General features: G+C 43.1%; 1 protein-coding gene and 1 non-coding gene across 17 annotated transcripts; one reads left to right on the top strand and one right to left on the bottom strand.

The window, feature by feature from the left end:
- Nucleotides 1–2,569: 2,569 nt before the first annotated feature.
- Nucleotides 2,570–114,748, top strand: TMEM241 (transmembrane protein 241). 16 transcript variants are annotated; one of them, XR_012032417.1, is made up of 16 exons: nucleotides 2,570–2,728; nucleotides 7,382–7,428; nucleotides 12,886–12,963; nucleotides 26,628–26,709; nucleotides 41,077–41,154; nucleotides 49,453–49,478; nucleotides 51,362–51,413; nucleotides 53,800–53,909; nucleotides 55,039–55,074; nucleotides 59,003–59,037; nucleotides 67,837–67,906; nucleotides 72,145–72,238; nucleotides 92,124–92,223; nucleotides 103,269–103,333; nucleotides 106,310–106,358; nucleotides 110,323–114,343. XR_012032417.1 is itself a non-coding variant. In XM_072829041.1 (15 exons), coding segments are annotated over exons 1-14 (846 nt in total). In that variant the 5' UTR covers nucleotides 2,570–2,656; the 3' UTR covers nucleotides 106,311–106,358; nucleotides 110,323–114,343. The 16 variants fall into 16 exon arrangements, 9 of the variants coding, with proteins under 9 accessions (XP_072685142.1, XP_072685137.1, XP_072685136.1 ...); XR_012032415.1 differs by lacking the exons at nucleotides 92,124–92,223; nucleotides 106,310–106,358 and having other exon boundaries at nucleotides 110,323–110,627; nucleotides 111,445–114,748; XR_012032413.1 differs by lacking the exons at nucleotides 92,124–92,223; nucleotides 106,310–106,358 and having other exon boundaries at nucleotides 110,323–110,745; nucleotides 111,445–114,748.
- Nucleotides 87,253–87,360, bottom strand: LOC140636097 (U6 spliceosomal RNA). Its single transcript, XR_012033422.1, has one exon. It is a non-coding gene; the product is annotated as a U6 spliceosomal RNA (small nuclear RNA).
- Nucleotides 114,749–116,923: the final 2,175 nt, after the last annotated feature.

Here is a 116,923-nt window from a genome sequence, read left to right as displayed (position 1 = left end):
GCCATCAGAAAAGATGAATACCCACCATTTGCTTCGACGTGAATGGACCTGGAGGGTATTATGCTGAATGAAATAAGTCAATAGGAGAAGGACAATCATCATATGGTTTCACTCATACGTGGAATATAAGAAATAGTGAAAGGGATTATAAGGGAAAGGAGGGGAACTGAGTGGGAAAAATTAGAGAGGGAGACAAACCGTGAGAGAATCCTAATTCTGGGAAACAAAAGGTTGCATAAGGGGAGGTCGGTGGTATAGGGTAACTGGGTAATGGGCACTAAGGAGGACACTTGATGAGATGAGCACTGGGTGTTATACTATGTGTTGGCACATTGAATTTAAAAATAAATAAATAAATAAATAAATAAATAAATAAATAAATATTAATGACTATGACCCTTCGCTCTCAAAGATCTCAATTAACAATACTAGTAGTTAAATCTTTTCATGTATTTAGGTCTACCTTAATCTCATATACAGCATATTGTTGTTTGACAGCATAAGACCTGGTGATTTTATTTTCATTCAGTCTTAGTTTAGTATGTTTTGCGAAACAGAATAATACAGCTTTGGAAAAATCAATGGCTCTCGCATGATCTATCAGCACTTTTCCTACATATGTCAGCTTCTGTTTACATGGTTCTTTACTGTTCTGGTTGTTTCTGCTTGCTAAGCAAATTCTGTCAATAAATAAATAAATAAGTAGTAACTAGGAAATAATAGGGCCCAAACCGAACTTGTTCATTTACTAAAAGTGCTCAGAGATTGTCAAGTACAGCTATTTATTTCAAAGAAATTCTGTTGGGGGAAGATTTTCTTTATAAGGACTATTTAGCTCTGAGATAGGTTCCCTAGAATAATGTCAAGGGAAAATTACTTTTTAGTTTACTTATCTTTTACGTAGAGTGAATACATCTAGTGTTTGCTTGGATAATGTAGTTTGATAAACAATTTTGCACAGGAAACACAAACTTTAAAAAGTGAAGTTTTCCTGGTGTGTGGGGTATTTCCAAAATCTGTGTTTCTGCATGTGAGGAACACTTGTACCTTTAGCTCCTGACAAAGTCCATCAACATGTTTTGTGCATATTTACTACTTGCCAGAAGCCTAACTAGGTAAAATTCCTATATACTAGAAATAGGGGCAGTGCTTGAAACTACTTTTGGGAGAATTTCTTATTTTATGTAAATTTCAACATCCCAGTGATGAAGTTTTGGAATATAGGTGAGGTCTGGAGCCGACGACCAAGAAAGAATTCTTGAGGTGTCTTTGGTGCAAAATGATGGTTTTATTAAAGCCCGGGGAAAGGACCCGTGGGCAGGAAGAGCTGCTGCCCTGGGCCTGGGAGGGGTGGCTGATTATATACCTGGGAGTTGGGGACAGGGGTGGGTGTTTGAGGATAGCATACTCTCTAAAGAATTTTGGAAACAAGGTTTCCAGGACCTTAGGGGGCTAGCTGTTGTTGGGAAAAGGTCACTTATTACCCTCTAATAAAACCTGAGGGTCGTGAGACCCTTCAGATGTGTTTATCAGTGGGCCATGTGGTTGAAGGATGATTGCCAATGTATCTTGGGGGTTTAGAGATAAAGGAAAATTCTAAAGGAATTTTTATATGTTAAAGTAGACTTACAGGCTCCTGGGGGTTGCAGTAAGATTGCCTTTTGCCCTTAGCAAAGTATTAACGTGGAGGCTAGAGGAATGTTCCTTTGCCTGTTTTAAGGACTCTGCCTGTGTCTCTCATGAATAAATAAAATCTCAAAAAAAAAAAAAAAAAAAGAACTTGTCAATTGTCAATGTGCTGCCTGCCCGAGGCTCGTACCTTATCCTCAGCTACCCCTGTTCCTCATCAATAGAATGACTTCTCTTAAAAAAGAAAAAACAAAACTATACTCATTCTAGCTCCTGTCTTCCTTCTTTTAAAACAGCACTTTTTTTTAAAGATTTTATTTATTTATTTATTTATTTATTTATTTATTTATTTATTTATTTATTTATGAGACACAGAGAGAGAGAGAGAGGGGCAGAGACACAGGCAGAGGGAGAAGCAAGCTCCATGCGGGGAGCCCGATGCGGGACTCGATCCCGGGACCCCAAGATCATGCCCTGGGCCGAAGGCAGGTGCTGAACCGCTGAGCCACCCAAGGATCCCTGCACTTATTAACTTTATGTCATTTGCAAAACTAATACAGACTCAACGTGGAATAGGGGGAAGATTCAGTAAAGTATAAACATTTTGCTTCCACCATCTAGAGGCCGCGATGAACATTTTTCTTTAAACGGTAGTGGAGTGTCGTGAACTGTTTCGTAAACTGTTTTTTTTTCCCCTGGTTTACCATTTTCGACTATTTTTACCACGACTGCTGTCCTTGTCCACAGTCGGTCGCAGGCCCCGCGGGGGGGTGGGGAGGGCGCTTATCTCTCCCCGGATCTCCTTCCGCAGCAGGAGGCTGCCTCGCTCACTCTGCAGCTGCGCGGCCGGCGGGGGCGCGGTCCCTTTAAGGGGCGGGCACAGGGCGGGGGGGGGCGGGGCGGTCCCGGCGCCGATTGGCCGAGCTCGGAGCCACGTGGCCGTCCTGGCTGCGCAGGCGGCGGCCCGGCTCCGGACGCAGTGTGGGTGCTCCCCGCGGGGTCCCCGGGAAGGGGCGCGGGTTGACCCATGTGCGTGAGGAGGTGCCTGGTGGGCCTCACCTTTTGTACCTGCTACCTGGCTTCTTACCTCACGAACAAGGTGAGGGGGCGGGCGTGGGGTGGCGATGGCTGCACGCGGGAGAGCTGAGTCCGCACACCGACGGGGAGCTGATGCAGCCTCCCGCATCCTGGTGGCGGTGGAGAGGAAGCCTACTCTGTGGCATCCGCAGGTGGAAATAGGATGTGTTGAACCGTGCCGGCCCTGCCTGCTTCCCGTCCTGTAAAGCATCCCTTGCATCTGCAACACCGAAGTTTTTGATTGGCGAATTTCCAGGAAATTAATTTGGGGTTGTGCATACTACTTTTTTTTTTTTTTTTTAAGATTTTATTTATTCGAAATTGAGAGAGAGAGAGAGGCAGGCAGAGGGAGGAGCAGCAGGCTCCATGCAGGGAGCCTGATGCGGGATTCGATCCTGGGACTCCAGGATCACCTGGGCCGAAGGCAGGTACCCAGCCGCTGAGCCACCCGGGGATCCCCTGCATACTACTTTAAAGGGAAATAAAGCAGTTGGTTCTTGTCCTCTCGGGGAAGGCGGAGTAGAAGAAATCTGACAAATCTGTCTTCTTTTTCTACAACATACCCCTGCTCCTAGAAACCCACAGAGTTCAGGAAGCTTTTAAAAAGAAGAGATCAATCAATCCATTTCCATCTCCATCTTTCCCTCACACCACAGACTCCCAGACTTTTTCTTTTTTTCTATGTCTCCATCCCAGACACTTCCAGTATATTCAAGAGGTTTTCGTGAAAATATTTTGGAAAATAAAATGTGAAATTAATTTTATTTAAAGTAATGTCACGTAATTCATCTTAATGAAAAGGCAGGTAAGCAGTGGTACCATGTTTTTATTTTGTTAGGAGGGGGAAGCTGGCCTTGGATTTAGTACCATGCAGGGAAATGTTGGACCCCTGTGGGGTAGAGTGGGGCAGCTCCTCCTGTCAGGGACATTGGGCTGGACACCAAGGTAAAGTGGTGATACCAGGCCCAGGATCACCTCCCACCATAAGGTCTCCACGCCCCCACCCCCACCCCCAACCTCAAACCCCTCATGCTTTCTGGAAATAAACTATTAACAAATAACATTTCCTTATACCTGTTCTCTTAATGTGAGTAGCTATCTTCAGGGCACTCAGAGGATGCTCCAGAACCCTCTTTCCCCATGTCCAGTTGATTTTTAGTTCTAATGATGAAGATCCATAAATAGTACCTTCCTGGGAGGCAGTGATGGGTTTACATCCTGGCTCCACTCAACTTGATCTTTGGGACTTTAATTTCTCTAAACCTAAGTTTTTAAACTTTAAGGTAGGATTAGCAAGTCCTCTTCAAAGAGTCGTTCATTAATGGAAATTACGTTAGTGAGGTGGCTGGACAAGTGCCCAACATCATAGTAAATTAGGTAAGTGGTAAATACTCTAGAAGAAACGGAAGAAAGGAAAGACAGTCTTTTGCTTATGGTATGATGCAGTAATTATTAGCTTTTAACAGATTTGTTTCTTCCTCATTGAATAGATAGCTAAAGTAAAAGGTTTATTTTAGCACCTTTTCTGGAAGATGTGAATTTGTGAAATCCTGGCCTTTTCACTTTCATATTCTAATTTGTCTAGTTAACCTGATGAATATATTGGTAACATTTCACTTAAAAACAGAATGACCTTCCTTTTATTTTCATATAATCATCAGAAGGGAAGAGTGAGAAGTCTTCATGAAAACCCACAAGCAGCATTATTGGTTAACAAAGGAAGTACCCAAGTAAAACAGTCCTGCAGGCAGATAGCATTTAGTTCATAGCAATTTATACCCTCTCTGGATGCACATTGCATCTATGGAATTATTTTCTATTTACTGGGGCCTCTCACCATTTTGCAATCAATGTAATAAAGACGGTAGTACATTCCATGTGCATCATGCCTCAAGGTGCTAGATAAAAAAACAAAAAACAAAAACAAAAAATTGTCATGTGTTTAGGAGAATCTGATTTGAGTAATAGAAATCGTAGATTCCCAAGGACCCTCAGAATTTCAATAATAAATCCTTTTCCATTTTCCACAAAGGTTTGGAGTGCTTTGGTTCAGGGCTCTGGGGAATGTCAGAGTAGATGGAAAGCAGAAGAACAGTAAAAGGCAGAGAGAAAGGGAGGTGAGATTATATAAAGGAGAAAGAGGAACTGGAGGCAAGAGTAGCAGAAAGCAGGTGTGAGGCCTGGGTAAGGTTGGGAGAGGTAGTCCTTCATAATGGGACTCTGGTAGGGACTTTGTAACTCTTAGATTATGCCATTGTTTCACCCCAGGACAGTCATGCTTCTTTCTGGCCTCCATGGTAGTTTGGCTTGGACCCAGTAGGGGCCAAATGAGAAGGAGCTATGCCCTGGGCTCCCCAGCACATAGTGACTGCCAAATGAATTTTCTCTTGAATCAATGAAGATTATTTTATGTTTATAGGACAGGAAACTCTCTTCCAGTTTTTAGTAGACTCTGTGCTGGTTTTTTTTTTTTTTTAATTCTCTATTTCTCAGTATAGTTTCATCTGCAAACTATCTCCCTGTGTTTGTAAAAAGAAAATTGATTAAAAACAAACAAAAAACCTTGTCTATTTTAGGCTTATTGCTTCTAGTGTTAAAAGAATGGTTGATTTTGGTTTCAACAGCAGGTGTTGTGGCTCTCTGGACCTAGTCTGAGTGACACGTTGCTCCAGCCTGTGGAGATTCTGGTGGTAACCAGCCCTGTGGGGCCCAAGCAGCTACTGGTCTTTTTTCCTCTTACAGCTGTTAAGCTTTCAGCCTGGAGTCAAAGTCCACATCTGTTCTCCTTTCAAAGGCTCCCAAATTGCTCCTTCTTTTTCCTACGAAGTGCTCACGGCTGTTCCATTAAATAGCATTTTGCCCTGAGCAACACTTTTCAGTGACATGAAGAATTGCCGAAAGAATAAATATTAGGACTTAATTTCATTTTTCAGAGATTTCTTTTTTCACTCTTGTTTAACAAGGTAAGGTAAGAACTTCAGCATTTTCTATCTTCACCCTCAGTATCTATGACAAAGTTCAGCACACAGTAAACTAAATAAATATTCATTATCTTCATGAAGGTTTTTTTTCTTAAAGATTTTATTTATTTATTCATGAGAGACAGAGAGAGAGAGAGGGGTGGAGAAGCAGGCTCCATGCAGGGAGCCCGACATGGGACTCCATCCTGGGACGCCAGGATCACGCCCTGGGCCGAAGGCAGGCGCCAAACCGCTGAGCCACCCAGGGATCCCCTTCATGAAGGTTGTTAAGGGTGATGTAATGCATGGCCCAGATGCTCACTTTATCCTTTCTCTGTCTCTGTTTTTTTTTTTTTTTTTTTTTTTTAAGATTTATTTATTCACGAGAGAAAGAGAGAGGCAGAAACACAGGCAGAGGGAGAAGCAGGCTCCATGCCAGGAGCCCAACGTAGGACTCGATCCCAGGACCCCAGGATCACGCCCTGGGCCAAAGGCAGGTGCTAAACCGCTGAGCCACCCAGGGATCCCCTGTCTCTGTTTTTTTTTTTTTTTTAAGATTTTATTTATTCATGAGAGACACACAGAGAGAGGCAGCAGGCACCCTGTGGGGAGCCTGATGCAGGACTTGATCCTGGGATCCCAGGATCATGCCCAGAGCTGAAGGCAGATGTTCAACCACTGAACCACCCAGGCATCCCTCTGTCTCTGTTTTAGAATGAAAATATCAAGGAAGAGTGGGGAGGAGCATACTGAATTATGTGAATAAGTAGATTTCGGAGAAGAAGAAGGTCCATCTCTAGTGAATATTGATCAGAGCACAGCAGTTAGCCGTAATTGTGACATTTAGGAGCTCATACTAGAAGGCATTGGTGTAGTTTAAAAACAAGTATGTAAATTTGCCCAACCCCAGTCCATTCTGTTTTTTAGATCATGTGAAGAATCAGTAGAGTCCTTGCCTAAAGCCTTTAATGGTTTTTAAACTTTCCAAAAATTCTTAGTGTTCAATAGTAGGAAAAGATACCCAGGAAGACAAAACATAGTCCCCTCATTCATGAAGTGTTGTAAAAGACAGACTAGAAATACAAGTTGACCTTGGTCAGGTTGGTTTGAAAAAATCCTTAAAATGCTAAAGCACAGAAAAAATTAATGATACCTACGCAGAATTAGCTAAAAAGAAAAAAAAAAAAAAAGGATCTTTAGAATGCAAAAACCAAATTCTCCCAAATGGAAGAAACATGAAGGAAACAGAGTATGATGCAGTTCTTCCTTGAAGAGAAACAAAGGAGTAGTTTGGATTTTTAGGTAAATTGGGCAGTAGATAACGTGAATACTTTGAGAAAAGAGACTGTGTCCATTTTTCTTGAGTTTCTGCAGCTCCACCATGGCACTTCTGGGGTCTGGAAAGAGGCTGAATGGTTGGGCATCCACAGCATCAGACCCAGCTGCTGGGCATCCCAATTTGCTAATGATTCCAGTTCCATACCCCAACTGAGAGGTGGTCAGGCTTCTGATGAGCCTGCAGAAAAACAGACCCACTCTTTCTCATATGACTTGGAAGGTCATTTTTTAATTTTTGCCCAGTATGTGATTTTGAGGGGAGAAGGATAAAAGTCTTTTTGAAATTCGAGTGTACTTAGGTTTCTTCAATAAGAATTTCTTTCATTATATGATCAGTTCTCTATAATTTGTTCATTACTCTGGTATTTGTTTTTCAGTATGTCCTGTCTGTCTTGAAATTTACCTACCCTACATTGTTCCAAGGGTGAGTATCTTTTATGCTTTTTGTACACATTTGTGGGACATGTCCAACCAGCATCATTAGCTGTACTTTGTACTATTTTTAGGGGTGCCTGAGTGGCTCAGTAAGTTTAGTGTCTGACTCTTGATTTCTGCTCGGGTTCTGATCTCAGAGTCTTGAAATGGAGCCCTGCTTTGGGCTGCGGGCTCAGCAGGGAGTCTGCTTGAGATTTTCTTTCTCTGCCTCTCTCGGCTCCTCCTTCTGCTCACGTGCTATCTCTCTCCAATAAATAAATCTTTAAAAAAATGTTTTTAATGACTATATAGATTTTCTTTCTTTTTTTAAAATCAAATAGACATACTGTAATTTATTTAACCATCTTATTAATGGGCATTTAAATTGTGTCCCATTTTGAAGGATAAAAACAATAATATTATCAGACATTTTTTTGCATTCAAATCTATCAAATTTCTAGCTATTTCTTTGGGATAGATTCCAATATTAGAAATTTGGGTTAAAGCATATGAACTTCTTTAGTATTCCTCTTGGATATTAAGTTCTTTTCCAGAAATGTGTTACCAATTTACATTGTCACCCAGCCTCTATATGAAAGCTTCTGTAATATTGTACTCAAACCATGACTGTTTTTTTTCTCTCTGATGATTTCATGAGTCCCAAATGGTATAACACTTTTTGTCTTATCATTTCATACATTATTAATGAAGTTGGACAGTTTTCTTATGTGTGTTACCTACTTGTATCGATATTATCAGTGAATTGTCTATTTGTGCCTTTTCTCCTTTTATTTTTACTGGGGTGTTAGTATTTTTTCTTATTAATTTAATGACTTCCTCATATTTTAAGATGCCAACCACTTGTCCATCACGTTTATTAGAAATTTCTCTTTTTTTTTGCAGTTTGCCCTTTGCCTTTCATTTTGTTCATAATTATTTTGATTTTTCAAATATATTTTTAAGTAATATCATAGAGAATTTATTGCTAAAACATAAGAAGGAAGTAACAGAGAAAACTACAGATAAATCTAGCATGTGGTCTTATTTTTTTTTTAAGATTTTATTTATTTATTCATGAGAATATGCACAGAGAGAGAGAGAGAGAGAGGCAGAGACACAGGCAGAGGGAGAAGCAGGCTCCATGCAGGGAGCCCGATGTGGGACTCGATCCCCAGTCTCCAGGATCATGCCCCAGTCAGAAGGCAGGGGCCCAACCGCTGAGCCACCCAGGCATCCCCCTAAATTGTTTTAATTATTATAACATTTAAATATGTCATACAGCATGACATCCTTCATTCTTTTTTTAAAAAAATATTAGACAATTGCAAACAAAAAAGCAGGGTAATGATCTTTGCTAGATGAGGTTCAGGACAAAAAGCACTAAACACATGAAGAAAGATGTGTTATGATGCTAAAGCATGCAGTTAAAAATGAAAAGACATGTTATGGGGCACCACGGTGGCTCAGCAGCTGAGCATCTGCCTTGGCTCAGGACGTGATGCCAGATCTCGGTTCTGGCTGTACATGGATCTGCAGTGGCAAATTGGTACAGTATCTGTGAGTGACACTTTGGCAATATGGGACACTATTTCAACAGTCTGAATCCTTCAATTGCACGATTCCACTTCGAGGAATTTATTTGAGAGATTTACTTGCACTCACATAAATGAAATACGTATGAAGATGTACATGTGAAATGTTGCAGCTCTTTGACAGCAGGCATTTTTAAACAACCTCATTTTCATCTCTACAGACCCCATTAAATAAATTATATTATGTCCTTAATGGCAAATGTCAAAAAATAATGACACTCAGGTGCTGAAATAAAAAGATTTTCAAGGGCAGCCCCAGTGGGTGGCATAGTGGTTTAGCGCCGCCTGCAGCCTGGGCTATGATCCTGGAGACCTGGGATCGAGTCCCACATCAGGCTCCCTGCATGGAGCCTGCTTCTCCTTCTGCCTGTGTCTCTGCCTCTCTCTCTTTCTCTCTCTCTCTCTCTCTCTGTGTCTCTATAAATAAATAAATAAATAAATAAATTAATTAATTAATTAATTAATTTTCAAGATACATTTAATGGGGGACAAAAGCAAATCTGTTACAGGGTAGTACAGTACTATCATGTAGAATAGTGTGTGTATGTTTTCCTTATTTAAAAAATAAAGGTGGGATCCCTGGGTGGCACAGCGGTTTAGTGCCTGCCTTTGGCCCAGGGCACGATCCTGGAGACCCGGGATCGAATCCCATGTCGGGCTCCCGGTGCATGGAGCCTGCTTCTCCCTCTGCCTATGTCTCTGCCTCTCTCTCTCTCTCTCTCTCTGTGTGTGACTATTGTAAATAAATAAAAATTTAAAAAATAATAATAATGGTGAAGAAATTACCAAGAGTGGTTACCCATAGGAAAAGGTGGAAGCTGTGCAGAGAGGGGACAGGCAAGGGAAGAAGACTTGCACACTTCTGTTTTTACACTTATGGATTTTTGTTTTTTTATCATATCACCAGTACATTATTTCAGGTGAACTTCAGAATTACTTTGTCAGGTTTCCCCCTACTATTTCATAGCAAAACTTTAAAAATATTGTTTATGATCATGTATACAGTAGTCCCTCCACATCCGCGGTTTCTCTTTCTGCGGTTCTGATCACCTGTGGTCACTGTGGTCTGGAAGTAGATGATTCTCCCCTGACTTATTATCAGGGGTGAATGGTAGCCTAAGGCTCTATCACAATGCCTACATCATTCACCTTACTTCACCTCACCATCTAGGCATTTATCATGTCACAGAATCGCAAGAAGAAGGGGGAGTACAGATATTTTAAGAGAGAGACCACATTCACATTACTTTTATTACAGTATATTGTTACAACTGTTAAATTTTATTATTGGCTATTGTTTTTTTTTTTTTTAAAGATTTTATTTATTCATGATAGTCACAGAGAGAGAGAGAGAGAGAGGCAGAGACACAGGCAGAGACACAGGCAGAGGGAGAAGCAGGCTCCATGCACCGGGAGCCCGACGTGGGATTCGATCCCGGGTCTCCAGGATCGCACCCTGGGCCAAAGGCAGGCGCCAAACCGCTGTGCCACCCAGGGATCCCCTATTATTGGCTATTGTTAATCTACTGTGCCTAGTTTATAAGTTAAACTTTATCATAGGTATGTGTGTGTAGGAAAAAACATATTTGGTTTGGCACTATCTCCAGTTTCAGGCATCTGCTGGGGGGTCTTAGAATGCATCCCCCCACAAGTAAGGAGGGGCCCACTGTATTTCAGTTAGTAAAGCTGGGATATTGTTTTCTCTGTTAATGAATAGGAATCATTTCTTGGTCCTAACTGTCTTGTAGTCCTTCCAGGTTGAGACTTAGGGAACTTAGGTGGGAAAGAAGGGTCTCTAGATCTGGATTGCTTTTTCCCCTGTGTATCAGTGGATATGACATGCTGACTTTTGTTCCTCCAACGGACTGTAAGGTCTACAAATGGAAGACTTTTAAAAAAATTGGTCTTGCCACTGGAGTGTGACACCCCAGTGCTTAGAACAATGCCTGGCACATAGGAGTTACACAGTAGGGCAGCGTAATTCATTCTATAAATCCTTATTGGGTGCATACTATGTGGCACTGTTTTAGACATGTGGGGTACATCAGAGGAGAAAGCAAAGATCTCTGCTGTTGTGTAACTTTCTTTTCTCTCCTGCCTGCCCCTTAAATTTACTTGCTGTGAATGGTACCTTCTATCTAGTTGCCCAACTGAGAAACTCCCAGAAACCTGGGAGTTGATTCCTTTGTCTTCTTCATCCTTAACATCTAGTTAACCACCAGGACACCCTGAACATCTTCAGAATCTGTCCTCCTTCTTCATCCAAATAATCCCTTCCTGGGCCACTGTCATCTCTCAAATTACTATTGACATTTTGGGCTGGGTAATCCTTTGTTATGAGGCTGTCCTGCACATTGTAGGATGTTTGGCAGCATCCCTGGCTACACTCACCAGATGCCAGTAGCACCCTCCCTTCTCCCACCGCAGTTGTGACAACTAAAAATGTCTCTAAATACTGCCACATTTTCCCAGGGGGAATATCCATATGGTTGAGTGCCACTGCTCTAGATCATACTGTTGGAGGGCATGACCCATATCTGTCTGCTCTGCTTGGCTGGGTCTGTGAAGGTTTCACAAAGAGGCATAAAAACTGGGTCTTACAGGATGAGCAAATGTTCACCAAGACACAAGGAAATGGGAGAATATTATGGGTCAAGAGGACAGCACATGGAAACTCTTAGAAGTATGAAATGACCTGGCACATCCAAGGCTGTGGGTTGTTTAGTATGGCTGGAATGTCACTGCCCATGGCAGATGGACAGGAGCTGATCCTGGAAGGGGGAGAGTGCAAGTCTTGGAAGGCTTGTGTGTCACACACCAGTGACTATCCTGTAGGCCAGCCAGTTCTCAACTGTCATGTCACAACACTTGGGTGTGTTGTAATCGCTTCTGAGGTGAGGTGTCTCAAGTCATAACTCAAAACAAGGTTTTAAAATCAATAAAGCAATAGAGTGAACCAAGGTGAAGTTATGCCTGTAATACCATCTCACTCATTTTGAATTTTGCTGTACTTTGTGCGATGGCAGGGGCAGGGGTGCTTAATTTACAACCTGTGCTCCCCCTCTACTCTGCATGCTGAGGAAGTGTGTCTCACATGAATTACATGACCCCGAGTGCGTCGTGGCAGAAAAGAGGTTGAGAACTGCTACTATCCACCCAGGAAGAATCAACCATTTTTAAAACGAATGAGTGAACAAAATTAAGTTAGCATTCTGGAACAAGCCCTTTGGCTGAAAGGTAGAGAATGGATGTTGCAGGACCATCCTGGGGATAGGGACACCAGTTAGGGCACTGATGCTGGGTTCAGGTATGTCACAGTGGGAGTCTGTTTGAGGCAGAGGCAGAAGAAATGAAAGTACTTGAGAACTGTTAAGGGTTTATGCTTAATAGGATTTCATGAGCAGATGAGGGAGCTGAGTGAGGAGGAAGAGCTAGGATGACATCTAGGCTCTAGTTTGGCTGATTAGGGATGCAGGAGCCGATCAGGATGGGGAAGGGAAGTTCAAGATAATGTTATAGGCAAGTTATTATTGGGAGCTTGTGGAGTATCAGGGTGGCGGTGTCCAGGTAAGCACAGTTATTATTGGGAGCAATGGGAGAAGTGGAGACAGTTGTTGAGATTGGTCAGGAAAAGTCTAGATAGAATAAGAAGACTATCAGTGTCAACCCTGGATGGTACAGCTGGACTCAAGGATAGTACAGGTTGAGAAGGACGGAACTGGGAACTGGGATGCCAGCTAGGAGAGAATGGGAAAAGAGAGTTGGGGGAAGGCTTGGATGTGTATATTTGTGTCAGCCAATAGGTCTGCAGGGGCTGGATGGTGTTTGAGCCCATGGCATTCTCTCAAATTCACAATGGCCCTTATCCTTTCTAGGTGGCAGACACTAATTGGTGGACTTCTGCTTCACGTGTCATGGAAGCTGGGCTGGGCCGAGATCAACAGCACTTCAAGGTAGAACTACCTCTTCTTGCTTGATTCATGATTCATACCCTGCATTCTTTTCACATTATTTGATTTCTTCTGGTGTTACGTTGGGAAACACGGATGTATATTTGAGTTGCTTGATCTCTTAGTTCCTTTCTGAGATTTTAATGCTTTTATAACCGTATAGAACTCAAGGAGTATTGTCCTGGTTAGTGATGTTACTAATATAATATTAGAATTAATTGAGATACATAATTTATAACACTGTATTAAGTGAGCTTTGTGTTAGGTCATAGGAGCACAGTATATGGGTTTCTAAATCAATTTAAAATTTTTTTGTAAATTTTTAATTTTGAAATTATTTACTACTTTACAGAACAGTTAGAAATAGTGCAAAGAACCTCTGTACCTTTTACTCATATTCCTCAATTATTATTTTACCTTGCTTCTCCCATCGTTTTCTCTTGAGATAAATATATATAAAATATATATATATATATACATTTTTTCCTGAACTGTATAAGTTACAGATTTGAGAATAAAATGCCTGTTTTCTTTATTTCTAAATTCTTTAGTGTGATTTTTCTTTTTTTTCTTTAAGAATTTATTTAAGGGAGAGAGAGAGAGAGCGTGCACAAATGAGAGGGGCAGAGGGAGAGGGAGAGAGAGAATCCCTAGTGGACTTGGTGCTAAGTGCAGAGTTAGATGCAGCGCTTGATCCCATAGCCCTGAGATCACAACTTGAGCCAAAACCAAGAGTCGGTTGCCCAACCAACTGCGCCACCCAGGCACCCCTTTAGTGTGTATTTTCTAAGAGCAAGGACATTTTCTTACATGGCTGCAGCTCAGTAATCAAAATCAGGAAATTAATATTGATGCAATACTATTATCTACAGACCAAATTCATAGTGGAAGAAGAGATTGGTCAACAATGCATTAGAATTTTTAAAAATATTTTATTTATTTATTCATGAGACACACACAGAGAGAGGCAGAAACACAGGCAGAGGGAAAAGCAGGCTCCCTGTTGGGAACCTGATGCAGGACTCCATCCCAGGGCCCCAGGATCACAACCTGAGCCAAAGGCAGACGTTCAACCACTGAGCCACCCAGGCATCTCAAAATTTACCATTTAAAACAATTTGTAAGTGTACAGTTCATTAGCATTAAGTGCATTCACAGTGTTGTGCAACCGTTACCACCATCCATCTGCGGAAATTTCCCATCATTCCAAACAGAAATTCCATAACAAACAATAACTCCCCACCTTGCCTTCCCTCCCACCAGCTCCCAGTAACCACCTTTCCATTTTCCATCTCTATGACTTTGCCTACTATAGGTACCTCATTTAAGTGGAAGCATACAGTAGTTGTCCTTTTGTCAGTCATTATTTCACTTACTGTCTTCAGAATTATCACAAGTAAAAAAAAAAAAAAAGAATTATCACAAGTATCAGGATCTCCTTCCTCTTTGAGACTGAATAATATTCTGTTGCATGTATACACTGCAATTTGTTTACCCATTCATCTGTTGGTGGAATTCTTCTTCTGCCTTTTTTTTTTTTTAAAGATTTTATTTATTTGTGAGAGAGGCAGAAACACAGGCAGAGGGAGAAGCAGGCTCCCTACTGGGAGCCCAATGAGGGACTCCATCCCAGGATCGCGGGATCACGCCCTGAGCTGAAGGCAGATTTCAACCACTGAGCCACCCAAGCATCCCCTTCTGCTTTTTGAGGGAGGGGAAGGAGGAATGACTTTAAACTGGATAAACTCAAAGATTCTTAGGTTCTTTGCCCTGGAAGAAGTGATCTTTCAATGTTAAAAATTTGAGACCCAGTAGACACTGTTGTCCCTTGAACTTACGTGATGCTGGGCTCTACCCATTGCAGATCTGTGGTCATACCCTCTTTCAGTCCCCCCTGCTAAATTCTCAGTGACCATCTCACTTCTGTCTCCTGGACTTTGTTAGGTGGCTTCACAGCCTTACACATGGTGTCGGCTCAGTTAAGCTCCTGTCAAAGATCTTAGCATCTTAGTTTGTAGTGGATCTCGTGATTAATGACCGCTGGCACAGCTCAGGATTTCTAGTTGCCATGGACCCTTGGTAGAAGGGAGTGACCAGGTGGCTAGCAGCAAGGACCTGGCCCCAATGTTCCTTCGTGTGTTGCCAGGATAGGTTTGTGTTTGCCACGGTTGCGTTTCCTACTGGGCTTGGCTTTCTGATTGTATCAGTAGAGAACTGAAGCCCAGCTTTGCTGTGTGATTGTGCACTTAGGTAGAGATAGCAGAGGTTGGACCCTACTAAAAATAAAAACAGCAGCAGGCAGACAGCTTGGAGTCCCTGAGGTCATTGCGGAATGGGGATTGTACCAGTGGGTGGTCCTCAAATCAATATTTAATAACATATGCCACGAGAGCTCATTTAGACTCCTTATAGCCTGGAGTATAGGAGAATCCCAGATTCCTTCTTAAAACAAGTCACAGAACCTGGCATCACATTTCCTACTTTGCAGAGAGGCCATATCTGCTGTGTTGGTCAATCTCTGGCCATGTCCTGTATTGACTCCATTGAGTGACCTGATGGAATCAATCTTCTCTAGGATTTTTACTTGGCAACCGTGATCACCAAGTGTTGGATGACACCCTGAGGCCTTCTGTCTTTAAAGAGATAGCACTGGTTTTTAGGCACAAGTTTGTCTTTATATGGCAGCTACTGCCACTGCCAGACAATCAGACAGTTGCAGAACAGCAAAGTGATTTTTCTAGCAGATGTTGAAATCCTGTGCTGTAGACTCTGTGTTTCCAAAACATGATCCAGAAAACTGACCAGACATCTGGCAGTGAGACCACGGCATTGGTTACTAGAGTCTGGAACCATTGCTTATAGAATCAGGTGTGATTTCATTGGAGACTTTTCATACCATCCTTTGGCTCCTTTATTACCAGAATACATTTTTAAATAAAGATATTTTGAAAGTAATGTGTACATACTACTTTTTTCACTATATCTAAAACAGCAATTTTTAAAAAAGATTTTATTTATTTATTCATGAGACACACACACACAGAGAGAGAGAGAGAGAGAGAGAGAGAGAGAGAGGCAGAGACACAGGCAGAGGGTGAAGCAGGCTCCATGCAAGGAGCCTGATGTGGGACTTGATCCCGGGTCCCCAGGATCACACCCTGGGCTGCAGGTGGCGTTAAACCACTGCGCCACGGGGGCTGCCCTAAAACAGCAAATTTTTAACTCCCAAGTTTTCAAGTATGAGAAGCTCTAAGTGAATAATTCTATGCCACAATTCTTTTGTGACCAGAGGTTTCTAACAGATGAAGAAGAAAGCCCCACTCCTTAATTTTCCACTGAGAATCTTTGCTGGAGAACCATAAAAAATTTCTTTGGTAAAACCTCCAAATTAACTCAGTCCTGTCCCTAAAGAAATGAACAGTGAACAAATCAATTAGGATAGTTCTTTTTATGATTGATTTTTTGTTTTTAAGTGAAATAGCTCATCTTCATCAAAGTTACCAGTGGTTGGAGTTTCTCAAATATGTTTTAATGTGTTGGCATTTCATTTTGAGTGATTCTTAACAGTTTTATGAACAGTTACCTTTGCTCAGAGAGGAAAATTAACACTCAAATTCTTATGTTTTGGATATTTTTTCGTTGTTTTTTTTCCCAAGGAATTCTTTATGTGTATATGTAGGAATTACTTTTTGGGAATGATAAAACCAGCTTCCAAAGCGTTTTCAGGAAAGATACAGAAAGCCACTGAAGAGACATACTATTGAATAAAATCTGATTGGTGTTTGTGTGGTGATTATGGTAGTTCTCAGGTGAAAAGCCCATGAGACCAGGAATGGCAGAAGGACAAGATTTTTTTTCAGCTTTATTGAAGTATAATTGCCAAACAAAATTGTAAGATTTGTTTTTTAATTGTAAGATGTTTAAAGCGTACATTATGGTAACACAGTATACGTATACATTGTGAAAAATTCCTTCCATCTAGTTAATGAGCATATCCATCACATCACATATTTATTTGTTTGTTTTGGTGATAACATTTAAGTTCTACTCTTTTAGGAAACTTCAATAATATGACATAGTGTCATCAACTATAATCACCATTTTATGTATTAGATTCTGAGACTTTATCTTATAGCTGAAAGTTTGCACCCCTTTATCCACTTCCTCTATTGACCCAACCTCAGCAACCACCTTTCTTTTCTTTGTTTCTGTGAATTTGAGTTTTTGTCTTTGTTGTTTTTTAGTTTTTCCTTTTTTAAAGACTCCATGTATAATTCTTAATACCATACGGTATTTTTCTTTCTTGGGATAGGAGTTTTGGACCTTCAAATTTTATAATGGCTGCAGGTCATGCCCATACCACCCAATGCGAAGGAATCTACTGAACTCACACTTTAGTGTCGACCACACTTCATATTGCTGCTGAATCCTGTCCATAGAGTGTTTTGCAACAACTTAACTCTACCTTTGTAGCAGGAAAGCCACCACAGACCGCATAAACAGATGGGTGTGACTGTGTGCCAATAAAATGGTATTTTCAGCAACAGGCAACAGGTGGGATTTGGCCTATGGGCCATAGTTTGCTGACTCTTATTCCAAGTTATGCACTGTGAAAAATTGTATCATCACAGGGTTCTTGAGTTCAGGTAACATTAAGGCTGAACTTTGTCAAGGGACTTGACCCGCTATGAGTCAGAGGAAGAATAAAGAATTAAGGAGGAAATGTCTAAGAATAGTAGGAAATAGAACATTGAGTAAAATTCTTGGAGAATCATATTCACCCGTAATGGACGCCCCCGCCCCAAAATGAAATTTAGGCATCTGCTTTAAGTAGGGAGTTAATATGTGTAGAAGTCAAAAGAAAATGAAGAAGAATGTATGCAGAAGTCCTTGTACACTGTAAAGCAAATATTGACTTTACAGTTGTGAAGTATTACTGTTATAGGTAATGCCAATAGTCTACTTGAACCCATCTTGTGGCTTGGTATTTTTGTGTTTGGAATCTGTTTTTAGCTCCACTAGGTGTCAGCATAACGCAGAGAATTTTTCAGAACTCAGCTCAAGGAGCCATTTAGGCACCCATGAACAGATAAACTTCTGAGTGTTTTGAGGGAGCAGATGTTCCTTCCATAATGCATGCTCTATTTGAAAAACAAGTGATTTAATTTAATTAGCCTTCATCTCAATAACAACAGTTTTTTAATTCATGGCAACAGACTATTGTTAGCTTCTTGTGAAATGCTTTATTCATCAGGGCTCACAGGGACAGAAGAGTGTGCACAAAAAGAAAAACAAACAAGCCCAAGACTCAAACAAGATGCCATACTTGTGCTTGTAAATCATGTAAGAAAACCTATGTATCTCCACAACTTTCAAAGCAGATCCCATGACAAATAGTCCTTTCCCCCAGGAGTTGCTGTGAGATGCCTCCCTGCGCACACAGATACACACACTCCCTGGCTCAGCAGCTCCCCAGAGGTCCTCATGCTGCAGAGACCCAAGATTCTTCCAGGGCATCTCAGGATATAATTCCGTCTTGCCCCCTTTGTTGGCACATAGACAGTGAAAGAATAAACCAGCATGGGAGGCCCAGGTGGTGCCACCTTATAAATTACAGATGCAGAAAAGATGCATTCAGTGGTATGTGCCTGGTTTGTTCCCAATATGCAGGTATTTGGCTATTGTAGAATCTTAGAGTTGCAGTGGTTGACTTTATATATATTATATAATATAGGACTATATATACAGATAGTCTTAGCTCAGGCTGCTATAACAAAAATATCAGAGATTGGATGGCTTAAACAGCAAACATTGATTTCTCACAGTTCTGGAGGCTGGAGGTCCAACATCAGGGTGCCAGCATGGTTAGGTTCTGGTGAGGACCTTTTCTTGTCTATTTTGTTGTATCCTTCCCTGGTGGAGGGGGAGGGGAGGGAGGGAGGAAGAGAGAGATTGGGGGCGGGGAGAAAGCATGGTCTTATCTCTTATAAGGGCACTAATCCCATCATGAAGGTTCCAACCTCATGACCTAATTACCTCCCAAAGGCCCCACCTCCAAATTCATCATGCTGGGGTTAGGAAGTCAACATACGAATTTCGAGGGAACACAAGCATGTAGCCCATAGCAGAGAGTGCAGTCAGGGTAACTTCTTTGGAAGGCAGTTTTGTAACCCATTCTGCACTTTGAGTCATGTATCTTTGAACAGCAATTCCACTTCAGGGAATTTGTCCTGATAGTGCAAAAAATGAATATGAAAAGGGAGTATATTCAAGGATAACGGTCATTGCATTAAAATAATGAAAAGAGGATTAACTTCAGTGTGCAGCAATAGCCTATTAGGCAATTATTGATAATTCAGTGATGATTTTTTGACACAGAAAGATGTTAAGCAGATTATGGAACCCAGTGTACAGCAGGATCCCATTTTTGTGGCAGTGTTCATGTATGTGCATCTGGGCACTGTTTGGAGGGAGACCTAACAAGGTATTAACAGTGGTTATTTTTGGGTAGTGGGGCTGTACTTGTAATGTTTTTCTTGATTATCTGTATTTTGAAAATTTTCTAGCATGGATAAGTATGACTTTTTAAATAAGAAAATGAGACAAATTATTATAGAAAACAAAATGACTGCCTCCATACAAGTTTCTGAGTTCATGTCTATTGAAAAAAACATGTTTGTTTCTCAATTCAGTTAGTTTCCCGTTGTCACAGTTATAGGTTACAACATGATTATTAGAAACGTTTACTGCAGGGCGCCTGGGTGGCTCAGTCATTAAGCATCTGCCTTCAGCTCAGGTCATGATCCCAGGGTTCGGGGATAGAGCTTTAAAAAAAAATCCAATAAGCCAGATAACATTAACAATTGAACTTTACAAAGAAAAACTGTCAGAAAGTAAAAGGAGGAGATGAGGCACCTGGATGGCTCAGTCAGTTAAGCATCTGCCTTCGGCTCAGGTCATGATCTTGGGGTCCTGGGATTAAGCCCCACGTTGGGCTCCCTGCTCAGTGGGGAACTTGCTTCTCCCTCTCCTCCCTAACTTGAGCTCTCTCTTACTCTAGTGCTATCTCTGTCTCTTTCTCTTAATAAATGGATAAAATCTTAAAAAAAAAAGATTATTGCTTATTGTTAGAATTCCCATTAGGGCCAATTCAAAGAGGCAAATGGTAGGATGTACGTACTTTTTGCTTTCATCCCTGCCCTTAAAAACCCAGTAGCTATAAACACTGGCAATTCTGTTCAGAGCAAAGTCTCTGAAGGGCTTAAGAAAAGCATAGAAAGAAATGTGAATTAGGGTCATGCCTGGAGTATTCTGGTATATTTTGTTACTGTTGTTTTCCCTTCTATCAATCTAAAGAAGGAAGGGAAAATCTCTTTTTAAATTACAAAGTAATACGTGATGATTCCTTCAGCATATATTTGAGTGTCTAGCATATATAGCAGACATTATTCTTGGTGTGTAGGGGGGTGTGTACAGTGAACAAAACAGTCAAAAACCCTTGCCCTCATAGAGCTTACCTTCTGGTTGACAAGAAACAAAGGAAAATGGAAGTACATGATATGTCAGATGGCAGTAAGTTTAGAGAAAAATGACGCCGGATAGGGGAATAGGCATGTGTGTGGGGGTGTGTGTGTGTCTGAGTGTGTTCTAGTGGATGGGAATGGGAGTGGTTACTTGACTCACAAGATAAGATAGATAAGATAAGATAAGATAAGATAAGATAAGATAAGATAAGATAAGATAAGATGACTTTTGAGCAGAGGTCTGGTGATGTGAGAGAGTGGGCCATGCAGGTGTCTGGAGGGAGAGGGTTCCGGGTGGAGAAGCAATAGCAAGCCCCAGGGTGCTTGGCACACTTGATAACCAACCATAAGGCCAGAATGCAGTTTTATTTTCCTTATAAATGCAAACATCATTGTGGATAACTTTAACTGCCTTTAAATACTGTATAGAGTATGCATATTTTTAAAGCTTTTGGTAAGAGTAACAAAGTAGTATGTATGTGTGTGTGTATATATATATGTATATATATATATATATTTGTAACTTTTTTTTTTTGGCTATTTGTCTTATGTGTGTGTGAGAGAAATACACACACACACACACATTCACATACACATAAATACCTGGTTTTTGCCCACTATTTTTCTTTTATGGAGTTGATTTTTTTTCTTATTGAGTTGTAAATACTCATTACACATTAAGAATATGAAATTCCAGCCTGTTTTCTATGTTGCCAATAGTTGTTCCTAGCTTGTTAATCACCAGTTGATTTTTTTAAAAGACTTTTACTTATTTGACAGAGAAAGAGTGAGAGAGCACAGGCAGGAGGAGCAGCAGCAGGCAGAGGGAGAGGGAGAAGCAGGCTCTCCACTGAGCAGGGAGCCCAACATGGGATTCAGTTTCAGGACCCTGGGATCATGACCTGAGCCAAAGGCAGACACTTAACTGACTGAGCCACCCAGGCATCTCATCTCTTGATTTTCCGTATGGTATTTTTTGGCCAGTGCATTTTGTGTAGGTGGATTTATCAATCTTCCCTAATGGCTTCTGTCTTTGGAGTTATGTGTAGAAAAACCAGAACATTTATTGAGTATTGTGCCATGCACAGCTCTATTCTTGTGTGTCCTTCCTCTGCCCTCACGCATAGTGACCTAAGTGACCCTTAGGGGTCACCTACATACCTCCAGCCCTAGATGACCTGACCTAGAAGAACGGGCACAGCCCAGGAAAATGTGTGAAATTTGTCCATCCCTTAGAGCTCTTGACTAAAGTTTTTCAGCTGACTGATGGAACATTCCTTGGCAGCAAAGAGAGCTCTTTATAATTCCCAAGGATCTGGATAACCATGTGCATGTTATAAGGTTATGCTCTTCAGTGCCCAGAACCAGGTATAATTTCCATCACTTAATCTCCCTGGAAAATAATCGTCCATTTTAGCAGAGTTAACTAGGATTTTAAAATCACAATTTCATTCTGTCCTGAAGAAATATTTTTTGTCTTTTAAAAAAGATTTTATTTGAGAGAGAGACAGAGCATGAGCATGGGGGAGGAGGCAGAGAGAGAGAAAGAAACAGACTCCCTGCTGAGTAGGGAGCCCAATGCGGGGCTCAATCCCAGAACCCTGAGATCATGACCTGAGCTGAAGTCAGCTGCCCAGGCTGAGCCCTCACAGGCCCAATATTTTTCTAAAACTATTTCAAGGGGGTGCTTGGGTGGCTCAATCAGTTGAGTGACTGACTCTGCTTTAGCTCACATCATGATATCAGGGTCCTGGAATCAAGTCCCACATTGGGCTCCACTGCGAGTCTGCTTGGGATTCTCTTTCTCCCTCTCCCTCTCCCCCTCCCCCCATTTGTGTGCTCTATCTCTCTCACTCTCAAATAAATAAATCTTTTATTAATTTTTTTATTAAAGATTTTATTGGGGCAGCCCGGTGGCTCAGCGGTTTAGCGCCTGCCTTCGGCCCAGGGCATGATCCTGGGGACCCCGGATCAAGTCCCATGTCCGGCTCACTGCATGGAGCCTGCTTCTCCCTCTGCCTGTGTCTCTGCCTCTCTCTGTTTCTCATGAGTAAATAAATAAAATCTTTAAAAAAAATAAAAATAAAGATTTTATTTATTTATTCATGAGAGACACAGAAAGAGGCAGAGACACAGGCAGAGGAAGAAGCAGGCTAGGCAGGGAGCCCGATGCGGGACTCAATTCTGGGACTCCAGGATCATGCCCCAGGCCGAAGGCAGGCACTAAACCGCTGAGCCACCCAGGGATCCCCCAAATAAATCTTTTAAAAACAAAATATTTGGGATCCCTGGGTGGCTCAGCGGTTTGGTGCCTGCCTTTAGCCCAGGGCATGATCTTGGATCTCGGGATCGAGTCCCACATCAGGCTCCCTGCATGGAGCCTGCTTCTCCCTCTGCCTGTGTCTCTGCCTCTCTCACCCTGTGTCTCTCATGAATAAATAAATAAAATCTTTAAAAAAAATAAAAATAAAAAAATAAATAAAAACAAAATATTTCATGAGATGACAAAAGGACAAGAAAGCACTGCCTTGTAGTTCTGTCCTCACCTTGTCTCCACACAGCCTGGAAAAGTATGGGAAACTCAGTTGTCATGCATTTTATTTACCCCAGGTAACTGTTGCTAGGCCTGACCTGTCCATGTTACCATAGCATATTAACTGATAGTCGTGGAAACCTTGTGGGCCAGAGATCCCATTTCTGAATCCTGAAGCAGCAAGTATAAACTATTCTTCAAATTATGTTCACCTGCCCGTGGACTATACTCTCTGCAGCAGGTCCTCTCTGGGAGGGAGACAGCATGCACACCTGTGACTGCGAGTCTGTTTCCTATTTCTCCTTCTGGTGTGTAAATTAAACAAGATTGATGTTGCAAAGAATTTAGGAATGAATAGCTAGTGAAGAACAGACTTGTGACAAAGTCTTACTGAACCTCAAGAGACTTTTACTGCTGTGAGTAATGGACCAAGGTGGGAATGTTGTATCTCTTCTACTTCCCCACCCCAACCCTTTACCCACTTCAACTTTGAGGTTGTTTTTTTTTTTTTGTATAGATAGATACATAGATAGACAGACAGACAGATTGATTGATTTGAGCAAGAAAGAGCACAAAGAAGGAGAGGGAGAAGCTAAGCAGGGAGTCTGTTGTGGGGCTCAATCCCAGGACCCTGAGATCATGACCTGAGCTGAAGGCAGACGCTTAATCAAATGAGCCACCCAGGCACCCCTAACTGGGTTTTATCTCAAATATCACTTATTAGAGGAAGGTTTCCCTATCCTCACTTACTAGATCAGATACCCTTATGGTACAGCCTAGTCCTTTACTTTCCTTAAAACATTCATCCGTGTAACATTTGACTTTTATTTATATGAGCAAAACACACAGGACTCCCACCTTTGTGAAACTTACGGCTGACTTGAGACACATTAATAATATGTCTATTATATAGTATCTGGCTTTGATAATTAATGGGTTAATTGAAAGATAAATCAAGAAATCATTTTTGGATGAAAACACTCTATTTTGATTTAAGATGTATAAATGTGCACTAGTTTGCTAATCTCATGGAAGAGCTTTTTCATGGTGTATGGGTTGTCTACTGGGTTCCCTCGAGTGTTTTCTTGCATAAACTACACTTAACATGTACCCTGTGATTTTCAGTGGAAAGAGAACTTTGATACTTTGGAGCAATGTGAATGCACAGTTCTCAATTTTTAATTATTTTTCGGCCCCCGCCCCATCCTTTCACATTGGTTTTGCCCATATGTTTTGGCAGCACTGCCCCCAGTGATTCATATTTATTCCTCTCAATAGCAGCTATACTTTTTTGTTGGTGTGTGGAGGAGGGAGGCAGCTGTCTCTGATAAGAGCTCATGAGGGGCAAGACAGGGTCAGGCAACCAACTGCTTCTGCAGGCGTTGAAATTTCCCCATTAGTGCACGTTGCTTTGGTTCTGCCCACCTAGGTGAGTGCTGAATGAGGTGATTGTGGACAACATATGCATCAGTGCCCCTGCTCCTGGTCATAGTGCCATGGTTGAATCCAAATGCTCACACAGCTGCTCTGTAACATATCCCAGAAGTCTCTTTGGTTCTAGTAGATCTGTGTTTGTTTTTTATAGTTAAAATCATTTCTTTGTATTTAGGGTAGAGGGTTAAAATACAATGTGTTTCCTTAGCCATGTTTTCTCTTTCACATCCATGGTCACTCAAATGCCCTGATGTCTCTTGGAGCATATGGTTGGGCAGGTGTTTTCTTTGTTTAAGAAGGAGCAGAGCACAGATGCCTGGAGCCTTACTGAGCTCACATCCCAGAGTACTGTGCCTGCAGCAGCTAGGCACACTATGTCACAAGTGCCCGACTTCCCTCCTTACCTGTGCTCCTCGTGGCAAGTGCTCTGGGCTGCCTTCTGGTGCTCAGCGGACCAGGGGCCTGGATCCAGTCTCCCTTGACCCTTGTGAGCTTTTCCTTCTAGGAAAGCCATTTCCTAGAAGAAGAGCAATTGGTTCAATGTTCTCCTTGACCCATTAGGAAAGAGAATGGCATCTTCCTTTTTCTGTTCGCCTTTTGGGTGCAAGTACAGACATGTCTTATTGCAGTGGCACTAGTAAGAACAGAGAATATTCCTTGGGTAATTAGCTGTTTGGTCTGCTACCAGAGCAAAATCATGCTGTGTTTTTAGCTTATTTTATATAGGTCAGTGTCTCCCATTAGATTATGAGGTCTTTGGGGGCAAAGTATGAAAGGGTGGCTTAAAGCTAGGGCTTTAGAGTCAGATGACCTGAAATCAAATTCTGGTTTTGCCATTACCAGCTTTTTTGACCACAGGCACATTATTTAAACTCTTTAGGCCTCAGTTTTCTGATTTGCACAATGGAAATAATGATAATATTTTCTTCATAAGGTTGTTGTGCTGTGTTTTAAACAAGCTCCATACCCAGTGTGGAGCCCAACGTGGGGCTTGGAATCATGACCCTGAGATCAAGACCTGAACTGAGATCAAGAGTTGGACACTTTACCAACTGAGCCATCCAGGCATCCCACACTGTGCAAATTTTTTAAAGACACAGCATAGAAAACATTTAGCATAGTGCCTTGTTTGTGGCAAGTGCTCAGTAAATGTTAACTGTGATGCTGCTGTTAATAATAATTCTGGTGCTGTCAGCACCTTGCAAATTGCTATAAATATTTGCTGAATGAATATATTCAGGAAGTAGGGTTTGGAGGCCTCAGTAGAGACTAGAGACATTTTAACACCAGGTTTGCTGGGAAGCGTACAAAAGCAGGTCTGATCACAGATGGAGTGCCTGCCCATGCTAATAAAGTTAATAAAGAACATTTCTTGAACAGGCACCATCCCAGGAGAGTGGTTCATTGAGTTAGCTGGGATTATTATGTTAAATTCTGCTGGAATGGTCTCATTTATTTCTATCTATTATTAGAATAACTCTAGGGACCAAATGCGTCGGTGACGGATGGGAGTGGCAAGTTGCAACCTCCGTGATCAGGGCTCTATGTAAAAACTGGAATTTTGCTTTTCTTCAAGAGAGCAAGAATCTAAACTGTTTTGAGAAAAGCAGTTTTGGGGCCACAGCGGAATCAAAGAAATGCACCCTTTTGAAGTCCTTAGAGATTTCAGGTTAGCGGTGGAAAACGTCAGCACATGGCCACCCAGTTCGAGTTCTAGCATTCTTTTAAAAATTCTGTCCTTTGACATTTGCTTCCTTTTGTTGTAGTTCCATGGAGCTGTTTGATATATTGCCTAGGTAAATAGTCTTTTTAAATTTTTAATAATTGGGCGTGAGTTCAAAGCCCTCTGGCTACTTAAAATCCAAAGAATAATGTTCACTGCCCCTTAAAAAAAAAATCAGATTTGTTCTCTCTCCTGAACTGCAGGAAGCCCTCTTCCATCTCCAGCTTGTCTGTGCCCTGTCGTGGGACAGGGAACAGACAGGCTGTAGCTGGATAGCTTTGTCAGCCTTCCTCACTGTCAGTGGGCACAGACCATGTCACACTCCACGGGTCACTCAGAGATTTTAAGACAAGCACCATTGTCATATTTGGTGCATCCAAAGGGTCATGCCTTCCAACTAGGCCATTCGGACAGAAGATGACAGAAACATTATGGCCTCTTTCCCTCTTCCCAGATCTGATGTTTCAACGTGGCTTCCTGCTTCGGTGCTGTTTGTGGGTATAATCTATGCTGGTTCCAGAGCATTATCCAAACTGGTAAGTGTTAGAGACTTTTTAGAGAGACAGTTTCTCTTTCCTCTTCCCCTCTGCTTTTTAACTAACTGCACTTTGGATCAACAGGGGACAGAATCAACTTTCATAATGATACAGCCGGATTGGAGAGCAACATGGGGCCTTATGCGCTTCTCCCTGGATTGAGGATAACCAGATTACTGGGTTGGGCCAACTTGTTTTACAAGATGAAGAGGCATAAATGGAGGTGCAGGGAAAGAAAGAAGGGATACTTATGGAGCCTGACACAGACAGGGTTAGCCCACTCTGCCTGAATGCAGGCTGTCCTCGGGAGCAGGGTGAGTAGGCTCAGCCTTCTCCGTGCTTCTGAGGAACTGTAATGTAACCCTGCCATTGCTGACATGGACTGGGGGTGCTGGACTCAGCACATACCCTGCAAAGCATGGGTACCCAGTACATGGCGACACTAGTAAAACAAGTGTCCCCCTGTTCTCCCACCGCAGCCACCCAGGTTTGAGCTCCTCGAAGGAAGGAACTGTAAAGGATAACTTATTCCAGTTACATTATATGAAAATATGAAAATTTAGTTATTTTCCCATCAAAAGAAAATCCATTGATACTACCGTTGACCAGAGACTCAGAACGAGGTTTAAAAATCAGTTATGCCTCTTCCTGTCTTGTACCCCGACTGCTCATACTGTTTTTATTTCTGAGAAAATGATTGTATTCTGACTTTTGGAGAAATGTGAAATTTGTGAAGCAATTTAGACTTTTTATGCAAAGTTTGTTGTTATGTTGGTCCCTTAGGTCTCGGATACAAAAACACTAAAACAAACACAAAATCTGCCTACCTGCACAGCATTATTATTGTTAGGACAACCCTGAAGTTGCAAAATAGCAGTTGAGAGTTACAGGGGTAATTTCTAAATTAAATCATCATTTTTCTTTCATGATTCATACACTTGAGTCATTGGGATGATGTGTTCAATGGGAGAGAAACGTCCTGGGTGGGCCCAGCAAATGACCCACAGCACATATTGGTGCTCAGCCCAGAACCTGAGACTTGCCCCAGCTTCCAGCTGTCCCTTCTGGATTCTGTTGGCTTCTGGGTCTGCTGCCTCGCTTTATGCCCTCTGGCCCGTAGAGGGCGCTCCCCCTCGTGTAGCAGAATACACAGGTGTTCATAAAAACAATGCATTTTTAAAGTGGTTTTTTATTTATTTTTTTAGGATAGACATAGAGAGAGAGAGAGAGAGAGAGAGGCACAGGCAGAGGGATAAGCAGGCTCCATGCAGGGAGCCTGATGCGGAACTCGATCCCAGGTCTCCAGGATCAGGCCCTGGGCTGAAGATGGCACTAAACCGCTGAGCCACCCAGGCTGCCCCTTTTTTTAAGTTTTAATTTAAATTCCAGTTAGTTAACATACAGTGTAATGTCAGTTTCAGGTGTAGAATTTAGTGAGTAAACACTTGATAAAACACCCGGTACTTCTCACAAGTGCACAACTTAATCCCCATCACCTATAAAATCTACCTTCCCCACCTTCCTCCCCTCCGGTAACCAGCCATATGTTTCTTGGTTTGCCTCTCTTTTTGTTACCCCCCTATGTTCATTTGAAAAACAATGTATTTTTGTTCAAAGGCTTTTAAAATTTCTTATAGGAACTGGATAATTAAGATGCCAGAATTGTAAAGTTTGAATAACTATTGTGCTAATAATAACAATATTTTTTGTTTGTACGGTGCTTTTTTGAATGTTTCCATAGTGATTTCCTCTGTATCTTTTTATGTGATTCTCAGTCACCTGACAGGCAACGGATGAGGCAAATGTTAATCACCTGACAGAGGAAGGGACTCAGGTGTGGAAAGTCTTGGTAACCTGCCTCTGGTGCCAGCTGGTGGCAGCTCCTCTGACTCCAGACCTTTTGTCTTTTCAGATTTGGCTCTTGGGCCAATGCATATGGATTTTAGAAGAGTCCAGGGTAATCAGACATAACTTTAGACTCTTTTAGTGACAAGTTATAGAAAGCTCATAAACTGTTCTAAGCAAAAGGGAAACTAACTGGTTCATGTAATTGAAAAGTTGTAGATCAGGCAAGGCTTGATCCAAAGATTCCAATGACATGCTTAAGAAGCCAGTTTCTGTCTCTCTGTCTTTTAGTTCTGCTCTGTCTTTGCTCCATTTCATGGCCAGGCTCTCATGGGTGTTGTTGATTCTGGGCTCACATACTTATAACATGAAGTCTAATGGAAAGAGACCTTTCCTTGTAGCGCCTGCAGGAGTCCCAGGATTCACCCTAAATATACATCAGCTGGACATCTGCCCTTCCTAGGTTGGAAAGCTAACCAGGAAGATGGAATTATGCTGACTGGTTGGCCCTGGATTACGATCTTCCAGAACCATTCACTGTGGCTGCAGAGATTCAGAGCACTGTTTGGCCAGCCCTGGTCATACAGGATCCCTGCCCAGATCCTGTAGACTGAGAGAGGGAACAGCAGATCCTTGATATTGGGATGCCTTACCAAAAGAAGGGATAAGGATGATAGGTAGCCTCTGAAGTCCATTGTAAGGGTCGGCACAGTACATTATCAGGCAGATGAGGAGTTCTGTAACCAAGAACAATGTTTCTCGAAGTGTGATCCACATGTGGTGGCAGTCTGTGAGCTTTTTGTTACCTGTCCATAAGAAGATTGTGCCAGAATGTACATCAACTTTGGCACTAAACACACTGTTTAGTTGAGCTTTTTTTTTTTTATAGCAAGACTTTTTTTTTCTTTAAAGATTTTATTTATTTATTCCTGAGAGACACAGCGAGAGGCAGAGACACAGGCAGAGGGAGAAGTAGGCTCCATGCAGGGAGCCCAATGCATGACTCTATCCCAGGACCCTGGGATCACGCCCTGGGCCAAAGGCAGACGCTCAACCACTGAGCCACCCAGGTGTCCCCATAGCAAGACTTTTTGAAGAAGGATGAGTGCACTGATGTACCTTTTGGTTCAAGCTCCTTATTTTGACTGGTACTGTCATTGAGTGGCACTGGCCTAGAGCACAGCCTTCTTCAAAGGGTAAAAAGAAGCTGCTGCAATTCAGTCTTTGAGCAAAGGGAAACAACCAAAACCCAAATATACCCAATTAGGGTGGGAGGAGCAAAGGAAAGAGACACTCATTGTTTTTTAGTGAAATAATAACCCAGCATCTCTCCTTTGTTTTCTGATTTTTTTTTTGTTTTTTGTTTTTTTTTTACATAGTTGCTTACAAATTCATAGAGTGGGTTAAACACGAGGCACTCATACAGCTTGTGTTAGATAGAAAACAGGCATCAATATGCTGGTGCCAAGCTGTCAGTTTAATGAGTCCACAAGGAATTGGGGGAAGGTGCTCAGTTAAAAGCCGTGGGTGTATTGTTATGCAGAACACTTTCGAGGTAGTTCTGCTCCATAAAGCCCTCCTTTATCTGACAAGATTTTGAAGCTCTGTTCTTCTGATGTGCAACTCCTAAGAGGAAGCAGATTTAATTCTGTAAAGGCACAGCAGAGAGAATTCTTTACTGATTTTTTTACCTCACAACCGAATGATATAAAGAGTTAAGGGAAGGGGTTATTCTCGTGGCTATCCATTCAGCAAATATTTGTCAAGGATCTACTTTGTACAAGGTGCTTAAAGACAAATAAGGTATGGGTCCTGAACCTGAGGTGTTAGTATGCGTTGGGCACTTTCCATTGTCCCTCTTCATGACATATGAAGCCAGACTTAATTACTCCCACTTACAGATGAGGAAACTGAGATCCAAATTATTTGGCCAAGGTCAACAACTCATAAATGTTAAAGTGGAGGTGCAAACCCAAGCCTGTCCAAACACAACAGTTCATCTTGAAAAGTTACCCTCTTTACCCCATAAATCACATCAGCCAGGGGAGATCAGCCCATGAGGACTGAGTTGAGGGGAGTGGAGAGGAAGTGTGTATTTGCTGTCCCTTCTACTTGGGCTAATTTGGGTCAGTTTCTCCAGCTATCCTATGCTGAATAAGGTCACAGTGATGATGGTTCTGATGGCGTGAGTGTTGGTCTTTGGAGGGTCAGTATGACCTTGACCGGTCATTAATACTCTTGTTGTAATTTTCCAACCAAAGCCTGGCCATCTAGACACGATTGCCTCAAATCCTGTGGTGGTGAGTGTTTAGAACACATGTGCAAAGTCAGACGTTATGAGCTTGCCAGTAAGAGGCCATCCTGGTGTTGGTGATCTGGCTGTGCAAACCATGTCGTTTTCTTGCTCAGGGCAAGCCAAGGTCAGTAGTTGCAGGACTTTGTAAACTTAAGTTAGGGCATCTTGACAGGACTGCTCCTGGTTTCTCACCCATCTCTTTGATCTTGGTCCTTTCCTAACTGCTTGTCAGGGTTTGTCTTCCCTGGGCACAACATTCACTCCACACGTTGTGATGGAGATTGGATGGGGTGTTGGTGAGGAAATACACATGGATAATTAGACCCAGATGGAGCAAATTAGTTAAGCAAACTGGAGCCCATGAGTCCCCTCCCCATTTGTTTGGCTCTAAAATTACAGAAAGGAACTTGGATCTGCAAAGGAAAAGAATGTCATTGTTGATGTAAAATGCAGACTCTTCCTCTAATGTTCCATGTTACTGACCATTTGAGGCAGCTCTCCTCTTTCACGTTGTTTTCTTACCAGAGCTCATTTGCAAGGGCCAGAGTCTGTTTGCAAGGATAACTTTTTAATGTGTAGGCTCAGTGGCAAAATAGTAAACCCTTACTCTGGATTTTAGTTATCTTCTTGCTCCATCTAAAGATGATGTTCTCTGGATGCCTGGGTAGCTCTGTGGTTGAGTGTCTGCCTTCTGCTCAGGTGGTGATCCCAGGAGGGAGCCTGCTTCTCCCTCTGCCTATGTCTCTGCCTCTCTCTCTGCCTCTCTTTCTGTGTCTCTCCTGAATAAATAAATAATAAAAAAATAAAGATGATGTTCTTGGGGTTGCCGGGGTGACTCAGTCAAATATCTGACTCGATTTCGGCTCAGGTCATGATCTCAGGGTTGTATGATTGAGCCCTGCAGCAGGCTCTGCACTTAGTAGGGAGTCTGCTTGGGATTCTCTCCCTCAGCCCTTTTCCACTGCTCTGTCTCTCTAAAATAATAAATAAATAAATCTCTAAAGATGATGTTCTCCATAACCCTTATAAAATGACTTATTAAAACAGGGCTCTGAGGGGGAAAACTTTATGACATTAGATTTGGCAATAATTCCTTGGATACGGCACCAAAGACACAGGCAACAAAAGAAAAAATAGATTGTTGGACTTCATCAAAGTGAAAAACTTTGGTGCATCAAAGGCCACTATCAACAGAGTAAAAAGGCAACCCACTGAGTGGGAGATAGTATTTGCAAATTACTTATCTAATAAGGGATATTGAAATATATTTTTAGGCTCAAGATGGAGCTCCTCCTTTCTGGAGTGCTACATCAGCAAGCCAAACTTTAGTATTCCTGTAAATGCTCCACTTGACCAGAAACAGTACATCTAGACCTCTAATCCCCAAATACCAATGCAACTCTGGGTTCTGTACTTACTTCCTTGTTCCTTGATCTTCCTAAATAAAACCAGATATGCAATCCCAGCCAATCATACCATTTCCCCATTGCCACTTCTAATGCTTCATAAAACTCATTCTTGCCCAGCACTCCTTGGGAAGAGTGCTCCACTGCTTCTGAGGCACCATACTCTCCTAATCTAAGGATTGTTTTCCCTTGATTAAATGACATCTAACTTGTTACTAAATTGTTTTAGTTCTATCATTCTATAGGGATTAATATCCAGAATCTAGAGATAGGCCCTCAACTCATCAACGAAAACCAACGCAATTCAAAAATGGCCAAATGACTTGAAAAGACATTTCTCCAAAGAAGATGCACAGATGGCTAATAAGCCCATGAAAAGATGGGCTTTTTGAGCTCAGTGTTATTAATCATTAGGGATATGCAAATCAAAACTACAATGAGATACCACTTCACACCCCTTAGGATGGCTGTCATCAAAAAACCGGAAAATAACAAGTGTTAGTAAGGAAGTATAGAAATTGGAACTCTTGTGGACTGTTTTTGGGAATATAAATTGGTACAGCTGCTATGGAAAACACTATGATGGTTCCTCAAAAAATTAAAAATAGACTTACTGTATGATCTAGCAATTTCACTTTTGGGTTTGAAAGCAGGAGTTGAACAGATATTTACACATCCCTATACATAGCAGCGTTATTTACAAGAGCCGAAAGTTGGAAGCAACCCAAGTATCCATTGATGGGGAAATGGATAAACAAAATGTGGCATATGCATGCAATGGAATATTATTTGACCTTAAGAAGGAAGGAAATTCTGACATATGTAACACTGTGGATGAACTTTAAGGAGATTATGTTAAGTGAAATAAGGCAGTCACAAAAGGACAAATACTGTATGATTCTACTTCTACTTCTATGAGGTGCTTAGAATGATCAAAATCAGAGACAGAAAGTAGAATGGTGCTTGCCAGGGAAGACGGAGGAGAGAATGAGGAGTTAGTATTTAATGGGTACAGAGTTTGAATTTTGCAAGATGAGAAAGTTCTAGAGATAGAGATTGGTGATGGTTGCATAACAATGTGAATGTACTTAATGCCACTGAACTGTACACTTAAAAATGGTTAAAATGGTAAATTTTACCTCAATTAAAAAAAATGTATTTATTTTAAAAACCCTGGACTCGGACTCTGATAGAGGTTTTCTTGAGGATTTATGAAGAGGAGGGGATAATAGGTTCTCACTTGCTTCACTCAGAATTTCTTTGTGTGTTGTAGGTATGCACATTTGGTTTAACTCATTCATTTCAATGCACTTGGGTAAAAAAGTGTGAGAAAAATAACAATTCACTGAGAGCAGGCCAGCCTGCTCTCTGTTCTGGCCTGTACATTCATGCCCCCAAGGGAATGAGCTGGAGCAAGCTGCTGTCCCTTGGGCCTTCTCTTATTCCCAGGCATCTCACCAAGATGAGGAATCCCTGGTACTTTAAAATGTCCATTTCTTATACAACAAGGCCCCTAGGACCAAGGCCAGCTACTTTATGTGATGAACAAATGAAGGACAGAGATGGCCTCCAGAACCCTACTGGAGATACACTGGCAAGAGGGGAGTCTGGTCCTCTGCATTCGGGGACTTTGCCGAATAATGACAGAATAGTAAAATTAATGTAAATAGGAGCACCTATTTACAGTGGTTGAACATCTGCCTTCCTCTCAGGTCACGATCCCGAGTTCTTGGGATCGAGTCCCGCATCAGGCTCTCCACAGGGACCCTGCTTCTCCCTCTGCCTATGTCTCTGCCTCTCTCTCTGTGCCTCTAATGAATAAATAAAGAAAATCTTAAAAAAAAATTAATGTAAATAAACACTTAAATTTAACTCATGCAAGTCAACTTGTGAATGTATTCATGTATATGTACATATACTTATTCAAGTACCTCACCATCTTCCAGAAAGGATCAATGGTGGCTTAAAAGAATAATTAAAATAAGAAAGATATATATATATATATATTTTTTTAAGTATGCTCCACACCCAGCATGGAGCCCAACCTAGGGCCTGAACCTACCACCCTGAGATCAGAGTCAGAGCTTAACTGAATGAGCCACTCCCCCAAAATAGATATTTTTTTTATAAACAATTTTTTCTTAAGATTTTGTTTATTCATGAGAGACATAGAGAGAGAGGCAGAGACATAGGCAGTGGGAGAAGCAGCCTCCCCATGGGGAGCCGGATGCAGGACTCAATCCCAGGACCCCAGGATCACGCCCTGAGCCTAAGGCAGATGCTCAACCACTGAGCCACCCAGGCATCCCTATAAACAGAATTAAAGAACTAGATGAGGCCAGAGAAAGACTTAGCATATAGAAACCTATGCTGTGGTAGCCTACAAAATAAATACAGTTGGGCCCTGAATTCAGTTTTCAGCATTCTGTAGCCAAATAAAAAGGTTATAAGACTTGTAAGAGGGATCCCTGGGTGGCGCAGTGGTTTGGCCCCTGCCTTTGGCCCAGGGCGCGATCCTGGAGACCCGGGATCGAATCCCATGTCGGGCTCCCGGTGCATGGAGCCTGCTTCTCCCTCTGCCTGTGTCTCTGCCTCTCTCTCTCTCTGTGACTATCATAAATAAATAAAAATTAAAAAAAAAAAAAAAAAGACTTGTAAGAGTCCCTGCTACACCTGTCATGAGCATAGCATAACATAGAGCAATGTTGACTCACCCAAAACTAATGTAACATGGTGTGTCAGTATCTTCTGATTGAAAAAGTCAAAAGAAAAACAAGAGTGAAGTCATTGCTGGAGAACAGCAAAGTTTCCCTCAGGTTCTGAGTCCTCAATAAAAGGTAGACTAGGCCATTTAGTGAGGCAGGCTCTTCAACAACACCCTTATAACAAACACAGCGACAACCTAGTTTCTAGGATTCTTACAACATTTTGGATGCATGATGAAATAGATCGGTTCAGTAGGAGCTGTTGTCTGAGGCTAAAACTGCTACCCTGCTTATCTGACTCCCTTTGCTCACTGCCCTGAGGCAGCCCTCCAGGAGCATTGTTTCCAGCCTGCAGGATTTTGATAAAAATTGGGTAGCCAGCAGGTCAGGCCTGGAGTGCAGTTATCCTGTCTTGTAGATTAAGCCCACACCTACATATTTAAAAATCGCCCCCCCAAAAAAAAAATCGCCCAAAGGGAAGATGGGATTGACATTCTTTCACAAACATTCAGAAGCTGACCCAGGATTCCTGCTTGAAAAAGGGAGGCATCTGTGTCTGCAGAGTGACCCAAGGCCGTGCCAGTGCGCAGGGCCAGGATTTTCTATAGGAAACTGTTCTCACTCAGGCCCAGCACCTGAGCAAATAATAATCAAGGCCTCAAAATTCCATTCTGGAAAGCATGGGAATAATGAAAGACTTTAGGTAATAGATACCAGTTTCTCTTCACAACCAGAGAAAAATTTCCAGTAGTACACATGGAAAAGATGTTGAATTTTAAGCTAATGGAGTCTAAGGATAAATTAGTTGCAAACTGTGCCCCTAAGTAACTAAATGAATTGGCCTGCAGTGTACTTGAATTTGATTAATTACATTTTATGTAATCTTGGCCATTTTTCCTGATGAAGGATGGTAGGACCTTTTGTTGTTGAGAGCATTCCTAGAGTCCTGACAATGTGGAAAAACGCTTATTTTTCTGTTCTATTTAGCAGCAAACAAATACATAGATTTTCATAGATTCTCATAGATTTTCGTAGATTCATAGATTTTCATAGATTTTTCTGGTTTTCAGATTATTAAGAGGTGGGTTAAAAAAGAGAACCAAAATATATTCATCCATTTTCTTGTCTGCGTAATGGGGATGTTAATAGTATCTACCTCATAGAGTTATTATGACAATTAAATATGCAAAAGCAGTTAGAACAGCAGCTAGCACATAATAAGCATTCGGTATATCTTAGCTATTATTGCTATTATAATTTCTCAGAACTTTTGTCTGATTGAACAAAATTAAGTCCTGCTGAACCTCACTCCATAAGATAATAAACGGCAGGTTTTCTTTTCTTTTTTTTTTTTTTTTTTAAAGGACAGGTTTTCTAAAAGAATCAGTCACTCGTGGGTCTCCTGAACTGATAGCATAGATCACAGACTGGGACTTATACAGAGTTAGAGGCTGAGGAAAATCAGTAATCAAAGTTTGTGAATTGCATTAATTGTTTTTTATATACCTCTATGGAGGCTGAGATGGTCAATTATAGAATTACTGTTTCTAAAGCCTGCTAGCTTCTCAGTAGAAAAATGGCTTGAGAAATCCAGATTTTTTAAGGTAGAAACGGAAGCTATCTTTTAAAACATGTCACAGAGTTTACTCAGAGTTCATGCATTTTATTTTATTTATCTATTTATTTATTCATGAGAGACACACAGAGGCAGAGACATAGGCAGAAGGAGAAGCAGGCTTCCTGCAGGAGCCTGATGTGGGACTCCATCTCAGGATCACGATCTGAGCCTAACGCAGATGCTCAATCACTGAGTCACCCAGGTGCCTCAGAGTTTATGTATTTTAGATCATACCAGTTTTCTTACTGGAGGACGCAGACTGGCAGGATTTGGAACACACTAGTCCTATTGGACTTTGGATAGTTGTAGGGCCAGGAAGATTACCCTTGGGGCTTACTGTAATTGAGGTATCATAGCATTGAGGTTAGGGGCATGGGCTCTGCAGTTAGAGAAGCCTGGATGGGAGCCAGGGTCTGGCCCTGAACTAGCCATGAGCACTCAGCAAATTGCCTCATCTTTTAAGCATCAGGTTACTTGTCTATAAATCAAGGTAATAGCACCCACTAAATGAGTTGTTGGAAGGAGATTTAAATAAGAGAATGTAATTAAAATAATTAGTACTGTGTCCAACACATTGTTGGTAGTTATCTTTAGTGTACTTGAAAATCAATTTGGTGTGTATTGATAGATCCTTTTCCAGAATGTGATCAGAGCAGGGCCTAGGAAGATTGAAAAACCTAGTCATGGTTTATAAAATTGAGAAAATTAGCCTCCTTGAGGAAGGCTAAATCTGGTCTCCTTGCTGGTTTTATAGTCAAGGAGACAAAAGCATTTTTTAAAAGGTCTTAATTTTAAGCAAATAGCATCCGGGTTACCCTTTCATATTCATTTTCATGTACACATAATTAACTTGTCCCAGATTTTCTTTGCTATCTCCTTAAGCCAAGAACTGGAAGGCCAGGCCCTAAGTTTGCCAAACATAGGCCTAATGAATATAGCCAGTTAAAAAAAGATCTCTTTAACAATCTTAAAACACATAAGAATTCAAAATATAAAAATTTGGGACGCTTGGGTTGCTCAGCGGTTGAGCGACTGCCTTTGGCTCAGGGTATGATCCTGGGGTCCTGGGATCAAGTCCCACATCGGGCTCCCTGCATGAAACTTGCTTTTCCCTCTGCCTGTGTCTCTGCCCCTCTATATATCTCTCATGAATAAATAAATAAATCTTTAAAAAAAACCCAAAATATAAAAATTTAAGAGGAATAAAAAGCACAAAAAATAAATGAAAAATTAGGAAACAATAAAAATAACGTATGATTTTTTTTTAACTTCACTTCTTTTTTTTTTTATTTTAATTCCAGTGTGGTTAACATACCATGTTGTATTAGTTTCAGGTGGACAGTAGAGTGAACAGTTCTTTACATCACCCAGTGCTCACCCTAAGTTCACTCCTTAATCCCCATCACCTGTTTCCCTCGTCCCCCTATCTCCCCCCTCCTCTGGTAACCATCAGTTTGTTCTCTGTAGTTAAGAGTGTTTCAGGATGCCTGGGTGCCTCGGTGGTTGAGCGTCTGCCTTCAGCTCAGGGCGTGATCCCCAGTCTTGGAATCCAGTCCCACATCAGGGTCCCTGCAGGCAGCTTGCTTCTCCCTCTGTCTATGTCTCTGCCCCTCTGTGTGTGTCTCTCATGAATAAATAAATAAAATCTTTAAAAAAAAAAAGTCTGTTTCTAGGTTTTTGTCTCTTTCTCTTTTTCCCTTTATTTTGTTTCTTAAATTCCACATGGGAGCAAAATCATATGGTATTTGTCTCTCTGACTTATTTTGCTTAGCACTATACTCTCTAGCTCCATCCATGTTGTTGCAAATGGCAAGATTTCATTCGTTGGTATGGCTGAATAATATTCCATTTGTGTGTGTGTGTTTGTGTGTGTGTATCATCTCTTCTTTATCTATCCATCAATGGGCATTTGGCTGCTTCCATAATTTGACTATTGTAAATAATATTGCCACAGACATCAGGGTACATGTCCCCCTTTGAATTAGGGTCTTTGTGTTCTTTGGGTAAATACCCAAGAGTGTGATTGCTGGATCATAGAATAATTCTATTTTTAACTTTTTGAGGAACTTCTGTGCTGTTTTCCACAGTGGCTGTGGGAAACCAACAGTGCGTGGGGGTTCCTTTTTCTCCACATCCTTGCCAACACCTGTTGTTTCTTATCTTCTTGAGTTTAGCCATTCTGACAGGTGCAGGATGATATCTCATCTTGGTTTTTGTTTGTTTTGTTTTGTTTTGTTTTCATCTTGGTTTTGATTTGCATTTCCCTGACGATGAGTGATGTCGAGTGTCTTTTCATGTGTCTGTTGGCTGTCTGCAGGTCTTTGAAGAAATGTCTGTTCATGTCTTCGGCCCATTTTTTAATTGGATTATTTGTTAAAGTATGATTTTGTTATTATTTATTTATTTATTTTTATGAAGTATCATTTTAAAAGGAAAAAAACAGTTTGAGTTGCACTCTTAAGGAAAGATAAATTAAGACTAGAAAACCTTACAAAGGCAGGAAAATGGAAGGCAAGAACTCCAAAAGAAATAAAACAGTGCAAGTTAGAACAAAATACTAAAATAGGGCAGAGCTACAAAGTTATAAGTTTTAAAAACAAGGTAAAAATATACCCTCCAAAAAGATAAAGAATAGATCCATCTGGAAGTAGGCGAGCGGCATGATCTTAAGTGGATCCTCCAAGCTGGAACAATTTCTCTGCCAGGGTCCTATGTCGAGGCTGCTGAGGGTGCGCTTCCCGTCAACTGATCACCTTTCATGCAGTGCTCCCGAACCACTCACATAGGTCCTTTACCTATATGTCTATCATTCCTTCTGGGTACTCTGGGTCGTAGGTATTGTTCTCCCCATACTGAGGAGCAAACTAAGGTTTGCATAAGTGCCCTGCTTCACTGGCCCCTTCTGATGCTAAAACCCATGCTTATTCTTGGTCTTTTTCTGCTTTTCAGGAAACATTATCAACCATCATCAACAGCAGAGACAATAACAAAATCCTGTGCCCTTTAATCCTTCCTGCTCACTGGGTCAAGATTAGCCATCAAATTAGGAGAGAAAGCCATTCTTCGCAAACAGCCCAGTGATAGTAAATGTGTAGTGGGTGCTCTTATGCCTTAATAACCCTCTGGAGTGTTATTTTTTTAATGTCTTTTCCCCTCCCTCCTTTTTTCTTGGTGCAAAGTTGATCCTGGTTATTCAAATATTTACCCCAGTTCAGTTTCCTAAATATTTCCTTAATGTGGATGCTCTCCATTTTCAGTGCCACTTCCAAGTTCTGGCCGCCATCTTGGCATTCCTTGGGTTAGTTTCCCATGACCTCTGTAACAAATTACCACATATCAAGAGGCTTAAAACAGTGGAAACTTACTCTCTCCAGTTGTGGAGGCCAGAAGTCTGAAATCAGTGTTACTGTGCTCAATCAAGGTGTGTCAGCAGGGCCACACTGCATTCCAGAGGCTCCGAGGACCCCCTCCTTGGCTCCTGTAGCTTCTGATGCTGCTGGCATTTCTTGGCTTGTGGCCACAGCACTCCAGTCTCTCTGGCTTTGTGATCACGTCCGTCACCTGTCGCCTCCTCCTCTGTGTGTGTCAGATTCTGTCTTTCTCTTAAAAATACATGTGTTTGCTTTAAGGACCTACCCAGATAACCTGGGGCAAACTCCTCATCCCAGGGTTCTTAACTTAATTACAATTGCAAAGATCCGTTTTTGCTCTGTAAGGTGACATTCACCGGTCCCAGGGATTAGTGTGTGACTGTCATTTGGGGGTGAGGCATCTTTCAGTCTGCTACTCTGCTAAACTTTCGTACCATCTCTGCCTTCTGCCCTCTACTACCAAGTTCCTTTCAACATGCAGATCAAATCACGTCACTGCCTTACAACTCTTCAGGGGCTTCTTGGCTCTTGGTGCTGTCTTGACTCTGTGATGTGTCTTGATGACCTCTCCACCTTCCTCTCTCTGGCTTCTCTCTTTACAGTCCACCGCTCAGCCGCACCCCCACCCCTATTCACTCTCACCCCTGCTCTTGTGTGTTCCTCTGCCTGCAGTACCCTCTGCCTCCTTGTGTTGTTTGGCTCACTCCAGTTTGTCATTCCGTCCTCATGTAGCCTATGGACTTCATTTCCTTCCTGAAGGCTTGCTCTCCCTGGGCTAGGGTAGGTGTGCCCCTTGGTGTATCTCATGAGAGCTCTTACCTGATAGGGACAGTCTCCCTATCATAGATCCACCTTTTGCACAAGCTGTGTTTCCTGCACCTGGCTCGGTGCCTGACACACAGTAGGTGCTTAATAAATATGTGTTGGGCCTCTACATCCGCCACACCAAGAATAATATTACAACAGAGAGCGCTCATCCACGCAGAAGAGTTTTTGCTGGAGAGGATTGTATATGTGAATGCCAAAAGTTCCCACGGATCTTTATTTTTAAGCAGAAATCAAGTATTATGTAATTACGGGATCAAAGAAAACATTTTCATGCTTATTACATTCTGTTTTCTTTCAGGCCATTCCTGTGTTTCTCACTTTGCATAATGTAGCTGAAGTTATCATCTGTGGGCACCAGAAGTGTTTTCGGAAAGAGGTAAATGATAATGCAAAATGCTAGTTTCGCTTCCCTTGCTTTAAATTTCAAAGGTGCACCTTGTTTTATGGCCCAAATTAGTGTCTACCTTTTCCTGCCATCTGTTTCCTGACAGTGGTCAAGACTGCCTGGCAGTCATCACTAATTTCAAGGATCGTGTTTTCGACATCCTTTCGCATCACCAAACATATGTGGGAATGCTTGTTGATCTGAACGGCCCTCGGCCGCAGGTCAGGGCACAGCAATCACTTTGGGATACAAGGAGGAATTTACCTCAGGCTGAGGTGTGGGGCCTGGGAGGCAGCGTTCCCACCCGCAGCTAATCCCAGGGCCACCAGGGAATATATGGCAGAGCTTCACATAGGGTGCTGAGAAGAGCAGTAGCCTGCCCTGGGGAAACTGCCTTCTCTTCCCAAGCCTAGCTCTGGGTCACATCAGTTGGAGCAAGTGTCTTCACCTCCTTCTGGGAAAAACGGGTAGTAATGACACCCAGCTCATACAGTTGTTGGGAGGACACAGTGACACGTGTTAAGTGCTTCCAGCAGTTTCTGGTGCACGGTAGGTTCTCTGTATGTGTTTGCTATGTTTATTAACCTTATTAGTGGTGGTTTTAATTTGGTTCCTCTTTTGAGATTTCTTTCTTTCTAACACCTGCCCATTTGAAATGGTTTCATATAAAAAATTGGGAACTCTTCAACTAGAGAGGCTAGGTGGCCATTCAGACAGCTCACTTACAAGTGTGCAGGGGAGAGAGGTGTCCTTCCCATGGCTGGGACCACTCCGTACACGCGGGCACCCTGTCATCCCCACTTGCTGCTCGCAGGCAGCTGCATGGACTACCTCTTCTGTCCTGCAGAGTTAACCTCTCTCCCTCTCTGCAGCCTTTCTTTCCTCAGCCTGTAGACACTCTCAGTGCTCCCAGTCCACTGAGGAGAGAGCAGACCCTGGGGGACCCACTCACACTAACCTGGCTCTGAAGGCTGCGTGTCCCAAACCAACACTGGCCAGGCACGCCAGCCGACTCCCTTGCCTGAGCACACCCGCACCTCCGCCCCGCCACGTCCTTGCCCTGGCCCAGCACCATGCCTGAGGGAGGGCTGGGTTCGGAGCTGCCCATGGCCTTGTGTCCCTCTCACCTCCAAGCTGCTCCTGCTTCTGCCCCCACCGTCACCCCGAAGCTGCTCTGCCTGAGGTCACTTATAAGTGCATTTCCACCACTGTTGGCCTTTTACACCGTTCATCGCCAGGTTCATTGCTGCCTTTCCTGGAGTCTCTTGGCCCCCTCGACCTGCTGGTTCTCTTCCCCAGTGTCTGGCTCCTCCTCCTCTTTCATTCGTCTACCCCGCAGGGTCTCCGGGGGCTCTGTGTCAGGAGCCCTTTGCTCCCAAGCACACACTCTCTGGACAGCCTCCTCCACCATCCGCCTTCAGTTCACTGGTGACTCCTGTGTCCCATCTCCAGCCCAGGCCTCTCTCTTGAACTCACATCCCCATTGCATGCTGCTGCCTCTGGCTCTCCACATACCTGCTCCCCGGGGACATGAAATGCAAAGGGACCAAACGAACTGCTCTGTTTTTGCAACCTGCTTGTTGCTTGGTGATCCTCATCCTGGTCATTACCACCCATGGCAGAAACATTGGGATCCCCTTAGAGCCCTGGTCTGGTCTTCCCACACACACACACCCTATTTCTGAATCTGTCCCCACCTCTCCATTCCCACTCTGCTGCCACCTTGGTTCAGGCCCTCATCTGTTTTTCAGGGGTCAAATGAGATCTTGCTCCCCTGAGCCCTTGGGCGGCCAAGTAGGGCCTGGGGTGAGCAGTCCTGGCTTACATAGTTATTGTGTTCTGTGTGCACCATCACCTGCCTTCACCTGCCAGATGTGTGGTAGTGCCTGGCTGGTTTTCCTGCCTCTGCCTCTCCCCACGCTCACCTTCCTCCACATTGCACCCAAGTGACCTTTTGAAACTGATCCGATCATGTCCCCCCATGTACATGGGGAGGGCTCATGACCTCCATGGAGGCATGCAAAGCCCATAACCACCTAGATGCCATACACCTCTTGGGTTTTAGAAAATCCAGCCACAACCAAACTTCTTATTTTTCCTAGACCATGTCATGATGTTTTCTTTCCTCTGATTGGTCAGAGAACCTCTTATAAGCACTCTTCATTCATTCTGAGTATTTTTATGTACCTGTGTACCGCCCACCGTGCCAGGCTATAAGCCTACAGTAGTGAGGGAAGGGCATGGTCTTACTGCTCTGGGCAACTCTTATGGAGCATCAGCTGAGCAAAGGAGACACAAATATGACACTCCTCTGCTGGATTATATGGCCAGAGAGGCCACTATGGGGAAGTGACATTTAAACACAGATAAAGGGGGCACCTGGGTGGCTCAGTCAGTTAAGCATCTGCCTTCAGCTCAGATCATAATCTCAGGATCCTGGGACTGAGCCTCACATTGGGCTCCCTGCTCAGCAGGGAGTCCATGTCTCCCTTTGCACCTCCCCTGCTCATGTTCTTGTGCACTCTCTCTCTCACTCAAATAAATAAATAAAATCTTTAAAAAAAAATAAACACAGACAAAGGCTGAGCAGGAGTTCTGCAGGTGGGGTTAAGGGGAGGGCTCCTGGGAAGAGGAAGCAGGAGATGCAAAGGACCAGATGTAGGAAGGGACTTGGCAGGAGTCACTCCGGGCTAGTGTGGCTGGAGCTTGGTAAGAAAGAGAGAGGGTGCCTAGGGATGAGGCTGGAGACTTAGGACAAGCCTTTGAGGCTGAGCTAGGAATTTGGGGGGTGTGCTGAGTGCAGTGGGAGGCCAGGGTTGGCTGAGAAAGCCCAGAGAGACTGATCAGATTTACTGTCTCTGGAACTGTCTCTGGAAGGGACAAGAATGCAGGAGGTGAGAGGGGACTCTGGTGACTCTCAAGGTCTCACGAGGGAGGCTCTCAGTCTTTTAGGCTGGTCTGCATGCAATTGGAGCCTTCCCGACACCTCAAGGAGCATGAACACCACTCTCTAACCTTTTTTTTTTTTTTAATCACACCATTGTGTGATTTCTGTATTTCATCAATTCTAACACGTGCTGCTTTTTCTCACGTTAAAAAAATTTTCACTACCTACACTTGTGATGCTTCTACAATCAGTGGAATGCCCTGGTCAAATGCTTTCTTTCTTAGTAATATATAAAGAATGAGAGATTTTATACTCAGTGGTACCTAAGGTTCAATGAACCTTAGGTGGGAGTTTCTCTGGGTCTCTGCCTGCTTCCTCTAAGCCGCCTCTTGGCAGGGACCATATGGTTGTTGTCTTCATAGCTCCAGAGTCCTGCCCTAGAACTGCTGCCAAGCCGAATATTCACTAACTAATCACTGAGGTTCAGAAACTCACCAAGAGCTGCTGAGGTTCTCGGAGACTTATGCTTTTGTGTGTGAATTGAAAAATTAAGATTTATTGGATCTGGAGAAGAGATCCAGGCATCTCAACAGGGTACTGTTTCCTGATGGATAAGTCGGGGTAGAGTAGGAAACAGGGTTAGAGCATCCTCAGAGCTATTTCCATCAGGCAGAGACCAGGGGGTAGACTTTTAGGCTGAGAGGACCTGTCCTTGGAAGAATAAATTGGATGATAAATACCAAAATATTTTGAATCTTCATCTCCATTTCATCCCCAACACTAAACATCATTTCTCTTTTTAAAAATTTTAATTCCAGTATAGTGAACATAGCATGTTATATTAGTTTCAGATATTAAATATAGTGATTCAACAATTCTGTACCTTACTCAGTGCTCATCATGATAAGTGTACTCTTCATCTCCTTCACCTATTTCCCCGTCCCCCCACCCACCTCCCCTCTGGTAACCATCCGTTTCTTCTCTATAGTTACGAGTCTGCTTTCTGCTTTATATTTTTGCTATGTTTGTTTTGTTTCTTAAATTATACATATGATATTTGTCATTCCCTGACTTATTTCACTTAGCATTATACTGTCTGGCTGCGTCCATGTTGTTGCAAATGGCAAGATTTCATTCTTTTCTTTGACTGAGGAATATTCCTTTCTGTATATATACCACTTCTTTATCCATTCATCTACTGGGACGCTTAGGGTGCTTCCATAATTTGGCTATTGTAAATAATGCTGCTATAAACATCAGGGTTTATAAAGATATATATCTTTTTGAGTTAGTGTTTTCATATTTTTGGGTAAATACCCAGTAGTAGAATTACTGGATCGTAGAGTAATTCTATTTTTAACTTTTTGAGGAACCTCCATACTGTTTTCCACAATGGCTGCACCAGTCTGCATTCCCACCAGTGATGCACAAGGACTCCTTTTTCCCCACATCCTTGTCAGCCCCGTTGCTTCTTGTGTTTTTGACTTTAGCCATTCTGACAGGTGTGAGGTGATACTTCATTGTAGTTTTGATTTGCATTTCCCTGATGATGAGTGATGTTGAGCATGTGTCTGTATGGCTGTCTATATGTCTTCTTTGGAGAAATGTCTGTCCATGACTTCTGTTCATTTCTTTTTAAAGATTTTCTTTATTTACTTGAGACAGTGAGTGTATGTGTGCATGTGCACACGCACACACGAGTGAGGGAGGGGTAGAGGAAGAAGCTGACTCCCTGCTGATCAGGGAGCCCCACTCAGGGCTTGATCCTAGGACTTTGAGATTGTGACCTAATCATGAAGGCAAATGCTTAACTGACTGAGTCACCCAGGTGCCCCGACTTCTGTCCATTTTTAATCAGATTATTTGTTTTTTGGGTGTTGAGTTGCAGAAGTTCTTTATATATTTTAGATATTAAATCCTTTATCAGATATATGTCATTTGCTAGTATCTTCTCCTATTCAGTTGGTTATCTTTTAGATTTGTTGATTAGTTTTTTATAAACAATATCCTTTCTTGTCAGGGCAAATGAGGAAACAGTTGCATGAATTATATACCTATTTAGTCATTTTTAAAGATTTTTCTTTCCTTAAGAATGTAATAAACTATAATAAGTTGTAGAACATGCAGAGGAAAAACGTCTCAAATCAACTGTGATCCTACTTTGCATATGATACTACTATGTTCTATCAGACTTTTTTTCAGTACACGTATATAGACATACACAAATGATATAATATATTCTATTTTCTGTTGATCGATTTGTCAGGAATCTCTATTCGTGTCCTCATTCCACTCCACATGGAACATGATGTGTTTTCCTGTTTATAGACTTGTAGGTGGTTTCTAGTAGGTTGGCATTAAAATCTGCTCTGTGATGAAGATTGGCTGTGATCTATTCCCATATGATTCACTTTCCTGATCCTTTAGCCTGGAGCTTCGACAAGGTGACCAGATATTACTAGGAAGACAACTGTATGACACTTCTTAGGCTTTGCCTGTGACTCATAGTGAGGCCTCTTTTGTCTATTATGTGTCAGGTTTCACCAGACTCAACTCTGGAGAGGAAAGTTGACCTCCTCATGACCTTGTTCCCAGGTTATAAGGATAAACTCTAATTGGAACTGTGGTTCGTTGTCACCATCCATGATTCTTTGTACATGCATGTGCAATCACACGCACACATATAGTTTGACTATAAGATAATGTGTGCCTTGTGAAATTAGTCCCGTTACCTTGCAGATATACTTGTCACAGTTAAACATTAGAATGCTGCTATTCATTCTTTTGTTCATTTGTTCAACATTGACTAAATCTACGCTATATATCAAGCATCTGGCTAGGCCTACAACTATGGAGATATACACGACACCTTGATCATCCTCACAGAACTCAGGTAAACGGAGGAACCAACACGTAAACACATTCTGTGATGTTCATAGAATGCCATATGGGTTGGAACAAAGGTATGGGGTAGATGGAGAGTCTGCTTGGAAAGGCCAGGAGGCAAAATTTGAACCCAGACCTGTGGATGGTAGGAATTTTCAAAGTGCAGGGAGAAAGAGCACTCCAGGCAGGCAGAGGAAGCAGCAAATGAAGGTAGTCTGAAAGGGCTGGCAGGTGTCACTGCAGGATTGGCAGGCTGCTTGTGTCAGAATAGCATCGTAAAGGATCAGGCTCCAGAGCTAGATCACCTGAGCCCAAACCCTGTGAGCTTGGGCAACTTTACTACTTTCTCAGTGCCTTGGTATCTGCATCTCTTGCACATCCTGAGACTTAAATAACCCATAATGAAATAAGTCAATACATATAGAGGCTTAGAACAACACTGGCATAGAGTAGGGAGTCCTCAGAGTAAGTTAGCTGACCTCCGGTAATATTAGTTGTTTATTGTTCTTTTTGGCGATGTGACTTTTGAGAAGTTATGCTGACTCATTCAGAACACTGAGACATCATGAGGACTTATCACTGGGTGACTTTTGGACGGAGGAGCCTCAAAAGGTGAACACCAGACACTAACTCCTCAGTTGTTTGTGGAGACCTGGGAAGCAGAGGCTCCCTAATGCATTTATTGCTTGTTCTAATCTCTGTATCTCAGGTTCTGGATCCTCGGGCCAGAGGCGTTTCAAATAAAAAAGCAGTCTCTCCTCTGTGGAATGAGTGAACTGTCTCGAGCTCTGTATTGATTTGCTGCCCTGTGACAGAAGTCCCCAAACAGTTGCTGGATGCACGTGTTACTACTCATGGAACAGCTGGGCCATGCTTTTCATCTCTATCCTGTCTGTTCCTATTTTTCTGCCAAACTGTTGATATGTTGATTACATTTAGCCCAGAATCTTTCAGTGACACATTTTCCTGTGATAGGGCAATTCTCCAGGTGCCCAAAGTCAGGTCACCTTTTTGGGTCATCCTTCCTCTACTGAAGGGATGTGTCCCCCACCAGGTGGCAGTGGAGTCAAGGTTGGCATGGCCAGCTGAGGCGGATTCCACAGAGATAAGATTTAAGGATCTAAAGATGCAAGCCACTACTTTGCTCACAAACATGATCTATTTATTAAAACAAGGGCAAACTAGATTATTTAGTAATGCATGAAAACTGAAGATAGCCTTTATAGCAAACCATGTTTGTCAGTGCTTTACATTTTAAAAAAATTGAGATATGATTGACATATAACATTATATTCGTTTCAGGTGTCCAGCATAATGGCTTGATATTTGTGTATCTTGCAAAATGATCACAATAGGTCTAGTTAACATCCATTACCATATGTAGTTATACATTTTTTTCCTTGTAATGAGTACTTTCAAGATCTACTCCCTCAGCAACTTTCAAATCTACAATACAGACTCTAGTCACTGGAAGTTTGTACCTTCTGAGTGCTTCATTTTTTTTAATATGATTTTTTAAAAAATATTTTATTTATTTATTCATGAGAGAGAGAGAGAGAGAGAGAGCAGAGATATAGGCAGAGGGAGAAGCAGGCTCCATGCAAGGAGCCCTATGCGGGACCCGATCCTGGATCCCAGGATCATGCTCTGAGCCAAAGGCAGACACTCAACCACTGAGCCACCCAGGTGTCCCAAGAGTGCTTCATTTTTAAACAATATGTTCATACTTCACTTTCATGAACTGGAATCAAAGCACTGTAGTTTGTCCCCAATTAGCAAAGTAATCCTTTTGAAATGTCCAGAATTAATCTGTTATTTCTTCTATCAAATATAGAAAAATCTTGCTTCTTCCTGCTAGAACTTTATACCTGAGTGCAAAGAACTCATTCCCTTAAAATGACTAATAAAAAGGAGAGGATAAAGGTAGGGTCCTCATTAGAATTTCTTCATTTCGGGGAGTTTTAGAATGCCAAATTTTGATTTCCCCAATCCGCCTTTTCTCTCTCTCTAGCAGTGAGAGAGAGAGATTTCCCTTCTCCTTTTTCCTGTTTCTTCATTTATACATCATCCCAGAGAGTTTACAGCACTGCTGAGAGTCAGAGCTGGATTAGTGAAAGGCAAATGTAAGGAGATGGACTGGAATAGAAGTTGAATGAGAGATGAATTACCTTCTTACACAGGTCACATCAATTGCTCTCTCTCCCTTTCTTGGTGTGTGAGATACTTGAAGGCTTGGCCCTGGCATCATTTTGGGGTTTTGTGAGTAAACACAGTTCCAGAGGTGAGGGTAGTAAAATTGCACACCCAGAGTGCTTTGCCCAAGTGACTCAACTTGGCCTCTGAGTCATCCTTCATGTGGTCCAAGCAGGAAAAGCCTCAAAAAATACTGAGGTGCAGCCCGCTCTTAAGCCCCCAATAAGCTTACTCGAAATTTATTTGCCTCTTGATCTAAGTATTTTATTTAAGGGGAAAAGAGAATTTTTAAGACTAACTATATGTCTCTTTTTTTCATACAGAAAACTTCTCCTGAAAAGATCTGTAGGTAAGTTTAAAGAAAAAGAAAGCAAAACCTAAAGCCCTCTAAAATAGAAGATTTAACCTGATTTTAAATGTTGATGATAAACTGTTAAGATTCCTATTTAAGATTTGACAGAATTTGTTATCAACAGCTACATTCCCCCATTTTGTGTCTTATTCTAAATTTTACTATCTCTTTCTCTCTCTGGTTTTCTTCCCTGAAATATTCTGTTCCTAAGGGGAAAATAATCTGTAGATTTCATCACTGATGCCCAAAACTTCACTAAGAATTGTGCAATACTGATGGGAGAAGGACAATGAAAAACATGGAAAATGACTTCAAACTTTTAAAATAATGTTTGCAATTTATTGAGTCTTTATGATTCCTATGGTGGGAAAAGCACTGCCTGCAAGGTCAGGGATCTGAGTCGTGATCTTGGGCCACAGCAGAGTGACTAAGGGCAGGCTTCATTGCCCTTCGAGCCTGGTCCCTGGGGCGGAACCATGAGCTGAGCTGGACTCTCAGGTCCCTGGGCCCTCGGTGTGCTGACCTGTAACCCTGTTCTCTGGCTGCTACCTGCCTCCTCTGCCATAGCTCTGAAGCTCAGTCCTGAGGATAGAGAACCAACAGAAATGCTTTGACACATGGATTTAGGACTTATTGTTTCAGATATTTCTGGGCTTTCATCCAGTCTCTTATTTTGCTTTATTACAGGCTGCTACTTGCGGAAAAAACAAAACAAAACAAAACATAACACTCTCAGGACTTATCCTCTCGTTTAAAAGATTAGCAGGTGTTAAAGAGAGGAATTAAAACCCACTAATACCTGATATAATCATGTATTGCTCAAAGCCAAGGTTGGTGGGAAACCAAGTGCTGTCTCACACCTGGCAGTCCCCCATGTCCTATCAGCCTCGAGGGGCTGTCTGTTTGAGAGGACCTCTAACATTCATTGCCTGTGAATGAGGAAGCATCCTATATCCGATACAGCCTTCTACTCTATGCAGACACCAAATCTATTAGGGTTCTCGTTGTCTCCCACCTAAAACCTACCTAATCCTGTGCAGTCCCAGAAACCCTTCCCATAGCCTCTCCCCCATTCACCCCACCCTTTGCCTCTGAGTCTCTTGGCAATCTGCAGCCATGGAGTCTTTTCCGGGCTTTTTGTACATGTGTCTTAAAAGTTGGCAAGGCTATAGAAGGGGGGTGGGCTGACGTGGAGGACCTTCCTGTGCCTCGGATGTCCGGTGTCGTTCTGGGGACCCACAGCCCTGTCTTCCCAGGGCTGTGGGTCCCCAGCTCTGAGCCCACCCGGCCACACTAGGTGCATTCTGCATATTTGACAGAAATGCCACACGAATGACAATGACATTGTGCCCTCCTCAGTATGTCATGTCAGAAGGCTCAGGATGTAGGTCTGTCCTGTCATTGGAGCTGTTACATTTGATCATTTGGTGAGGATTATGCACAAAAGATTTTACTATGCTTTACATGGTGCTTTCTTTTTCCTGAGAGGTGGATCTGCAGTCTGATTAACCAGTTTTTTTACTAGTGTATTTTTGGGGATCTGCAGTTAAAAAAAAAAATCTCTTATTATCTGTTTCATGGGCATCATTGTTTTTCTTGCATGAGCCAGCCATGGTTTTGCAAATGTCCTGCAAGTGCCCGTGTCCTGGGAAATGGCCAGCTGAGCCCCAGGGAAGGGACTCTCTGGTCCCTGGTGGAGCACACAGTTGGAAATGGCCTAGGTAGTGGGGTTCTCAGAGGAGGAACAGGGGCACGGGGCTGGGTCTCACAGGGTGTCGGCCTTGTGCAAGCGCCTCCTGATGTCTTCCAACCCCCATGCTGTCTGGGAAACCCTTTGATGTTGAAAGGTGAAGCTGCCTGTGTTCTCTCCCTTTGAACAGCACCCTCTTCCTTCTGGCTGCCGCAGGATGCCTTCCCTTCAATGACCCCCAGGTAAGTCCAAGGGCATTCATTTTGCCTTCCAAGTGTCTTCTACTCTCTGCAGCCTGCGTGTGTGAGCAGAACTCCTAGTCCTTCCTTCAAGAATCGGAAGAACCCCAGCCTGTGCAAAGGCATTTAAAAGCTTCCGGGCTGGGTACCTCTTGGCCAGCTCAACACCTTTTCTGCAGGACTTTACCTTCTCTCCAGGGCTGCAGCAGAATGGCAGAGCTCTGGCCTCTGGGTGCCGTGATGGGTGCCACTAGCCCTCAGTCTGTGCTGGGAGGACCCACAAGCCCCAGGCCCCCAGGTTGAGTACCCTAGCCTACTGCATGGAGGCAAAGTTGAGTTTCCCTCTCATCCCCAAAGGCCTCATCTGCAGAGTGATTTTCGCTTGTTCGCCTGAGTTTTTCTTTACTAGGCCCTGAGGACCCACCCCTACCCCCCAGTAGTCATCTCGCGGTGGGTCTGTTTTCTCTCTTTTCTCTCCCAGCATTTATTAAGTCCCCATCAAGTGTCAGGCACTGAGCCAGGCTCTGGGGACACAAAGAAAAATTATCCTCTTGCAGGCAGAAGTCAGAGTCTCATCAGAGCAAAAGGGAGGAGGACAGATGAGAAATAGATTATTATAACACAGGGAAGCCAGGGCTCTGTCCTGGGGAGATACGGGACATAGTGAGGCACTTAAGAAGACTTGGGGCCCAGGAAGTAGGAAGAGCTAGCAATTATAAGGAGCTAGCTATGTGCCAGACTCTGTGCCAGTGCTTTACGTGCCTTATTTTATTTAAAATCTCATAGTTTCACAAGGAGAGGGACTCTTATTGTCTCCATTGCATAGCTAAAGAACAACGAGGACCCAAAGATCACCAGCCCACAAATAAGTGGGGGTTTCAGAATTTACATAGACCTTTCTAATGCTAGAACCAGACTCTGCTCTCTGGACCTAAATCTTGAAGGGTGAGGAGGTGATGGCCAGGAGAAGAAAGCAGGTGTGGGCACAGTCATGGAGTGTCCTGTATTCTGTGATTCAACTTTAGTGAGCACTTACTGTGTGTGTAACCCTGTGCAAATTCCTGCCCTGCTGGAATTTATAGGCTAGTAGATGGTGGAGAAAGAGGTGACAAATGAAATGAAATGTGTCAGATGAGATAAACTTCTACAGAGAAAAATAAGAAAGGGAAGAAGAGAGGGAGTGCCCCTTGGCTGAGTTGATGGGGGAAGTGTTTGGGCTTGGGGAAGTGCAAGGTGTGACTTTCCCTGGAAGGGGTGCAGTAGATGGGACTGGTGGGGTTGACAGGGGATTGTCATAGAGATCCTAGGGTGCCATGAGTTTGGATTTTATCCTGAAGTCACTGGGAGACTATTGAGTGATTTTAAGCAGTAGGTGACACCATGGGATCAGTGTTTTAGAGATGTGGTGTGGAGAATGGGAAAAAGGGGTGCTGGAGGCAGAGAGCCCTGTTAGAAAGATGTCATAGGCATGAGGGTGAGAATTGAAGATGAACTGGCCCAGGCCCCAGAGTCCTGTTGTGGCACCCTTGGTTGGCACTATGCATTGACAGTTAAGGTTTCTGGTTGTCACACTAGATCCCATTTGCCTCTTCTTATAGCTGTTTTATTATTTTTTTAAATCCTGTGTTACAGTTTGATCCCAATGGATATTTCTGGGCTGTAATTCACTTATTCTGTGTAGGTAAGTTTTAAAAGAATGCTTACTTAAAGAATTGAGGCTTATTACTTAGACCTTCTTATATATCCACTTTTCGGTAATCCTGAGCAATAGGAAAATTACAGATAAGGTGTCAAGGTTGAAATTAAATGAGGATTTTCTGATCTGGTTCTCCTGAAATGTTTCCGTTTCTGACATAGTCTCCTCTTTTTCTCCACAAATACTAACTCACTCACCACGGCTCTGGCCCTGCTTGCTCAAGGCAGAAGCGTGGATAAGTGCTGGTTGGTCTTCTCTCAAAATGCTGAGAAGAGATCCAGAAGTTAGTGTTGGAAACATTGTCTTTCAGCAGTATATGCAAAAAAATGTGAGCGAGTGAAATAAAAGGGCCATTTGACTTTATTTCACATCATACGTTTGGTGTTTCCTGCCTGTGGTCTTAGGGGGAAAGCAGGGCCCTGATTGTGTTACACAGGGTTCAGAAATGGAGCAGCCGTGTTCCTTTCTCCTGTGCATCCTGCAGAGGAGGTTGAAAGCTTCCTGTGAATTGTATCCTTCTCTGATCATGAGCCCTTCCAGCCCAGCAGCATTCTCTGTACCGAGTGGTTATCACTGGGGATGACTGCGTTAGCATCCTGGACATCCTCCAGAGTGTTGTTGCGCCCCCTGTCAGCCGTGGGTGACCTGTGTGGGAAGAGCAGCCTTCCTCCATGTGGATTTTGTGCTTCCCAGCAGGTGCGGGCAACCCCTTACGCAGGATGTCCTGTGCCAGTAACACCCACTGCTTCATTTTCAGGGGCTTATAAGATAGTGCAGAAGTCCCGGAAACCCAATGCCTTAAGGTAAGCTTCTAAAGTGTGCTGGGTTGTTGTTTGGTTAAAACAAAGGGATGAGACCCAAAGTGTCTTGAGCTTGTTCTGTTCAGCCAGAGACTGTGCATATGTGGGTTGTGGTGAGGGCAGCAGCCAGGGGCCCCTGAAACCTTTTCTCCTGCTGTTGGGTCATTCCAGGCAGGATCCACTAGCACCTGATCCTACTGGTCATCAGCAATGTGCAAAGAATAGGGGGGGGGGCCCTCTGCCCTCTTACTTCATGGGCAAATTTTTACACAACAGTTTTATAAAAATTGTGTGACCCGCTGCTTGGGGGGCCCTGGTTTACTTCTTCCAGTTCAGAGGCCACCTCATTTCTCTTGTTTCCCTAGCCCCTTCCTAACTTGACTTTGTTTAGATCCAGAATTTCCTGTCATGAGCTCTGTGCTGGGGTAAAATGAGGCCTCTGTTGTGGGCAGTCAACGGAGCAGCCTTAGCAAATGTAAATGAAAAAGAGAGTGGTCGCTGCATGGGTTGTGCTGCAGCTGGACTGGTTTGCTGGCTTCTGGGGTTTGAGGCCCACCAGAAGGACCCCTGGGAGAAGGTTATACACTTGGAGGCTGTGACTTCAGGTCCGTAAAACACCTCTTGTTCCTTTAATGAAGTGTTTCTGCAGCAAGAAGCCAGTGGAGTTGCCAGATAAAATACAGGATGCCCAGTTAAATTTGAATTTCAGATAAGTAGTGAATCCTTTTTTTAGTGTAACTATGGCCCATGTGATATTTGGAATATACTTAAACATAAGTCTTTATTTGAGATTCAGATTTATTTGGGTGTCCTATATTTTTATTTGTCAAATATGGTGGCCCTAGAAGTTGGTCCAATGGCCTGAAAGAGTTGACACTCCTCTCCCAGTGGCAGATGTAGGAGCTAATCTGCCACAGGTGAAAATGTGTGTGCTACTACTAAACTAGGAAATGTTTTTTAAAAATGAACCAGGAACAAGTTTCGAATATAAAATACCCTTCATACCATTTTTAAATGTAGAAACTCAGCCATAGATATAATTTATTAGTAGAATATAATCTCCCTTTTGTGTATGTGAAACATTTCTATTATTTTACATGTTTTATCTTTTTCTTTTTTTCTCATTCCTTAGCGACATTGAGCAGCAGTACTTAAACTATATGTTCAGGTAAAATATAATTTACATTTTCAAAGAACAACTCATATCTTTCTAGAGCTAATGGATTTTTATTTCCCAATAATATTTCGATTAGGGGGTGCTGAGCCAGTATGCCTACCAGAAAGGCAAGCTAAATAATTTGTAAGATGACTAGAAGTTGAGAAAACCAAATAGCAGTTCGGTACATAGACCAGGCAAAAGGGACCTCTTTCTGACTCCCCATTTCAGAACATCATACCTCTCTCCATGAAGTATGGAGTCTATAAGGCTAAGAGGACATTTCTTCCCAGGGCCCACAGTCTCTCTTCTAATTCTAGAATTCTTCTAGAATTCTCTGCTCAGGAGGTCCTGAGCTTGATTCCAAGGTTTCCTATCTTTCCAACTCATTCCTAGACCCAAGCAGTGTCCAAAGACAGGCTGTTAGTAGGGGAGGAGGTGTTCATGGAGGGTGGACTTGCAGGCCAGTGTGCCCACACACAGGTGTATGAGGCCTCAGGATGGAGCCTGGAGTGGAGAGAGAAGGGGGCTCATTGGGAACCAGGAGCCAGGGGTTGAAACTGTCCATGCCACCATGTTCTGACATGAACCTCCAGTGACTCCAAGAATTCTAAATCTTAATCTAGACTTCCAGGTTGTTTTTGAAGGTATAGTTATTAAGGTAGGATGAAGTTCGAAGTTTGATTTATAACATTTAAATGTAGTGTATGGACTGCTGTTTGTACCCTTGCCCCAAGCCAAACAGAGGATAGAGCTCTGTCTACTAAATAGAATAGCTGCAGAGGAAGAAGGGTGGGATCTGCTGCTGGGAGCCCCAGCTTGCCCTAATGCATGACTGCTTGCAAAGATGACCCAGGCTGGGGATGTGCTGCTCAGCATTTAGTCACGCTGATTTTTGCAGAAAGTTCATCTTAAAACGTTCAACATGAGCCATATTCTTCATCTGCAGATAAAGCTCATAAATATTGTAGTTTATTAAAATGCCTTTTTGAAAGGACCCACCGCAAGCATGGCTGTGGGCCTCTTTTGTACTCTGCTGAAAACAATCATTAGTTCTACTCTGGCCAGACACACCAGTTGCCTTTTTAAGATGCGCTTCTGAAAATGCAGAAGGCCCTTGATGTTTAACATGTTCCCATAACATCAGAACACTTTGGGCAGTTCTTCTTCTCCATAGAACTTAGAGTCCACTCTAGCGGCAAAGGAATAAGAGGATGGAAAAGTGAGCCTCTGTGACCCCTGACTCATTCTCCTGCCAGCCCGATTCCCTACCACCCTCAAGTGAGGACACCCACTGCCCTTGAGCCTGGTGCTCAATGCTTCCTGGCTGGGCCTGCCACACACCTGGCTAAAGCCACAATTCTGTTTCCTAGTCTTCTTTCAGTACCTGTGATGAAGACGTGTGAATCAGAACGAGGGCCGCCATTCAATTTCCCCTGGCCATGGACACTGAGGGGTTCCTCAGATCCATGCAGCAGATGTGCTGGTTGCTGCCAGCCGGGAGCTCTGCCTGCCGGGGCCAAGAACTAATTTGGTCTCCATTTTTTTTTGAGAGAAGCCAGTGGTTGAGTGGTTCTCTACTTTGGCACATACAACTATTTTCTTGAGGGTGTATTTGCCCCCTGACGCTGACCTTCCCTGTTTCTCATATAAACAGAGGTCTAAGGCCCAAGGCAGATGGGAAAGGCTGAAGGAAGGAACAAAGGAGGAGGTTGTATCTGGGGCTGAAAATAATGTGGGCTTCACCAGCATTTTAAGAAATATAAGACATTTATAAGGAATGATTATGGGATGTATGCCTAATGCCATTTCCTTTTAACATAAGCAGACATTATTAAATATTAAATAAAAAATTATCATATGTTCCCTGCTGCTACCCCACTTTCTCATTTTGCAGGTGAAATTGTGTGTGTGTCAAAGGGAAATAGGAGTTCTGTGGGGGGTATGACTTTGGACTTCAGCCTGTGGAGAACATATTTTTCTCCTATTTTCCCATTATATTTCCTATAGAGGAAATATAGGAAATAGAGGAAGGCTTTCTGTTTTGCTCATTGCCATATTCCCAAATTAGAACCGTACCTGGCACTGACCAGGCATTCAATAAACAGCTATTGAATGCATTTTAAAAGTCTGCTGTTCATGTGTCATGATATGCCTTTTATATGATTTCTTCTTTAGAGTTTACATGTCACATACAGTCTTAGAAATGTAGGGGGCTTCAAGTTACACTTCTCTTCAAACATATGCCCGCCACAAATAATCATAGAGGCGATTAATTACAATTCCAAAAACCTACGCAGTGCCTGCTATATGTCTGGCCCTGCTGGGCACCTGGAATCCAGAAAGAATAAAAGGTGGCTCTTGCCCCCTAGGCGATCACAGCGTAGGAATTAGGAGTGGCATGCCACTAGATTTGCAAAACTCAGACAGAGATTAGAGAACTCATTTAATTATTTCTCCTTATTTTTATACCTTAATATTTTATTTTAGGGACATCCTTTGGGATGATGCCAGTGATGGGATTTGGGGTACCATGGCAAGCCCTCGGAGATAATATTGGGATGGAGAGGGGCCTCTTCTATCCTGCCATTGGAGTCATAACTTCTGCTGCGGAAGTTATAACCAAAAGGGGACTCAATGAGATAAAATAATGGAGTATATACAGAGTCTGTGTTTGCCAAAGAAAGAATAGATGGCAAGCAAAGGACAGAAAGTCTCCAGTCTTGCTTGTAGTGTGCGTATTTTTTGTAACTACATGTCAGGCCTGTCTTATAAACCTACAACTGCTTGAATGACCCAACGTGTGGCTCTTCTTTATTGCCTCTCTCCTGACCCTCCTCCCCTCCTGCCCCTTTGCATGATGCCACTTCTTGGAGCCATCAGACAACCAGTACTACAGAGGCAGAGCAGAGAAAGAGATGGAGAAAAACAGAAGTGGTGCAAAGAGTTAACCCAGGGGCAGGGAGGGGCAGAGCTGTCAAGCTCACAGTGGCTTCCTTGTTCAAACTGTCCTCTACACTGCCTCTAATGTCACCAACTAGGGACTTTGCTGGTTCTCCACCCCAGTGCCTTTTAGTGCACCCGGGGGTGTAACAAATGAAGACAACTGATGCCTGGATCTTGCCCTTAGAGATTCTAACCAGGGTGTTAGCTATTCTGATGCATAGCCAGTATTAAGAACTAGAGTAGTCTGTCTAGCATTAAAAATAAAAAAAATCCCCTCCTACCGTATGGGACAAAAAGTTGTATTCCTAACCTCTAACCAGGTAGCTGCTGGGGTGGCATGGAGTTGCAATGGAAGAGGTGTAGAAGGTGAGCCCGGGGCAGTGTGAAAGTGTGGTAGGCAGGTACTAGGAGATGGGAGAAGCTTCCAGAGAGGAAGATGGGACAATACCAAGGACCAATATGACCAGCATCAGAACACTTCTCCTCCTCTTCATCCTTTTCAGCTTCTATTGCAAATCAGTCCGGGTAATTTCCAGGCACATGGTTGATGGAATGGATCATTTTATGGGCTGTCTTCTTGAAAATTTAACTTAACCTCCGAGAGAATTAATTTTATGGCAATGGTAGATTTAGCTCATGCTTGACAGCTTGTTTTTCAGTTGCAGCCTATGTGTAATTCAGAGTTCGCTTTGTTTAGCTTACAAATACTCTTGGCAGATGAGGTGAGTGTGGTAATAATCGGCCATACAGCTGGCCTCGGAGCGAGGTGTGGGTCCTTGGTCCGTCCTGGAGTACAGTCCACCAACCCTCCTGCGGTTCCCAAACCTGAGGCCTCTCAGGAGATCTCACCCTCTCGCTGATGAGTGAGACCATTCGGTGCCAATAGTCTGCTTTTAGGCAGATCTCCCCGTTTCGGAGAACTAGTGGCAATGTACATTGCTGTTTTCTCGGTGCTGGGGAGGACTTCCTCACTGCTCTGCTGTTTCGTTTTCAGCGTGGTGCTCCTGGCAGTCGCGTCTCATCCCACAGGTAAGCCCGTTTGTTTGATGCTGCCCATTCCACCCAGTGCTCTGGCCCAGTTGTATCTGTGCGGGACGTTCTAGAAGAGAACACGGCTTGCCTTCCAGGACGGGAGCACAGGGCTTAGGCATCGCCCACGTACTTGAGATGGGTCTCAGTGACCCCTTGTGGGTTTACTGCCCGCGAGTTTATTCTCACCCCTTCTTGAATTTTGTCGTCTGTGTTTTCATCGGTGCGGTCTCAGCTGTCCAGACAGGTTTGTTATCTGCCCGACGAACGAGTGGAGTACTCTTCTCTTCTTCTCAAGCTCCTTCAAACATCTAGAATTGCTCTTCAATCCTAGTGTGAAAGGATTTGGTGAGAAAGTTCCGATTCATCCTACTTCCGACTGACATTCTTTCATACATTTTTATCGTGTGTGATCATACACTATTTATAATTGCAGATTAAGGAAGTCGAGGCTTAAAGCTTCCCTTTGGGGATGGTAGGTGGCTCAGCGGTTAAGTATCTGCCTTTAGCCCAGGACCTGATCCTGGGGTCCCGGGATTGAGTCCCACCTCGGGCTCCCTGCATGGAGCCTGCTTCTCCTCCTGCAACATCTCTCTCTGCCCCTCTCTCTGCAGAGTCTCTGCACCTCTTTCTCTGTGTCTTCATGAATAAATAAATAAAAATCTTTATAAAAGCTTCCCTTTGCCCTGTTGGCTGCCTTGGTGACTCTAGAATTGTTTTTCAGATTCAAGAATTGCCCACAATACTGTGTTCCATTGTGAGTTTTTTTTTTTTTCTTACTCTGAAAGGTTTTGAAGTTGATGCCAAAGATAACAACATCGTATCTGCGTGTGGTATGGCTGGAAATACACATTTTATTGGTCATGCTCCTTCAACTCATGTCTGTTGGCCATTTGCAGGGCAGAAGGCCTTTCCCGAGCCCTCAGAGTCTCAGCTGAAATGAGAAAGGTGAACTGGGCTCTTTGCAAAGCCCTTTCTAGCTCCTGTTGTGCCCTGAACAATGATTGCTCTCTGTTGGTGCCTTTAGCTACTTCAGACTGTTTGAGCTAGTCTCCTGAGGGAACTGTTGATAGTGATTCATTGTTTCTGGATTGTATATGACCCATCTGAACCCATATCTCATGAGGATAATTTGAATTATTCTTTTTTCCAAGCGTTACTCTACACTGGCCCTCACTAGGCACATGTGCTGTTTTCTGCCCATGCCCACAGCCTGGTGTTATGTCTGGACTATGAGGTTTGGTGCTGAGCGCCCTCTGCATTCTCATGTGTTGAAAGCCTATCCTTTGTAAAATAAAAATTGTATGAAACCCATGGTGTGAACCCTACCTGTTTTTGCTCACCCGAGCTGGTGCTTGTCTGCTTCTAAGTATGCCTCTTGTCATTCTTTCATGCAGCCAGGAGGTTGCCACCCAAGAGACATTCACAAACCCCTTAAGCACCCTCCTCCTTTGAAATGTGTCTTGGTCAAAGCCTTTGGAAAATTCTCTGCTTCTCCTTGGTTTGCATGCTCGTTTGCTCCCTGAGTGACAAGTGGTAGATTTTGGTGAATGATTCTCCCCTAAAGAAATCACTCTGCCTTTCAACTAAGAGGTGATGTTCGTTCGTTCATTCCTCATGATTCTCAGAACTAGAAGGAGCCTTAGTGATTATCCAAGGTGCTGCTACATTTTACAATTGAGGAAATTGAAGCCCAGAACAGTTAAGGGACGTGGCCAAGATGGTGCAGGGGAGGTGAGTAGTAGAGAGAGACCAAAGTTTAGGTCCTGACCCTTCTCCCAGGTCATTCCCCACACCTGTACTAGGTAAGACACAGTAAATCCTTCTTTTCAAAGGCTTCTTTTTCAGTGATCCTGCAGTTTATTATAAAGTTTCTGGAGTGAATGAATACTTTTATACAATGTTACTAAATTTCCTTTTGGAGCTTCTCTTGGCTTTTGGTTTGATTTGGTTTTGAGAGAGAAAGTGTGTGCATGTGCATGCAAGGGGGCTGGGGAGGAACAGAGGGAGAAGAAGAGAGAGAGAATCTTAAGCAGGTTCTACGCTCAGCTTGGAGCCTGATGTGGGGCTCAGTTTCACAACCCTGAAATCATGACCTGAGCCGAAATCAAGAATCAGATGCTTAACCAACTGAGCCACCCAGGGGTCCCTGGAGCTTCTCTTAATTTGAGGAGCATTTGCCTACCAGTTTCTAAGCACCGTGATGCTGGTAATAGTTTATACAGTTTGACCAACATTCCCACATTTCACCTTGAGTTATTGCTAAACTTTTAGGCTAATGCAAGAATAGCTTGGGAACTTACTCTCTGGAAACACCAAGTAGTCAACAGCCTATAGTTGTAGAATGGTCTAGGCAGAAGAGTAATTTAAGATAGGCCTCAGGTTCTTTTTGAGGTGATGAAATGTTCTGGAATTCCATAGTGGAGATGGTTGTGTAACTCTGTTAATATGCTAAAAACCACTGAATTTTTAAAAATGTATAGGGGATATGAGGCACCTGGGGGCTCAGTCAGTTAGGCATCCAACTCTTGATTCCAGCTCAGATCATGATCTCAGGATTGTGAGAAGTTGTGCAGTACACAACCTGAACAACTGTAAGCAGTGGCTCTTTGCTTCAAAAAGCACCTGAGTACGGTAAAATGGTTATATTTTTGGGGGTAGAATAGATCACTAAGGTAGATAGATATTAAGGTAGAAATTTGGTATGAAAAATGATGAAAGCTCAGAATTTAGAAGAGTACTGAGGGATCAGTTTTTCTCAGCTTTATAAAGCCAAATCAGTTGATGATTTGGCTCAACTCTTTGATGGATCCTGGAGATGTTTTCTCATAGCAGTATACAATTGATTACAAAGTTTCAGCAAATAAAACACCTGAGGAAATCTCTGTCCTCCAGAAATACTCAAGGACTGCTGTCTTGGGGCAGCCCCAATTCCTTCCAATTTGTTAGCTTTCTCATTCGACCCATGGGTAGTCTAGCCTGTTTTTAAGTTAGAACAATCCTTTATTCTTCCCAACTTGCTTATTACACTTTCCATCTAGAATGTCCACAGCAGAGCCTTGTATCAAGGAGAGTATATTCCTGATTCCCCACACCTGTACTAGGTAAGACACAGTAAATCCTCAAGGCCCAGGGGTGCAGTGTTTTTATGAAGGTTCTGTTAACAGTTTCTGGTTTCTGGCACTTTATTTCTTAATTTTTAAAAGTTTTATTTATTTAAGTCATCTCTACACCTAATGTGGGCTTGAACTCACAACCCTGAGATCAAGGGTCACATGTTCTAACCACTGAGCCAGCCCCACAATTGCTGACATAAAGCAGGGCTTTATTCCTTTTTGTTTCTTTTCACCTCTTCTTTTTTTTTTTTTTCACCCATATCTTAATTATTTAGTAGGACTTTTAAAACATTAAAAAGTTGAGGTATAGGGGTGCCTGGGTGGCTCAGTTGGTTAAGCATCCAAATCTTGATTTTGGCTCAGGTCATGGTCTCAGGGTCATGAGATCAAGCCCCTGTGTTGGGCTGCACACTGAGCATGGAGCCAGCTTAAGATTTTCTCTCTCCCGAAAATGAGTGAAAATATCAGTGAGGGTGACAAAACACGAGAGACACCTAACTCTGGGAAATGAACAAGGGATAGTGGAAGGGGAGGTGGGCAGGGGATTGGGATGACTGGGTGATGGGCACTGAGGGGGGCACTTGGTGGGATGAGCACAGGATGTTATGCTAAATGTTGGCAAATTGAACTCCAATAAAAAAAATAAAAAAAGATTTTCTCTCTCTCTTACTCTGCCCCTCCACACTCCCTGCTTGCACGCACTCTCTCAAAATATTTTTTTGAGGTATAATTTACATATATGAAATGCACCTGTCTTATGTATACAGGTTGATCAATTTTGACAAAGGTATACACCTTTGTAGCTTACACTCCCATTGAGAGACCATTTCTGTCACTAGTTTCCTCATGCCCCTTCCTCATTACTCCCTTCTCACCCACCACCAAACCCACCATGGATCTGATTTCTGTTACCATAGATAAGTTCTGTTTATTCTAGAGCCTTGTATAGCTGGAAACAGGCAGGAAATACTCCTTTGTATCTGGCTCTTCATTCAATATAGTGTTCAGAGATTCATCCAGGTTGTTGTATGTATCATTAGTTGATTCCCTTTTATTACTAAGTAGGGTGCTATTGTATGAACATACCACCTTTTGTTTATCCATTCACTTGCTGATGCTCACAGGCACTGTTTCCAGTTTTTGGCTGTTATGAATAAAACTTCCATGAACTTCCATGAACGTTCTCTATTTTTAAATTTCTTTTTTTTTAATTTCTTTTTAAAGATTTTATTTTTTTATAGCAGCAATGTCCACAATAGCCAAACTATGCAAAGTCCAGATGTCCATTGGCAGATGAATGGATAAAGATGTGAGATACATATATATTTTATATGTATATAAATATATATAATATATATGTATATACATACACACACACACAGTGGAATACTACTCAGCCATCCAAAAAAAAAAAAAATGAAATCTTGTCATTTGCATGGATGGAACTAGAGGGTATTATGCTAAGCAAAATAAGTCAATCAGAGAAAGAATTATTATATGATCTCACTCATGTGGAATTTAAGAAACAAAACAGAGGATCATAGAAGAAGAGAGAAAAGAATAAAATAAGACAAAATCAGGGAGACAAACCATAAGAGACTCTTAATCTTAGGAAACAAACTGAGGATGGCTGAAGAGGTAGTAGGGAGACAGGGTAATTGGGTGATGAACATTAATGAGGGCATGTGATGTAATGAGTACTGGTGAATCACTGACCTCTACCTCTGAAACCAATAGTCTGTTATATGTTAATTAATTGAGTTTAAATAAAATTTTAAAATAATAAAAATTAAAAATAAAGATTTTTATTTTTAAGTTCTCTCTATACCCAATATGGGGCTTGAACCTACAACCCAAAGATCAAGAGTCACATGCTCTACTGACTGAGCCAGTCATGTGCCCCACCCCCGCACCCCCAACCCCTGTCCCGCCATGAACATTCTTATACAAAACTTTTTTGGGGCTTATATTCTCATGTCTCTTGGATAAATACCTAGGAATAGAATTTCTGTGTCTTAGAGCAGATGCACATTTAAGTTTTAAGAAAGTACCAGTTTTCTAAAGTGTTTATACCATTTTATACCCCTACTCAGCAATGTCTGAGAGTTCAGTTGCTCCACAGCTTCACTAACATTTGGTGTTGTCAGTCTTATTTTAGCTAGTCTGCATGGTCTCTTGTTAGTGCTCGAGCTGTCCTTCTCACTCATTCCTGAGTGACCAGAAAGTGTTTCTGTAGGAGGAGATGATGACCCTTTGGGTCATAACCTTTAGAGTGCATTGGAGATGGTGGTAGGGATCAGATGGATAGTTCTCTTTATCCTGAGTGCGGACCCTGCCACTTTTCCCCCTCGGGGCACTGCATTTGCTTCTTGGTAGGTGCAATCTACCTTGCCATCTTTATCTTTCAACCTCATGATTCACACAGAGGCTTCAAGAGTTTTCGAACCTTGTTTCCCCTTGGACCATTTTAAGCAGTAGTAAAGAAGAGAAATTCTTCCTCTGTTTGAAAGTTTGCATTTCCTGTTTGTACCAGGTCCCTCTGTTGTGTGTTCAAGAGGGAAAATTTCCAGGACCCAGAGAAGAGAGAGACCCACAGGAACCGGACCCAGAAATGACCTTGTTACCTGGTTGTGCCTTTTGTTCATATGTGATTTAAAGCAAGTACTGCTTGGTCTTGGAACCAACCTTCCATTTTCGTGCCGGTTCTGAGGGCTAAAATGTGGTGAGAGGATGTGATGTTCAGATATCAAGCAGTCTTGAATGTAGTAAGATTGGGCTGCACTTTTCACTGTGGTGATTTCATGCTCTGATCTTCAGATAGATCGGATTCCTTCTCTCGCTCAGAAAGTCAGCAGAATTTTACTGTGGCTCGGGAAGGGTAGGGTCCTGCTGTGATGGGCACTGGGTGATGTCTGCAAGTGTTGAATCACTATATTGTCCACCTGAAACTAAGATTACACTGTATATTCACTAACTGGAATTGAAATAAAAACTTCAGAAAAAGGGAAGGCCTAACCAGGGCCATGGTGCAGAAGGCTGCACGTTGTTGCCTCAAAACGTGTTTACAACTTGTGCATTCCACAATACCTGGTGCAGGAGCCTTGTCTTTGGAGCATCTCTACAAGGTTTTTAGGTTCCTAGATTTAGTTCTCACGAGTTTGGGCTGGCCAGCCATTCGCTGTCCCATCTTCGAGCATGGTCAGTAGCCTGTGCTGTGTGGGGGCTGGCTTGCACCCTCCTTGCTGGTGGAAGAGAAGCCAGGCTGAAGGCATCGGGGAGGGGTGGTGGAAGCATTTGAGACAGATTTGAAATTAAGGATCAGCGTAGCCAGCTTGCTTCCCCATTCTCTGCAGGGGAAGCAAGAGGAGTTAGGTGTTTCAGGTACTCTGGGTTCAGTAGTGCTTAGCCTAATGCACTACTGATGATCCTAATGCAGTGGATAGGAGGTGAGGAAGGGACAGTCCCTCCTCTCAAGGACTGGCTGGTTTCAAAAGCAGAGACAGGCATGGGTCCACTAAGTACTGTGTGAGAGACGTGTAGAGGTCTTAGAAATGGCTCAAAGATAAGAGTGAGCTCTTCTCTCTCTCTCTCTCTCTCTCTCTCTCTCTCTCTCAGTAATTTATAGGATGAGTTTTTTAGGATTTGGGTGAAGGTTATCACATAACTGGTAAATTCCCTAGGACCGTGGTTTCATTCCTTTGTCTTCCTCTCTCCCAGCCCACCTCTGACCATTGCACTGCCCGTCAGAGCCCCTCTGCAGCCCACGCTGGGCTGGGAAGGCTGCCCATGCCCCAGGAACCCCCTGCTGGTGAGAGCCTGGGCAGGGGGGTGCGAAGGCAACACCCCAGGAATCTCGAGGTCCTGCCCCTGGCTTATCTCTTCTCTGCCCTTCCTCGTCATCACACTAACTGCACTGCAGTTTCCTTCACACCTTCAGGGAAGTTGGAACAGGGCCCAGGACCACAGCTGGCAGAGAGACAGAGCAAACCCCACATGGACTGTCGCTTTGCCCACCTGCACAGGTCGGGGGGGCTCTGGCCGCCCTCTGGGGCTGGGGTGCCCAGGGTCACCTCACTGTTGCTTGTGTGCAGGAAGGGACCTCCGCAGAAATTGTGCTGTTCATGCACTAGACACTTGAGCCCGATAGTGTCATTTGCAAAGCCTCTCCACCAGTGTGGGTCTGTGTGGACGGTGCAGCATTCCGGTGGAGTCGTGGCAGGAAGAAAGCGAGAACTCTGAACCGCTCGTTGGGCTGCCCGAAAACCGGATCCCAAGAGACCCTTCCCTTTGTAGTTAAGCACACACATATATGCACAAATGAAAGAAAACAAAACAATAGTTGTGATTTTTAAAAAGCAAAAACAAAACCTCTAGGGAAGTGGAATTCAGGACTTTCCTTCCCATGAGGTGGTTGAATTATTTGAAATCGGTTAGGTCTCTGAGGAAGGATAGCAGCCCAGTCTGTCTCGTTCTGAAACTCTTGATTAATAAGTGCAGTGATGTAGGAACTGCTGCCTGTATGTTGCACTGCACACCTAACATACTGTGAGTCCTTAGGAAGCTCAGCCTTTCTTGCCCTGGTCCATCCAGATGTGAGAGACCGAGGCCTGGGGGTCTGGAAGGTCTGGCTCCTCCAGAGTCTCAGAAACTCCAGATTTGGGAGGATTAGGCAATCTGCTGTAGAAATGCTTAATTCCTTTTCTCTGGACATTTTTGGAAGGCTTTCTGCTTATTTAATCTCCTGACTTCTTGTTTGTGACCAAGTTCAAATTCCAGAGGGGGAAGCAGCCAATATGTGTGATTATTTCCTCTTGTACCAAGTGGAACTAAAAGAATGAACTTACTTCACTAGAAATAAATGTACCCTTTAGACCTTAAACCCAAATGAGTAAGCACGGTCGGTCTGGCCTCTGTGCCATTTGTGCAGTAATTAAACACAAAATGAAAAAAAGATGTCAGAGGCATGCATTCACAGTCTTTTTTTAGACATAAGGCAGAAAAGAATAGAACAACCTTTTATACTCCACCTTGTGCAGGGATGGCTGCCTGATGAGGAGGAAAGATTGTAAGGGGCGCCTGGGTGGCTCAGTGGTTGGGCATCTGCCTTTGGCTCACGTCATGATCCTGGGGTCCTAGGTTCGAGTCCCGCATCAGGATCTCCACAAGGATCCTGCTTCTCCCTCTGCCTGTGTCTCTGCCTCTCTCTATGTCTCTCGTGAATAAATAAATAAAATATATTTTTTTAAAGTAAAAGAAAGAAAGAAAGATTGTCGAGTTTGGAGTGAGTGGGGTGTACCTTCTGGCTTCACTGTTCAACAGTTGTGCAATCCTAGACAGATCCTTTAACTTCTCAGAGCACCAGTTAAATGAGGATATTAAAACACCACACACAGAGTTATAGTTATTACAAGGACTGAAAGAGATGTTATGCTGTATGTAGAGGTTTTAGCATAGGGTCCTGCACGGGACAGACTCTTGCTGAAAGAGCATTATGATCATCACACTATTATTTTAAGACAGTGCCACTAACACACAGAAACCCTTGGAATGCCAGAGTGAGTTCAGTGCTGGGCAGCTCAGTGCTCAGACGGCTGCTGTGCTAAAGACCCTTGCCTGTGTTTTCTGGGACAGCTGGGGATGGGGGCACGTGTGGTCATTGTCTCACTCTTGCTGTGCCCCTCAGGTGATCTCTTCAGTGTCCTGGACTTTCCATTCCTGTATTTCTACAGATTCCATGGCAGCTGCTGTGCCAGGTAAGCTTAACACCCAAAGCCTCTGGCTCTAGTAATTTCTGTGTGTCTGTGCTACACTGTCTTCATCAAGTCCAGGGTCACTACCAGTTATCCAAATGAGAGGCATAGGAGAGTGGTTGTGAGGCAGGTCTGGGGGCAGCTCCCTCAGCTGTCAGCAGGTTGTCATGAGCATCCTTAAGGGCTCAGGGCCGGCCTGCGGCCTTGGGGACCTGTGTCCTGCGGAAGTTCCTTGGTGAGGGCAGTGCTTTTCAAACTTGCAGAAGAGCCAAGAACCCTGCACTGTGTTTCTCTCTATGAGCCATTCCTTTTTTTTTTTTTTTAAAGATTTTATTTATTTATTCATGAGAAACACACACACACACACAGAGGCAGAGACACGGGCAGAGGGAGAAGCAGGCTCTATGCAGGGAGCCCCATGTGGGACTTGATCCCGGGTCTTCAGGATCAGGCCCTGGGCTGAAGGCGGCGCTAAACCCCTGAGGCCACCCGGGCTGCCCTATGAACCATTCCTAAACAGAACTTCAATGTATAAAACAATGTATCGGGTTCAGTTCAAGGGAAGATTTGGGTTCAGAATTGCCCCTGCTCAGCTTCCTCCTCGGCCCCTGCCTTGTCCCTAGAGGGGAACCTCCCAAAAACCTTGGCTGAATCCTAAGACCCTGAGAAAGAGGTTTTGGAAACCAGTGACTAGGAAACACCTAGACAACAGAGTGACCCTTACTACGTGGTCTTGGGAGGTACTCAGACCAATGGGATGGGTACATATAGAGTTTCATACCCACCCACTTCCCCCCTTTCTTGCCATGATTCCCATGTTCACTTTATCATGCTGAGAGATGAATGGAAAGGCCTCTGTGGATGGTCTCGAAGGGTGTATTTTGATAGGGTGGGAAGCCCAGTCTTGTGTTGAATTCCAGCCTTGCTGCTTGCTAATTTGCTCACTCTTTGGACAAGCTGTCCTAGTTTTCCCGAGCTTTAGTTGAGTTTCCTTATCTGTAATGTGGAAAGATAATACCACTCTAGGATGATTGCATATACTAAATAAGATGTGTAAGTCCCGAGCATCTCAGCTGGCCCAGTAAATGATGGCCATTACTATTAACTGCTCATCTGGACAACAAATAAAATGTTCACAGACCTTGAGCAATTACGAAACCATACCACTTCTTCCCACACATCAAAGGTTGTACCTTGTAAGGCAGTGATTCTTTACAAAATAAAAAAGCTGGTGTATGGCTGTATATTGTGTTTGATAGAGGTATGTTAGAACAAAAAAAATCAATATTTTGCAGGTTGCTTTTGTGGTTTTTGTGTGTGTGTGTGTTTTTAAGATTTTATTTATTTATTCATGATAGACACATAGAGAGAGGCAGAGACACAGGCAGAGGGAGAAGCAGGGAGCCCGATCGACTCGATCCCGGGACCCCAGGATCGGGCCCTGGGCCAAAGGCAGGCACTAAACTGCTGAGCCAGTCAGGGATCTCCTACAGTTTGCTTTTGCATTTGAGCTTCAGAATGACTTATTTATCATCCTCAGCTAAGTTTCGGGAAAATACTGTCAGAATTCATCTTCTCAAGATGAGTCCTTATCAGTTTGGTCAGGCCTCGTCAGCTGCCCGTTACTAGGATCAGGGGGACATGGGTGTCAGTGCTGCTCTGGTGCCGGTGGACTTGTTTCCCCATGGGTCTGGTTTTTGGCAGTGTCAGCCAACAGTGAGGAGGGGAGGGCAGCTATTGTTCGATTATTTGAAACAGAACAACACAGTTCACAGCCCGTTGGTGCTGGCTTCGTGGGGTGATATTTTAGCTCCACTTCTGCCCCCTTTAATCTGTAACTTTCTTACAACCCAGCATGAAAAATCAGGGTTTTATGCTTAAAAGAGTTGGAAATCTTTGCTTGAATTGATGTGACCCTCTACCATGTTCTAACCTCACCAACCCCGCTCCAGTACAAAGCTTGACCTTTTAAGAACGTGTCAGTTTTCCCCACAACATCTCATGACTCCTGCATGACCATATCTCAGACTAAGAGTTGTCACCTTCAGAGGCCCTGGAGAAACTCAGAAGGAGTCATGGAGGCCTGAGGGGATGGTGGGAGCCATGACCAGAGACACATTAACGGGGAGCACAGGTTCTTTTACTTCTGGGATCCTCGCATTGCTTTTAAGGTCTGCCTCCACAGCGAGGGGTAGAAGACCTGAGCATGGAGGGAGAAAGAGAGGGGCCGTGAGTTAGAAATGATTCACAAGCATACCAGTCAAGGGATGGGAAGGAGTCGTGGATGCTTTCCCAAGCATGTTGGGCACAGACTGGGAGTGGCTCTGTTCTAGCAAAGTCTGTGCTGAGGGGAAAGGGGACATGGATCATGCCCTTCCTCTAGCTGGAAGTGGGGGAAGTGGTTTGGAGGGGGTATGGGAGACAGCACAGTCACCTGCAAAGTTATTACCTCCCTGGAAGCAGGGGTAGAGGCCACCAGGAGGAGCCCTGGAGTACCAGCCACCTTATCTTCCACTCCCAACCTCGCAGTGGCCTCAGCCACCTGCAGCAATCGCTTACTATCTTTGGATCAAGAATGTATCTTCATGGTAAAGTTTGAAGCACTGCAGAAAAACCCTTGAAAGAGCGAGGAAACCTGGATTCTAAATGTGGCTGGGCCTCAGTTTGCTTGTTAATGCAGTAAGATTTGAGGCTAGGGAGGCTTTCTGTTCCGAAAGTCTCTGATTTCCATAGGATAGGATGGGAACCACTGTGCTTATTCCTGCTTTAACAACACAGAACCTAAGGCAATTAAAAAAGAGATAAAGGGGGTTTAGTCAAGGTCATGAGGGTCAGTACGCCTAGCCTAGGTCACTCAATTTCCAGCCTGCTGCTTACCCACTGAACTTCCTTGCCTTTTGGGTGTGAATGACTGTCTTTATCCGTAGCTGCCCGGCCTCCCATGACTGCAGATGCAAATCTGAACAAACTTTGCTGGCTATCAAGGTCCAACAGGATGAAATATACACAAGAGAACCCTCATCCCTCATCTCCGTCTTTGGTTCTGTCCCAGGAACATGGCCATGAACTAATCTAATGAAGCGAAGGCACATGTTTCTGTGAAATTTGGCCTTACAGGTGTTTAATTCAATCCAACCTGCTTCTAAGGAAACCTATCAAACATTTATGTAATATCTACTGTGACCAAAGCACCATGTTTGGCTCTGTTGGGGAAAACACAGAGTAGCCCAAGGTTGTGCCCTGCCCTGTCAGAGCTCATGATCCAGATTGGAACCCCACAGCAGTGCCTATAATAAAGGTGAGACAGCAGGATGGCCATTGAGGCCCTGGAGGTACAAATGAGGTACAGCTCATAGGACCGGTGGTTTGGGGTACAATGGCAGTCATATCTCTTGCTTTTCAATTTCTAATAAAAGTCACATATGAGCCCCCACTTGCATATTATTTATAGGAAGTCAGCTCTATCATGGAGTCTCTCAGCTATACTCTTCCCCAATTGCCCCGCCTCCAAATGCAAGGAAGAGTAACTGTTCTGTTGAAGTGCCCTTTGCTTTGTCCTTGACCACACAGTGATGCTTTCAAAAATGGTTCCAGCACAGGCCACTACTTCCTTATCCACCTCTATGCCAGTGCCTTGCACTGCTCCAGACTCTAGAGCTCCCATGGGGCGTAGTCTCTCAGGTCATGCACATGAGCTTAGGCATCATTCCCAAAGTATAACTTCTGTGTAGCTCAGCCTGGTTTGGGGGATATCTGCTAGTGGAGCCAGCCCTCTACTTTAGATTTTTACTTTGAACCCAGGAGTCGGGCCAGACCCTCTGTCCCCATATGGTAAGTTTTGCTTTGGAAGTCTTTTTCTAGCAGTTTGTTCTGCTTGAAAAAAAGTTGAAGTTCTACCTTGGCAAGCACCAAGCTCCAGAAATAATATGAGAGGGAGCAGGAGGTATTGTCCTCCACACTTTTCTTCTTTCATGATTTAGCCAGAGACTTCCCAAGTTTCTATACTCCTTCCCCCACTACCCCCTACCCAGTGGAACTCTCTTATCATAGCTCCTTAGGAAATTAGAGCTTCATGGATTTTTAAATATTTGATATTTTTATACAGAGATGACTAGAAAACCAAGACAAGATACAGGTTCTCTAATAATTAGAAACTGGCTGGTAAAATGTAACGGAAAATAGCTAGCTATTGGCTAAAAGAAGAGAAGCCTCACTAACAAAAGAATATTTTCTCCTTCCAGTGGATTGTTAGGATTCTTTCTCATGCTCAGCACAGTGAAGCTGAAAAACCTTGTGGCCCCAGGGCAGTATGCAGCCTGGATTTTCTTTGCTAAGGTAAGAAAGAGGGAAGGAGTGGGAAAAATCAGTCTCAGGAACCTTTATGTCCAGTGTTTCTTGGAGCATGGATAACATCAGGTTTGAGCTTCATGATATCATTTCCAGGCAAGGGCTCTGAGCCTGATCCTTCAGTCATTCCGATGACAATTTCTGAGGTCCTCTGCCTATTTTAGCAGCATGATACAATCTTTGTCACACTCCTGGAAGGGATAATCCCTTTAACTTCCCTGAGCCTTAATTTCCACATCTGAACATGAGAGGTTTTGCCTGCAGAAATCTCTAAGTCTTCTCTGGTTCCACAAGACTAGATTCCTGGGGATGCCTGGGTGGCTCAGCGGTTGAGCATCTGCCTTTGGCTCAGGGTGTGATGTCGGAGTCCCAGGGATTAGGGATCGAGTCCCACATCAGGCTACCTATAAGGAGCCTGCTTCTCCCTCTGCCTATGTCTCTGCCTCTCTCTGTGTGTCTCTCATGAGTAAATTAAAAAAAAAAAAAAAAAAGATTTTTTTTTTACTGGATACGTGAGGCAGGTCTTCTCTTCCTTCCTTGGGGCTGTGAGTGTGTCCAGAGCCCAAAGTGACTTCCCTGAGAGATCTCACTCTGTCAGGGCTGGTAGAGAGAGGAAAACAGACAAATAGCCAGGTAGGAAGACTTTGGTGAAGTCTTCAAACAAGACTATTCTAAGAATGCCCATTGCATATCTGATGATCATGGTTGAGGCATAAGATAGAGAGGTGGAAAAATAAGGAGCAGAAAAAGCAGCTGTGGGATGCTCATTCGTGACTGAAACGCTTTGGAACCAACTTTCTTCTAGCGGAGCATTTCATTTCTTTCCTATCTGCAAAGAAGTCAAGATGCTGGGCCCTATGTGCTGCTTCTGAGAATGAGCATTCTTAATTTAGCTTAATGAAATCATTGTTTAAGCTCGTACCTTTTATCATCTTTATATTTATTGGTTGATGTTTTTCCCCCAGAAAACAAAAACAAACATTTTTCTTAGAAAACAACCATTTCACCATCATATTTTCACCTCCATGGGTCTGCTTTTTAACCGCATTAATAAAGTCTAATTACAGTAAAATGTAAAGAGTGGCTAAGAGACTGGCTTCCAGCATGACAAAATGAGGAGGTTGACAAATCCTCCTCCCAAAAAGTAACTGGGAAGCTGGAAAAAGATTGTCAAAAATATCTATTTCAGCTCTCTAAAAATTGACCAAAGGCATACAACAAACTGAGAAGCAAGCATTTGTTCGTGAAAACTGCAAAACTTTGGGTAGGAGCAACGTGAGCGTATGGCAGTATTACCTAAGGTTGCTCCCATCCCCTCCTCCTCAGTTCTGTTGGTGTGATATTTCAACCAGAGCAGGACAGGCTGTGAAAACCAGCAGCCTTGCTGCTGCTTCTAGAATACTCCATTTGGAGTATGTTTAGTTAAAGTGGCCATGTCAGTGGTAAATAAGTAAGAAGAACCAGTAGCCCCACTATCTTGAATTTACAGTCCTCTTTGGGGCAAGCAATGGACCAGTGGTCTAGCTGAGGACTTACTAGGTAGTTCAGGGATATGAGACAGCCAGCAGGGGCTTGATAACTCTCCATGTGTCCCAAATTGACCGCAGTCTGTGTGCACGAGCAGCAGAGATGGAGTGTGCCCAAAACACCCACATGTCCCTGGCCAGCGGAGCCTGCATGCACACACAGAGGAGATGGGAGAGAGCCAGCAAAAGCTGGGGCAGACATGAAAAACTTCAGCCTGAAGTTTGAGTGTGCTCCCTAGCCCACACACAGTCAGAGGCACAGAGAAGAAGCCTGGCTGAAGGTGTTTGACCAAAACCTCTGACTAGTCTTTGCTAGAATACTAAGCTATGCAGACATGGGGATGACTTCTAAAAAGCCAGAAAAAGCTTAAATGTAAAAACAAAAAGAAATTGAGTAAGGGACCTAATATGGGAGACTGATTTCATAGACTTAGTCCAGGCAAATTACTAAACAAGCAAAGCAATAGTACCAACAACAGTGCTCTGGGGAAAAGTAAGAATCCAAGGTTGCTGCCATATGTTATCTAAAATGTCCAATATTCAACAACAAAAAGAGTTAGGGACATTCAAAGAAACAAGAAAACATGATGCATACACAGGGGAAAAGCAGTTAATAGGAACTATGCCTGAGTGTCCTCAGAGGTAGGATTTAGCAAAAAAAAAAAAAAAAAAACTGCAAAGCAGCTATTTAAATATGTTTAGAGATCTAAAGGAAACCATGTTTAAAGAATTAAAAGACTCAATGAATACAGAATCCCAATAAAGAGATAGAGATGATTTAAAAAGAGAGACCCAAGTAAAAATTCTGGAGTTGAAAAATACAATGACTAAAATGAAAAATTCTCTAGAGATACTCAATAACAGGTTTAAGTGGCAGAAGGAAAAATAAGTGAATTGGAAGGTGGAGCCCAAGAAATTATTCAATCTAAAGAACGAAGACTTTTTAATAATTGGAGAAATATGAGCAGAGTCTCAGAGACCTGTGGGACAACATCAAGCATATCAACATATGTATTATAAGAGTTCCAGAAGAAGAGGAAAGTGGTGTAGAAAAAAAAAAAATACAATCAGTGGATGACTTCTCTCTCAATGGGGACCAGAAGGCAATAGGATAACATATCTAACATGCTGAAAGAAAAATCTGTCAATCAGGAATTCTACATACAGCCAAACTGTCCTTCAAATATGAATGAGAAATAGACATTCCCATATGAAGACTAAGGGTTTTATTGCTAGCAGCTCTGCCAACAGTAATATTAAATGTGAATAGACTAAATATTCTACTCAAAAAGCAAAGATAGACTGGATAAAAAAGCAAGATGTACCTATATGCTGTCTACAAAGGACACACCTTAGATTCAAAAACACAAATAGGATAAATGCAAAAGGATGGAAAAACTTCACCATGCAAACAGCAAGCCAGGTGTAGTGACTATATTAAAATCGGGCAAAATAGGGATCCCTGGATGGCTCAGCGGTTTAGCGCCTGCCTTTGGCCCAGGGCGCAATCCTGCAGTCCCGGGATCGAGTCCCATGTCGGGCTCCCAGCATGGAGCCTGCTTCTCCCTCCTCCTGTGTCTCTCTCTCTCTCTCTCTCTCTCTGTCTATCATAAATAAATAAATCTTTAAAAAATAAAATAAAATCAGACAAAATAGACTTTATGACAGAAAATGTTACTAGGGAAATACAAAGACATTTATTAATGATAAAAGGATTGATACACTAGAAAGATATGACAGTTATAAACATATATGCACCTAACAACAGCACCCCAAAATGTGTGAAGCAAAGAGTGACAGACTAGAAAGGAGAAATAAATTATTCAGCAATAAGAGAAGATTTCAGTCCTGCACTTTCAAGTTGATAGAACAACTATATATAAAAGCAAGGATATAGAAGGTATAGATGACTTGAACAACACTATCAACCAACTTGTCATAACCGACATATAACATTCCACCCATTGACTGCAGAAAATATATTCTTCTCAAACACACATGAAACATTCTTCAGGATAGATGTTATGCTGTGTCACAGAACAAGTCTCAGTAAATTTTAAAAGATTGAGATCATTTAAACTATGTTCTCTGGCCACAGCAGAATTAAATTAGAAATTTACAACAGAAAAAAATCTAGGAAAAAAAAAAAAACATCACAAGGGAAAATAAAAATAACCAAATGAAAACAAAATCACGCAGTATGTCATAACTTAAGGGATGTAGCTAAAGTGGTGCTCAGAGGGAAATTTATAGCTATATTTACCCATATCAGAAAAAAAAGAAAGGTCTCAAATCATAACCTGAGCTTCTACCTGAAGAAACTGGAAAAGGAAGAGCAAATTAAACCCATAGCAAGCAGAAGGAAGGATATGATAAACTTTAAAGTGGAAATTAATGAAATACAAAACAAAAAACAATAAGGAAAATCAGTGTTGGTTCCCTGAAAACACCAACAAAATTGACAAACCTCTGGCCATCTGACTAAGAAAATAAGACAGAAGATACAACTTAAATAATTAGAAATGAAATGAGGGACATAACTACTGATTCTATAGAAACTAAAAGGATTATATATTATGAATAACTTTCTTCATTCTATTATGCCATCAAATTAGACAATTGAAAGGAAATGGACAAATTCCCAGAAAGGCATAAATTAGGAAAATTGACTCATGAATAAATAGAAAATCTGAATAAACTCCTAACAAATAAATAAATGTAAGTAGTAATTAAAAATCTTTCCACAAAGAGAAGCTCAGGCCCAGTGGGTTTTATTGATGAATTCTATCAAATATTTTTAAATGAAATATTTTCTCTTTACAAATTATTTTAGAAAGCAGAGGAAAGAGAATAACACCCAATTTATTCTATAAGGTGGTTACCTGGATACTAAAGCCAGACAAAAGTAAATCATAAGAAAACTATAGACCAATATTCTTCATGAACATGGATCTTTAACAAAATAGTAGCAAATTGAATATGGGAATATATAAAAAGAATTTTATGCCATGATCAAGTAAGATTTGTCAAGGATACAAAGTTGGTTTAACAAATGAAAATTAGGGCAGCCTGGGTAGTTAGCGGTTTAGTGCTGTCTTCGTCTTCAGCCCAGGGCGTGATCCTGGAGACCCGGGATCGAGTCCCACTTTGGGCTCCCTGCGTGGAGCCTACTTCTCCCTCTGCTGTGTCTGTGCCTCTCTCTCTCTCTCTCTCTCTGTGTCTCTCATGAATAAATAAAATCTTTAAAAAAATGAAAATTAATATAGTACCTTTGTATTTATAAAATAAAGAGCAAAAAATGTAGCCATATCAATAGGTGCAGGAAAATCACTTGACAACATCCAATGTCCACTCATGATAAAGACTCTCAACACACTACTAATAGAAGGGAATCTTCTCAACCTAATAAAAGGTATATGTGAAAAACCTGTACTTAACATTATATTAAATGGTGGAAGACTGAATACTTTCCCTCTAAGATTGGGAACAACACAAGAATGTTTGTGCTCCCCACTTCTATTGAGCAGTGCAATTAAAAAAAAAAAAAAAAAAGGCATCCAGATTAGAAAAGAAGAAATTTTTTTAAAAAGATTTATTTATTTATTTATTTATTCATTCATTCATTCATTCACGAGAGACACACAGAGAGAGGCAGAGACATAGGCAGAGGGAGAAGCAGGCTTCTTACAGGGAGCCTGATAAGGAACTGGATTGCAGGACCCCAGGATCACACCCTGAGCCAAAGGCAGATGCTCAACTAGTGAACCACCCAGGTGTCCCAAAAAGGAAGAAATGAAATTGTCTGAATTCACAGATGATATTCTCCTATGTGTAGAAAATCCTAAGAAATCTATTTAAAAAAATTAATTGAACTAATAATTAATTTTTCAAGATCTCAGGATACAAGATCAATGTACAAAAATCAATTATAGTTTTATATATTGGTAATGAACAGTTATGTTCATAAAGTAAAATTAGGAAAACAAGTTCATTCAAAATAGTATTACAATTAGGATCTTAACAAAGAAGTTCAAGACTGAAAACTGTAACATCTCTCTGAGGGAAATTTAAGAACTCAATAAATGGAGAGATTCAATGTTCAAATGGAAATTCTCCCTAAATTGATCAATAAATTCAACATAATCCCTCTCAAAATCCCAGCAAACGTTTTTGTACAAATTCACAAACTGATCCTAAAGTGTATTTGGAAATTCAATAGCCAAAACAGTTTTGAAAAAGAAAAAGTTGGGATTGAAAACTCACTATAAAGCTAGGATCATCCAGACATTATGGTATTGGAAAAAGCATAGGCATTTATGGTCTGTTGACTTTCTATATAGATGCCAAGACAATTGAATGGGGAAAGTATTTTCTTTACAACAAATGGTGCTGGAACAATCAAATATCTATATGCCAGAAAAACAGTACTGAGACCTTCGTCTCACATTGTCAACTCAACCATGGATCATAAACCTAAATGCAGGCACTAAAACTAGAAAACTTGGGGCACCCGGGTGGCTCAGTGATTGAGCATCTGCCTTCAGCTCAGGTCGTGATCCTGGAGTCCTGGGTCAAGTCCCAAATCAGACTTCTCTCGGGGAGCCTGCTTCTCCCTCTTCCTATGTCTCCGCCTCTCTCTGCTTCTCATGAATAAACAAAATCTTTTAAAAAATAAAATAAAATAGAAAACTCTTAGAAGAAAACAAAAGAAGTCTCACTGACCTTGGTTTAAGCAGAGTTCTTAGACACCAAAGCATGAGTCATAAAGTAATTGGTAAATTAGACTTCTTTTTTTAAATATTTTATTTATTAATTCATGAGAGACACAGAGAGAGAGAGAGGCAGAGACACAGGCAGAGGGAGAAGCAGACTCCATGCAGGGAGCCTGACCTGGGACTCGATCCCGGGTCTCCAGGATCACGCCCTGGGCTGATGGCAGGCGCTAAACCGCTGAGCCACCCAGGGATCCCCCTCAAATAAATAAATCTTTAAGAAAACCCTAAAAACAAAAAAAAAATGGTCAAAAGATGTGAATACATATATATGTATATAATGGAATATTACTCAACCATAAAAAGAGACACCTTGCCATATGCAACAACATGGATGGAGCTAGAGAGTATAATGCTAAGCAAAATAAATCGGAGGAAGACAGAAACTATATGACTTCACACATATGTGAAATTTAAGAAAGAAAACAAATGAGCAAAAGGGGGAAAAAGAGAGACAAACCAAGAAACAGGCTCTTAATTATAGAGAACCAACTGATGGTTACCAGGGGAGAGGTTGGGAGGGGATGGGTGAACTAGGTGATGGTTATTAAGGTAGACACTTGTGATAAAAACCAGGTGATGTATGCAAGTGCTGAACCACTATATTGTACACTTGAAACTGATATTATACTATATGTCAACTAACTGGAATCTGAATTAAAACTTTAAAAAAGGAAAAAAGATGTGGATAGACATTTCACCGAAGAAGATATATGAATGGTTTATAAAGTCCATGAAAAGGAACTCAGCATCATTAGTCATTTGGGAAATGCAGATTAAAACCATGATGAGGATGGCAGCCCGGTGGCTCAGTGGTTTAACCCTTGCTTTCGGCCCAGGGCATGATCCTGGAGACCCGGGATCGAGTCCCACTTCGGGCTCCGTGCATGGAGCCTGCTTCTCCCTCTGCCTGTGTCTCTGCCTCTCTCTCTCTGTCTCTGTCTCTCATGAATAAATACATGAAATCTTTAAAAAAAAATCATGATGAGGGACACCTAGGTGGCTCAGTGGTTCAGTGGTTAGGCCCCTGCCTTTGGCTCAGGCCATGTTCCCAGGGTCCTAGGATTGATTCCTGCATGCAGGGAGCCCGCTTCTCCCTCTGCCTGTGTCTCTGCCTCTCTCTTTCACTCTGTGTCTCTCATAAATAAATAAATAAATAAATAAATAAATAAATAAATAAATAAATAAATCTTTAAAAAAAATAAAATAAAACCATGATGAGAGTGCCTGGGTGGCTCAGTCAGTTAGGTGTCTGGCTTTAGCTCAGGTCATAATCCCAGGATCTTGGGATAAAGCCACACATATGGCTCCCTGATCAGTGGGGAGTCTGCTTCTCCCTCTCTCCACTACTTGTGCTCTCTCTTGTGCTACAGTGGGGAGTCTGCTTCTCCCTCTCTACTTATGCTACAGTGGGGAGTCTGCTTCTCCCTCTCTACTTGTGCTACAGTGGGGAGTCTGCTTCTCCCTCTCCCCCTACTTGTGCTCTCTCTCAATATCTCTCTTTCGCTCAAATAAAAAAGTCTTTTTAAAAAAACATGGTAAGATATCACTACACACTCACTAGGATGGCTATAATAAAGAACTATAGATGATGTAAGTGCTGATGAGGATGTGAGGAAACTGGGACCCTCATAGATTACTGGCAGGAATGTAAAATGGTAAAGCCACTTTATTATTTTTTTTAAGATTTATTTATTTATTTATTTATTTATTTATTTATTTATTTATTTATTTATTTATGAGAAATACAGAGAGAGAGAGAGAGAGGCAGAGACACAGGCAGAGGGAGAAGCAGGCTCCATGCAGGGAGCCTGATGTGGGACTCAATCCCGGGACCCCAGGACCACGCCTTGGGCTGAAGGCTCGCTTAACCGCTGAGCCACCCAGGCGTCCCTAAAGCTACTTTAGAAAACTGTCTGCTAGCTTCTTACAATGTTAAACATAAAGTGACTATACAACCCAGCAATTCTGTTCCTAGACATGTGCCCAAGAGAAATGAAAATAAAAAGACTTTAACATGGACACTCAGAGTAGCATTATTCATAATAGCCCCAAACTGTAATCTAAGTGTCCATCAGCTGGTGAATGTGTAAACAAGATGTGCTATGGACACGCAATGGAATACTCTTTGGCAGTAAAGAGGAATGGACTATTAATACATTGCTATACCACAGATGAATCTTGAAAACATTATGCTCAGTGAAAGATGCCAGTCGCAAAAGAATACATATAGTATGATGCCATTTCTGTGAAATTCCCCAAAAAGGCATATTTATAGAGACAGAAAAGCATAGTGATGCTTTCCTGGAGCAGAAATTGACTATAAATAGGCTCAAGGAAGTTTTTTTTTAGGTAATGGAAATGTTCTAAAACTGGGTTTTGGTGATGGTTGCACCATCATTTAAATTAATTTCTTAAATGTGTTCATTAAAAATCATTGGATTTTACGTTGAGAGTGGGTGAATTTTATGGCATGTGAGCCATCCCTGAAAGCTGCAGAGTGCTCAAAGAATAGTACTTGAATCTTGTCTTTTAGGATTAGAGAGGATATTTTTCCTATGTGTATGGGTTTGCCTGTTTGGCCACTACTTTCATGAGCCTCCTTTTTATTTATTTTATTTTTTCTTTTCCTCTTAAACTCGGAGGAAGGTTTATAATTTCCTTCTCTGTAGTTGACTCTAAAGTGGAAGGATTTTTTTAATTGGCTGCTGTGGTTTAATGCTAATCCTCCTTAAATGTGGAAGATTGGATTAGATGAGCCACTAAGGTCTTTTCCAGCCTTCGTGCTTCAAGGCATCTCTCTTTTTTCTCCATCCCCTCCTTCTCCTTTCTCTTTTCTGTGTGAAAATAAGCTCTGTTACCCTCAGTAGCAGAATATTTACCCATTCTTTGGGCCACCTACACATCAAAATGTGCTGACATTTGAAATACAGCATAATTGTTCTTAGCAATACAACATTTCCCCATGACGTCATTATGACTCTACTGAGTGCCAGCATATTCAGAAAGTGACTCAGAAGGATGTTCCATTGGCCCCAGAGGAGAATTTAGATTCTGTGGAAAAACTCAAGATACTCAGAAAGAGAGGTCATTCAGAAGCAGCTGAGGGTACTTCTTCCGTGTACCCGATGGGCCCAGTCTCTACTCTTTTCCAGGGAGTTGTCATGTGAACTTCATCCCTTCCAAGGCATCCATGCTTCTCTCCCGTCCTTATCTTAGTGCCTTCTTTAGGTCTGAGAAATCTCAGCTTGGGAAAAAAGTGCCTTCTGAGTCACTTTATATTGTTACCCCTGTTATTGTTTTTTTTTAATCTGTGAATTTAAGAAATATTCTAAAAAGCTAAAAATAACAGAACATTTAGCAACTTTTTTTTTATTCCTCCTTTCAATTTGATAACTTCGGGTGTGTGAAATCTAACTTCATCTTCATAAAATCTTGGAATCCCTTCCCACTCATGAAGCATCGATACAAGAAAAAAAATGAATGAATTTAACAGGAAAGCAATGAAATGTATAGACATATAAGAAAGATGGGGCATGCTAATGGGTTTCTCTAGGAGATTTAAGTTCTCATGTGAGAATTTTTCCTGGATTGAATAGTGCCTTGTCTCATCCTTATTAACTTTAAACTGACTGGTGTTCTCAGCATCCATTGGGAAGGAGCAATTGAGGCCAGTGTGAGTTTCTGTTGAGGATGAGCCAGGAGAGAGCCGTTCCCAGAGAGCAGCTCCGCCCTCTATGGTCTTTAGAATCCAGTGTTTGCTCCCCATTTCAAAGCTGCCTCCATAAGAATGCTTTTTTCCTTTAAGCTAATGCTATAGTTGCTGCTGCCATTTTGTCCTGAGTCAGTGGTAGACCAGCAATCCAAGTTCTAGTTTATTCTCTTTATGGACCTGGGAAAGATTTTTTTGTAGCTTGTCTAGGATGTGTCTTTCAGTTTGGTTTAGTTTGTTTGTTTGTTTGTTTGTTTGTTTTGATTGGTAGTCTCATCATTCATGTGCACAGGGTGGAGATGAGGGTGGACCTCACTCAGGGCCATGCAGTGTGGGGTCAGCACCAGAGAATGAGTGCCTCCTTACCTAATGCACATCCCTTCCCTGACACTGTGCCGTGCTTGCCTGAGAGAGCTGTTAATTCCATGGGATTTTAAGATATACTAGATTTGTACAATTTGGGTGGTATATTTTGCTAAGATTTTATTTTTAAAGCAATCTCTATACCCAACATGGTGCTCAAGCCCAGAACCCCAAGTTTAAGAGTCACACAACTCACTGAGCCAGCCAATGCTCCTAAATGGAAAGCTTTTTTTTTTACCCCAAGTAATCTCTGCACCCAATGTCAGACTCAGACTCACAACCCTGAGATAAGATCAGGAGTCACATGCTCTACTGACTTAGCCAGCCACGGGCCCCCTTGGTGGTATTAAAAATGCCTTATATCAAAGTACATGGTCTCTCTTTGAATGGCTTTCTTTCCAGACATGATTTTACCAATCAGTCAACATTTATTAGGGAAGTCTTTGGAGTCCAGGGTGAGGGAAGTACATTGGTGTATGTACAGTGCCAGCCAAAGGCATTTTATAACCAGAGGAGGAGGTAAGAGTGACAAGGGTGAGACTATTAGAGTATATTGCTGAGCAGGGTGGTATGACTTCAGGGCTGGGAGAAGGGAAGCTCCCAGTGGGCTGAGATAGTGGAGAGATTGAACTGGCCCCTGCAAGCCCAGCTTTCCTGGGAAAAGTGAAAAATGGAAGAACGACTTTCCAGGACGAGTGGCAGGGGCCCCAAGGCAAGATGTGCAGATGGGGAAGCATTAGGAAATAAGTTTGACCAGACCAGGAAAAGAGTGTGGAAGTGTGAGGGAGAAATCAGGCTCTGGGGACGCCTGGGTGGCTCAGGGGTTAAGCGTCTGCCTTTGGCCCAGGGCATGATCCTGGAGTCCTTGGATCGAGTCCCACATCGGGCTCCCTGCATGGAGCCTGCTTGTGTCTCTGCCTCTCTCTCTCTCTGTGTCTCTCATGAATAAATAAATAAAATCTTAAAAAAAAAAAAAAAAAAGAAAGAAAGAAAGAAACTAGGCCCTGAAGAGACAGATTAGGAAGCCCTAAAAGTTATGCCCCAGAGACCATGTGAACTTCTGAATGAGATAAATTGTGTTGGAAATGAGTTCCAAGCATTTTGAAGGGAAATGAATCAAGGTAGTGAGAGAAGGCAACAAGGTGAAAGGTCAACCTGGCTGATAATCTGAAGCAAAATAAATTGTAGTTATTTAATCGACCATGTAAGTGTTACTTGATGTGATCAAAGAATTAGGTAACAAAGCCTCAGATCCTTTTAGAGCAGTAAGGGGTGTGTGACAATCATCTGGGTCCAGGGAGTGTTATATAGGGAAGATCACAAATGGCTCCAGGGTTTGTGGCTCCGAACTTGAGAAATCCATGGCATGACAGTCACAAATGGGTGGGAGAGATTATGGAAAAACGCCTTTGGGGAGGAAAGCTGGTGAAATATGTTTTAAATGTGTATGGTGTGTATGGTTTAGTTATAGATGTTTTAGATGCGTATGGTTTAGATTTAAAACATCTAAATGGAGTTATTTTGTGTTGGAAACATGGGGTGAAATGTAGGGGAGAGCTCAGGGCTTTGTGTGTCCGTTTGGACTTCTAGAGCAGTGGAGTTGGCATCAAGTGCATAAAGAAGTAGATGAGCTCGCTGAGGGAGTGAGAGAGTTTGACGGAGCAGAGCAAAGGGCTGGGACTTCGCTTGGGAGATACTTTGATGCCAGAGATCAGTAATGTGCAGGAGAGAGAAGTAATAGCCAAGGGGACCCCCGGAATTTCTGTGTAGGGAAAGGAGTAAAGCAAAATGCCACCAAGAGGTCAGAGAGATCCAGATTGAGAAAAGACTAGAACAAGGACATCACTAGCCTTGGAAGAAACAGTTTTAGTAGAAGGGCAGGGTGGGAGGGGGTTGAAGATGGATCATAAATATCCAAGAATACACAAAACGCAGGAAGGAGATTGTGACTGGTGGTGGGAAGAGGGATGGCCAGATCTAGTGAAAATAACTTATTTTCTGGGGAAAGAAGGACTTTGGGCATGCTTGAAACTAGAAAAGAAGACACCAACCATACACATATTTGGAGATGCTGAAGAATGAGGGAAATTGGGAGAACAGTTTTCAGTGGGAGATGGAAGGGGTATGGGGGCTAGCTTTAGAGAAAACAACCTTTTTTCCTGAGCCTCAGTAGAAGGGCAGAGATAGATGGGAATGAGGCTTTCCCAAGAGATGTGTGGTAGGGGACTGGGATTTCAGGGGACAAGGAAAGAGCACTCACTGGCTTTGATCAGATAGCTCAGAAACGTTTCGACTCAGGTGAGTTCTGGCAGTGTTGATGTGTCTGATATTTAAGACTAAATGCTGATGACATGATCATTGATTATCAACGCATACTTCCTAAAACATTTGCCAGATTTTGAACATCCTTAATAGAATCCATTCAGAATAAAGTAGGAAACCACTCAGCAATATGACCTTCCATCTATATTACCAAAGTCTGCCTTCACTCCAGTGTAAATGCTACAGGTGGTTAATTGGAATGTTTGTCCCTTTTTGTATTTTGTGTTTGGACAGTCAAAATCCTTGCTTATTCAATGGGGTTTCATGTCCCATTGCTGCTTAGGAAGACACTTCTCCCATAGTCCGGGTAGAGAATGGGGAAACCTTCCTAGATGTGGTCCCGTGTAAGTCTTCAAACCTGGAGTCTGTGGTGGGCACAGAAATGGAACAGGCAAAAATCAAAGAAAACTATATTGCAAAATTACAAAATTCTAGAACTGGACCCAGTGTTTCAAGACACAGAGAATATATGAGATAATGTATGTGAAAATAGTAGCTGGGGAGTGACACTGTGCTACATATGCAAACACAGATCATTATTACGTAGGGTCCTCTAAACCTGGATGGACCAAGTCTGAAGTTTGACCTAGTTTTGAGTCCCAGGTCTGCCACTTCCTAGCTGGGTGCTTCATTTTGTCATCTGTAAACAAATATAATAATAATGTCTACTGTACTGAGAGGATCAAATAATATTTAGACAGCCCTTGAAGAGTGAGTGCCGACAGTTGGCAGGTCCTCCCTGGCACTGTCAACCACTAGTTTAATTCTTTCACCAAATTAACTGGTGACTTCCTGCATCTGAATTTATCATTTGTATTCCGTAGTTCTAGGTAAGTGAATTTAGCTGGGGGCAGCCTACTCTAGACTCTACTGGAAATTCAGCTTGCATGAGAACAAGGACTCTCACACATATTTAATCAGACATTGTCCAACAAAAGAAGCAATTGATGCACCATTCACAATGTTTTTAAACCTATATAAAGAGTCATTGATTCAGAACAGTTGCTAGGCCTGTGAAAATGTGTGTTTGTTGGTTTCCATGGAGACCACCCTGCTGGCTGTTCTGTGATCGGAGCCCTAATTATACACTGGGATTGCCAAGGAGCCTTCAAAGCTGTCTCTATAACAACACCTCCTTGTGTAGTAACACGACCGCCATCCTGAACTGTGTTTCCCATATAGGAGTTGCTCTTAAAAGAGAAGAGAAGTTCTGCTGGTTAAGTTTCAGCCTCCAATTGATTTATCCTTATGAAGATCCCTTAAGTGGATAAGAATTTTTCTGAGTTTTGACTGCCTGTCTCTCTGGGTTTTTTGCCAGATCTTGGAGCATGGCCTAATAATGTTTTTTCTTTTTTCAATGACATGTTGAAATTTCTCTTGACCAAGATATTGAACGAAGAAGGAATCTTGGCTATGTCAGTTTACTAGATAAAATTAAGCCTGTTTTACATATAGGATGAATTTGTAAAAGCAGTGTCAACAGATGCTGTTAGGGTTCAATGTTTGGAATTTTAAAATGTCTCTAAGACTATTGATAAAACTCTTGAGATTTCTGGTAGAATTTTTTTTTTAAAGGAATAAGTAGCAGCTTAGTGTCCTTTAAAGATTTTATTTATTTTATCATGAGAGACACACAGAGAGAGAGGCAGAGATGTAGGCAAAGGGAGAAGCAGGCTCCATGCACAGAGCCCGATGTGGGACTTGATCCCAGGACCTTTGAGCCAAAGGCAGATGCCCAACCACTGAGCCACCCAGGCATCCCCTTATTGCCCTTTAATATGGAATCATACAAATTTTGTGCCCTCTAAATAACATAATTGTTTACTCCACTTAAATTTTTTTAGGTGTATTTGTAGTACAGAATTTTCAAGACTTAATTTTGAATCATATCTTGAACTTTTGAGGAGGTGACGAGTAAACACATCTTTCAGGTTCAGAAATCAGATGTCTTAGGTTCAATGTCCGGCATGCATGTGTATGTGTGGCGCGTGCGTGTGTACCCACCCACCCTCACACACACAAAGGACAGACTATGGGAAAATCCTGAGAGCAGAGTTACAATGCCCATCACGTTTTGCTCTCAGTAGATTGTCTGTGCTTAACAGAGTGTTAGTTCTCTTCCTCCTTCTCCTTCCTCCTTTGTTCCTACTATTACTCCTTCCCCTACCCCAGTTTTATTGAGATATAATTGACATATAACATTGTATTCCCTTAAAGTGCACCACATAATGATTTGATATTTGTATATATTGTGAAATGATCACTGTAATAAGTTCAGTTAACATCCATCACCTCACATAGTTACAGCAAAGTAGGGAACGCTTCATGACATTTGCATGTCATCCTTGTGCGGGGGCCACGCTAATGGTCTCAGTATCGTTCTAATTTTGGTATATATGCTGCCAAATTGGGCACAATTACTTCCTTGTAACCTCATCATTCTTGTCCTCCTCACTGTTGGGTGTGGAGAGTTCATCCCCGTCTTCCCACACTTCCTGCATGGGGAAAGGGAATCAGGGAAGAGGAGCCTCCGCACCCACCCCTTCAGTTCACCATATGAATTTCTTCCCTCTTCTCAGCCTAAGACTCCACGCCTTCTTCCTGTAACCTTGGGAAGTTCATTCGAAGGGGATCACTTTTCTCATAGCGCTTAGCATTCCTTATGTCTTCCTCCTCTGGTGGTTATTCAGCACCATAACGCATCAGGCATGGTCTGATGAAAATTAATTATTAAACTCAATGAAGCTGTGCTGTAGAGTGACTTTTATGTCGAAAGAGTGTACTTAAAAATCTAATGACGGTTATGACCTAATTAAATCCTTTTTCTTTTTCACAGCTTAAGCAGCTATGGCAATGTGAATAACTTTTCATGGAAAATTAAAACCTAGAGGCAGAGCCTGATTTCCTTTACAGTCTAGCTGGGCAACAAAAACAGCATGTGGATGTCTTTCCATGACATCACTGTTGAAGCGACAGGAACTTGAAGTGGCAAGCTGGGGAGCTGCCTTGTTATTGTTGAGCTGTATGGAAACAGCAAAGACGTTAGTTATCTGGGAATTCTTCGTTTATGAATAAGGTTTTCCCAGAGGGCACGTGGGAGGGGAAATACACTTGTGGATTAAAGAAAAAAATTAAATTCCATTTCCTATTGTCAAAATAATTCATAGGGAAGGGAGTGATGCTAACGGATATTTTGCTATTTTGGATAAGTTTGTTATTTTCTTGTTTCCAATTATGCACTCCTAATTCTTTTCTGGGCTATTTCTAGTGCCAGTGACCATCACAGTGTTCTCTGCTGCAAAAATATGATAACAATGCTGGCTTTCACAACTTTTGGCCTGGATGAATTTGCATCAGTTCATTTACTAAGGAAATGCCTCGAATTTCTATAAATTTCCTGGCTCCGAGGTTGATGTATAATTTGAAATAACTAAAATTAAAGTGATTTTTACAACAGAAAGTCCAGTTAGTTGGGGACATTTACCAGGCATCTGTTGAAGGATGCACACTAACGTGGACCTAGTTCACTGTAGGACAGTATTGCGTAAATAAGAGTGCTGAGCGAGTGCCTAAATATGCCGATCTTGTTTTACACAGCTTTACGGGTTTGTGCCCTCATGTCAGACATAGAGAAAGGTGGAATTCTGCATGTACCTCATCAAGTACCTCCCACAGCCCCCAATAATGTTCTTGTAATGCACACATGCCTTTCTTTGAGTGTGCCATTGTCTCCTTCTAAAGATCTCTCCGGGGCACCTGGGTGGCTCACGTTGTGATCCTGGGGTCCTGGGATGGAGTCCCACATCAGACTCCCCAGAGGGAGCCTGCCTCTCCCTCTGCCTATGTCTCTGCCTCTCTCTGTGTGTCTCTCATGAGTAAATAAATAAAATCTTTAAAAAAGAAAAAGATCCTCTCTCCGTGTCACTAAAACTAAGTTTCCCAAGGTGTAATCGAGCCCAGGGTCATCAGCAAAGAGCTCTTCAGCCCCTGTACATGCCCAAACCAGAGGGCAGGCTGTGGGCAGAATTGAGTTGGCTGTGCCATGAAAGAAGAACTGCCATAACCAAAGCTAATAAAATGAAACAGTTCTTGGGAAATCCGAGGGAGCAGACGTTTATTATGGGAAAGCTGAGTTTTGACGCATGATAGAAAGGAATGACATGTGGATGTGAAAGACTTTTAGTGGTGTTGTTTTTGTTTATAATTGTGTCTGACTATAAGGCCAGGCAGCTCCATACCAGCAGGTTGTTATATTCAACAAGCTTATAGGATTCCAAAATAGCCAGTCAGTCAAATATGCAGCAAGAAAAGTTTTTTTCAGTCACCAATGAATTACCTGGTACCATATAGACACAACTAGTATTAGACTGTGTGTGTTGATTTTCTTTTAAGATTTTATTTATTTATTCATGAGAGACAGAGACAGAGACATAGGCAGAGGGAGAAGCAGGCTCCCTGTGGGGAGCCCGATGTGGGACTCAATCCCAGGACCCCGGGATCATGACCTGAGCTGAAGGCAGATGCTCAACCTGTGCAGCCCCCCAGTCACATCCGCCTCCAAGGAAAATTCTATCTTGTTTCTTTTCTGCCTCACCTCAGGCCATTCATTTCTGCACAATTCATTTCTGCACAATTTTCCAGGTGTGCACAATGTTTGGCCCAGATTGTGGCAGGTGATTAGTCAAGAGTTGATAAATAAAATACCCAGCACTTTCCCTCACCTCCATGTTGGGAGAGGAAAAATAAGGGCAAGCATCAGGCTAATTAGAAAAATCACAATAATCGGGTCACTCCTTCCCAGCCAGCCACCTGGGTGTCATCCTGTGAGCCCAAGGAAGGCAGGGCACATCTTACTCAAGGTTATATCCCTGACACCCGCTGAAGTGCCCAGATCTCCATAAATATGCCAAAATAATGCATAAAGGGTCCATGTTTTCCCAGATGCAGAATTTGAACTGCAAAGAATTTGGTGACTGTGAAAGCACCTCTTGTATATTTTAGCGAAAATGGAATTTGGGGCCATTGTTTTTAAGTCTCTGATTTGTCTTTTGTACAGTGATTACCACCCACACCCCACACCCCACACCCCAAAAAAGAAGCAAGATTTTACTTTTTTTTCACAGTGGGTTAGGTTTATCTTCTTGGAATTAGAACACTTTGGTTTCAAGGATCCCATCACCTGTTAATGATCTCTGCCCCCAAAAGGATTTTCTCCAGGAAAACAAACGTTTTTATTCAGATGAGCGTAAGAGATGTTCTCATGACATGGGGCCCTGCATTCTCACAGATCTTTACCTTACGAATCCAGCCGTAAGCATCATTGACACTGCTATCCCAAACTGCCAAATGTTTGTGACATTTGGCTGTGCTGTTCAGAACTCTTCCTTCGGTGTGCCTTAAACTGTTAGGATTTGGGAGCTCAGCACTTTGGGAGGGAGGGGTTTGGCAGTGATTCGGTGTCACCTTTCATCGGCGTATGCTTTGTCAGTTTTGTCTTTCACGGATGGCTAGAACTCTTGAGAAATTAGAAAAGGAGTTCACTCCAGAGCACTGGAGGGAGTGGGTGCCGTCTCATACCCCCCCAGAGCTGAGCCCATAGTCCAAGATCAGTAGTAGATACCTCATGAAAGTATTCCCTGCCCCAGCATCAGAGTTGAATAAGGCAGTGTGAACCACTTGGATCTCGTTACATCCTGATGTATCTTCTGTCAAGTCAATGATGGTTCTTCTTTTCTTCAACTTAGTCTCAGGCCGTTGACTGTTCACTCTACGAATTATGTAAAACCTACCTGGCTTTAGTACTCATGCTTCTTATGAGGTTTTCTTTTCCCTGGAGAATTTTTTTCACTGTGCTCTGTTGGAACATGTTATATGCAGCAAGTTTATTCAGCAGAGATTTATAGAGTGATGAGATTTATAGAGTGATGAGAGAGTAGAGCCTAGTGACAGCCCAGCTCTTGGGAGACGGAAAGACCTGGATCAGAATTTCACTCTAGCCTTGTAACCTTGGAAAGATTACTTTGCCTCTGTATGTATCAGTTTTCTCATCTGTAAAATGGGAAACACCATTATGACTTCATGGAAATGTTGCAGGAATTGTATGAAGTAATGTGTGTTGAGCATTTTACATTTGCTAGTGTGTTATTACTTGAAAAGAATGAGCCTTTCCTTCGCAGATGGAGAAATGTTTGAAGTGCTGTTTGCATTTGGGGTTCAGCTACAATTTGAGAGCTGCTGATCTGGGTTGATAGAGAGCCTTTATTTCTGCTTGGTTCTATTTTGCCATTCTAGTATTGAGAGAAATTTAAAATGTCCAGATCCAAGTGACACCATAGGTTACAAAGTGCTTTTTTCAATTTTTCAAGTAACCCAGAGAACCTAGTTAATCATTTTGGAAGTTCTACACAGGTGTTTATTAAAAAATTGAAGAAGAGAAAAAGAAGTATCAGCCCTAAAGATTGTTGGATAGGGTCTTCTGTAGGGAAATTGCGGCTTTTGGCCTATACTAGGTTAGGTGTAAGAGAATGGGGAATTGAGACAGAAGTGGTATCAACCACACACCCATCAGATTGGAACCACACACCCATCAGATTGGCTAAAGTTCTAGAAACTGACAATACCAAGTTTTGGTGAGGATGCAGAATAACATTTCGAGCTTAGAAAATACTACAGCTAGTGGTGCCTGGGTGGCTCAGTTGGTTAAATATCTGCCTTCAGCTCAGGTCATGATCCCAGAGTCCTAGGATGGACCCTGCATCGGGCTCCCTGCTCAGCAAGGAGTCTGCTTCTCCCTCTCCCTCTGCCTCTTCCTCCTGCTTGTGCTCTCTCTCTGTCAAATAAATAAATAAAATCTTAAAAATAAAATTTAAAAAACTAATAAATTTGGAAAACACTACAGCCAAACAAGGTCTATGTAATGATGGAGGAGGCCCACCCCTGGCATATACCTGAGAGAAATGAAGGCATAGATGCACATGTGCACTTCATCACTCTTATCTACTTTTAATCAACATATTTTGTCTGTAACCACTGTATTTTTAAGCTTCTTGAAAATTCTTACTGGAACAAGTCAGGGAATAAATAAAATCCCTCATCCCCTTAAAAAAAATGTTTTAAGTGAAAGACTAAAATTGAGTTCCTGAGAAATACTTTATAGCTGATTTTTTTGTTTCTTATAGAGGGGAAAACTTAAATCCAGAGAGGGGAACTGGCCTGAGGCCCCCTCAGTGAGTCTATGACACCCAGGACTACCTGACTGCTGGCCTTACAAATCCAGCTGTAAGTATCAGACACAGGCACAAACACAGGCACAGGCGCAAAAAGAGATGCCCACAAGATTGGCATGGTCTCTTCTGAGGTCCAGTCCACGGTCACCCCTGGCATGCTGATCAAACCATGTGCCCCATCATCCTAGAACCAGCTGCCCATCATCCTTTAGGAATAGGATTCTCCATGGGATTTTTTTCAGTACCTTGCTAGGAAAAAGGGGTTCCCAACTATTGTTTCTCTCTCTGTCTCTCTGTTTCTCTCTCTCTCTCTCTCTCTCTCTCTCTCTCTCTCTCTCGGTTTTCTTTCAGCTTTAAGGGTGACCACTACTCGCCTGCCTTCGGCCCAGGGTGTGATCCTGGCATCCGGGATCGAGTCCCACATCGAGCTCCCCGTGGGGAGCCTGCTTCTCCTTCTGCCTGTGTCTCTGCCTCTGTCTGTCTCTCAATCTGTGTCTCTCATGAATAAATAAATAAATCTTTAAAAAAAAAAAAGGAGGGGGTGGCCACTACTCACCTCACACTTTGTGCTCTGGTCAATACCCAGTGGCTTGGAGTTTGCTGACTTGTTGGTACTGTTCCTTCTATGTCGAAAGCCCTTCCCCAACTTCCTCTCTGGGTAATTCTTATTTGTCCAACATGAACACAGGCATCATCTCGAAGTTCCATTGAAACGACTCCCGTGGTGGCCTCTAGAAGCAGCTGGCCTACACAGGGCTCCGTGAGGGCAGGTTCTGGCCTGTCGCGCTCTCCTCCCTGGTGCCTAGGGAGGTGTGCAGTGCGTGTCATTCAGCCTCTGCTTCATTCCAGCAATAACTCAAAGCCCTTTTCATTTTTCACTTCTGATTTGGTGAGAACTGCTTCTGAAACAGTTAGTCATTGTTTTTTTAACTTTCACTTTTTTAAACTCTCCAAAAGAGCAAGGAATAATGTCTCAGCTTGGGCTGCCATTACAAAATACCACTGACTGGGCGGCTGGAGGAACAGATATTTATTCTTCACAGTTTTGGAGGCTGCAAGTCTGTGATGAAGGTGCTGGCAGGGTTGGTGTCTGGAGGGAGTGCTCTCCCTGGGTTGCAGATGGCCACCTTCTAGCTGTGTCTTTACACAGCAGAGAGAGAGGGAGAGAGAAAGAGGGAGAGAGAGGGCAAGCTCTGTGGTCTCTTCTTATAAGGTCACTAAGCCTATCATGAGGACCCCCCCACTCCACCCTGTCATGACCCCATCCAACCCCAGTTCCCTTCCAAAGGCCCCAGCTCCATATACGATCACATTGGACATTAGGCTTCAACATATGAACAGGGAAGGCAGACATAGTTCAGCCCATAGCAGAAGAGCTCACTGACATTTTTTCAGTGTGTGCCAAGCTTACAGCAAGAGCTGAAAGCCTTCGTGGTTTGTGTAAATCCCTCAAGCGGAATTGAGCTGTTGGGATGACTCTTGCGCAAGCTTTGTGCATTCCTCAGGAGTTCTCACTCTCAGGTCTTGCAAAACTGAGTGTGACCAGACCTGGAACCAGGACACAGCCTGTGACGTCATGGCCTCACTTCTCCCAACTGATACTTCTCCAGGAATTGTTGGGCTTAAGGAAGGAGGCAGGTTTAAAGCTGCAAAGAGTTTTTTTGCAAAATGGGCGCTATGTTTCTTTAAACACTGCAAGGAGGTCTTGATGTATATCTGCTGGCAAATCTGTTCTTTCCCTCCATTATTACTAAGGATAACAATAGTATGAATTGAACTTATATCAAAAGGAGATGAAAACATCCTCAGGCCTTGGAGTAAATATAATTATGGTGCCTTTCTTTAAAGCTCCTTTGAGCTTCAATTTATTTCATTTCTAAAAATAAACTGCAGAGATTAGATCTATCCTTTGAGTGAATCCAAACAACTCAGAAAATTAAACACCTTAGCCACATCCCTTCCTTTCCAGAAGCACAGAGCACTGTTTAGCTTGGGAGACATAAAACTTCTCAATCAGCAGGACAAAATTTTAAAAATAACTTTGGCAGAAAGCAGTCATTTTAAAAGTAAGTCTGTCAGTAGACGAGTACATTTACTGAATAAAATGAAACTGAGAATGTTGAGAAAAAAGTACCAGGATGAAGAATCTATTGACTCTACACCAAGCTGTCTCTGAATTGAGTCTGCGACAAAGTTAGGGTAGTCTCAGATTCTCCATTCATCTTCAACAATCGGATATTCTAAGGATGACAGCATTATTTTGCTCTTTATATTGCTTGGCAAAGAAGCAGTACTTGGCATATTTACAGCCTCTTTACTTAAAAAATAAGTATATGATAGGAAATCAGATAAACCAGGTATTTTAGGATGAGCTGAAATGGAATGCCCATGAAGAGAAAAGGATAAACAAAACCCTCCAAAGGTGCCAGGAAGCACATCGGTGCACATATTAACCTGGCCGCTTGAGAAACGTGAATACTGAAGAGAAAAGTCTGACACCCAGCCTGGGGAAGAGCTAGTACCTTGTAAAACTGTGCCGGGAAGTTGCAAGTCCAAGAGCAAAAAAATGTCCAAAGGGCCACAGATATTTGAAGTTATAACCAAAGGACTAGAATTGGATGGTATGACAAGACACATGGGTATTTTCAGTACATAGTGTGTGTTGGAAAGTTCAAAGTTTTGATACTTAAACTCTACTGCCCACTCTTCCCTTTTGGGGATGTAGACTAATAGCATACATACACAAGGAATAGTAGGCAAGTGGGGAAATAAAGTTGAGCTGAAAATGTTAAGCTCAATGAAATGTTGAAAATGTTTAGAGACTTAAGGCTTTCTGCTCCTTATAGGAGGCATGGTTTCCACCCCATCTTCCATTCCCACCACCAACAAGTGGAGACAGACTCCAGGGAATTTTACGCATGGATTCAAGTGAAGAGAGATACCATGTAGAGTCTGGGGTTTGTGTGTAAAGCACTAGAATCCCACTAACTAGTGTAGTGAGCCTCAGTAAACATATAGCAAGATGAGTAGGTCTTCCCATCAGAGTGAACTTGGATGAGAATAAAAAGCCAGGAGGCAGAAGAGTTTCCTTCCCCCATGGGCAGAGAGAATCATGAGGAAGAACCTTAATGTTCCTCTCACCACCAGCTGCCTAATTAATCCTCATCAATTGCATCATACCTGAAACTATCTGAAGAGAAAGTGATTGTGCCTTTGAGCAAGTCCTGTTGCCCCAGGCTGATTGTGTGTGTGTGTGTGTGTGTGTGTGTGTGTATCATATACATATATATGATCCAAGTATATGTATATATGCATATACACATATATATGATCCTAGGCTATGATAAAAGAACAAAGGTAATTAAAATTATAATGAATGAGTTAATAAGATTGTCACTGATCAGGAAAATGTTCAGAACAAGTCAGATAAAGCCTCCCCACCTTGCCTTACCATGACATCCAAGGAGGCTCTAGGGAAATAGTGGTTAGCCAAGCTTAGTTTGAAAACCAGTAGCTTACCATTTCTCTGGGTCTCAGTTTTCTTATCTATGTAATAAATGGAAACCTTTCACTTCAGAGTAGAATGTTGTACATTGTGACAGGCCAGCATTCAACTGAAACAACTAGGGGGGGGAAGCAAATGAATTGCAAGAATCATGTTTTTTAAGGAAATCAGAGGGGTACCTGGGACGCTCAGGTAGTTAAGCATCTGACTCTTGATCTCAGTTCGGGTCTTGATCTCAGGGTCGTGAGTTCAAGCCCTGTGTTGGGTTCCACACCAGGCATACAGCCTACTTAAAAAAGAAAAGGAAATCAGAGACCAATGAAAGCAATGAGAGCCACAGTAAATAAATTTCCAGAGAAGGAAGGACTCTTCCTAGGTATACTGAGAAGCACAAGCTCTTTTCTTCAAGGTAGTTGGGGAGGGGGAGGATACTTGCTGATTCTGGGTGGGGGATAAGGATCTGACTTGGCCCAAGAAGAGGACATATTCTATGGGAAAGGGAAACTAGCAGAGCATTTGCAGTCATGGAATTGGTGTGATGGATTGGAAACTAGAGGAACCCCCAAAGGCAAGTCCAGTATTCCCATGAGCCATTTGCTGAGTTCTGATCAGCTCAGGAGGCTGCAGGCTGGCCCAGAAAGGCAAAATGAAAACTCTCATGGTATTGGGGTGCTTATGAGACAAAATTCTGCTAGAAGTAGGAGCCCATAGCAAATAATACGATAAGTCTTCCCCTAAAGACAGTTGCTGGGTTTTGAACCTATGTGGGATGGGAAGCTCAAATGCTAAGGCCAGAATTTCTGAAAGGCAGTACTTTCAGGGACCAGGAGATAGAGATCCACCAAGCTCTTAAATGCCATCCCTGAAGGACTATATAAAGTAGAGCCTTAGTAGAGCTTCAGCCCACCTCATTGGATTGAGACCTCATCCTAGAAAAGAGGACACCACTTCCTGGTGGAAGCAGTCATCTGGAGCCTCTACAGTTCCTTTACACACTGTCCAAGACACAAAGTTATAGACAAGTGAGGAGGCGGGAAACCTGACTAATAATCAAGTGGGAAAAAAAACCATAGGAACGGAGCTACAAATAATCCAGATGTTGGAGCGAACAGTAACTTCAAGATGACTGTGGATACTATGTTAAAGAAAAGAAAACATGAATAAAATGATTGGAGAGTTTCAACACAAAATTGAAACCGGTGAAAAGAAAGTTTTTATTGGATGTGTGAAATTATTAACATATTGGATGGGTCTAAGAGCAGTTACAGCCTGCCTTTCCTTGGAGATGTGGCAGTGCCAAGCAGTCCTGTACCAGCTGGACAGAGTAGTTCTTGAGCCAGCGCTGGAGTTGAAGAGTGTAATGCAGAACTCCACGTTTGAATATGAAAACAAGTCACCTGGCTCTCTGTTCAAATGTACATGTTGTTCAGTAGCTCTGGGGTGAGGCCTAATATTCTGCATTTCCTGCAGGCTCCCAGGTGGCATTGCTGGCAAGGGCATGCAAGACATCTGTTCTTCTGTGTGCCCAGCACTTTCCCTCTTTCCTCCAAGAAAATGTTCCATCCTTCATTCCAACTATGAAGTTCAAGGGTGAACTTCCACCTTCTTTCATTATTCTGTCCACCCCACCCCCCACCCCCACCCCCTCCCCGGCCATGGTCAGTTGGTCCAGGAGACAATCAGAATCTTTCCTGGTATTTTTGGTCTTGGAACCTGAGTGAGCTAGTTGCAAATCCTCCCCCGCGGAGCTCTTTCTAGACTCCTGGAGGTAACTGGGCAAAGAAGCAGAGATGAGGAGCAGAGAGTGTCTCCAGTCTGGGTTCCAACTGCCCCTAATATATGAAAAGGGATTTAAAAATAAACAAGAGTGTCTCCCAAATTATCATATGATCTCACTCATATGTGGAATTTAAGAAACAGAACAGAGGATCATAGGGGAAGAGAGGAAAAAATAAAACAAGACGAAATCAGAGAGGGAGACAAACCATAAGAGACTCTTAATCATAGGAAACAGAGTGTTGCTGGAGGGGATGGATGGGGTGGCATGGACATTAAGGAGGGGGCAGGGTGGGCAGCCCAGGTGGCTCAGCGGTTTAGTGCCCTCTTCAGCCCAGGGCGTGATCCTGGAGACCCGGGATCGAGTCCCATGTTGGGCTCCCTGCATGGAGCCTGCTTCTCCCTCTGCCTGTGTCTCTGCCTCTGTGTGTCTGTGTGTGTGTGTGTGTCTCTCATAGATAAATAAATAAAATCTTTAAAAAAAAAAGGGCACGGGATGTAAGGAACACTGAGTATTCTATAAAACTGATGAACTGACTGACCTCTACCTCTGAAACTAATAATATACTATATATCAATTAATTGAATTTAAATACAAAAAATATAAAAAATAAAAATAAACAAGATTATGACTTATCAGCTCGGATAACTACTGAGTTCTGGAAAATGTATCAGCCACTTACCATATGTAGGTCTCTGTTGGTAGATCCTCAACATACAAAGATGAACGGCGCCCGCCTGGTTGGGGAGACCACACGTTTCCATAGTTTGGTGTGTGCAGTGCCAAGGGGTATGGAAGCGACTGGAAGAGGTGCCTGATCCACTCAGATGTGTGGAAGGAGTGAAGGGCAGGTTCAGAAAAGTTTTTAGGGGCGCCTGGGTGGCTCAGTCGGTTAAGCATCCAGCTTCTGACTCTGACTCAAGTCATGATCTCAGGGTCCTGGGATCGAGCCCTGTTTCAGCTCCGCGCTCAGTGGAGAGTCTACTTGAGGATTCTCTCTCTCTCTCCCTCTCCCTGTACCCTTCCCCACTCACGCTCGTGTGCATGCTCCCCCCTCTAAAATAAATAAATCTTAATAAAAAGCTGTAAAAGATTTCTAGAAATGGATTTTCAAAAAGTGAGCGGGAATTGTCTGTGGAGGCCTATGAAACTGTTCCAGGCAGAGGGACTTTGTTGAGCAAACGTGATGGTCTAAAACCGTGTTTGGAACCCTACAACTAGCTTAAGCAGGAGGGTCGGGCCTTTTCTATGTGCTGCGATCCATCCCTTTCTTCTTAAGTCGTATGTATTTAAGCAACAACAGCAAAGCAATAACAAACACCAAGCCTGACTCTGATCCCCCCTCACCCCAAATGCACGACTGTCTGGCAGGTTCCCACCAACAACCATTCCCCTTTCTTCTTCCCTTAGACAAACAGAAAATTTGTCTTAGGATCGAAATGAATGTTTAAAAAACAAGCCTGATCTGCTTTAAATACCAAAATCTGCTTCAATAACACAGAGGTTGTGACATCCGTGGACAAAGCCAGGAAGTTCAAAGCCCCGCTGCCCGACACAATGTATTGAGCTCTGCTGTTGTTGGCATCTCTCAGCCCACGGCTGGTCCTGGTGTTTGTTGTTCAGATCTGAGTGTGCGACGGAGACATTCCTCAGACCACAGGACTCTTTCTTCTATGGGGAAAAATGTGTGTTTTTAAACGTGCTTTCTGAAAGCAGGAACAACAATTGCTAGGAATGGCTGCTACTGAAGTCTCTTGAATGGCAAGTGCCAAGAGTAATTCAAAGTCTAGAGCAGATTTTAGCTGTTTTAAAGGGTTAAAAAAAAAGTTTACACGTTTACTGACATCCAAACCCCGAACTTTTTCATCATCTAAAGCTGAAACCCTGTCCCCGTTAACACTAACTCCCCACTTCCAGTCTCCCCCCCTCCCCCCCTCCAGCCCAGGGTCTGGTCACTTCCATTCTACTTTCTGTCTCTATAACTGTGACTACTCTAGGTAGCTCATGTAAGTGGAACGCTACAATATTTGTCCTTCTGTATCTGGCTTATTTCGCCTACTATAATGTCTTTAGAGTTCTTGTGTCCAAATTGCCTTCCTTTTAAAGGCTAAATAATTATGCACCACATTTTGCCTGTGCGTTCATCCATTGATGGATACTTGGGTTGCTTCCAAATTTGGGCTATTGTGAATAATGCTGCTATGAACATGGGTTTGCAAATATCTGTTGGAGTCCCTGCTTTCAGTGGATTCTTTTTTTTTTTATTTTCCAAGAAAACTATATGGAGGGGTGCCTGGCTGGCTCAGTCAGTAGAGCATGTGACTCTTGATCTCAGGGTTGTAAGTGCAAGCCCCACATTAGGCATAGAGATTACTTAAAAAATAAAATCTTAAAAAAAAGAAAGCCGTATGGAGGTGATGTGGATGGGCCCTTTCTTGTTTTTGGCTGTGAGAGAAGGCTGACCTGGGAGGCAGGGCGTTGGTTCTACTCCTCACTGCTCTGAGGTCCCAGGCCCCTGGAGCCTCTATCTCTTAGCCACAGGTCCCCCACCCCTGATCTTGGGGAGTCCCTTCCACCTCTCAGGTCCTTCCCCTAGGTAACCACGTGTAGGACACTCTGCACTCAGACATGCACCCTCAGCTACTTCTGGCTTTTGTTTGTTCCTTGGTGGAACTGGAAGTGGAATGGACCCTTGGCATGAGCAGGTGTATCATTCCCACTTTGGAGGATTCTTGAGCAGCCTTGATGGCCCATGGCATATAGAAATCTTTCACTTTGCTGAGGCATGAATTTGAACCTCACACATGGTGAGGTTGGTGTGTGGGTGCAAGTCACTTAGTGGGCAAGTTGGCCTGGCTGACTGCCCAGTGTCTGCCTCTCGGTGAGGCGTTGCTGGCCGCTACTAATCCCATCTTCAGCAATGACTTTTGTGAAGAGGCAGAGCTTTGGTGAGTGAGTGTGTGTGTGTGTGTGTGTGAGAGAGAGAGAGAGAGAGACACGGAGGGAGGGAGGGAGAAAATGCCTCTAATGCTGACTGCTTGAGCTGGCAATGGAAGCAAAAAAAAGTAGAGAAGCCTATGATAGAAGCCTAATGGTTCCTACTGAATAGATCACAAAGTGGTCCGTTGAACTTCACAGTAGCTCTGTAGTGTAGACAACTTCACTATACATTCACTATAGCAGTAAGACACACCTATTTGTGAAATTTTAGTGAGTGTCTCAGCCAGCAGAAAATGTGCTCATTGAGAGATAAAACTTTAGAAAAGTTTGAAAAAGTGCCTCAGGAGAAAAGCAAGAGACTGTACAAACATTTCCAGGAAGCAGCACATGGCAAAGGCACCAGTGTGGCTCCTAAACCAATCTTACTTTCAAGTAAGGGCTGGTTTGGAAGTTTTAAGAAGTGTTTTTCTTGGCAAAAGGTGCAGTTAATAGGAATAAGCAGGCCAGTTGTCTATCTCACGGCAGACAGGATTAGTCCTGAGCTAAAGAAGTGCACAGAGGAAGGGAGGCGCGTGTCCCAGGCTGTGAGGACTCCAGAGTGTGTGGGGGGTGGCGGCCTCACACGCCAGATGGAAGCTGTGGAGAGATTCAATCAGAGAATAAGGAATGAGTCCATCAGAGAAGGCCTTGAAAAGCTGGTATAAAGGGGCAAAGGGCCTAAAAACAATGGTGAAGAATGAGGAAAGGCCAGTTGAATCCTTCATCAATTTAGTGAGGTGTTCCGTTGCACCAAGCTGCCAACATCACGGCCATCCATCAGAACCGAGCCTATTTCAGCGGTTCTAAGAAATCCCCATTGGCTCCATCCCAGGAAATATCCAAGAAGCAGCAAAAGTAAAGAGGGATTAACAAACTTAACTTTGGTTAAGACTAAGGAAGGAAAAATAAAAAAGAAAATGACAATAAAAATAAGAATAAAACATAAGGTAACAAACATGGGTGCAAATGAGAAAAAATAGTATTGCTTTCCAAATAGCGAAATGTGAATGAGTTAGAAAACCTAGATGAAACACATTTTTGGAAAAAGTGAAAATGACAGACTTGAATCAAGGAAAATGGAAGATTTGGTTAAGACAGTGGCTGTTAAAGGCCAGCCCCAACTAGAAGGTCCATCCAGGTCCAAAGCATTCAAGTCAGAGTTAACATCCTCAGTAAAGATCACCTTCATCCTTTATTAGGAAGGGAAGCAGGGAAGCGGATGCACTAACTTGATGTGGTCGGTATAACCTTGTTCCCAAAACCCGACAGTTGCATGGAAAGCTAATAAAATTTTGAGATCCTTTCAGTTATGACCATAGATGCGAAGGTCCTAAGTATAATGTTAAATGAAATGGGGGAGGATAGGAGAAGAACAGCTGCCACTCACCCTGTTGTTGAAGATACCTGCCCCCCACTCCCACCCCCAGCACTTTGATAAACCTCTTTCTCCATGCACGTTCTTTGGGTTTTGCTTTGCAATTGTCTCACTGACCTGGTCGCCACCTCATTCTTGTTCCTGAAGAAAACACAGGTCTGTTTTGCTGTCGTGTTTTTTTGCTGTAAATCAGTAAAAGAAGCAAAGAGAGAGGGACCTCAAGTGGGTAAATTACACAGGTTCTACAGCCTCACAGAGTTTCTGTACTGAAAGTTCCTGGTTTATATTTGCAGACTTTTTTTTGAAATGGTAAATGAATGAGGGTGAGACTCATTAAATGTACTCCTTCCTTCTGACCACCTGGTTGCTGCCTGATTCCCAGCTTGGAGACCCTAAGAGAGGCCTCTAGGACAGCATGAGTCCCCTTGAGTGAGGTGGCATTTCACATTTCCCAGAGTGTCCAGCCTGAGGGACCCATTCCATGATGACTCCCTGCTCCTTCTCACTGCAAGAAAGCATGTCCTTAGGCTCACCTTCCCAATGGAAGCCAACTCGCATTTTAGAATACAGAATTCTGGGGAAAAAACATCTTTTCCTGAGCAGGCATTCCAAGTGGTGACAGAGTTGGGTCTTTGGTTCACACACACTCTTTGTGCCAACCGTTTAGTGATACTATGGGAGTGTGAGTCCCTTTAATGCCATTCCTAAGAGACTTTTCTGTCATTTCTAGCTCTGAGAGATGCAGGGATAACCTCTTCCCTCTTTTGGCTTTTAGGTATTTGCAAATAATTTTTTAAAGTTTATTTATTTTTTTAGTAATCTCGGCACCCATCGAGGGGCTCAAACTCATGACCCTGAGATCAAGAGTCACACGCTCCTCTAACTGAGCCAGCCAGTGCCCCTGCAAATAATTTATTAATGATTTAATTGTTCCCTCCCCCAGGCAGCACCTGGTTTCTTGGAACTTATATCATGGGCCAGAAAAACAGGGACATTGGGACAGGGGGAGAGATGGTGCTGTGAGCAAAGGCAAGGTGACAGCTAAGTTTTTATCTGGAGGATGTGGGAACAGATCAATGAGCAAAACTGGGCTTGGGGATTATTTATGCACATAAAGACAAGATGGAAATGCATATTCTTATTCTCCGCCTGCCCTAGAGAGAGATGGGTGAGATGCTGGCTGTGTGCCTCTCTTTTGAAGAGTTTGTAAGTTAAGTGTTTCTATGAAGATATTCACCTCCCAAATAGACTAGGACTTAGCATTTTCTCCACCAAATGCTTAGCTCAGAGGAAGCACTAAATACAGGGGCCTAGCAAGTGTGTGGGGAAAAGGACATGAAGTAAAAACAAGTGACATCTGGAATCTGAACTAACATGAATTCAGCTTGTAAACAAGGGCTCTGGAGAAGGTTACCGAAGTCCTGCTGCTCTAATGCCCTTTTGTTGAAATTATTTCTGCAGGTCATCACAGCTGGCTTGTCAGTATTGCTGTTTGATATGATCCTGACCAATGCAATGGTGGGATGGTAAGTCTTTGGCACAGAGAGAGGAAAAGCAAATTCATTGTTTGGGTTTTATCAGGCTACTATTTTTTTTTCCCTCTTAAATGTTGAAGAATGGGTTTTTGGGGTATATATTTTATTGACCTGTAAATATACATTTTGAGAAGTGCATATGTCATGAATATGCAACTTGATGAATTTTCACAAACTGATTATACCGAACCTACTATAACCAGCATCCAGATTAAGAAATAGAACATCACCCACACACCTTTCAGCCACTTATCCACACAAGCATAAGCACTGTTGGTGAACTACTAGTTTTATATATATTACGTGATGTTTCCAAGATTTTATAGCTACTATGACTAGACAAGGATTCAAAACCAGACCTGTGTGTGCCCAAGACCCCATAACCTTACTGTTCCTCCTTAAACCTGACTTGGCAAACACCAAGGATTTACCCACAGTATAGACAGTGTCTAGGTAGAAGTGGGTCATAATGGAGATACAAGAGAAATTGGCCTTGTGTTCTTCTCCCCCCAGTATGATCATCTATAAAGAACTTCTAGATAATTCGACAGCAACACAGAAGGAGCATTACTCAGGACAAGACAGCTCTATTTCTTGTTGAGGGTCTGACATGGTGAACTCAGAATGTCCAGTGGAATGATTATAGAAAAAAGATCTCATTGTCTTAGTTAATACCATAAACTATAATTCTGTCCGTTAGCTGAAAGTATTTATTGTGTGACTGCTGCATGCAAAGACATGTCAGCGCTCAAGGAGGGGAAGGGGCAGGGAAATCATAAAGATAATTTGTGGGATAAGACAGTCATGGTTTGAATGCACAGCAAATGTGAGGGCTGAAGGAAGGAGAGGGGATGGACCATCAGGAAGGCTTTGGAACTGGCTTGAACTGGACCTTATGCAGAATAGAGAGGCTTAGCAAGGCTGCGGGTGGAAGAGGATTTGGGCCTTCTGGCCCCGGGAAGACCAGGAAGGATAGAGAGGCAGGAGGTGCCAATGGTGAATGTTGGTGATTTGGAACCGGAGCTGCGGCTGTGGGGAAGGGAGCTAATTCCATGCTCCCCCCTCCTTCCCCTGCACCTGTCCTTCCAGGAAGGCATGACGCCCACAGTGGGTGACGTCCAGAAGCCCAGCTGCCAAGATATCCTGATACATTCTTGAGACTTGTCCCCAAATGTCAATGTCTTCACCTACATAGCAGTAGTCTAAATTCTTGATGGTGTTTTTCTTTCTCACAAGTAAACTTCCGACTACTGTATTTTGTACAGAATTTCAGAATGAATTTTAAAAACCCAGGTGTTGAGCCGAGTGTGAGAAATAGAGGAGTGAGATTCCTCCAGCAGGGAGGAAATGCTAAGGCTGACTATCACAGCAGCAGTCTGTAAGAGGCCAAGCCTGCAGGCTCTTTCATGTCCTGTGAACTTGATGGGTATGCCCTGAACAAAATGGAAAGAAAGCCTGTGTGTACCCAAATCAAGGAAACAGCATGTGTGATTATTGCAAAAGGAACCTTGACTTTGGAATTTCCTGATTTTTGAGAACTCTTGAGTTTAAGGATGGTGTGTTTTCAGCCCCAAAGAATTTTCCAACCACAAAGTGAACCACCAGAGGAGGAGTGTCAGGCTGTATTTCAGATTTCCTGTCTTTTGCACAGAACTAGTCTGCACTGTCCACAGACTGGTGTGCTCAAGCTGAGCCTGGCTGACCGGCTCTCAGAGCCTGGGCGCCGGCAGGGCTGTCCTCTGTCTTGCGGGAGCCTAGAACTGATCAGAAGTCACAAAGGGCAGGGACTGCAGAACTGTTTTGTTGGGACCTCCTGTGTTTGCCTGTATCGTCGTTGTTTCTTGTTTGGTTTGCAAATTTTAAATTGGTTGACGTTGAGAAGTCAGGTGATTTCCCCATAAAGGTCCAGGTTTCCAGATTCTTTTGAAAATATGGAACAATGGCTACTTTGGGCCTGTACTTCCACATGGCCCCAGCTGCTGGAATAGAGACTGCCCCCTTACAAGGACATGGACTCTTGAAGTCAGCGCAGCCTCCACCACACCAGGCTGGCTGAGACCAGACGACCCTGTATCAGCTACGTCTGAGAGCCTCCATTTGCACATATATTCGTTCATTTCACAAAAGGTGTTTGGTGGGCTCTGAGGCTACAGACACAGTGTGTGGCCCCAGCGAGGTCAACCATCCAGGAAATGAGTGCATGACGTGTCATTATCTACCTTTTGGGGGTGTGGGGGGGGGGGGGTTGGCTGGCAGCTTAGCTGCACGAAACATCATCATCTGAAGTAGGGTTTTTCACCTCAGCACTGTTGATATTTGGGGCCAGATAATTTGTTGTAGGGGGGTTGTCCTATGCCTTATAGGGTTATTAGATGCAAACCTGAGCCCTATCCCACTGGATGCCAATAGCACCTGCTCCCCTTGGGAGCAGAACTACCCCAGTTGGGAATCAGGGATGTAAAGGTTTGCGGTGGTTAGTGGAGAAAATGCCATTTAAAATTTCGGCAAGACTTAGCAGCTTGCTTATCTCCTGAGTTAGAGATTTGGTCAACCTGTGTGTCTGGTTCTCAGAAGCCCCTCCCACCCTCTCTGTGTGCAGCACACACCATGCTAAGTGACAGGTAGATGTGCACACCCCATCTTCCTGTGGCTGTGAGCTCCTCCAGGAGGGGAACCACACTCATGTACTTGTGTGGCTCACCGCCTAGCCCTAAGGACTGAATAAATGAGTGGCCAGTCTTCTACATCCCATACCGAGAAAAATTATAAACCTAAGTACCAATGTTGGTCAACTTTTTAAAGTCTTTTCTTAAAAGCAATTGCTCTTATCCGACAAATTATCTTGTTTTTATTATAAAAACAATCTGTTGCAAGCCCAGAATTTAAATACCCAGATGAATATTTAATTATTCACTTTTAACCAACAGAGTTTCATGCTACATATCAATATGTACTCCTCTATTCCAGAATTTCAGCAAAGCGGATCCAACACGTACAAAAGAAAAAATTCTGAGCCGTGAGCAATGTCCCTGTTGAGTAGAATTAGTTGTGGGTGCCCCTTCTTTGAATCCTTTTTAGAGTAGGAGAGACTCTTACCTTTGCAAGTATTTAGATACAAGAAGAGAAAACAAATAATCCAAACACAACCTCTTTGTTCTGAGGATTCTGTGATCCCTTCTTGCCTTTGCCTTTGCTGATCGTTCACGGAGCCCGCCATTGATCATGAGTTACCAACATGCTGGATCTTAGCACAAGCCTCCCACACACGATGTCTTCTGCCTTTATTTTCAGACACTGCACAGAGACTGCCCAAGCCTCTTTATAGGAAGAGTGAATTCAGGGGTGAAGGAAGTACTACTCCCCCCAGCACACCCCAGAGTGCAGCTAGGATCACAGTGATGGAAATTGATCAGTTTTCCATTTTCGTTAAAAAAATGCAAAAACTCTAAAATGCTAAGAAGAGCCTTCTAGAGAACTGTCCACATTACCTCTCCACACAGAGTAATTTATCAGATTGTGAACTGTCCCCCTCAGCAAGCCTCCAAGAGAGTGGCACATTAGGCAAATAGCTTTTCGTGGAAAAGAAAAAAAGCCAAAATAGTTTGGAACATGGATGGGAGCAGGGGGAGCAAGGATAAGAATTCATCATCATTCATGGAAAAAATATTTATTAGGCGCTGCATGTAGTGCTGGGCCCCCAGCCAGAAAAGGGTACAGGCTCTGCCCCATCTCATGGGGTCAGTAGGTGCTTGAATGAGCACAATAATGAATGTACAGTTGAGGCCTCTTCTGATGGGCAAAGACTGGAGGGACCCTGAAACCCCCCCCACACACACACACACCCCAAAGAGAAGCTAGTGATGGATGTTTCTGGCTGGGTAAGGTCTACAATCTGGTGCGTATGCCTTCGTTAGATGAAGTGTGTTGACTTCAGGAATGATGGGGATTACAAGATTTGCCAACAGTTCAGTGAGGCCCTGACTTAAATAGTTGTAATGCTATTAAGATTCCTGCGCCCTGTGTCAGCTTCTCCTGCTGTTTAGAAAACAACATCAAAGCTTACCTCCCTGGCTCTCTTACCAGTAAACTTGAACCAAGGTTTGTTTCCTTCTGAGCATTCACTAAGCTGCTTTGGTGTTTCATGAAATAGCTAAGCCCAGCGGATGAAATGCAAGGTTATTACACTTCAGCATTGTTCTAAGGCCGTGGGGGGAGAAGGGGCAAAGAGCCAGCCCATAGCCTATTCTTCTCCCTGGTGACTGCGGAGGATTACTGGAAGCTGCAGAAATGACTGAGCCCCCCGTTACATTTGCAGAAATAAGCCCCTCCCAAGGCCAAAGGCCCGTGCAGCCTGTGCGCCAGGTCACAGTGACTCTGAATTTGCCTGGGGGTGCTGGTGGGGGTGGGGGGTGTTAAGAAGACGTGTGTGTGTGTGTGTGTGTGTGTGTGTGTGTGTGTGTGTGTGTGTTCTTTAAGGGATGTTGAAAGGAACAGTAAGATCTGTGTAAAAGGAAAAGCCTGGCGTTCAGGGCTGAGCCTCTGGACCAAAAGAATGGCTTCCCGTTCAGTTACTTCTTCATCCAAAGAGATGTCCCTGAATTAGACCAGGCACCAGCACAAATGGGTCGTGTTTCCACATATGGTCTTCTGGAACTTGGACCCCAGTTTCTTACAGAAGCAATCCTTTAAACGATGATTATAGGGATCCCTGGGTGGCGCAGCGGTTTAGCGCCTGCCTTTGGCCCAGGGCGCGATCCTGGAGACCCGGGATCGAATCCCACGTCGGGCTCCCGGTGCATGGAGCCTGCTTCTCCCTCTGCCTGTGTCTCTGCCTCTCTCTCTCTCTCTCTCTGTGACTATCATAAGTAAATAAATAAAATTTTTTAAAAATTGTCTTTAAAAAAAAAGATGATTATAGATCTAGGAAGGTCCTCGGGCATTTGTTTCACCTCTAACGTAAATGCTAATTTCAGTTGCATTATTATGAGTTAAATGTGCATTAAAGAGAATTTAGGGACTTATTGCCACTATTCATAGTATTTCTGGGCAAAGAAGAAAGTACATTCCAACTTGGAGCTTTGGAGACCAGGCATCCATCCCCCTCACGCTCTCACCTTTCCATCCCAGCTGTTCCCCTCCCTGGGGGGTGGGACACCCTCCTGGCCCCGTCCCCCAGTGACTGTCTACCTAACGAGTGCCTCTGCTCTCACTCAGAGGCCTGTAGTCACCAGGGAGAGGAGATGATGGTGGTTTAGGGGCTTTTCCCTCTCTAGGGTTGACAGGGGGAAGGGAGTAGATTTGTTCTCTGTTGTTCTAAAAGGCAGAACTGGGACTCACAGGCAAGGTTGTAAAAAGCAGCTGTTGGGTCAACCTGAGGAAGGACTTCCCCCTGGAGGGAGGAACCATGTGCCCAGGGTCTTCCATGAGTCAGAAGCCCATCGACACCGGCTTGAACCCTTTGCGCAGTGGGATGTTCCCCCCAGGTGAAGTCTTCAAGCAGCATCAGGAAGCCAGCTCTGAGGGCCAGTGAGGAAGACACTGCTGCCCTGGGAGGACAGTCAGCTAGCCGATAGGATAATATTTTATCACTTGTCCATTACAGGCCAAGTGTGGGGGTGATGGCTTCATGTATACCCTTTCCAGCCTCACAGAGATTGCTGGATGTGACGTCTCCCGTGGCACAGACGAGACGAAAGCTGGATAGCATGCACAGGGTCACGTAGCTGGTAAACACCTGAGCCACAGTTTGAACTCACTTTATTGTTTTAATAGTCTCACACTTAGTTCATCCCTGTGCTGAACGAGGTAAATGGTACAAGTTTTCTTTATGTCAGAGTCACTCACATAGGTGACATTTCTCACTGGGAATGTTCACAGCCACCATGTGTCTCATATATTGGGTGCCCTGGGTGTGTGTTGGACATGTAAAGACGCCACGGCCTAGGTGTGTGTGTGCTGCATGTGGGTACATGGATGGAGGCACACATGGAACCGAAAGGCCATTGGCACCTCTGATCCAGAGCATTTCATCACCAGGGACCTCCCATCATAATCCTTCAGTGACGGCCCAGCCGGTCCCCAGAAGTGCTTTTTGGGAAGAATTTGAGGATTCAGACAGCAGATTGTCTGCTGAGAAGTTTAAGATAGAAAATGTACAGACCTCTGGATGTATTAAATGTGAGGCATGTGGGGACGCCTGGGTGGCTCAGTCGGTTAAGCACCTGCCTTCGGCTCAGGTCATGATCCCAGGGTCCTGGGATCGAGTCCTGCATTGGGCTCTCTGCTCAGCTCTCTTCCTCTGCCACTCCCCCTGCTTGTGCTCTTTGGATCTCCCCTCTGTCAAATAAATAAATAAAATCTTATTAATTAATTAGAGGCATGTTAAAATAGTCAACTCCTCCTTCTCACCGTCTGCAGTGTTCCCACTACCTTTTCATTTTCAAATCACTGACTATATTTCTTTCTGCTCCGGTGGGAAATTCATGATTTGCCGTTAGTATTTTCATCTCTAACTGTTCTGTTAGTCTCAGTGAAGTAGCAGGGTGCAGAGACTGTCACTTCAGTCACGGTAAGATTATGGATACCTGCATGGTGTCGTCCTGTCATCAAGCCTCCTCTGCAAAAAGGCCCCCTAGCAGCTGTATGGGAAGCCCTGTCCCCTCTGCATCTGCTGCAGAGCATTTGCGGGAGTACAGTCTCCTGTGCCGGGTCAGGATGAGCGGGATACCACCCCTGCTTCCCAGGGAGAAAGGCTCCAACCCCACCTTGCAGCCCTCTCCCCTCCTGCCACACAGCTGACGTTTACTTGGGATCACCAGGCCCGACCTGACAGCAGGGCAGGTTAGGCAGGGGATGAGAAGGTCTCTGCCACAGAATGAGGGACCCCTTGCCCTGCTGCAGGTGGGCACTGGGCAGCTCAATGGGTATGCAGCCTCCATACTCGAGGGACCAGAAAGCTAATCTCTTGCTATTTCTTGCAGCCTCCTGCTCGGTGGACTTGGAGAGGCCTTGCTGGTTTTCTCGGAGCAGAAGAGCTCCTGAAGGCAGGAAGAGTAGACTCCCAGGCTGCCAGCTGGAGTGAGCAGCCCCTGAGCCTTGGAACTCCCTGTCGCATGTGTCAGGAGGAAGAAAGCAGGGACACTGAGGCCCCCACTTCTCAGGGCATCAAGGAGAGCTCTCTCCGGCGGTCTCCGGGCTGCTGCAGAGAATGCACTGGGTTGTGTCTTCCTGCTTCAAGAGGCTCACTCGAGCCCTGCTGACCACGCCATGTAAACCCAGATGCAGGGTATGTGTATGGGGAGGTCCCTCCTGGGGATGGCTCTGCTCACTTGATTGACACACAGGCCTCCGTATTCAACACCGGCCGCCAAAAACTGCTTTGACCACCTGGTGGTGGGTTCAAGGTATTTCACTGCACTTTTTGTGTTGTGTTGTGTTTTATATCTTTAGAGACTCTTCCAGGGGGTCGTCCTTCCTTTGCTCTCGTGTGCTGCCTGGAGCCCACACTCACCCGCTTATGAGCACAGATAAAATTCCTTGGGAGGGCTTCCCCTGGGGGCTGGGGCAGCAATGAGGGGCAAACACTAGTAAGGACACTATCACTCCAGAGTGGGTGCTGAAGCCTTTTTTTGTGGCTGTGTGTCATGTTGTGTTGACTTCATACATTCTTTTTTTTTCTTTTTTTTTTTTGCCCACTATTAGGTTAACTTGCTCCTACATGATCATCAGAGGGAATAAACTTTATAATTACTGATGGATATGCTCCCTGGACAGTGAAACAAACAGAACCTATGTATACACACAAGCACACACATTTATATTCATATTCCTTAAAGCTTTTAATCCGTCTAATTCCCGGATGGCTCAGAGGAGGTTTCAAATCATTGAACACAGAAGTATATTTTTCATCCCAGATTAAAAATTGGATTAAAAAAGTAATAATAAAAATAAATAAATAAAATAAAAATTGGATTAAAACTCTAAACCTGGCCTGTGTGGGAGTCAAAAGAAATGAATATGCATGAAGTAGTAACTTGATTCTGAACCCACCATGAAGGTTTAAGAGAATAATGTGTAACTCCCAATATTTCTGCTGATGACAGGTATTGAATACCTGATTGTCCCGCCGGGTGTCGGTTGTGGTCATGTCGAGATGTAGGAGGTAGTGAAGCTGCAGCCACTGCTCCCCAGGCAGGAAGCCAGCCTTCGGTGTTGGACGTCCGCGTCATGGATGGAGAACCATCTTTAGCATCTGGGAACTCAGCTCTGGGAAGAGTAAAGTTAGCTCAGTCAGGGGCCATTCTTTCTGCACATTCTCTCCAATTTATTGAAAAAATAAACAGAAAATGAAACAAATGGGAATGGATTAGTAGATTTGGAACTTGAGTACCTTCAGTCCATTTCCTGGTCTTTTCCTGGTCTCTGTGTGTCATTTAAGGTAAAGATGTTCAGAGTGACCTCTATGCAGATGGAGTTTCAGTTTGCTTTTTGTTCTTCATCAGAGGTGTTAAACTTTATAGAGGCTGAGTATCAAATAGAAAAATGGGTTTAGAATTGCCCTTGTTCTTCTGCTCCCACAAAACCCTCTTTGTAAAACTCAGTTCTTCATCTGAGTGGCATCTCACCAAATGAGTGGCATCTGACCAAATGTCATCTTAAGCCTGTCTTTCCAGGTGCCGTCCAGGCAAACGGAGATTCCTAAGTCTGGAAAGAATCATGCACAGTTAATGGGCCCATCTCCTGTTTCCAGGAGATCTGTTCTTCTTTTTTTTTTTTTTTCTTTAAGATTTTTTTTTAATTTTTATTTTATTATTATTATTTTTTATTTATTTGAGAGAAAGCGTGAAAGCCAGAGCACAAGCAGTGGGAAGCGGTGTGGGAAAAGGGAGAAGCAGACTCCCCACTGAGCAGGGAGCCCACTCAGGACTGGATCCCAGGACCCTGAGATCATGACCTGAGCTGAAGGCAGACACTTAACTGACTGAGCCAGCCAGGTGCCCCAGGAAGACCTCTTAAAAAAAATCTCTACCAAGGATTTTTAAATTTTTTTCGTTTGATTATTTTTTTAATGGCATTCCAGGGTCCCATTGTTTTTATTTTTAAGTTTTTTATTTTAATTTTTTAAGTTTGAGTAGAGTTGACACATGTTATATTGATTTCAGGTGCACAACTTAGTGATTCGACAACTTTATACCTTATGCTCTGCTCACCACAAGAGTACCACCTGTCCTCATACATCACTATTATAATATTGACTGTATTCCTTACACTGCACTTCTTACTCCCATGCCTTACTCATTCCATAACTGGAAGCCTATAGCTCCCTCTTCCCTTTGCCTGTTTTGCCCATCCCTGTACCCCCTCCGGCAATCATCAGTTTGTACTCTGTAGTTCTGATTCCACTCTTCGTTTATTCATTCTTTAAGATTCTGTTTGTAAGTGGAGTCATATGGTATTTATCTTTCTCTGTCTGGCTTGTCTTAGCATAAGATCCATCCATGTTGCCTCGTGTGGCATGACCACATCCTTTTTTAAAACTGTATAATATTCCATTGCATATATATATATATGGACATATATATCATATAGTATTTCTATATATATGTGCATTGGAATATTATACAGCCATAATATATGTAATATTCCATTGCATATCTATATATCACATTTTCTTTACTAGAAGTAATCTATCAGTAGACACTTAGACTACTTCCATATCTTGGCTATTGTAAATAATGCTGCAATAAATATAGAGGTATGTATGTCTTTTTCATATTTTACTGTTTTCATTTTCCCTGGGTGGATACCCAGGGGTGGAATTACTGGATGATATAGTATTTCTATTTTTAATTTGGTGAGACACCTCCACACTGTTATCCGCAGTGGCTGCACCAGCTTGCATTCACCCCAACAGTGCATGAGGGCTCCCTTTTCTCCACATCCTCACAACACTTGCTGTTTCTTCTCTTGATTTTAGCCATTCTAACAGGTGTGAGGTAATAGCTCATTGTGGTTTTGATTTGCATTTCCCTGAGGATGAGTGATATTGAGCATCTTTTCACGTGTCTGTCAGCCATCTGGTTGTCTTCTTTGGAGTAATGTCTGTTTGGGTCCTCTGCCTATTGTTTAATCAGATTTTTTTTTTTGTATAAGCTCTTTATATATTTTGGATATTACCCCCTATTGGATATATCATTTGCAAATATCTTCTCCCATTCAGTAGGTTGTCTTTTTGTTCTATTGATGGTTTCCTTTGCTGTGCAGAGCTTTTTATTTTGATGTCGTCCCACTAGTTTGTTTTTGATCCCCTTGCCTCAGGAGACAGATCTAGAAAGATGTTGCCACAGCTGATGTCAGAATGAGTACTGCCGGTGCTCTCTTCTAGGATTTTTATGGTTTCAGGTCTCACATTTAGGTCTTTAATCTGCTTTGAGTTTATTTTTGTGTATGGTGTAAGGAAGTGGTCTAGTTTCATTGTTTTAAAATCTCACATCTTTTCTTACTTTGACATTAGCAGGAGGCAGAGGATTAAGGTGTTTCTTCATTATACCACTCTGTTTCCTTCAACCTCCATCTCTTCTAGGGCTTTTTTCTCCACCCCCACCCCCAAACCTTAACTTCTATGTTTTATGCCCAAATTTACATGCTCAGCTCTGAATGCAGGTGAGCCCAGAGGTCTGTAGAGCCAGGGGCTGGCCCAGATTAGTGCAACCTCAGTTGTCATTATCTGTGGCTCCCTGGGCCCCTCTCTGGGTGGGGATCTCCAGGCAACCCCAGCACTCCCTTCTGTGGAAGATGATCCATTTCACCATGTCCTGTCTGGGTCCTGATGGTCCCTGACCTTGCTGGCTCCAAGTCAAAGCCATGGTGCTTGTTTTTTTTTTCATTTGTACAAATAAAGAGTATGCTTTCCATTAGGAGAGGCAAGGTTCTGTATGATTGTGTATTGTTCCTAATTTGCTATGGATATAAAGAAAAATAAACCATTTGTTTTCATGGTAATTTGCCTTTCTTTTTCTTCTCTTCAAACTCAGCTGGAAAGTATTGTAAAAATAGTTATTATCCTTGGGGGTGGGGGCTGTGAGGGGAGGGCTCTTGCATCTTCAAGACAGGCCGGATTTCTGCCAACATCCAGGCCGCTTAGCTCTGAACAGGGAGGGCCACCCAGCTTATTCTCCTGGACCTGTGCCATCCTGTAGGCTGACCCAGCATAGCCACACGTGGCCATTGACCACCGAAATGGTATATGTCCAAATTCAGATGTTCTGTAAATAAGTGTAAGTATATGCTGATTTCAAAGATTTCATATAAAAAAAAGGATGTAAAATATTTTGTAATAATTTTATACTGGTTATGGATCGAAATAACATTTTGATAGATTGGATTAAATAAAATATGTTATCAAAATGAATTTCTCATTTCTTTTTATTTTTTTTAATGGGCTTGCTGGAAAATTGCAATCTCTACATTTAGCTCACATGATGTGTCTGTTGGTCAGTGCTAATTTGGAGCGATTCATCTACACTGGGCCAGGGAAGTGGCGAGGAGACGGATGTTGGCAGCAGCTGCTGGGGTTACCAACCCCATAACAACATCTAAGACACTCAGTTGCTGAATGCTTATCAAATGCCACACTATGCTAGGTACTTTCTGTGTGTCCCGTCATTTAGTTTTACCAGTGGTGAGGCAAGCAACATTCTCCTCCGTTTTACTAAGGAGATTCGGGGAGGTTCCATGACTTTTCCAGGGTCATCCAGCTAGGGCTCGAGCCCAGGTCTCTCTGATTAAGCCCGCTCATCTTCACCTGAGAGAGTTCTGTTGTGAAGGAGGAACATTTTACAGGGAGTTATCAGTTCTGCGCATGAGTGCTTCCATGTGGATTCCTGACATCTGTGAGGCCACTTGTCGCTTTCTCCCTGGAGGCTGTGTCTTTGCTAAAAGGTGGGGTCTGTGGCCTGCATCCCAGCTGCCCACCAGCCTCCCCCCTCGGGCTGTGTCTGAGGTCCACCCTGCACAGGGTTGGAGCAACCAGCAGCACTCTGGGAATGGCACTGCTCCCACCTGAACTATAGCTCGTAACGTTTCCAGAACAAGCAGCCACTGTTGAATTCTCAGGCTCGGTTTCCCAGGGACTGGCATTTTTCAGTGGCTGAAGGATTTGAAGGTTGAAGAGCCTGGGTGACTGACACTTAGGTCTGCAGGCCCACCAGCGGGTGTACAGCTACAGATCCGGCTGAGACACATAAGCATGTACAAATACAATAGGTGGTTGTGAACGCTTGGAACATGGTATCTTTTTTGAGTAGTTGACTTGGGCAAAGTATTGAAATAGAATATGGAATCATCTGGAAGTTCAGGTGGTTGGGACTCTTTGGGAGTTACTGGTCCTTTGATTCTTGTTCCTGGGAAAGCCAGTCAAAGGAGTGAGGCTCTTGAGCTTCTCCTGGCCCTGCCCTCACTTCAGGTTCTGTCCCCCAGCCCCACGCAGAGGGAGGCTGTGCCAGCTTGTTCCCCCGATGCCTGCACCACCACCCAAGGGTATTCACTCTCCTGTGAAGTTTCTTGCCCTTTCTCTTGAACCTGGGCTAGCTCTGTGACTTGCTTGCTACCAGTAGAACACGGTGGAAGTGATGCTACGTGACTTTCAAGGCCGAGTCAAAAGTAGCCTTGCAGCATCTACCTTAGTCTTCTAGAGCAGCCTCTGGGAGCCCTGGGCTGACATGTGGAAGTCTGACCACCATGGGGCTTCTGTGCTGCAGAGACCAGGTGCAGGCACTCCAGGAGACAGTCCCTGCCGAGCACCCCCTTCTAGACATCCCATCAGGCTACCAGACTGTGAGGGGAGCTGTCCTGGAGCCTCTCGACCAGCCCATCTGCCAGCTGGCTGTCATCAAGTGACCTCAGTTGATGCCACGTGGAGCAGAAGAATCGCCCGGCCCAGCCGCACCTGCATGAATTCCTAACCGCAAAATTATGAGATAAGGTAAAATTGTTTTAAGCCACTAAGTTTCAGGGAAATTTGTCCCACAGCAATAGATAAGAGACAGAGGTCCTAGAATTCTGGTCCTCTTTGGTGGCTCCAGTCTGTGCTCTGAGCCCCTCCGCAGAGCAGACCGTTGCTCGGGAGAAGCGGTCCCTGCTCCAGCTGAGCTCTGGCCCCAGGAGCAGGGCCCCGGCGGGCGGCGCCAGGCTTGCCCTGAGCCCCAGTACAGGCCAGATCTGCGCTTTGCGTTGCAGTACCTCCTTTACACATTTGTTCATTCAAAACATATCGAGAGTCCGCTTGGCGTCCGGCTCTGACCGGAGCAAGACAAGCCCTCCTGGAGCTTGATTTCCAGCGGATAGAGACAGACAAGGAAAAAGAGCATTTCAGGGAGTGAAGGGCTTTTCAGAGAATAAAGCTGGGAAAGGAAGCACGGACTCTTCTGAGCACCTCCTGAAAAGTCAGGAACTTCTCTTCCAGAACGTGTGGTGTCTCCCACACACTTCAGCGCCGAGTTAGAGATGTACGTGCCGTGTGGCAGGCCCCGGTGTTGCTCCAAGTGCTTCGCTCCTGAGGCATCTCCCTGTAGCCTCCCAAGG

Source organism: Canis lupus, chromosome 6 (assembly GCF_048164855.1).
Source record: "Canis lupus baileyi chromosome 6, mCanLup2.hap1, whole genome shotgun sequence".
In the NCBI taxonomy this organism is placed as follows: Eukaryota; Metazoa; Chordata; class Mammalia; order Carnivora; family Canidae; genus Canis; species Canis lupus.
The sequence above is the reverse complement of the archived record's forward strand: the minus strand, read 5'-3'. Positions and strand labels throughout refer to the sequence as shown.

What these genes read in the sequence shown, in the direction of transcription:
- TMEM241 (XM_072829034.1), top strand. Translation starts at nt 2,657, where the DNA reads ATGTGCGTGAGGAGGTGCCTGGTGGGCCTCACCTTTTGTACCTGCTAC. An exon ending in GAGATCAACAGCACTTCAAG is followed by an intron (nt 12,964 to 26,627) that starts GTAGAACTACCT and finishes CCCTCTTCCCAG; the next exon opens with ATCTGATGTTTCAACGTGGC. An exon ending in CCTGGATTTTCTTTGCTAAG is followed by an intron (nt 72,239 to 103,268) that starts GTAAGAAAGAGG and finishes TTATTTCTGCAG; the next exon opens with GTCATCACAGCTGGCTTGTC.